The sequence below is a fragment of the Argiope bruennichi genome, chromosome 3 (genome assembly GCF_947563725.1).
Source record: "Argiope bruennichi chromosome 3, qqArgBrue1.1, whole genome shotgun sequence".
Taxonomy (NCBI): domain Eukaryota; kingdom Metazoa; phylum Arthropoda; class Arachnida; order Araneae; family Araneidae; genus Argiope; species Argiope bruennichi.
In genome coordinates, this window is record NC_079153.1 from 127,140,643 (window position 1) to 127,284,821 (window position 144,179).

Genomic DNA, 144,179 nt, shown 5'->3' on the forward strand with positions numbered 1-144,179 from the left:
TTGGGATTGATTGTGTATTAGAAATAAAAACATTTATTCTGAACTCTATAAACATAAATGTAAATATTAATCCAACTTGAACTGAATTTCCCATACTTTACTAAAATAAATAACAAGTTAATAAAATAACACACACTGTTAAATAAATTTATTATAATAAGGTTAAAATTCAAGTTGATTTCTCGCTCATAACATTCTATAAGAGTTTCATCAGATCTAATAGAATAATTAAACTCATTACCAATTTTGAATGCTTCTATTTCAGCAGCACTGAAAGCATAAACTTCTCTGGCATTATTTGCAGTTTCTCAGGATTCGAAGGTAACAAATTATTTTGTCATTGCTTATCATACTAATTTTGCAGGCTTTTAGATCATTGCTATTCTGCTTCTTCGAAATTATAAATTCGTTTTTCGATTGATTTGCATTTATCAAAAACTACTTATAAATTTTTCCACTCCTTCCTTCTTTAAATCAATGAATGATTTATGATTGTCGATTAGGACATTTTTTTAATAATATGGATGTCTTAGAGAAAATCCATTTTACAATGTCTCGCATAATTTCAAGGCATCTTTAGAATTTACAAAATATCCATCAGGTAAAACACTTTTTGTATGGAATAATATCGCACATCCATTTCAATGCAGCCTGAATTTACCCTACTCAAAATTTATTTATTCAACAGGTCACTAACAATATAGTTGATAAGTTAGAATTGCAATTTCAGATAGACAAAGGTTAAATTTTTAATAGATACAAACAAGAAATTTCTATTTTAAAATGCTAATAAGCAATCGAATAGTTGCGAACTTACGTTGACTTCTTTTATTCGGAAATATATAAATATTAAGAGAAGTCACCTGCGCAACAGAAGATGGAATATTTAGTTTATGCTTTATTTATTTTTTTTTTCAGATCAGTACATAGCTACTTCTAGTTCAGTGCATCCGTGAGACTTGCTTGCCTTCAATATCAATCGAACTTCTTTTTTTTTTTTTTTTTTTTTAAGTCCGAAGTATGAATGTGTATTCCAAATTTGTTTTCGTTTGAACTTAAATTTCAATATTACTGAAATATTATTCTAACGTTTTGGTACACTTTTTGATGCAGAAATAATTTTCCTCTTAATTTTTATACAAAATCTCTGTAAGAAAAGTTTTTGAAAGTCTACAGTATTAAAAATTCAACTTATTGATCCATGCATAAATAGATAATTTTTAAAGCCATCTTCTGTCTGTTATCTTTGTTTAATCTTTAATCCTGGTAACTGAAGATGCCATTTCCAAAACAGTGCTTTATGATAACTGGGGAAACATAACTGGAATTTCAAAGATATTAAGAAGCTTGCAATAATATAACTAATAAATATAATTTTTGAAACTGCGAAATTTCTAAGTTAGCATGCTAATGAATGAAAATGTAAGAAACGTCGAATTTGACAGATTTTCAAAATATATAATAATACTTTAATAATTAAAAACTCAAAATATCAGCTAGCGAGTAAATCGAAATTCTCAAAGTTTTAATTTTATTTTTTTAACTTAAGAGATTTTTAAAATATTGCTTTCAATAGACCCTGCATTTCAGCAACATTAAAACGCGGTTCTATACAGCATATTTTTTTAAAATATATGTATGAAATCGGCTGTAAATAATAAAAATTAGTTTATTTGCTATTATGAGCTTCTGAGGCTTTTATTCTGAGGTATATTTTGAGGCTTATAGTATATTTTATTTTTATATACTTTTTATATAATTGGCTAGAATCAAAAGAAATTATTGTTCCTGGTACCTAAGTTAAGGAATTTAATGAAATTTTTAACCAAGTTCTCCATTCAATTTATTCTTAACAAGCTACTCAATAAGTAAGTCTTATCTTTTGTAAATGGAAGAAGTTTAAATAGTTTCTTGCAGTTAATTGCATCATTTAATTGAAATTTGGAATTATTTTTCCCATGTAGCACAATTTTGAATGAAAAAATAAATATAATATCTCTGAAAGTATTTCAATAATTATGACACATTTTTGAATGAAATTTTACTCATGAACTTTTTAAATGATAAACTTTGAAATCTTTTTAATTTTGATTTCGCCCTTGTAATTTTGTCAAATAAATTTCCAGTACTATTGTGAATAGTATACTTAAGGTCGCTATTAACAATATTGAAATCTTTGATTTAAATTGAATATATTTTCGTATGACTGATATATATATACATTTATATATATATTAAGCCTGGTAATGGATTTATTTTAAGGAAAAGTTTATCTTTCCATACATATGCTTGAATTTCCAAACACAGAATTAGTAGTTTGAAATATATCTGTCGAAATGCATCGCAGTTTTATTAAAATGAAAGCAGAACTCTTTTTTTTTTCTCTCGGTTTTTGTCTATAAAATAGAACTGAACCTGATAATGCCTGACTTGTACGTATATGCTGTATATCTTTAGAGAAGGCAAGCACACTATAAAGCTAACAATAATCGATATGATGATGTGAAATGTCATTAATGTAAATTAATTGTATCAAACATCATTTACTCGCAATATTGATTGAATTAAACATACAATTCATTCTTTTTTTAATGATTTTTTTTAAAAAAATGAGATCAAATATTGTACGGATAGTTGAAGTTACTTTAAAGTTATTGAACGAAATAGGAAAATCAAAAATGAATATGAATTCCATTTCTTAAATTTCAATTTATTTCATTTAAATGCTTTTTGCCACGAGGTATATAAATTATTTTTGAAGTTTCCATTTTTCTCTTCTTCTCCTTTGTCTTCTAAAAGTAAATAAATGCTTACAAATTTTACAAAGTAAAATACAACTCAGAAATTAAGACATTAAGATGCAAGTTTACATCATGTCTGACTTGAACAAGCACTTTTCTTTTTTTTTTTACAATTATGTATGCATTATTTATTCTATCTGAAACTGTATACATTCTTGAACGACAAAACTCGATTTATAGTTCAAAGAAATATTTTTGAACATAAAATTTATATTTATTATCACAATGTACCCTAAAAAATGATTTTACTCAAGTGATTAAGGGATGCATATAATCTATATTAAAAGTCTCTGATTTCAGTATTAATAAAATCATTCTATTGTTTGTCTCTAGATACTTTAATTTCTCACCAAAAAATTGTTGGAGCAATGAGTCACCACGCAAATAAAAGAGAAAAGAAAATGAGATTCAAAAGATGTATAAGCTTTGGTGTTTCGTTGAACTTTCAACAGATTTATGAATCTTCTTAAGTAGACCATCCACCCCCCCCACACACACACACTCACCCTTCTCTTTGGCTATTACGGCTAGTTCTAAATTTAACAATTTGTGAATTAAAAATTGTATAAAACGAAAATAATATTCAATCATTTTTCTTTAATTCCTAATTTGAGTAGAATTTTATTAATCGTCAAAACGTAAGCAGAATAGAAATAAAATGAAAAAAAAAAGAAGAAGAAGAAAACATATTCATCCTAATTACACTTTACGTCATGAAGCTAAAATATCTTTTTCTTTCGCAGTACTTCAGCAGAAGTTGCACAATTTTTCACATTTAGAAACCATATTCCGCTAACAGGATCTTCTTTTAGAGGCAAAAAGCATTGCGAGTGATAAAAAAAAAGAAAAGAAAGCCAACCACCACCAGTTCTTGCAACTCGTCTTCCGCGAAGAGCAAATAGATTCCGTTATAGCAGTAGTATGTTCCCAGCCCTTGTGTGACGACCCGCAAAACATACCAACACCTGCCCTGCGAGCCACTTGTATCTATTGGCCTGCAGCTGGCCTTTTGTAGAGGTCCTTTTCAAGCAAATTCACTTAGGGATCCTAGGGTGAAAAGGGTACTGGTCTTATTTTCTCATATTCATAGGCAGCATCCAGGAGCCAGATGCTACCCGCCGATTGTTATGCTTCTTGTCTTCCTCCGCGCGGCCTGGATGGCTTCCTCTCTCTGCCTTTGTGGGTCCCTCTCTCTTGCTTTTATTCCGAAATGTAAATGCTCAACAAAGTGCTTTGTTCGCAGAAGAAAAGGAAAAGAAGTTTAAGAAGGGGATCTCCAGATCGAAAGTACTAATTTGAACCTATTGATGTAAAAGAGTGATTTTTTTTTTGATGCAACTGTAATCATGAAAGGGTCGATCTAATGCAGTTAGTTCTCCTGGAATGAATTGCAGAATGCATCCTTCTTCATAATGGTAATGAAATTTTCTGTGTTTTATAAGATGATTAGGATGTTATTTTAATATTTATGCAAAAAAATTAAGACATTAAAAATGTATGAATAAAAGATGTATCAGATAATAAAGTTAATATAAAAAAACAATAATCTTGTAATTCTTTTTGTCCTATAAATTTAAGACATGAAAAAACCCCAGCGTATTCCTAAATCCACGTTAAATAGATCATATTAATGATGTTTTTAGTAAGAAGATATAACTCTTTTCTTGATAGATGAAACAGAACTCTAGATATACTGGGATGTATAAGATGTACCACTGTTTAGAAAGTTAACTGTTTCTAAAAATTCTGTTGTTCGATTTGTTCCCATCAAGATTTTTGTCATATCGACTATTGGTTATCAAGATAATATTTAAAAGTTTTAATATAACATATTCTTCAATAACAATATTAGTATTAAAACGTTTAATATATTTCTCATTAATCTGATCGTATTTTAAAACTAGGCTTTCATTTAAATTTAAAAGCTATTTTGTTGCCATTTTCTATTTTTTTTAAAGTCTGATTTTTAAGATTCATTTTTATCTCACGCTTCTTTTTTGCTTTATTTATTTACTGCAATCAATTTTGATAATCTAGAAAAAAAGGATTTCAAAATTTTAAACTTATGTTTAAACAGTAAAAGATAGATTCAAAATTTTAAAGATTAATCAATTCCAGAAATATAAATATTTTAATTGAGTAACTTTTATAATATAATATCTTTTATAATAATGCTATAAAATACTTTTATAATATAATACAAATATATAAATATTCTTTTTGGAACAACGATACATTATTATCACCCATTGTCAATGAATAAAATGGAAAGTATTGGCCCAGCTTGTTGAATGAAAAATCGAATAAACAGCTTATCACAATGTTCTTTACGTTAATAATACCCCACCTATTCAAGGTTCAAAATTCTATTTGGTTTAATTCGATCACTTGAAAAAATCACACGAGAATATATCTCATGGTCTTTTAGAAAATCTCAACCTAATTATGCTAATACGAATTTTTATATACTGAGAAGAAAGAATTCGCTTCAATTTCCGTCAAAACTATGCTTCTTGTATAAAAAAGGTGACCCAAATAATTATAATCCGAAAATATTGAGATACAAAGCACCGAAAACTTCCTGCCTTGAAAAACTACAATAGGTGGATTATATTAATGATATTTGTAACAAGAAGATATAAATCTTCTCTTGATAGGTGAAACAGATCTCTAGATATAATGAGACATAGTAAAAAAAAAAATTAAGAGAAGACATTTATTCATTTTGAAACGATAAGAGAAGATGTTTACTTATTGCAATAGAATCTACAGAAAAAAACTCCGATTTCAGAGAGCATTGCAAAATAAACAATACACAAAAAAATAAAAATAATAAGGAAATTATAAAAAAGAAAGAAAAGATAAGAAAATTATAAAAAAATATATAGATAAGATATTTTATATGTGTAGACAATCGTTAAAAATACACACTAGGAATTTAAAAGTTGGGATATCTGAATTTTAAAAGCTTCAAAAATGTGCAAGAGACTTAAAAGATAAATATATTTAACCTCAAAAACATTGCTAAACTTCAAAATTTATAAAAATAAAAGTTTAATATAATCAATTTTAAAAACAATAAAAGTTCAAAAATCGAATATAATCAAAGATTTAAAAAACTCATAGAGCACATTAGAAATTTTAAAATTGAATACTATCAAACGAATTAATTTTTATCGCAAAATTCTGCTATTACATGAAAACTTTTGCATGCACAGAAGTGTGGTTTTTAATAATTGAAAAAAATATCTGAAACATCCTTCGTACGGAAAGAGATTCATGCTCGTTTTCAAATTCATCAAAGTTAATGTCTAATGTAGAACACACGGAAGAAACGGAAGAGGGCACATCTCCGCATCTCAGAGGGTACTATTATGATGTTATTGATTTATTAATGATCGCATCGCCGATGAGAGGACGTACCTCCTTGTGAGGGTTCTGCGAATGTGACGTTCGTTATGAGATTCATTATGCATGGTTCACAATACCCGTATTATCTGCAGCAGATCAGCCAACCAGCTTTATCAGATATATTGTCACTCAATTGTGGAGTAAGCTTTATGGTACATCAAAACTTTTTAAAATCAGTCACTTTACCTTAAAATCAGTTATCTTTTTTTAATATTTATGGGATTTTAATTAAGATTGATTAGATGTTTCTACTTTTAGTTCAGCATTGATAAACGAAAACTTTTTTATTTTTTTTATTTTTTTATTTTAGCACTAATTAACTATATTTGTTTTGTTCAATCAGAAAGCAATTTAATTCACTCTTTGAATGCCCATATTTTTTTCCAAAATCAATCTAAAGATCGTTTTTTAAAAAGTGCATATTTCAAATCTGCATACATTTGAGGGTTAAAATATGTAGCTTATATTTCTAAACAAAATTTTTAGTATAGGTTTAGATAATAAAAATCGATCTTGAGAAAAATAACATGTAAAGATAAAATTCTGAAATTAAATTATACTTTTATTGTGACATACCTGTAAATTATTTATTAATTTAATTATCAAATTTTTCATAAAATACAAAATAAAATCAATTGGAAAATATAAAATTTTTACACAAATTACATTTAAAATCAAATTTTCATTTGTAAATCTCAAAATGAGATACAAGGGAAAATCTCCTTTTATATTCTTTACAAAAAGTTAATGTTTTATTATTTTTTAAACCCAGCTGTGACTTTTAATTTTGGGACAAGAAACAACATACTATCTGCGAGACTTATTTTTAATTAAATTAAGAAATATACAGCACATAAAATAACGAACATTCACTCTCAAAGATTTGGGAGATAAACTAGATCTACGTGCATTACTTAAATCTTCATTTGAAAAGTTTTCATAATTTGATTAACCATTTCCAAACAAAGTTCAGAAGATATATCTTTGGTATTTGGTTGTACTTATTCTCAAACATTTCACAGCAATAAATTCTAGAATAGTCTGAAAATTTATGTATGTTATTTTTCATGTTTTTTCCCTGAAAGTAGAATAGAACGACATTTCTTGGTCAAATAAATCGCTATTACAATCGTTAAAATTTCGGGAATTATCATTTTCATCAGTATAAAATATCATCAGGAACATAAATGATTTCAATCTCTAAACATCGTCTGCAAAAAAAAAAAAAAAAAAAAACTGAATACAAAAGGATAATGGCAGCAATACTTTTAAAATCACCTAATAAAATTTTTCACTATTTTTTACATATAAATTTGCGTCATCTGCTAGACAAACATTAATTCAAAGACTAAATGTTGCAGTATATGCATTACCAAAAGTTGAAAAAAAAGTATTATACTTTTAAGTAAAGAAGAAAAACATATGCTAATGAAAATTAAAGCAGGCGAGAAAAAAAACATTATGAAATACAAAAATAATAACGAATTTAGAGGGTTAACTCAAGAGTGTTTCCAAAGAAATCCAAAATACATAGCAGATCCAATGCTAAAGGAATCTGTGTGCCTTTTACATTGTTGAAAAAAAATCTTGCAAACTGAACATGCTGATTGCTTTCTAGTTTTCTTTCAATAATGATGATAAAGATCAAGAGATACTTTTTGGAGAATCTAATATAAAATATTTCATCATAAAAGAATTATCAAGAAACTCTATGATAAATTTTTTCCCAAGATACTCTTTGTATGGTAGTTAAGTGATACAACCTTTCGCAGAAGGAATGAAGCCTCTTTAGCAGAATTTCTTAAACAAAAGTTTCGAAGCAATATATAAAAAGTTAGCAACATGCCTTTACAAGAAACAAATCATCAGTAAAGAGATTGGAAAATCATTACAATGAATTCTATATCATTAAATTTCCTCAGTGGCCGAGAAAAGAAACGAAAGTGATTTTCAAGGAGATTGTAAAAGTTATGGTATGACATTCATAAGGTCCGGAGGCAGTGCCACCATAGGGGCAAGAGCATAACGAGATATCTCGAGAATCAGTCTTGACGAGAAATATGGGGACAAAATAATTTCTGCATGTCACTTTTTAAACGAACTATTACAAGGGAAGTGAGAAAGTGATATTATGCTTTGGAAACTATTTGCAGTGGCTAAACCTTTCATAACAAACAAGGAGTGAAAAAATCATTTCCTTGGGTCCCACGTATCCTTGTTATGCCACTGGGAAATTAGTAGAGGTAATGATCAGTTCCTTATCAAAGTAAATAGCGGTGATTGTGGCTCCTTTTGAAGATTAAACTTAAAATAAAAATACGTTAATACGTTACATTAACTTAGAATATAAATACGCTAACAGTTACGTTAAAAATACAGAAATATGTTAGCTGTCGATCAGAATGCCACTAAATGAATTATTGCTATGCCCATGAAAATTATCCTGACTTAAAATGGATTAAAGGGCCAGAAATAGGCCCCATTTCTAAGCAACACTCAAGGCGCTTACATCCAAAAAAAATTTTGATACTTTTGGTACATTGTTTTTTAACTAAATCTGATAGATAATGAAAGTTTACATTTAATGAAATTATGTATATAAATTAGATTTAGTCTTTTTACAATGGTTAATATAAAACGTTGGCAGGTAATTTTTATATAAACAAACTCCTTGACCGAAATATTTACTTTCTCAAAGTATCAGCACAGATTCAAAATAAAAAAAAGAAAACTGCAAGCGTAGAACAGACGCAAGAAAAGTAAGATATTGAATCGGGGTTTTAGACATTTTAGGAATAAATATTTTCAGAAAAAAACTCTGAAAATTTCGGAACTTTTACGAAATAATAATGTTCAACGTGCTGTGGTTCTCGTGATGGGGAAAAATATATAAATTCTTCAGATTGGCGAATTCATAATTTTTTTTTCGATAATTATTTTGATTCAATGAATTTTATATTATAATTAGATAATCCTCTAATTATTGATTTTATTAACTGATTATATTTTATGAGCTAATTAATTTTAGTTACTAAGTATACATTATTAAATTTACCATGTTCGTCATTCGCATCAGTCTATAGCAATTATCTTTGAAAACATATTTCCTTGCAAGTCGCGTCTCAAAGATGGTTTTCAACTTACACTATGGCAAGATGACAAATACTTTTACAAATACTAAATGAGTTGTAATTCCCTACTATCTTTTACTTTAAAAACTAATAATCCATGTAGATTTTACTCGTAAAAAAAGCTTAAATCCGCAATAATTATCTTAAAATTCAATTAGCTATAAAATTTTAAGTTTGCAAGTTTCATACGCATAATATTAGGTACAAATACAGAAGAAAAAATGCAATAAATTACAAAGAATGAGATAAAAGAGCTTCATAATAATAGACTTTATATTTCCAGACAGCCATTGACAATGAAATATAGACTGCAAACTCCTAAATAATGTAACAAGGTCAGCGCTCTATTATGCATCTTGTAGCACAACAATATCTTAGAAAATCTATTATTCAGTTCGTCTTATCTAGGCTCAAATGTAGATCATTTCGGAGCCTAAAGTAATTCTTATAACATATAATACTCCTGAGAAAAAATGAATTCAATATTGCGAAATTTTTTTTTTCTTTTCAAAATGTATGCATTCAACAGCATACATTTTTGAAAAACATGGCAGACAATAATTTTTTACTACATCGTTAATTCTGAATGTACTTCAATGTGTAATTTATTGACGAGATTCTTGTCGCTTCTTTTCTTGAAACTGATAACTGAACAATGCATTTTTTTTCTCATTTTAATACAGCAATATTTTTATAAAATAGTTACATACTATAAACCATTCATAGAGCGAATATATAAAAACAAGGTGTAAAATTTTATAAGACTAACTATAAAAGTCAAAACAAGAAGATACAAAATGCATGTTCTTAATACAAAAATCTCTTAATATCAAAAATAGATTCTTTTATAAATATATTATCATTATTGTATTAAATATTTAATATAAGTCTATGACTATATATTATGATTATTATATTAAAAAGAATATAAGGATTATTTTATTAAAAAAGGTAACAGAAAAGTGTAGTTAGAATTGACACGGAAAGCTGGGTTCCAAATATTGGGGGACAAGTAGTTATGTCTCAAAAAAAGTAGAATCACAAAGTTGCGATATGAAAGCCTTTTTTTACAGAGTGTCGTTTTTTAATTATTCAAAATATTTCCGAAAAATAGTATTTATTAAGATATTTCATAGAATCTACTAAATAATTGAATTACGATCATTATTTTTTATACATTCATATTTTATTATTTTCGACTTTGTATGTTTAATTTTGTGATTAGCATACATATTTAACGTTTTGATTATTATATGTATGTAAATATATTTTATTTTTGAAACTTTAATTTTGATTTATTTCACCACAGAAGGCATAATTTACTTACAAAGAATAAGTGGTAAGAAATACATCAGTCTGCATTGCGGCACAAGAACAGAAGAAACCGATTTTTTTCTGTGATTTTATGCTACAAGATTCTGATAGCGATTTCTTTGACACTTGTCGATTTAGGCAAGGGAATCTTAGGTATCTTTAAAAGAATGTTGTAAGCATTCAGGATTTTTATCCATTCATTCGGCGCTTGAGAATCTGCTCAGACTAGCAGTTTCAAAAAGTGAGTGTAGCATTAATTAAATAAAAAAGCGGGAATTATATCTGCAAATAAGAGAAAATTTTAAAAAGAAGTTTATATGGTCTAATTTCAAATGAAAATTAGGAAATTAATTGAGATTTAAATTAGATTAAGACATATCATTGCGTGCATACGTTACGGAAGAAAAAAAAAAACTTTAAAAAATGGGTCTGTATTTATTGATGACGAAAATATAACCAGAGGAAGTATTCTCTTCTCAATCTGTCTGGCATATTTCCAAAATAAACAATTTATATTTATATTCGCTCAATATTGAGGAGCAAGGGCTTTGCATTTTGGAACAAAACCTCTTCTCCTCGAAGTATGTACCTCTTTTCCACGAAGAGGTACATACTTTATATATCGCAATAATTTTGGTCCAAAGATATCATATACTAAAAGTGATTATTGAGCTTGTTATACTTCTAAATGATCAAACACACAGATTGAAAAACATGATTTCAAAAGTGGTTCTATCGAACGTAAAAATGTCTACTAAAACTCATCAATATCTCCCGATCGAATGGTTCGATGACTGCGTTGCTAATTTTTTGAACACTTCGCATAAGAAAAATTTAAAAGCTTCAGAATTCCTGTTTTAAAGAATAATTTCTGTTAAAAACTAAATAAAACAAGCACACGCTTCTTTCTGTTATGTAAACAACAGATGACAATACGGAGTTCTCAGTTGCCTACATCGTTTGGATTTCTCTTCTGGATGCCATTCTTAGATCATTTAACATTTTGAAAAGGATCGGTTGATTAATTCAGATTTTTATAAGATAAGATAAGAATATTGAAGAGTGTCGGCTTTGCATTTGGGTACAGAACCTTTTGGCTTCGATCAAAGATGTCCACACTTTATATATTTCAATAATTTTGGTTCAAAGATCATATATTAAAAGCAATCATTGAGCTCGTTATACTTCTAAATGATCAAAGACACGGATTGACAAACATGATTTCAAAAATATCTATTGAAAATTCATCAATATGTTCAGATCGAATGTTTCGATGGATCTGCGTTACTCATTTTTAGAACATTTCGTGTATGAATAAATAAAAGGCTTAAGAATTCCTGTTTTGAAAATAATTTCAGTTAAAAACTAAATAAAATACACGCACCCTTCTTTCTTTTATATAAACAACAGATGCCAATACGGAGCTCTCAGTTGCCTATATCGTTTTGGTTTCTCTTTGGGATTCCATTCTTAGATCATTTAACATTTAGAAAAGGATCGGTTGAGCTATAAATCACATTACATAGTGCCTTTTGTACGCTGGCTGAATTGCTAGCACTCGTCCATAAACCCATTCTTCCCGAGTACACGTTTGCCGAGTACTTTGCAATTGTTGAGAGCCTCTCGTTGCACCTGGAAAGGATTTGATCCATTGATAGTTGAACCGAAACCATAAATACAACATTCTCTGTTTTGAAATGCTTATGAATAGTATTCTTTTTTGTGCTTCGGAACTGCTTTTGTTCGTTTTCAACTATCCCATGTCTTCTTTTCAGAAATCTTTTGAGAATTCGGATGAAGCATGTTTGCATTGAAATATTCCGATTCTTCAAAGAGATTGAATTCGTCCGCTGACCATTTTTCATTGTAAGATATCCGAAAAATAGGATTCCATGCTTTTGTTGGATCAATAAAGATTTATTTTCAAATTAGTTTCAAAATATTTTGATTGTAACTTGAATTTAAAAAAAAAGGTGAAATGATACTGTATCGTATTCGAAATGAGATGAAAGATAATTATTTAAAAGTCATACCTTACTACTAAAAAAAAATATCTACTAAATTTAAGTTTGGCCTTTCAGTTTTTAAATCAAAAATGTTGATTACATTATTTAATAAACATATATAAATTATTCATTAATTCTAATCACTTAAATGTAGAAAACATTATATTTAAGTATTAATACTTCTCTGAGTTTACGTAAATATTAATCAAAATTATAATGATCAATAAGCGATTATTACTTATGTATTAATATCCGAATTTTAAACGAAACTTCCCTTAGTTTAAAAGTAAACTAATTAGTAAAAACTGAAATTATTAATAAATGTCAATCAATTTAATAATATATTTTTGTACGTTCATTATTATAATTAAAAAGTTCTGATATATAATAGTTTATTAATATTTCCTAATAAAAATATTATTTGAGAATAATTATTACCACAAAATAATATATAAATACCTATTAGTTTCTCCGATACCTTATAACTCAAGAATCCTAACCAATCTAAATTATTCTTAAAATGTTCTTAAATGTATCAACTCCTTTATAATTTTTTTTTTCAATTTTTTCCGCATATTCCATTTTTATATAATTATAAGAGTGAAAGAGATTTTTATCCAATATCCATCAGAAATTCTATGACTTCCTGATATAATATTAAAAGATCGCAGATTCCATTCTTGATACTACTTAGCATATCCAGAACGTCCAAATAAAATTCATCCAAAATAGATCTTTTGATCTTTCAAATCGGTGCAAACCTGAGCGACCAAAGATGAACAAATCAAAAGAATGACAAAGCCTTTAATTCATAATAAGCCTTTAATAAGCATTAATTAATAGGCTGGCATAGACAGAATTGGATATAATTCTTTTTTTAACTGTTATTCCGGGCGCAATATGCACTTCCCAATTGCAATTAACAAATATCTTCGCTTTCTAATAATGATTAAAAATTCGAAGAATGTCGCAAAATAATTGTCAGCCTCAGGAAGCCCAATAATGAAGCAGGAAACAGTAACGATGCAAGAAGATAACAAATCGCTAATTATATTACAGCAAAAGTACCCAAAAATCGCAGTTTCTAACTGACTCAACCCTAAAGTGAGAATCTTTCCTTACGTGTACGCATCCATTTATATAGTCTCCCAATAAAAATATCACATGGAATATCTCCAGGAAAATGATTTGTAATCAGATCTCGATTGTTTCAAATTATTTATTAGTGGTAGGCCAAGGGAAAGGTAACTAAAGAGAATGATAATTATTATTAAAAAAAAGGAAAATAAGAGAATAAAAAGGTGAATTTAAGAAATATGCTAACGTTTCTTCATATCATTTGCAGATTATAGCCATTTAGCTGTCAGTACCATTGAACCGTTGCTACTTCTAAAAATAGAGGTCCGATCGCATTTATCAAATGTTAAAAATGAATGCGCCTTTCAATTGAAAAAAAGCAACATGTTTATGGAAGAACCGGTGCACACTGTTGCAAGCAAACATATCCTTATTTGCAACATAATAAGCACAATTTTCCTAAATTCTAGTTAATAGGCCAGTTTTCAATACAATATTACAATGTACCGTAAGACGTATAACTACATTTTCAATCAAAGACTTGACATCAAAGCCATAATACCTCCTCGTGTAGTGCGTGTGTGTGTGTGTTTAAAACCTTAAGTTTATTCTTAAATGTTTTTTATTATTATTTTTATTTGTTGAATAAAACATGAAAGCAGTGAATTTAGAATCATAATTTATTGTTCAAAAAAATAGTTCGCTGTTAATTGTCGATACTGGGCTTTCATTTGTTAGGAAAAAATGTTGTTATTAGTAAAAAGGCATAAATATGTATTTAAATATGTTACCTTTTAAGTAGCAACTTTTAATTTATCATTGCGAAATAAAATATGACATTCTCAGTAGTACAAGTAAAATGTCATGTAATCACAAATAATTTATTTATTCTTTTTTTAGAGCTCATATAAGCTGTAAATTGATTTAACAACATATTTAGCATTTATTCTATTGGCAAAAACAGGCATTAGAACTTTTATCTTATTCTCATAATATTTTAGAAGACAAAATTAAGTTTGCTGCTTAAACACAACACTCGGCTTTTGAGAATTAAAAATTTTAATTCTCTTTCTCTTTGTCAGAGAATAAAACTTTTAAGAGACAAGTAAATTATAGAAATACAATTTCCTTACTTCCGTATCGATTGTGCATCCTCTTATCAATTATAGCATTCCTTCGAAATTTAGTTCTGTGCTGTGAGTCATCTTTTTCTATGTTCCATAAAAGGCGTCAAAACTCCTTTGACGAAGCTCTTCTCTCTTTGGCTATTCAAAACTCTTCTCTAAATATTTCCAGAACATTTTGAATACTGCCTCCTTACAATTCCTGAAAAGACCTAAAATTTGTTATTTGGGAGGGCTCTTTGTTCACTCTAAAGCAAGAATAAGGTTGCGGTTATAAATTCATAAAGGCGTTGAAAGCGAAGAGTCTGGTAAAGAATACTAATATAACTATTAATGGCCCCGCTTAGCATTTTGCTTTTAAGTTCCTCTAAACACTGGACATTTTATGCTTAGGGTGTTTCATCGGTACTTTGGAGAAAAGGAATTTTTCAAAAATCTGTTTCCTTTTAGTGACTTGGACGGTGAAAAGTTTAATAGAAATACAGAACAGTTAAGGTCTTTTTAAATACTAAAAGAGCATGTAGAGAATTCAATGTGGTAGAAATTTTGCTATTAGTGTTGAATTCTGTGAAGTGACTTCTAGAAATGTTTTTATCAAGAAGTAAGTTAAGTAATTTTCTCAAAAATAGAAAATTATGCATATGTAATAAGTTTCAAGAATTAAAGAAGTATTTTTTTTTTTTATTTAATCCTATGTTCAATAATATAAATCACAATTTTGAAAAATTAAAATAAACGTCACTTATCTGTATCGGAGTTAGATAATTTTTCATAAATTTTTGAGCACACTATTAAATTATAACAATTTGTTTATAAATTTTTTAAAATACAACTTATTATGTGTTTATTAATTTTATCTTATTTTTTATAAGTGCATGAAAGTATTAGTTATTCCTCAAAATACTATTATTTATTTTTGTAAAAATTAACTTTTTAACTTGTATATTTTACTTCATTAACTAATCTTAATTTTACAAATAATTAATATTCTTTTAATTTTTATTAATTAATGGTATAAAATATAATAATATAATTTATTATGTTAATAATTTTTTAAGGGCTAATGATAAAAGTTATATTTAAATAAGTAAGAAATAAATTTATTTTTATTTTGATGGAATAAAAAAATTAATAGATTTTTTTTTCTTGTGTAACTTTCAAACTAATTATTATACTCAAGAATTTAAATATTTCTGTTGAACTTCTCTACCCCACTATTCGAGATCAGAAGGATAAAGTATAAAAATCATTAAAAAAATGTTGAAATCGAATATCTATTATTTGTGCAAAAAGCATGAGACGACTAGATCAAAAACAAAAGAGAACAAGTCAGGAATACAAGGGAAGAAGATTCTGTGACTTCAATTCTATGAAAAACTCTACTTCGTCAAAAAATATTATGAAATTAAATGTGTAAGTTTTAACAACTCAACATCGAAACAATAACTATATCAACTTCAGTTGTGTCCGGGAAAAAATGCAACTCAAAATGAAACTAGGCAAAGTCATTAAAAAAAGGATTTATTGTTTCTGAATTGATGCTTATGTAAAACAAAATCAAACATGAATTTTTGAATGAAATCAGAAGTTGTTTTTCTAGTATTTTCTCACATGCTGTCCAATAAAAAATATTAGTCCCTTCTCCTCTTCCCATAAAACATTAGGCAAGGTGAAAAAGGCTCAATTTTTTATTTTCAGAGTTCCCCACATGAGAGTTTTATACTTCTTAGGATATAAAAGAAAATGCAATATGCATTTTGATCTCTATTTCCCATCAACTGGAACCAAATTTTAATACAGGACAGTTAATAACAAAATAACATCAAAATGTTCCACATTTGTTATTGCCTTTTTGAGTTATAAAGTTTACATGTTTCTGAAAGTACTGATCCACTGACGATGTCAGTTCCTCGAAGGATTTGGTTCGAAATTTGAATACTACTTCTCTGTACCCAAATTTATCCATCTAATTATCTCTGTACAGCCATCTAATTGAAAGCGTTTTTTGACTTGCCGTGTTTCCATACAGGTATACATAATAACAAAAATGTTTTGTTTTTTTAAGACACAGAGAGGTTTGTCAAAATTTGACGATTGCAATGCTTAATCTTTGTATACTTCGTAAGTAAAAAGCATAAATCTTAGAGTAAAAGTTTTTTTTAAAAAGTTTCTTGCATCAAAAAAACTATAAAATAAACAGTCAAAAATTATGATAGACTAAGTAAGTCAGAAATAAATTTTTTTTAAAAAACACTCATTTGAAAAAAGATTTTTTTTAAAAAAATTTTAAGTGAACTTTTTGCGATTGCACATAAATATGTGTTGCATAGAAGAGAATATTTCGTAACATTTTCAGATCGATACCTGTGGTTTTTTTTTCTTAAAATAAATATTAGATTCTGTTTGAAAAAATAGAGTTGTTGAAGTCACTTATAAGTATTTTTTAATATTATTAATCACTCTTCACAGACCAAAAAACAAGCACATTCTACGTTTGTTCTATGATTTCAAATAATATACACTAATGGTCGGTTTTCAAACTAAATAAATAAAACAATAAAAAATAAAAGTGATGAAAATTTGGAAAAATTAATATTTTGTAGTGACTGATTCGTTAAAACATCAAACAGAAGTGGTTTCTGAGCTACGAGTAATTTTTTAAGATTAAAAAAAAATCCAGTTTTCAAATAAAACCTTTATCTTCTAGTAAAACATAAAGATATCTAAAATTCTAATATTAATGTCAAAAAGCTCCATTTTTTTTAACTTGATCCAATTTCAGATCTTTTTCAACTTTTACATTTTTTTGTTTATAGACCACGAAGTTGCTATAAGAAAATTTACAATATCAGTTAGTGAAAGCCCGCTACAAATCTCCCGGTTTACTCACTCCATAGACAAACAAAGATTTGCGCAATTTTACTAATAAGACAAAAGAAAAAGAGAAAGATTTGCCGTGCGAGTTGGACAAACAATGTTATTGTCGGCACATCGAGTATCATCACAGGAAGGTCTCTATCTTATCGGGGCGGGGTGCTCTTGGAGGACTCTTACAAGTGTTATCGAACTTGAGATGAATATGGCGTTGTGAAACGTTGTTCCATGTACAAAGAGGTGCGGTTTACTCTTTTCTTCATGGGCAGCCAGCGATAACAACTTCGGTCATTATTGATGAGTTAGAAAGCTCAGATAACTCGAGGGTCCTTTCCGAATGAAAGATAAGACAGCAATTCAAGATATTCGTGCTCTGTTAGCGAGAATAAATAGCCAAGAATGAGGTGAAATGCAATCTTTTTGTTTTAAAATATAGTGGGACTTTTTTTTTTAATTGCAATGGAAGCAGTGGCAGATTTCTATGTAATCAGCCAGGCAGTTGCTTAGGACCACTAGCTTCAGTGGAGGTAGCAAACAAGGCAATTACAAAAAAATTTATAACCCTACAGGCCAAATAAATAAATCTGCAAAAAATGATTCTTTTTGAAAATGATAAAATATTAGTGTAGTACTAACAAGCAATCAATTATAATTGGTCAGGCCTCTATATGCTTCATTATGTTCACTTAATTAGAATATTTATTAACGCCGAACCTCCGTTTACGTAATATTTTAGTACCTAGTAGACCGTGCTTCGCTGTTGTTTATTTATTTATTATAAAATTGTGTTTTTTCGGAGAAAGTATTTAGAAACGAATCACATACTAATTACATATGAAATTTAAAAAAATCGGGAATTCACTTATTTTAACATATTATTCTAAATAATTTGCTATATTACGGTATTCATTTCACAGTTTATCTATCATTATTTATATTTTTTAACTTACACTCAGTTTTACTATGGTGAAATCGAGTCTTAACCTAATACTTACTTCTTTACTGCGTTGTGGGTAAAACGAGAATTTTCATTTGGAAGAAGAATTTTTAACGTAGTTGGTAGTTTAACTCTGGAAAATACTACATACAACATTCAATTGATAAAAATGGACGATCTTAAATCCACGACAACATAATGTCGTATAGCGTCATCTCACAAAGTTTTGAGATACCAATGGGTTATCATCCTATGGCTACATTGCAAGTACCACAAAAATTTACAGGATGGCGCTATAGAAAACGCTATAGGCGCTATATGATATAGAAAACGCTATAAGCGCTATATAGGATGGCGTTGTATGAACAGATAGAAAAAGGCTATAATAGTTAATTATAAAAAAATCAGGAAAAACATCACGTCTTATCAGGAAAGACACTTAGATAAACTTAAAAAGCAAAACTTTATCTAAATATCAAATATGATCCAAATCGTTAGAGCCGTTTTGAGACATGAAATAAATTTATATATATATATATATATATATAATACAGGAATTTCTCAATTTCTCTTTAAAGTTATAAGACATAAACATTGATACCGGGTAATGTGAAATTATAATAGGTAAAAATTATATTTTTACAAAGCTAATAAAGTGAAAGAAAAAAGATCAGCATAAAATAAATCATTGAAATGTTGAAAAATATAAAAATGAATTGATCCTATTTTTAACAAGAGGGTTTTATAGTATACACTACCTAGAGTCATAAAATATCACGTGTTCTATTACTGAATGGAACACATGATATGATACCGTAACAGAAATTTGGTCACAACACAATTGTAAATAATTAAACCTTGATAATATTTTCAAATGAGAAATTATAACCTTTCCAAAAGATAATAATCATTAACAAAGAAATAATTAGTATCTCTTTGATGACAATTCTATTTAACTTTTCCGCACGGAAATCCTTTTTGAGAATGAAAAATTTCTGCCGTCACATTTCCAGTTGACTAATTTTACCACCAACCCAAGATTGGAGGAAAAAAAATCCAGCAACTGAATTGAGAATAACTGAATTAAAATCTGATTAAGATAGATATTTATGAAAGAAAAAATGATTTTTTTTAGTCCTTTTTGTTGCAATTGCTTAAGATTCTGAAACTAGAATGGATTCTCTGAGATTTTGAGCATCCTCAGCACTTTTCTTTGCGATTTGTCTATAATGCACAACTAAAAAAAGTTCAGATTATAATATTTAAGTGCAAATATAATAATATACTATGTAAGAATGTAGATGTAATAATATACTTCATATGTAATATAAATGGTACATATTATATCAAGCTAAAACTCAAAAATATGTAAAGAAATTGCGTAATTCATCAAGATTTGGTAAATACATAAGATAATAATTGGAAGCGTTTTTTGTGCTCTAGTCAGCTCAAGTGTAGTTCGCAACTAGAATGGTCTAATTTTTTTCTATTCAAATATAAAATACTTCAATATTTAAATTGCATCGTCTTACAAGGCTGACAAATAATGTATAGAAATCTTAAAAGTTTGAACTTCAATGTGAAATCGAAACTATGCATTCATTTGAAATAATTGGTTCAATGTTTTTGAAATGAGACGATTTGACGACAATGAGATTTTCTGCGCTTTAGAAATATAGCAACAGGCAAATTGATGAGCATTTTAACTCTGATGATTTATTTTCGACTTGATAAAATTGTTATTTAAGAATTCTTGTTTCTATTTGAATATGCTAATGGCCTGAAATGCAAGCACTTGATATAAACGCTGGCTGAGTGAATAAGTTAAGTTCCGTGCTTAAACTAAACATGGAACCTTGGTCAAATGCAAAATTTTTTATTGTGCTATAGAAGCGAGTACATACTGAATCTAATGGCGCCAAAATCATCCAATAAAAATAAGGAAAAGCAGCAAAGAAAATCTTGTAAGCTTTTAATGTAATGTTAATAAAATATTTAATTTGTTTTATTGAATACCTTTTAGAGGATATTAATGGGCATAATTATTTGTATATTAATAGATACTTTAGCAACTAGTTTCGCTTCTTTCATATCGTATTTTTAGAAATATGTATAATAAAATAATCGAATATGCCTTCTTGTACAGCATTTGCTCAACCAAGATGAATTTCATTTAGAAATTAATAGATTTTTTATCAAATGAGCAGTTAAATCATTAATGTTAAATTTATTTGTTAACAGTTATTCTTAAACTAATTTCATCTTATTCTTTATTAAAGTGAAAGGCTATGTAAAGAAATAATTAAAAATTTATATTCTAACATCAGTTATGTTTATTAATCTAAGTCATTTTGACAGAATGTATATTAATAAATATACATGCAAAAATAAGATCAATTAAAATTTTTTGCTAAAGCAATATTGCATAGTTAAGTAATATTTTTCTAACAGAAATTTAATAAAAAGAATAGCTGAAAGAAATGTGGTTTGAATCTAACAGTTTTTCAAATTGTAGTTGTTTATAGAAGTTTCATCTAGGCCTTTATCAGAGACGCTATCAAGATTATTATTATTATTCTTTTGCCGAGCATAAAATTCAAAGAATATCATCGCTTTTGTTACTGGCTTTTTCAGCATTTTTATTTTTAACTGAAAAAAGCCAGGTGAATTCTTAAAAATGTGAAAGAAAGGTATAAAATCATTAAAACATAATGGACCAGACATATTATCCATAATAAAGACTTTAGAAATCGATACGTAGATAAAAGAGAATTCCTCACCTAATTTTTATCGAGCTTTGTGATCGCATACATTCAACATGAAGAAAAAAAAATGTGAAAAAGTTATAATTCATGTGATGAAAACACTCAACCATCAACATGAATAACACATGAAACCACATTTAGAAAATTATATTCAGAAGCTGTCAGAATAAGAGTTGCATTGTATCAATAATTGTTTTGTCAATTTTCGGCAGTATTCCATGAATTCTGTAATATAATGATTTAGACTAAAGGATGAATGCCAAATAATAGAAATGTGAAAAAAGTAATTTTTCGATAAACCATTAATATAAGTATATAATATTCCGTGAAATAGAACACTATTCCATCTTTCCCGCCCATTGAACGAACTGACACTTTCTGTTCCACTTTCAAGTCAAGTCACTTCTCTCTCCGTCGATAGATCCATTGAATAATTTCTTTTGTGGAATTGCGTCTTGCTGCTTTATTTCACTTCCCCCCCCCCCATCTCCCATATGACGTGACCAATGAATGCAAAAGGTTTCATCAAGTCGTTTTCAATAGACATCCATCATTTTTTCCCTCTCTTTTTCAAGCATTGGCTGAAAAGAGACCTTTACTTTTTTTTTTTTTTCAGATTTGAAAAAAGGAACCCATAGCACCGAAAACCCCAGCCATCAATAGGGAGGGCAGCTGGTTTGCATCCAGTAGCTGTGGGAACCGCATCGAGCCTGTACCAGGTGTTGGAGCGACGTCGACTAACAGAAACCACATCGGAACTATCATTTCGTGACATAATGGAATAGTATTCTCTCATTCCCTATTATGCGAACAACACTTAATGTGGCAGGACCCTGAATAGGCTGGTCACACAGTCCATTGTGTCTCATGGGTCTCCGTGACAAATCCCTTGTAGCCCACACAAAGCGGCCCCTTTGTCTAGCCTGCCACAAAAGCCTTTCTCAATCACAGTGTTTGGTAATAGGCGATGTAAACAAATGTCGAGTGTGGAGCGGGGGGCCGGACCCTCCCTTCAATCTTCGGAAGCGTCTGTTGTGAATACAAATTCGATTTTCAAAGGTAGCTGCCAATGGGGGAGTGCATTTGTTGTCCATTCGGGTTGAAATGGGCGGGAGGCAAGGGCGATTGTTGAAAGGCATCGAGGAGGAATGGTTTGGAAAACGGAGTGTGAAATAGTTGCGTAATACTTCCGGGATTACAGTTCTATTCGGTTTTTGATTTAATGGTTCGTTATGAGATTATGGGACAGCCCCCCCCCTTCCCCAATTCAGAACTGTAAGGCGCAAGTAAGGCTCAAATCGGCAAAGGTGAAATTAGAAATGTATGTTCCGTACTTGAGGTGCAGGAAAGAGATGAAACATACTAGACAGACGTAAAATGAAGAAAGATACGGAAGGGAACCGAGATTTAAGTCTCATGGAATTTTATAAACAGTTAGAATCTTCAGAAATCTCTTGTTAAAAATAGTTTACAATGTTAAATTTTACCTGACTTGTAAACGGATAGGATACTTGTTATAAATTTTTCGAATTCTTATTGTGGACCAGATAAGCAATGGTTCGTTCCAGAAGAAAATAATAATATATTATACAATAACTATCTTCTTTTTTTAGAGTCCGGTTTCTTTTCTCCCCCACCCCTTCTTTTTTCACAGCACTATCTTCAATAGAAAAATCTTACTGGGAACCAGGCATAGGAAAATAAACATATGACAGTTACGGTTAATTTTTTATAACATTTTGTTAAATCTTCTTTTCCATACTGATAAACAGCTAAATCTAAGAGTTAAAAAAACATGCACATGAGAATTGAGTAATATATAAATGCAATGCAAAAATTGAATAATATATAATGCTCTAATTCTTAGTTTTTATTTAAATATTTAATAACTCTAAACTGATAAGATTTAATATCACCTTTGTGCTACTTCCAAGTTTATTATGTATCTCTATCAAGAATACCATCCCCCCCCCAGCGAAAACAATGCACTAAAACGAAGTATCTTTGAATTCAAAATCTCCATTAACTCAACTCCCATTGACATCAGAAAAAAAAATTCATCTTGAAAAAATAATTCTGTATTCAAAAAATTTATAACTTTGCATTTCTTATTGAAATAATCAATTAAAATGAAATTACATTCTGACGAGGATTTATTTCCAAAATTGACAAATAGTTTTGCAAAATGATTTCATTAAATATGATTTATTTTACTTAAATGAGATAGTAGAACATTACAATTAAAATAAATTCTAGATTAGCATAACTTTTATAATGTTCCTACTCTTATTTGTTGTTTATGCTAAGATATTATTTGTAATAAGGATTTACAAAAACTTTGTAAGACATTTAATAAATTTAATTTCATTGTTCTTGAATTTATTAAATTCCAATCAACCAGAAATATCGGCAAATTTTTTATACTTTATTCTGTTTTTTTTTCTGTATTCTGAATTCTTTAAATCTCAGTATTTGAAGCTAATTCTTCTTAGAAAAATTTATTTTTGCAATATTGGTACGTTACGATAATTCCAGCATGCACTTTTCATTATATTTATGTATAAATTTAAAGAAATGTTTAAAAAATAATCTAAATGTATGAAATTATCTTTTGATTATTGATCTTTAAAATTATGAGATAACTGTTTTGCAAGGTTTCTAGTTTTTGAAGATTAATATGAGAAATAACTTGTAAATAAAATGATCCCAACATAACTCTCATCCTAATCTAAACTTTCAAGAAGAGGAAATATCATCTTGGAAAAGGATTTTTGTCAATTACAAAAGCAACACATTCATGAGCAATATTTCCACGTTATTTAAATTTTGAAACTTTTCAGGGAAAAAAAAGGGGGGGGGGAAATAAAAAATTTCCTTTTATTTTCTCATCTTAATTAAATCATTTTTACATAAAACAATGTTCTTGGTGTTAGTCAGTTTTCCAAAAATAAAAGAGATATTCAATTCATTTGCAATATTTCTTAAATCCAGATCTGATTGTATCAAATTTATTAATTAAAAATGAAACCTTAATTTTTAGAATACTATTTTTAGAGACCGTAAACAATAAAAAAGTATCATGAACATATTAAAATTTTCCAAGAGAACAAACACATCCTTTGAAATAAAAAGTAAGGATTTATATATATATATAATATATATACAGGAAAAAAAAAGATAATAAAATATAGTTTTACAAAAATAAGTAAATACGTGTAAGTTTTGATATAAGAATAAATGAAGTTTCAAAACTTTTAGTTCAGTCGAATCAGATTTTGACATGAAAAAAAATATTTAACAGCAATCTTATTGCTTTAAGTAGCTGGATTGGTCATCGAAACCTATATTTGCTCCCGGATATTAAATCGGATAACAAAAGAAATGAAAAGTTGAAACATCGATTGAAAACAACAACAAAAAAAAATAATAGGTGTCAAATCGCCATCTAAAATAAGCTGTTAAACATGAACATAGTTTAACTAAGCCAGAAGTAATTTATAAAAAAAAATAAATTTGGAGAAATATTATTATTATTTTTTATTTTTTTAAATTTAGGAGAAATTTTGGGAATGCCACTTAAATAAGTTATACATAGAAGGTAAAAATGGCAGGTCCAAATCTCCATTATTTTTCAAAAATATCAATTATACTTTTTTAAAAAATCGCAGATTAGTCGAAAAATGCCTATAAGCTCCTTTCTATCAAAAATATTCCTATCCTAAAAGTTTTTTTCAATGACTTCAGAAGGCAAGATAATAGTCCATTTCAGAAAAAACCCATGAATATTAAGTTTAAAAGAGAAAAAATTTCTCTGTGACGAGCAATTTAGAAAAAAATTAAAAGTAGTGCTGTTCACAAAAGTAGGTGTGCATGGGATGGGTCATCGGGAAATGTGTTGAGGCATTATATTTGTCTGCAACTTGTTACTTCTAAATTTAGTTGTTGTTATGTGTGTTTTTTTTCCTCCAAAAATAAACCAACATTATATCATCTGAAATCTTAAGACAATATTTTTAGAATAAAGTTTCTTTCCTTCGACCTCCAAATTTGAACAAATAGGAAAGTGGCTTTTTTTTTTCTTTCTTTTTTGACACGTTGATTTTATTAAAAAATTATGCAAATCTGATCTGAAACTCTTACAAGAATTTCCTTCTGTCTGATAGTAGCTGAAATGAGATTCTTAAAATTTCTTTCAAGTTAAAAAGAAATAAATTGTTTGTCAAATTTAAGTGCTTTTTTATTTAATTTATTCTTACCCTAATCAAATTATTTTAAGATTTGATTGCTCAGTTTATAACTTTTTTAATAGCTATAATTTCTTCCTCTCAGATTATATCCTTTAATTTAAACTCGATAAATAGGCATTTCACCTTTTTGTCGGCCCCTCTTCTTTATGTGATGCGATATCCGAAAGCAAATGTAGTGGTCATTTTTGAATAAACAAAGCAAAAACATAAAATAATGAAATTCGTATTATTATTTTTTCATAATTTAACATTTGTCATGACAATTTCATATGATTATTTAGGGAAAAAAAAGCTAAATTTAGAAAAGTAATCAAAAAGAAACATTAAACTTGGTATGGAGAATTGAACCCCAAAATACTAAAAAATTATATACTTCTAATGTTTATAAATTATAATTTTCATTTCTTTGAAATAAATTAGCTTGAAGCAATATGGCCATTATTTGCTCACAGTTGAATTTTATACATTCTATAATATAGTAATAATAATAATAATAATAATAATTTTCGTAAAAAATTTACATTGCTAATTTATTTGTAAGTTGAAAAATATTCATTAACCAAAATATAAAACTAAATAAGGAAATAAAGTATTAAAAATGAAAAAAAAAAATCAATCTGAATTCTTATGCGGCAAATTGCATTGCAATCCATTATTTGTAACTTACAAAAATTGTACAATCTAAAGGGAGGGGCGGAGAATTCATATCTTCAATAATATTTTTACCCGATTTCATTTGGGATCGTCACTTACAACTCAAAATCCCCGGTCTCTCTTTTATTCCTTCCAAATCACAAAATTCAGCTTAATCCCCTTCAAATACAACTTCTTTCAGTAGTATTTTTACTTATCAATAAAAGGCAAAATATTTGATGGACACCTTGCAACCAAACCTTGACCCACTCCCAGCCAAGTCTATTAGCGGCCACCGGACAAATGGTCCGAAGGTGCCGCCGGCTCATTTTGCGTACGCTCCCCCGCCAGGGGGATAGAGCGGGCGAGTGAGAGGGTCCATTTATAATTCAGCGCGAAAAGTTGCTGGTAGGAAGATTGCAAGAAAGCGCGCTTTGTGCGCCGAGGCCTCCCCATTGAAAAGCCGAGGCGTAATACGCGCACTTTGAACACATATGCAACAAAAGTGCTGCAGCAGAAGAAGTAGAAGCGGGGCCGGGGCGGAGGGTTCCCTCCTCTCTATGAATAGCGAAACGGAGAGGGGGCCTCCCTTTTGTGGAACGCATAATGAAAGACACGGGACAAATACGTTCCTATTCACAGGGAATCGCCGGTTATTATTGCTCCGTGTAACGAGATCAATGGGAACCCCATTCAACCTGATTTGGCCATTGTCTGATCTAAAATTGAAAAGCATTGAGACGAACACGCTCAAAGGCCTGTCATTCAAAGCCGCTTCAATGCAAGGTAAATAAGCAGCCCCGCGACACTTCTTATTTCTTCTGCCTTCCCCCTCCATCCATCCTCAATGCAAGAAGAAGCTTCTTATATAGTCGGGGACCCGGATAATTTCGTTTTTTAAACAACTTGGGTTTCTTCTATCGCTCTATCTCTCTCGATTTATAATTTTTTTTCTTTCTCTCTCTCTCTCTCTCTCTTTCGCAGCTTCGTGTTATTATTATTTATTCTTCCGCTTTTCTTCAAGCGGGTCCAGGTTTCTCGTTTACCGCTTTTGGATTTATTTCGATGCGGCATGACTGTGCTCAGGTTCTTTTGGGATAGTATCGCTTTTTATTTATTTAATTTTTTTGCAGGGGGGGGGGATTAACTGTTCTTATGAAGATGTTCCGTTTGCACTTTTTCCTTTTATTCCCACGCTGGATTTTCAAGTGACAGCTTTTTTTTTTTAACTTAATCACATATTTATTTACTTATTGGTTGTTTTGACAGAGTGAGTTTCTATTAAAAGTCGTGAAAGCTGTTTACGTAAATCTGGGGATGAAAGAGTTTTGCTCCTCGTAGAAAGAATTTTGAATACAGAATCATATTTTTACTTGGTCCAAAATATTTAAATAAAATATACGGACACGTCCTATGCTTTTAATAAATTTATTTAGAAGATTATACAACACTATATAAGAAAAAATAATTAAATTTTAAAATCACTGGCTATTTAATTTTGCTGTCGATTAAAATTCTGAAATTTCGCGCAGAATATTTAGAAATTAATGAACATATTATTGAATATAATGTGCCCGATTTTGGAATTTTTCGAAAATTTTGAATACTCCTTTTAAGATTTATATTACTTAGACAATGAATATTAAAGAAAAGTGAGAAATATAGCATCTAAAGGAATTATAAAATCACTTACAAATATCGATGTAGAAAATATGGAATATTGTTTCTCGAAATTTTTTAAAAATAAAATTGTACTAGGTTGTTAACTTTATTTTTTCGAATGACAATTGATTAACTGCATTTCAGATGACATTCCGGGTTTTTTTTTTTTTTTCAATTTGTTATGCTGTTTGCATAACGCTAATTTTAAAAGAGGATTTTTCAAATTCTTCTCTTGATTGTTTTATATAATTCGTTTAGAAAATTAAAATCAGCTGTTATCTTTCAGCATGATAGTTTTTTAAAATTGTTAAATAGGTTTCACATTAAAACAATTAAAATTTTATAATATTTCACTGCTTAAGATATGATATAAACTTTTGTTTAAATACTGAAAACTATGCGTTATTACGCCCAAAAACGTATTGTGGCATAATTTTAAATTTTCATTACTACAGAGAAGTGATATGTTAATAATAATTATAATTTAAAAGAATGTAGCTCAAAAATTATGCATTTACAGGAAATTCAAATGAGAGTAATTTTGCAACAGGTTATGACGTCAAAAATAGGTGCTCTAATTAGAAGTAACAATAAGTTAAAAATTATTTTCCTTTCCTGTCATGAATATAAAGGGAAAAAATTTCATAAAAATTTCAGAAACCTGAAGTTTATTACGCTTACTTTGAAGAATTTTGCTAATCAGACGATCAATCAAAGGAGATTTTGTTAGAATTTAAATAATCATCGAAACATTCGTGAACTTACTTAATCATTATAATGATCTTGATTTCACATCCGAAAAGTGAAAGATATATTCAACCATCGCTTTTCTGAATGTATATTTTAAAATCGTTTCCGTCACCAACAAGAAATTGCAAAAAAAAAAAAAGTATAATGATCTCATGAAGTAAATATGGAAGTTTCTATTATACAAATTCTTAATTAGAATTAGGTATGTTCAAAACTAAGATCTGAATGTTTCACTAAAAAGTGGCTGCTTATTTATTGGCAACTAGTCTCCTTTGCGGACCAGTTGACTCACAGAAATTATTGGTTGCTAGAAAGCAAAATATTTTTAATCTTTAAACTTCATAATATGTCATTGGGAAGCATTTAAAAAAAAATGGTCGCACTTTAAAAACTTTTCGCCTTTGCTTGGCTATAAACTTAAATTTTAATTAAAAAACCATCAAATTTAAAAAATTTTACTAAAAGCATACTTTAAACTGAAACATCCTCAATGTGGAAAAATATCTTTATTTTTGATGGTTCTGTTTTCATCAATAATAAGGAAAAAATACAAATTAATATTAGCAGAGCAATGAAAACGGTAAAAGTTTCACTTCAAAAACGAAATATATTGTTATAAAATTCACTTAAAATATTTTTTAAATAAATTAAAATTTGAAAAAATTATATGATAAAAATTTGGCATTATTGAAAAGATGATATTTTTAAAAATAATTAAGGTGAATGTAAAAATCCTTTTTATATTATACTATTTTTGCAAGTTATCGAGGGAAAATGAATATGAGGAGAGAAAAGACGAAACGAATATTCCAAAATATTAAAATATTTTTATATGAAGATTTTTGAAAAAATACAAACTTAGTCGTAATTGCTTGTTCCACAAGACATAAACAGTTAGAATTTCAATAGATTTTGGAACTGCATTTCTTCGATAACTATTTCTTGCGATTGAGTGTTGAATCAAATATTGGAAGAAAAATATTTTTCAAAGATTAAAAATCTGTGAATAATATTTGAAATTCAATTTCTAAAGAGTTTCTATTTTTACTGTCGTTACTATAATTTCCGCTCAGCATTCAAGGTTCTCTAAATTTTTTAATAGATATGTAGATATATAAAGGATTTTAATAATTTTTTTTTATTTTCATTCCTACAATAATTTTTTTTTCCATATCCATTTCAGTTTTCTTTTCCCTCTTTTCCCCCCCTTATGCATTGGTTGAGGAAAATTATTGCCATTTTCCGGAGGAAATATTACTCAAAAATTTCACAGCAAGAACTTTAGGATAAAACTCAAATCATGGTGCTCAATTTTTATATATGTATTGGATTTTTTTTCTTAATCTGTCTTCTTATTAAACAAATATTTTATTTCTTATCTTGATTGTCATTTGCATAATTTATAGATTAGGTTTCGAATTTTGTTATTTTCTATTATATTTATTGACCAGTTTTAAAAATTATGTTTCAGTAGTTGAATTAATATATTATTTTTAATGCTATTTTTTTCAAAATTTACACTAGATTTAATTTATTTATCTTATTTCACGAAAGACATCAGTTTTGTGAGTTAAATGCTACACTTTCTTTTTATTCATTTTAGATAAGATTATAAATATAAAAGATTTTATCATATTTACATTTGCTTTTATGTTATAATGTTAAAAAAGGAAATAAAATTTCAAATAAGATATTAATATAATCTATAACATGCAAAACTATTAGGTATATAAAACAAAAAAGCTAAATGCAGCTTTTGTCAATTATTTATTTAACCTATTTAAATTCCCTTTATTCTCATAATGCACAGACATTTCAAAAACAGCCATACGTTAGCTTTTGAAACATTTTGATAATTTATTCTGGTATTGTGTACTGGCGATGTCTGTCGTTAAGGATTCACTTTTAAATATTTTGTTATAAAATTAAGTCAAATTCATGCTAAACAGAAGAAGTAAAAGCAGACTTTAAATAGAAAAAGTAATGTCACATTATTATATTTTATATACTTTATAGTTAATTATAATAATATAAAAAACATATTTAATGCCTTCCTGTGGATACTTCCTTTCTTTTTCTCCTTATTTTTTCGTTATTTTTTATTTTATATGTATATTATATTTTTATATTATTTTATATATATTTTTATCTCATATTTAACATCTTTTCTGTGCATGCTGTTTCTTTCTTTCTTTCTTTTTTTTCTTCTTCTTCTTTCAATTTCTATACATATATTTTAAAAATGAAACAATAATTTCACCTCCATCTTTTCTGTTTTAATAGTTTAAAAACCCATACGCTATGCGTTTAGCTTATACACAGTATAAGTTCAGGCCCGATCTAGCAATTTAGGAGCCATTAAGACTTCTTTTTTCTCTCTATCTTCTGAAACCATATATTTTATTGATTTTTATTCCAATCCCTTTATAAAAAAATCTTGAACAATAGTTTTTTAAAATTTAAATGACTTTAACGAAACTCAATTAATATTTTACAAAATATTGTTAAAGTCATTTAAATTTGTAAAAATTTCTTATAAAGGATTTTCTAATTAAATTTAATTTCGGATAATTTTCACGGAAATATGTATCCGTGTATCATCTGTAAGAAATTTAAAATCTAAGTTTAAAAATAATTTTATATGAAACAGAAAAAAAAATTACAATTTTTTAGCTCATACAGAATGTTATTTAATCATAGGATTCGGCAATTTTTAAATTATAAAACAATGCATTTAGTAAAAATTACAAAAAAAAAAAAAAAAAAAAAAAACAGCATAATAATAAGTTTGGAATGTTGTTATAATAATGCTGTAATATTTAAACGATATTTAACTTTATTTGAACAAGTTCGAGTGGCCAATCCTTGTAAATTAAATTTCTCTGAAAATACCATTAAAAAATTTGGAAGCATCAATGCCCCTAGGCTCTTGCCTTCATTGCCTATTTATGAATCCAGTCCCGATCTGACTATTAATAAGTCTTGCATCTCAATACTCCTACAAGCCCCATGGCAAGATAGAAAAAACTCCTCGTCCGTAATCGAATCCAAACATCCTCCTTACTCTGCATTTCTGCCTATCTCAAAATAGAACCTGTGGAACAGTTCCCATCAATTACACCATCCATTAAGCTGCTACCATTGATTTGTGCCGTGGATGACACGAATAAATCAAGCCTTGTCAGCGCCCCTCCGCAATTTATAACCCAACCCTCTTCCACATCAAAGGGATAGGATGTATCCTTTACTAATTTAGCCACTGACGCAGACCACAACAACCGACCCCTTTTATGCAAGGATTAGCGCGCACTTCCTCGCGAAATAGGGGCGCCAGATTAAACGTTTTCACGCGAGCCTTACTAATTACGATATCTCACCTTTCTTTAATGAACGCTTTGGGGACGCCGCCGGTACTGATAATGAGTCTTTAATGGTGGCTCCGCTGGGCACGTAAACACTTCGCGGGTCTCGGTACGTGATGTTATGAATGGAAACCCCACAAAGGCGTTTTTGAAATTGGAATTCCACCGAATCACTTTGCGTTAAAGATGTGTCGTTAAAGATTATTATGAAATAATGAGACGGGACAATTTTTTTAGTCTCTCTATCTCTCTCACACACCTTCAGAAGAGTGAAAGACAGAACATGAAGATACTTTTTTTTTTTTTTGGTGTCTAGTCTTCCCAGAAGACGGCATTGAATCCATAGAATATTTCTCCCCCTTTCTCGTTATTTTTTTATCTGAAAAAAAAAAAAAGGAAATGCGAATGTTAAAAAGCAGTTAGTTTTAGGAAATCATCCGTGCGTTTTTTAATTGCCTTTCGAATGAAGGTGTTTATACAGAAAGAAGAAAAAAGAATGTTAAGAATTTGATTCGAAGGTATCCTTTTAGGAACTAAAAAGCAATTACGGAATTTCAAATCGGTCTTTTCTGAAGCCCGTTTATCTTTATTATTAAAGGATGAATGTTACAAAGAAACTTCAAACACCTGCTATTTACTTAAGGTGTAATTGATTCACATTTTCGAATAAACGCCTTTAATTTTCAAGAATAAATTTTATAATTCTTTTCTAGGAAAACAACACCAATCACCTTTTTTTTCTTTTTTCGATCACCATTTTCTTCCCTTAATGTAAAATTTAAACAGTTTATTATTTTCAGAATTTTAATTCAATTCTTTTAAGTAAATAATAGTATCAAGTTATTTTTTTCCCGCGCTTGTAACGCTTCACACGGCTTAAAAAAGGCGGGGTGAAAAAACGAATTGAAAGAAAAAAAAAGGGGGGGGGGAGGATGGAAACAAATGTTTTCTTACGGTTTTGTTTGATTTCTTATCACTCAGCTTAAAACTTTGTTCCTTTGAGTAAAGGGTGTTTAAAAACATTTATCTTAACTCAGATTAAAAGGGCTGCGCAGAATCTAAAAGCACAACATGCATTTCGTGAAATTCTAGAATAATGTTTTGCTACGGTAAAAAAAATATAAAAAAATCAAATTTTTATTGTTAAATCATGGTTGACTTTTAAATTTAAATAAAGGATTCATCAGTTGACTTTTGTGGAATATTCAGCCGTTAGGGCTTGAATTGTTATTGTATAATTGAGTTGTTATTCTCTGTAGTTCTGCCAGATTCAGAAACGTAATTTAGATTTAGATTTATCGAATTAGTGAAATATTAAAATAGTTCACGGTTTAATAAGTTTAATGCCTAACTTTTTTTTTTTTTTTTTTTTTTTTACGTTTAACAAAAGAATATTATTCTATACAATTTTCTTAGGACTAATTTATTTGGATAGACAAAAAATTTTAATTCATCGTACATTTTCAGAGTAGAAATCTCACTTGTAAAATTGATTTTAGGTTAAATAAGTTTTAAGTAAAGTTTACATCATAAATTAAAGTTCTTTATTATTATTTTCTTTGTTTTAACTGAAGTGAGAAAGTTTGTCTACATATATCTTAATTTTATGTTTGCACTTAATTTTCAATATTTTATGGAATTTGTTTGTATTCTCTGTAATGATGCAATCGCTTCAAATTCCATAGGAATATCTGGGATTTTCTTATTTCCAAAACTAAATTACTCGTTAACTCACTAAATTTATTGCAAAAATATTAATCTCATTAAATTCGAAATAATTTAATTGCCATAAAGCAGAATTAAATTTAGATGCATTAAATTTTTTCCCACTATAAAAATGTTAAAATATTTCATTCCAAAATCCTAAAATATTAACATATTTTATTTAAATATCGTGGCATTCTAATATATAAAAACATTCGCTTTATTAAAACAAATTAAAGAAAATCAATGTAATAGACTATTTGGAAAAAAAAAATTTTTAATTACTACATAACATACAGATTTAGTATAATATGGTAAAGCAAATAGTGGGCATACATTAGCTGGAAATGGCACATTTAATGGCATTCTTAATTCAGTAAATAAGTGCATTATAGGAATCTCTATATGTGATAAGGAAAGTAATCAATATGGTTTAGAAAGCTAATTCTTATTCCGGAAATTTTTCTCTTAAATCCCTCTACTTTTTCTTACGATATATCCAAATTCTATTTCACTCGTATCAAAACAACATTCATTTTATTTTTGTGGCTTGAAAAGGAATTAAACATGAGGAATTTATAGTACCTATCTAATAAAAATTCACATGCAAATTGATTATATCAGTTTATTATAGTTTGCCATTTTGAGATTTCGCATCAGACGAAAATTCAAATCTGTATGATTCTAATATATTGAGTTATTAAATAATAATTAAAGAAAAAAATAAAAGAAATAAAAAGGCAAATAACAACTAGAAAAATAAAAATCTATGATCTTTCAAAAATCCATAAGTCTTTCTATGAGGCCATTGAATAAAAAAAAAAAAATCAAAAGTTAAAGATAATAAACATAAAACTTTAAAAATACGCTAATTTTGATAGCTGAGCATTCTAGAGATTAAAAGTTATTTTGACTATAAGTTTATCTAATATACAGAAAATGCTAATTTTTTACTGAAACCGTTATTTATAAGCTTTATTCTGTAAATTGTTTGATATTCATTTGAATAAAATCAAAGGCATAACATTCATAAAAGAAAATTAATAACTCCCGTAATGATTAAAAAATCATCATTTTACGTTTACCTTGTATTTTCAATTAGATAATAAAATTTAGGGAAAAAACATTTTTTCCATCATTTATATCGTTATAAAAGAAAGGAAAAAATGTTATGCCTAGATTTGATACTAAACAGAGAATCAAGACAATAACAGAAAAGAAATAAACAAGCGCAAATCAGTTTTTATTTTACCATTCTTTAAATAAGCTTAACAAGCCAATGACAAATAGAGAATCAATAAATCTCAAGATGCTCTAAGTTTAAAAAAAATTAAAATCGTTTAACTTTTTAAAAATTAGTTGTATTTGAAAGAGAAATTTAATTTTTAAATGAATCACTCCTATAAGTTGCAATTTTTTTAAAGAAACTAATCATATTAAATCAGATTTAAAATCTTAATATATAGTTAATTTCTATTATATTTCTTACCCTGGAATACCTTTTAACAAAATACATGCTACAAAAACATCATTATATTTATTTTAGAAATCATTAATAAATAATAACATAAAATTATAGTACAGAATTATCGACAAGCGCTGTCATTTGAGTGTAGTTTGTGAGAAATCACGCTTAATAATAATAAAAAAAAAATCTTAGATTATGTTCGAAACTTTGTAAGATTCAATACTAGAAAGAACTTAAAACCTTTCTGTACCACAAGAATGGTTAGATTTGTTCTAGCATTTTACGACGGATAAATTTGCATGCATATTTCAACAAAATCCTCATATTATATTGTTACTCATTTGCTATTTATTGCAAATCATTTAATTAGATTTCGATCTGATCCATTGCAATAATCCTTACCAATTATTAATTCCGTTTGAATTAAAATGAGACATTAAACCAGACTGGAGAACACTACCTAAACGAGTTTCAACTTCACCATCTGATTCCAAAAGCATGTCTTTTCCATGTTTTCTATTCTTCAACAACTACTACAATAGCCTTTCAGTATATTATTCTACAGAATTCCATTATGACACGGCCAGGTCCATTCAGTTTGAAAACATAGAGATATAGTTTCTAGATTTCGCGTGTCCATTCCTGCAGAATTTTCCAAGCTATTCGAGCGTCCAGTGTTTGGAGAGGAAATAAAGTGCTACGAAACACAATTCTCGGACAACGGCGCCGTCCCTGCTATTACAAAACAGCACTTATTATGGAACTGACCAGAACTCAAACGTTGCAGGCCGTCTCATTTTAGAAACTTGTGCTTTGAAGAGTTCTGTATAGCTGAGACAATTTGCAACGGCAGACAATAGAATAGGTTGCATAGAAGGGCCATCCTTCGGACACGCAGTGGACAGACCGCTCCGACTCTTATGGAGTACAATGGGCAGTTTTCAGAGAATGGAGACTCATCATATAGCGCATAGGAAGCGTGGTCTCGCTATGTAGGGAGAATTTTATCGAGGAATGATATGGTGCGAGCACGAAAATTTTGGAACTTTGTACGCGTTCTGAAGTTCTCTTCCCCCCCCCCCTTCTCTTTTTTAAAAAAATTATTCAGTTTTAAAAAATCATTTTATTTCTGATATATTTTTAGCCTTTTTTAATCAAAAAATATGGTTTATTAAAACTCCTATAAGATGCATTTTAGAACTAACCAGTTTTAGCTCTATTGTCCTCCAACAATATGAAGGTTTTCTTTTTCAATTTCATGTCTTGCTTTTCTCATAAGGCATGGCGGAATTAATAACCCATCATTTACCCATCTGTAAGCACAATGCAGTGAATGGATCAAACAAATTTTATTAATAAGAAAAGGAATATAATTTTGAAAATATACAATTCCTTCTTGCGTTTATCAATTTATATGACTCGTACCAGTGTCCTTTTTTTAATTAATAAATCAATACAAGTGCATTTTTTTATTTCAATTTTACACAGATAAAAGCTGCTTCTTAACAATTTATATAATACATCCATTTTTAAATGAATCAAAATAATCATTTATCCAACTAGTTAGAAAATAACTTTTATTTTCTCCAGAAATTGCACATATTAAAACTAACGAAAAGAAAGTATTATCATGATCACAATCAGCTACTCTAACCCATTCTAAGGCACACGAAAAAAAAAATCTGAATGCCTGGAACGGCAGGAGAGAAATGGTTGTATCCTTAGGCTCATCACCGACCACGGCATAACCTCTCCCGTATAAGGCACACCTCGTCACCGGTAGGGGAAGCCAACCCTATACCATTTCTATACCCATTAAGGCAGAAAAAACCAATATCCATGGTGGAAGTTTCTCATCTCCATTTTTGAGGTATCCCCAATGGTTTAAAGAAAAAGATTTGAAAATTTTTTGAAGATCCAACTATTGAACGTAAATTTTTGAAACTAAAAGACATTCCAAAGGAAAATATATTTACGAGTACTCACAATTTTATTTTCATAATCTCGCATTTAACATTTTATGCTTTGTAATATAGTGAAGAAAATCAAGTTTGCACTATTTGCCTATCAATTGAAAATGAAACAGAATTACAATTTTAGTAACCAAATCTCATATCAAATTTCATTTATTTATGTTATTGAGTTTTTTATTTTATCGTATTGACATGCATGCGAAGTATATGTGATGGTGATTCCTTTGACAGATTTTGTTTGAAATTCTAATAATAAATAGATTTTAAATGTTAAATCAGTGTGCTAAATTTTATCTATACAGCTGTTTGCTTTTTGAAGTTAACATGTTCACTTGCATTTAGATGCACAAATATACACACTTCTTTTAAATAGTCTTTTTTATTTACTTTTTTTTGGTTCAAAATGCGATACAAATCTACAAATGACAAAAGAAAAAAAAAATACATATACCAAATTTTATCTATCTAGCTCAAAGCATTTTTCAGTTCACAGGCAAACAGACAGGACTATACACAACATGTATCCAAAGATGTGTTTTTCGGACTGACAGTACGTCTGAAACCGACAAATTCATCAACATCGCGAATGCAAGAAATAAGCCAAAAAAATTTGTATTACAAGACTTGCTTTTGCATGTGTCTGCAGCATTTTATATAATTTTATTTATTTAAAGTTCATTTTTTGCGATTGTATCCATAATATTTTAAATTCTATGTCGTATCTGTATAAGAGAAAATAAAATTGCGTGTTCAACGAAACAATAAATGCGCAACTTTATTCAAAAAGGCTAAAAAAATAACAGAAATGCACGCAATCCTTAATGTAAAAAAAAAAAAAAAATGAAATAATTATCCATTGGAAGATTTTCAAAGTATAATGAGAAAATTCGCGATTTGAAAAGTATTTCATTGTAGTATTACGAAGATATACTTATTAGTGTCCGAGTTTTTCCCCCAAGGCTGGTTAGCTATAAATTTTGGACAAAATAGAAAAATTGATTACAAATACAAGCTGCAACAAATTAATAATATAATTGACTTTCAAAATTGGTGATATTAATATATTTCACATAAAATAAAAATAAAATTTAACTTGCACGAGCATTTTATATTTCAAGAAAAAGAAATTCCATTTTTATCAAAAAGTTGTCCTCACGCTGACAGAAACTCAAATGAAAAGTTAACTCATACTGAAAACCAAGCATAGAAAAGTGTAATTTTTAATATGGCCTGTAGGAAATAAAATAAATATGATATTTTCTCGAGAAATAAATGCAAGAAAAATACTTTTGCGGCCTCTAAAATATCTCCATTTTTAATTCAACCATTCTATGTTATTTTAAGCAAACGTGGTTTAATATATAGTACTTGCATGGGTTTAAAACGGGCCAGATAGCTAATTTCCAACCCCTTAATAACAGGTATATGCACCTCATAGGAAAAATGATCTAAGTGAAGTAATGAATATTATTTTATGGAATTTGTGTCAATAAATGTTCTGATAAATAACGGGTTTTATTTTTATACAGTCTCTCGGCCCTACGACATATTTAGTAAAATATTATTGTGACACTAACATTTTAAATAAAAAGAAAAAAATTCTCAACAAAACAACTAAAATTGAGAGAGGTATGAAAATTTAAATATTATTATCTTACAAAAAAGCGTGATTTTAGATTTCAGCATTCATTGTCTTAACGAAGAAATGTCTATCAGCGCCTGAAATTTCCCCAAGGTTGATCAGGCAAAAATTATGAAACTGTTGATTACCCTAAAATAAGGGTATTCATAACTCGGTCCAATTTAATCGCAAAAGATAGAAAAGTTTTTTTTTTTTTTAAGTTAAAGTATCAAGAATATTTCACTGAATATGATTCTTTAAAACAAAGGATTTAATTTTAATGTAAATTTTATAATTTTTTGAAGCATATTTACAGACCGAAAATAAAAATATTGTTATTTACGTCAATTCAATTCTTTTGAAAGTAAAACTAAAGATTGAATTCTATGCTGAACCAGAGAAAATCTTATTGAAGGATTTTTTTTAATATTGCATTAATTATAAGAAATAATCTGTAGTCCAATTAACAGCTAACCATTTATCCATCACAATCACCATCCATCCAGGGCTAGAAGATTCTATTTTTTTTTTTTGTATTTTTATTTAAAAACAACAATAAATTTGGTTTCAACAATCTTTTTTTGTTTTAATTGAATTTTAATCACTTCCGTTTCAATTTAAAATTCAAATTTTACTGGAGCTGACAGAAAATTAGAATGATACATAGTGCATTGCATAGACAGTGTAAGGTTTATATAATACATGTGCTATATATCAAAATTTGCAGCATAAAAATATTTTCCTGAAGAAACTATTAAGAGACCGAATTATATAAAATACTAAAAATTTTAGCGAGAATTAAATCCGGCGAACCAGCTGGTCGGAAAAGGCGGCTAGTTTCTTCAATAAATATGTTTTGTAAATAATACTTTTCGATTGTATTCTTTTCGATCCAGCAATATCCAAAACTCCAGGTTGCCTTTTGATAGCAATTGTTTTGTACCAAACTAAACAATCTCAAAGTGTTTGAAAAATGTAATAATAAACATTTTTTTCGAATAGAAACATTTTCGAAATAATAAACATTTTTTTTTGAAACAATAAGCACTTTTTTTTGAATAATGTTATTTTAATTCATTCATTATTCATTACATATTGCGATAAATTCGATAAAGAATTATTCCTAATTCAGGTAGAGTTAATACTCTGTTTTGCCTAATAGAATTTCATCATGAAACAATTCCATTTTAGACTGATGCCAGTCGAACCTGCAAGAATCAGGAGAGCGAAGTATTAAAAATAACACATTCGTGATCACTTATTCAGAGCTGAAGGCCTGTCTGGAACATGCAGCTCTTTATATTCAAAAGCCGAAACCGTATTCAATTGCTATCCTTCTGAGAAGGTAACTGTCCTCGAAGTCCAAACTTCGGTCACGTGACAAGTGGAGTCATGAATGGAGAGTCAATAGGCCATAGCGTTGACAGGGTGGACAAAATTCTCGCTGCAACAATGACTTCTATTATGAATCAAGGTGTCAAAAGCATAATTCCTTGCCTTTATCCTACGTTTGCTTATTGTTAAATCATTCGTTGAGGTGCGTGGAGAAGTTCTGGCATCGGGGCTTTATCAAAGAGGAACCAAAGACAATGCCCTGATTGCAAAGATCCAAGTGGAGGGGGTATCCCGGTGTGTTTGAAAATGATTTAGAATTGTCCGATCTTGATTGTGTTAGAATTTCTCTAAACCTGGACCAATTCGCCGCAGACACTCTTTGTTGATGAGAGCTGACTGTAAAATAATCTTTTGAGTCTAGATTCAGTTAGAACGAATAGATTCACAAATTGTATTTCTGAATGCTAACAAGGCTATTTTAAATATTAAAATTCAGATCAGATCTTTTGGATGTGATTCTATTTGTCATAAAGTATAGATAACATTTTCAAATCTCTGAATGTTTTAAAATTGACATTTTCTTAAGAATTCTGTTTCTGTAAATTTTCCCTTATAAATAATGTTATTTCTACTAATAATAAAAGGGTGTGTATGCGTATGTGTGTGTGTATTTTTGTGTGAAAGAGAGAGTTCTTGTGTATGTGTTTTTGAGAGAGAATATGTGCGTGTGCGTTTGATAAAAAGAGTGTTTGTGTGTATGTGTGTCTGTGTGTGAGAGAGAGTGGGAGTTCTTTGTATGTAATTGTGTGTGAGAGAAAGAGAGTGTTTGTGTGCTAAAGAAAAAGTGTGTGTATGCGTTTGTGTGTGCGTGTGCATGAGAGAGAGTGTGTGCGTTAGTGTGTGTGTTTGTGTACGTGTTTCTGTGTGTAAGAGAAAGAGAGTGATTGTGTGCTAAAGAAAAAGTGTGTGTGTGCGTTTGTGTGTGCGTGTGCATGAGAGAGAGAGAGTGCGTTAGTGCGTGTGTTTGTGTACGTGTTTCTGTGTGTGAGAGAGAGTGAGTGTGTTTTTGTATATGTGTTTGTGTGTGTGTATGAGAGAGACTGTGCATGTGAGTGTGCTAGAGAGAGAGAGAGACAGAGTCGGATTTTTTGATAATTGCAGTGTTTTCTTTTTGTATACTTCTACTATACATGCATAGTATTCTTTCTGTAACCAGAAACTCTTCTCTTGCTATCACTATCAGATTTTATTTTAAGAACAAACGTCAAGAAGCAAAACGTTACTTTTAATGTAAACATTTCTTATGAATTTTGAAGCTCTTTGAGGTAAATAATCAATCCCTTCTTTTTTTCCCCCAATTATTAACTATATATATATATATATATATATATATATATATATATATATATATATATATATATATATATATATATATATATATATATATATATATATATATATATATATATATATATATATATATATATATATATATATATTAATTTTCAGTTTTAATATCACGCAATTATACCAAGAATTATAAAGCATGTTTCTAAAATCAATGTTTAAAATAGAAAATGCTATAATTATCATTAAATATTTATAAATATTTTAATGGGGTTCAGAAGTAATTCAATACTAATGTCAATTGCGATTCTGTTTTGAAACAGAACTTTCCACTTATTCAATACAGATCATCAAAACTAACGCTTCTAATGTTTCTTATGAAAAGACTAACACCATATAATATTATATATGCCATATATACCGAATAATATTACAATTACCTTAACTTGTTCAGAAATTTTTATATATTCTACCATTTGAAAAAACACTGATTTGTAATTTCTAGAATTTCAGACTGATCATCAAATGAATGCTTTGAGTGCATGACATTTTGAAGTACAACATTTTTATTTCGGTCTGTCAAGCATACGTGAAGTCAAGGAAGTCCAACACTCTAGATAATGAAAGATGAAACTTCACTCAGGGAAATGCGGACAAGCTTCAAAAACACTGCCAATATGTACACGAAGAGAAACACTTACAACATAGGTAGACAGCAAATCTCTGAATAGAAATTAATAATAGTGCTCAGTGAAAATAACTAGAGATTTCACTCTGCAAACAACAATAAATTGATAGAATTATTCAATCACTTCAACCTCTCATGCTCTTCCGATCATATGTAACGTCCCATGGAATTTAACAGAAGAGTACCGAGATCTCGGTTCTAATAGAGTAATTTTCATAATCCTTTCATTTTTCATAGTTTTCGCTTTTATCGTCTAGATCCGGAGGTAATTGAATAACCCATTAAAAGACTAACTATGTAATGAAAATTAGTTACTAAAGAATAAGAGGAGATATTTAAATGACTTGTATTTTTGTTCTTATTTTTGTTAAAGCAAGAAAATATTAGAAATGTCATTTATCATGAAAATTAAAGCATCCGTTTGCAATAGTTCCAAAAATACAGATAATATTATAATATCGTTCATATTTTTAATCGTGGATTGCTTGATTTTTCTCCGTACGTCGCTTTGAAATGTTATCAGAAATATAACAAGATAAATACTTTTGATTGTTTTGTTTGTTTGTTCAATTATACATCAGTTGTTTTTAACCTAATTTTTAACCCAATTTTATTTACCAACAGGGAAAAAAATCAATAGCTTTTGGATAATATTCTGGCACAAGATTCTTTTGTAAGATAAATTCCTTAGCTTTTAAAACTACATTTCATTTTTATTCTGTCTTGTTTCTTTAAATTACGAATAATCATCCCAATTGGAGTAGAAACACAGGTTTTTCCTCATAAATATTATATGTAGATTGTTGTTCAGACAAATTGGACATCTCCAGGAAAATAACACTAATTTTACGGTAAAAATGTAAAACTCTGTCTTATTTTAAGGGAAGTAATGTAAATATTCAATCGCGTTAGGACTTGTTGAAATTCGTCTAATGATTCATGACGACACTTCACGAAAACCTAGATCAACGACGAGTAAGGTACGATGCCACTCTTTCCAACCACTTTCACTGTCACCCGAAGAACAAAATCTTTCAGGCACCGTCCTCCCCCTCCCACTCCACCCCTTTTAAAGATTCCTTCTCCCACCCACTTCATTTTAATTCAATGTTCCCGAAAACGCTTCTTCGCTTTGTTATCGCTGTCCGTCGAGGCATGCCTGTACTAATTTGCAAGTGAAAAGAATCCCGACGAAGACCGGATCTCCGGAAGTCGCCTGTTTGGGAGCGAACGGGGATCCCTTTGTCTGCCGCTTTCCTTCCTGTCTGTCCGCCGATGACCCCCTTCCGAGGGACAGCCCCCGCTGTTCGTTTTTTCCAGAAGGCACAATGAACTCGACGGAGCGGAATTTTCTTTCGATTTCGCTTTGGAGAAGAGGAATGTTTGTTTTGGTTCCGTTTAGATATTTGGGTTGCGGTGAGATCTCAGAAGTGGTTCGGCCAGAAGGCGTATTTGACATTTGCTTGGAGGTGATTGAAACAAAACTCAGTGGATTATCGAAATTTAAACAAGGTGTTCTTCCTCTTGCAATAAAAAATTACTTCCGAATTCTCTTTGAACCCTCTTACAAATTTTGATTAAGATAGGAATAGTAGTGATAAACTCGAAAAGGTGCAATTTTTATTAGAATTTGATGCTCAAAGTAAAAAGGAATCAAATCACAATTTTTAAAAAAAGTTTGGAGAAAAATAGGTACAAAGATTTTTACTAAATGCTTAATTGAAGAGAAAAGTCCAAACTATTTTAAAATCTAAGAATAACAAAAGTACTTCACGTAACATATTCAAGCTGTGGTGGCAGTATCACATTGAACTCTTAAAAATGAAGCATATTCAAATGGATCCAAAAAGAATTGATTCCCTTTTCAATTAAATGAATTCATTAATACAGGAAAATATCTTCAGGTTTTAATTAATGTATTGTGCTGCTCGAAAGAAAAGAATGTTTGCATTACAGAAATTTCATAAAAGTCTTCTGCCCAAACACATTTCTCTGGATATTCTTAGAAATGTTTATATTTTAATAATTTCTGAAAAAGTGTGTGTGTGTATGCGCGCATTAACACATTAGATGTTCCCATTGCTATTAATTCAGTTGCGAGACTGATATTTTATTAAAATTAACTGTCTTTATTAATATATTTACATTTTCAAAACACCTAAATGAATTGTATTTTATAAAATGGTGATACCTTTTTTTTGTACAATTTTATTAAATGTTAAGGCAAATATTGATTGGATCGATTTTAGAAATTAATTATTATTATTGAGTTTTAAACTTTCAGTTAAATATTATTAAGATAGTGGCTTCTAAACCGTTTTTCTTTCATTTCTTTACGGCTTGTTCCAGATTATATCTGAAAAGTATTTGCAAAGACTCTCATGTGCATATAGAAATAAGGAAAAAGTAATGGAATATCAGAAGAAACAATATTTAGCTTGTTGGTAGTAAATAGAAATTTCTCATATATTTTGGCTTGCTAATCTTACAGAATTTTATTCAAATACCAAAGAATTTACAGATTACATCACAGCGATCTTACGCAAATTTAAAGCAGCCAATATACGTCTAATTCAGCTCATTCCTCGAACCAAGTCTAGCATGAATTTACTTTATATTTCAGCCATAAGCAAGCCTTATTATATGGTTTGATTATTGGCAGCACAAACTAAGTTAGGTCTTGCGATGTGCGAGTTTTTACAACCAGCATTTAATGAGAAACGTAAATGCACAATGCCATGTCAGATGAAGTTTTACCATCATTAATAAGCCATAATAAGCCCTTTCCTCAAAATATCACTCTCACCTATACTCAAACAAATGTTTTTGTCATTGCTACTCCTTCTTGTTTGATCTTAATTGCACAATTTCAAAAATTAATCGTTTTTATTTTCTACATATTTACAGGTGCCTCTGCTGAAATGGTAAAAAATGAAAAAATGCACCTTGCGGCAATAAAACCATCCTTTCTTTCTTTCTTTCTCCCTCCCCCCTCCTCCTAAATCAGATAACAATCAAATTTTTACTTCCTCGTATACGTAGTATAGAAAAAGTATGATAATCGTCAAAAAAAAAAAAAAAAAAAAAATCAGACTCCAGAATTTGACGAATCTCCACGTTTTAGACCTCTTTGAGTTCGAAAAACACGTTTTTAGAAAATGTCCGTCTGTCTGTGACAAAGATTACACAAAATTTCTTTGAACTAGACAGTTGAAATTTGGTATACGGTCTTTACACCAGATTTGCAGATTTCTATCAAATTTTTAGTAAAATCGGTTCAGAGGAAGTCTGTCTGCCCGTCTGTTCGAATATAAGTGAACACGGACTTACAAAACGGAAAGAGCTAGATAGATAAAATTCGGTGTACAGATTTAACATATATAGTGTAGACACATGTAAAATTTTGAGCCAAATCCAGCCACAAGTTGATTGTCGATCGGTTTATACTTTCACAAGTATGTAAACGCGATATATTTAAAACGGAATGATTTAAATATATAAAATATGGTATGTGATTTTATGATTACGATTAAAGTTTTGTGTTAAATTTTGGTTTCAATCAGTTGGAAAATATACCTCTAAAGAAAAAATTCGATTTCGCATGGCAGAGATTAATCGCCAAAAAACTCGCCAAGTATAACATGATAAATTTAGAAAAAATGCTGAATTCACGCCAAAAGTTAATATTTCGTAACAATTGTACGACAATGCCGTGTAAGGCGATCTCTGGCATGACTAACTTAATAGAGAATATGCGAGAAAAGTTTGGGGAGACCACTCCCATTGGTTTATCTAAATCCAGATAATTTATGATGAGAAAGAAAATTCAAGATTTCCTTAATCAATTTAAACTTCATAAGTTCTGCATCCATCACCAATAAAATCACGTGTTGGCAAAGTTTTCATAATAACAAAAATTTTCTCTGCTCTCCCCCATTTGGGGAGATGATCAACATTTTAATCCATCTGTCCCGTTAAGAGACGAAAGAACGAAGACGTTAAAACGAAGAGAGCTAGATAGATTAAATTCGGCACACAGATTTAACATTTATAGTATAGACACCCATTAATTTTTGACCGAACTCCAACAAAAGGTTGAACCGTCTAACGGTCAGAAACATGTAAACGTCCTCAAAAAGACAAGAACTTAAATATATCAAATTTGTTATGGAATGTGATGACAATAAATTTAGTTTTGTGTCAAATTTTTGTTTCAATCGATTTGGAGAAATGCGTCTAAAACACAAATTCCTTTTTTGGATACTATTAACCACATGCCAGAGATTAATGTTTATTTTAATCGGTCGGGAAAAACGCGTTTAAAACAACTATTCCTTTTCCGGATACTATTAACCACATGCCAGGGATTAATCGCCAAAAAAACTCGCCAAGGATCCCATGATAGATTCGATAAAAATGCTAAATGCACCCCAAAGTCTGGTACTTTGTACCTATCGTATGCCAATTCCACGCAAGGCATTTTCTGGGATAACGCCTTTATTAGAGAGAATACGAGAAAGATTTGTGAAGACTAATCCCACTGCTTGGTGTAAAGTTTTTTCTAGTGTTCATGATCTATCTGCGTTTGAAAAAAGAAAAACAGCAGTGTTGGGATCATCCTTTATAGCGCAGCATTTTAATAATAAAATAAGCAAAGATAGCACTCAATGTGCAGGATATAAGAAGAGTTACGACAAAAGTGTTGATAATTTTTGACTTATTTTCAGATATATCTTTAACAACGGTATTAACTTACACTTCTTATATGTATCAAAACTAAACGCACGTAACTATAATAATATTTCTATAACTCTCTCTTTTATGTGGGGAGAGGGGTTGTATGTCCAACTGTGAATTCCTCACTATATCCATCACCCCATATTCATAACAAAGGGCATCTCACCGCGGAATTCGCAAATTGGGACATAACCCATCACGGTCCCTTTCTCTGATTCCTCCCCCATTTAAATTCTTTATTCCAGAAACTCAATCTCAGAGCCGTTGCCCCATGCATCGGCAAAGACCACGATTTGAAAAACAGCGCAAAATCGCCCTTACAAGGCTCTGAGGTGTAATTTATTCTGTTATGTATTGTCGCCTTTGAATGAGACCCCTGGGAACACTTCAGTTTGGCTCTTTCCCCCCTCACCCCTAGCTCTTGTTGCATAAGTGGGGGTTGCTTGGATTTCAATTCATTCTTCTATCGTTCCCTTCCGTTTTGCATTCAAAATGCGCGTTAGATATTCATATGAGAAGTCGCCATTTTTTTAAACGAAATTTTTATTTGTATTTCGTGAAAAGAGGTTTTAGAACACAGGAAGATTCGAATTGGCGGGAGATTATCTGGATTATATTTCAGACAATACCGCGAGAGGAATTATGAATGTTTTGTTCCGAGAATTATTTTTAGAACTTTTAATGAAATTGGAAGAAATTCGAATAAAAAAAAGAATAAGAACTTATTTCTCGTGATAAATGAGGCTTGCAAAGGTTTTGTGCGAGATAAGAAATTAGTGTTGTTGGAGAAAAGATTTTTTTTGAATATTTTTTTTTATTATTTAGATTTAAATTTTGTTTGTCCAAACTGCAAATCGAAAAAATAATTTACTTAGATACAAATATATTTCTTTTTATAGTTTTCCATAGGAATAAAAAAAAAAAACTAATTTTTCACAAATTTGTTCTTTCAATTTAATTCTGAAGTAAAAATGCTAGTAGTCAAATTGCATTTAAATCACTAAAAAGAAAAAGCAAGTATAAAATTCTCATTTAATTTTTAACAATTTCAAGTAAAGTTTATACAAACATTATTTTATGTTCATTTATTGATTATTTTATAAAGAAATTTGAATCTTTCTTAAGATTTATTCAATTATTTCACAATTCTGGAGGAAAAAAAACAAAATGTAGCACAATATCAGAATTTTTCTGATAAGGTTCATGAAAGTATTTTGTATGAAAACAAAGTAAATATTTTGTACTTTAATGATTATTTACTACACAATTCTTTTCTTAACGTGCAATAAACTGTTAGCGATGTAAAAAACAGAAGAATTAAAATTGAAAACAGTTTCAATATTAGCTTTTCTAAAAAAGCTAATATTAAAACATTCGAATCTTTAATATAATAACATTACAGAAATCGTTTGTTGTTTGCAAATTGAAAGCAAGCTGACAAGGCAGATAATGGAAAATGATGCTTTGTTCCATGAAAAACACAAAGCAGCGGTAACAAACGCATGGTAGATGTGACCGGTAAAAACATCACTAGGAAAAACTTATAAGAAAAGTAGAACAGAAAGCAGCAATCGTGCTCAGAAAAATACCAAGAGAGATCGCTGTGCAATCAACACTTTAAAGAAATAATTGACTCTTCGTTTAATTTCTTCTTCTCTTAAAGCCTTCCAATAGGAGATGGAATCTTCTAAACGGATTCCAAGATCTCATTAACTAATAGGATTGTTATCATAATTCTTGTATTTTCCTTACATAGAGAAAGTATTGCAATCGTCCAAAAAATTGTATCATCCAAAGTATTGTATTGTGATATCTACAAAACGAAGAGAACTATATGGATAAACGTTAGTACATAAATTTAACATCTATAATCTAAATAAACAGACTACCTGTAGTGTTCTTAAGTTTAACATCTATAGTGAAATTTTAACCAAAACTTGCAAAGGGTGAATTGTCTGTCGGCCAGTAGTTTCAAAAATATGAAAGCACGATAATCGAAAAACGTAATGACATAAATGTGTCGAATTGTTGACAGGATTTTATGATTATAAGTGCAGTTTTGTGTTCAATGTTTATTTTAATCGGTCGGGGAAAACGTGATTAAAACAGTGATTCGTTTTTGGAGTACTATTAACTGCTTGCCAGAGATTCATCGCCAAAAAACTCGCCAAGAATCACACGATAAAATTAGTGGTAATGCTAAATCCATGCCAAACGTCATAACTATCGCACGCCAATGCCATGCAAGGGTTCTCTTGTATAATAAATACCTTATGTGGGAAACTTTTGGGGAGATTACTTCCTTTGACTTATTTCATTTCTTGCACAGTAACTTGCACATTCCTTCATTCCTCATACAGTTTTTTGAGTTGACCACCAATTATATTCCATGAGTGATTTATTAGATTCAAACTAAGCGAAACTTTCGTAAAGACTCTCGTTGATTATATTGAGCAACTCGTTCTCATGCGCCCAAACTATAGATTATTATGTTGTTTTATGCACTTCCAACTTACTGTAAAGGGCCACGGTGGCCTAGAGGTCGAAACCGCAGGGTTTCAGATTCGTAACACGATTCCACCGAAGATCCGTTATGCAGAAGGTCTGGTGCCCGCTAAATCCGTTGGAATCTAACGTACTCCCGCTGGTGTAATGTGGAAGTTTGGAGAGGGGGTACCAGATCAGATGTCGTTCTCATCATCTGATCGCGTTTCACAATAACGAGGTCAGTCCCCAAATAGTCCTAGTATGACTTTAAAAAAACGAGACGTTAATATAACTAAACTAAACTTAAAACTTTCTCACACTTTCTCTAATAAGGATATCCCTCCCCCCTGCGTATAAAACTGTGGACCTTGGGTAAGAACATGAATGCCTTGCCTGGAATTCGCAAACAATAGTCACGAATTATTGATCTTTGGAATGAATTTAGCATTTTTACTGAATCTATTGTGTGGCTCTTAGTGATTAATTCCTGGCATGCGATAACTGTATGCAAATATAATTTGTGTTTTAGATTCATTTTTTCCAATCGATTGAAACCAAAATTTGGTACTGCATCCTTTTTCATGTGTATAAGCCATTGGAGTTTTAAGTTATCCCTTTTACAAGCTTGTGAAAGTGAAACAGACAAAAAAAAAAATCAACCTCTTGACATTTAATTCCAAATTTTATAGGCCAACTTCACTTTTAGTTGTATTAACGTCCCGTTTTAAAGCAACACTATGCAATTTCAGGATTGACTTCGTAATTTTGAACCGCGTTCAGATGTCGAAGATGGCATCTGAACGCGGTTCAAAATGACCCCCCCCCTTTCCAAACTTCCACACCAGCGGGTGGACGTTAGGCCCCAACATATTTAGCGTGTGCCAGGCTCACTTTCACGACGGTTCTTCTACGGAATCGGATCTGGAACCTTAAGCCCATCGGTTCTGAAGCCGAGACCTTACCACCAGGCCACCGCGGCCGTCCAGCTATACTTTAAATGTTGTTGTTGTTTTTTATGGCACTTGTCATAGACAACCTCGCTGACAAAGTCAGCGCTTTTAAGCCTTGGTTTTTAGCGTCTCTTGTTTCAGTAGTGCCATCTAGGGCTGGGAGTACGACTTAGTTATTCATGCGTCAAAACCCTTTGAATGTTAAATCTGTATGCCAAATTATATACATCTAGCTGTCTTCATTTTAAACTTACCGTATTAACTTATGCTTGAACAGCCAGACAAACACGGCTGTGAACGGATACAGCTCAAAACTGTATGGAAATCCACAAATTTAATGTAAAGACTATATATCAAATTTTCTCAATCAATCTCAAGGCATTTTTAAGTTATCTTTGTTGTAGATAAATAAACGGATGGACTGACAGACATAATTCCCAAAAATGTATATTTCCGACTTTAAGAAGTCAAAATCTCAAGCTCAATTTTTTTTTTTTTTTTTTTTTTTTTTTTACGACATGAGTATTTTCTCTATACTTCGCATTCGAGAAAGTAAAAAGGAAAATAATTTTATATCAATAGCAAATAATAATAATAATAATAATAATGCAAAGCCTCAATATATTAAAATTTGAGAAAATGAAACTGTTTAAACTGTATGTGTTTGATTATTATATACATTTAAAGCATTTAACCAATTAAAAATCTTTTGCACGATTTTTAATCAAGAATTTAATAAAAGTAAAACTGTCTTGAAATTGAAAATTATGATAATCAGAAAAAAAAAAAAAAAAAAACTTGATATTACAGGCAGCGATTTTAGAGGTTTAGTTTAGTTATATTAACGTCCCGTTTTAAAGCAACACTAAGGCTATTTTGGGATGGACTTTGTAATTTTGAACCGTTGTCATACGAGAAGAACGACACCTTAGCTAGCACTCACCCACCCTTTCCAAACTTCTACGCCACACAAGCGGGAGGACGTTTGGCCCCGATGGATTTTCGGAACCGGAGGGTTTCAGGTTCGAGATCTGATTCCACCAAAGTGTAAGTGGATCTGGTGCGTTTTTAGAGGAAAACGAAAGAAAGTTCATTCAAATACATGTAATGTAATCAATTTTGGAATTCGAAATGTCTTGTTGTAATTTGAATAATTAAAGTATAGAAATTCTATGCTGTATATTAATGTAATCAGAATCATATAGTTAATACCGTGTTTTAATAATCAATAGATTTTCCTACATTATTTTTTTCCATTTTAAAAAAAGTTGAAAATTTTAGGGAATAATATACAAAATTAATAATAAAGCGACTCTTCTATCAAATGTAGTGCTGCCATCTACTGGGGTTATGTAGAAGTTAAATTTCATTTACAACAGAATTTCTGAAACTTTTCATCTAAAATTTTTCTTTCGGACCAAAAAGCAATTTCATGATCCCTTTTCCATATGTCTTATCGGTAAATTAGAAAATTTTTTTTAATTAATTGACCATAAATATAAAAAAAACCAGTAAAATTTAATAAAACGTTTTTAAAAAAGTTCATTTGTTTATTTAATTTCAACATATTCATTGAAGAAATTGAAATTACAAATCACATTGAAAATTTTTGATTAATGTGTCAACTCTTTTCCTGATTTTGTTTTGAGATACTACCTACAATGTAAGGAGATTCAATTTAAAAAAGAATGAATCTTTAAAACATTCTATCAAATAAAGCTGCAGATACATACAAAAGCATGTTTTAAGGTAATAATTTTTTGCTTTTGATCATTTTTCTTTCAAGCTATTATTCAATTTATTAATCAATAATAATTGTTCATTCTCTAAATCTGAATCATTAAAATTCGACATATTAAGGATAGATTCATTATTCCAAATCCTCGTTGTAAAGCTTTCACTCATGAATCTAACATCGACTTTGCAAAGTGCATTCTTCTTCAAAAATAAATAGATTGGGAAAATTGCTTCTACATAGGTCATATTCAATAACTATATTTCCATATTAAATTTTTTTTAAAAAAAATTCCTTCGAAAAAAGATTTAAAATGAAAATCGATTGCAGTTTCTAGATTGCTCTTTTTCTTGACCTACTTTCTGTTACTGGCATTAAACATACTATTACAAATCTGTAATGTTGCTTCCTAGCATGGTTAGTTCACTGGAAAGACCGTTTTACGATCAGCTCTGTTCGATGCTGATTGGATGTCGAATCAGTGATCTCAGGGGTTGGCGACAAACTTGGCAGCCATTTGGCGATATTGACGACAAAATAGGTAATACTGGAATCTTCCAGAATTTTGATGATAGAGCCAATAGGGACCGAGATATGCCTGATTGTTCCAGAACCTTCTCTGCCCACCTCCGGGAACTATAAAAGGCCGTCAGTTTCAAGCCGAAGACAGTTGTGTATCGAGTCGTATTTTCGAGCCGAGAGTCACCGGCGAATAGTTATATCAACCCAGCGAAGAGCAAGCGATTGCTAAATTGAGCTGTGTGCCGAGTCCTGGTGTTTATTGTAGACGCAGCATCGAGTCGTGTGAGGAGTGGCCAGTCATGTAGTAGTCAGTCAGCAATTGGATACAACTAAAGCGAGAAGACTGTGCGGAATTGCAGGTGTTTGGAAAGATCGTAGAAAGTAGCTACGTAGATTCCCTCCTCCTGCTGTATTCTGTCTGGCCGCTTTGTGTGCTGTAGTTGTTATTTCTACCGATTACTACTTTTGGGCTACTGTTTGTTATAGTTTGCTGCTGTGCATTGCATGTGTTCGTCTGTGTATTTGTTTCTTCGTGTTTAGTAAAAGTCGTCGTTCGTTACTAAGGGCTGTTTCTTCATCAACTAACAAATCGGAAAGAACCCGAAGTTCCGTAACAATACTGTATTCGGATTCATGAACGCTTTATTTATGATTATAATAGCAATAATTCCTTACATGAATTATTACTCATTAGCATCCTAATCCTCAATATAGCATTTCGAGATTTTCTTCGGAACGACTGTTGAGTGGTTATTTTCTTTTCAAATCGTGTTGTGATTTCAATCAATGGGGAATTTATTGTTGATGTCTGCGCTCCAGAATATCAACTAGTTGGATTTCAATCATACATTGACCAATTCAAGTTTCTGCATAAAATTCTTTTCCTTAAGTGGTTTATTGAAATTGTTAATTAAGGTCTTCTGGTTTTTTCTTTCAACGATAAGGCTTATTTGTATGAGTGTATGTTTTGTACCTTTTGAAGCTGGCGTTTTTAAGTCAAATTCCGCTTCCAATAACCTTTCTTCAATTATATCAACACTTAATGTTTGAACATATTTTAAAACATTTTTAAATAAATCGCTTTCCTCGATATTTTTAAATAATCAGTAGCCTCCATTGTACTTCTCAAATCTACTACGCAGACTAATGACGGGTTTACACTCGGCCAGCAAGCAGCGCATTCAGAGAAATGCACTGATTTATGTTTGCCACAATTTCATAAGATAGGTTCAGGTATTCCATGCTTGGGTATAAATTGCCGTTTTGGAGTCCTTGATTTTTTTTCTATGAATCGTATTAAAGTGAATGATATTTACATAAAAAAACATGGTAGAATGAAAGAAAAGATCAACATACCTGAATTTGGAAAACTATAGAAAAAATGGCAAATAAAATGAAAAAAAAAAGAAAGAAAACCCTCGCATCAGAAAGAACAAAGAGCAAAAAATGTCTGTCAAAAATAAATTTTTACACTCCAAAAAACCCCGCCAAATTCCACAAATGCATGCCCGGCAAGGAAAAAGTTCATTACAGAGGCATGTTGCTGTCCCGTCGAAACAATTACTTGACATCGACCGAACAGTACTTTTCAATCTTTCTAGGTATATCATGCCTACTGACCGAGTTATAAGATGGCAGAATTATAAAACCCTGCATAAATCCTCGCACTGGTCTCAAATCTTGACCAACACATCAGAAAATATAAATGGTTTATTCAATACATTCCTTTTTCTAAGGCTTTGGAGAATCTTAATTACTTACATTTTACTCATCACATTTCTTTTGGCGTGCTTATGTTTCGTCTTATTTGAGAATAACATGACTCTTTTTGAAAAAAAAAAAGGAAAGAATAAGATCAGTCCTGAGAATGCGCAATATGATTTTATAATGTGTTTCAGATTGAGCAAGCACTCTGATTAAATAAACGTACACTATCTTCATTCATTCATCACTGTTCTCTCGATGCTGTACCCATTTCTAATTGTTATGCTAGGTTTACACTTGGCCAGTAGGAGGGCATGCCTAGAAAGGCTGAAAAATGCTGTTCGGTCGATTGCAAGCAATTGTCCTGACGGGACAGCAACATACCGCTGTACTGTATTTTTTTCTTACTGCGCATGAGTTTGTCGAATTTGGCCGGTTTCTTGGCGTGAAAAAAATTGATCACTTATAAATTAATTTCGGCATTTTTTGCTCTTTCTTCTTTTTAATGTGAGTTTTTTTTTTTACCATTTTTTTTTTTATAGTTTTCCAAATTTAAGTATGTCGACCTTTTTTTTTTTACCATGTTTCTTTGTGTAAATATCCATCATTTTAATATGAAAAGCAGTGAAAAAGAAAATTCAGGGACCCAAAACAGCAGTTTATAGCCAAGCATGGAATGCCTGAATCTATCTTATGAAATTGTGGCAAACATAAATCATTCCCTTTCTGCTGCCCATCCTATAACTGGCCGAGTGAAAATCTGGCATAATTTTATATAAATTTTAGATCTTCTTTGCTCACTTTAATTAATTTGCACGTACTCAAATTTATGATATGAAATGAAGCAAACATAGATTTTTTTTTCCTTGCACGAGCCAGGAAAAGTAAATGCTCACTAAATAAAAATAATAAATAGTTGAACATTTTGTTGTATTTTGGGACCGATAAAAGTTTTTTCATTAATGTAACGAAATCATCAAAAAATATCGATAATTTGTAATTTTTAGACTGTCTTAAGGCAGCATTGAAATATCACGAAGAGTTGTTATTCGAAATACGCATCTTTCAGAAAAACTTGTTAAAATTTCAGCATTGTTATTAGTATTAAAAATGTTCACTTTCTTTCTTTGTCTAATAGCAATAACTATAATTTTCTTCTTTATACGCAGCAAATATAAAAAGTTTAAAAACTCGAGAATTCAAAAAACAGAATCGATTGAAGATGCTGGAAATCAAAAGAATTCTGCAAATAAACAAAAGAAAGCTCAACTCCCAGTTATGGACTATCAAATGGTGCCAGGGAAACATCTACCAATCAGCAAATCCATACCTTAGAGGTCGCCAAAACTTAATCTTTCTAAAGATGAGACAGAAATAAAGAATTTCATCAAGGCTGACTACGAAAAAAAAAATTCCGAAACTGACGTTACATCTTTTTGTGCCATATAAGAATGAAGCTATGTGAAATTTTTAAAGACTGTTATTAAATATAATCTTAGGAATGTTATTTTAGGTATGAATTCATAATATATATATATATATTTTGTTTATAATTACCAAAATCAGCAATAGATTATCATTGTTTGAATTCAGAGTATGGTACGACCGGAGTTTAACCCCCTGCTTGGCACAATTTTCAAAAATCGCCAACAACGTTCTTGCGAAATGTTCAAAAGCAAAGGAGCAGATGTCTAATTAGAGTGCATAATAAAGATTGCCAGCTTTGGCGCGTTATCGCAACTTGGCGAAGAAGGAGGTTAAACTCCGGTTCAACCCAGAGTATTTTCGATTTCTGCAGCGTTTTTACTTCGGATATTTGGTAAAAGTGAATTTTAATGTGCCCCTTGCTGCGCCAACAATGCCAAGTCGCCAATAAAGATGGCGGACAAAATAAACAAATAAAATGCTTTCGGCATCTGTAGAAGGCAACGGTCAGAATTTTTTTAACTTAAACATCTTACGGCTTCGCTAGCAGCGGGAGTGGGAACCTAGTAGCTTCGCTAGCACATCGAACATAAGGACTGTGTGAATAACCAAAAGAAAAGAAAAAACGGAGAAAGAAGCAATCGGAACATTCCATTCATCCAATCTGCCAGTTCGATATCAAACCATTCTCCCTACAAAATTTCAAACAAGCATCCTTTCCTAACTTCATCAACTCGTAAAAAATATATATATACATATTTCACTCACCCTTCGTCCTTTCTGCAGGTTCGAGTCTTGCACCCCATTTACCTGAGATAACAAATTATGAAGGGAACCAACCGTTAGAACACCAAAAGAATTACGAGAACTGCGAATTCCATTGCAGCTGTCTTTTAAAATGAGAATGCAGACGATTTTTTAAAGCGCATACTGACAGTTAAAAATTGCAAAACAATAAATATTTTCTGTTCGTATTCACATTAAAAAAAAAAAGAAAAAAATAACTTTTAATTATAAGCTTAACTTTAATAAACTTTTAATTATAATACAGAACAAAATTAAAATCTTTAATCGATATTTTTTTAATATTTTTAATTTAACATTTTTCATAATATAGTTGTAGTTCATGTACAACTCAACCATTCCAAAAATATAATATAAAAGATTTTTAACATCATTTTTAAATATTCTTTTCAATGATATCACTTTAATTGGCGGTCAAATTTTCCTGAATTTGGGAATTTTTTTAAAAAAATTATACCTTTCTATAATTTTTCAATAATAGATTTCATCGTTGCATCAAAACTCAATCAATTCTCATTGTTTCATATCGGTTAACCGTTTTTTTTTTTTTTTTCCCATAGATGAAAGCAAAGGGAACCTGCGAGAATGGTCTCCCTAAAATTTCTCGCATCCTCTCTAATAAAGGTTCATCCTTCCCTCCCCGCATAAACTTGTGAACCTCGGTTTAGACTGCGAATACACTGCAGGGCATTGACGAACAATAGTAAATTATTTTAGCGTGAATTTGGTATTTTTACTGAATCTATCGTATGATTCTTGGCGACTTTTTCCTTTCCTTCCTTTGGCGATTATTAATCCCCGAGATTTAACAGTAGGCACATGAAAATCGAATCTGTGATTTAGAGGTGATATTTCAAACCAATTGAAAACAAAATTTCACGGTACGACCGGAGTTTAACCTCCTGCTTGGCGCAATTTCAAAAATTGCCAAAAACGGTCTTGCGCCATGTTTTGCGAAATGTTCAAAAGCGAGGGAGCAGATGTCCAATCATAGCGCATAATAAAGGCGAAAGATAATAGGTTTGCCAATCTAGAGTAAACGGTTGCCAGCTTTGGCGCGTTATCGCATTTTGGCGAAGAAGGGGGTTAAACTCGATTCAACCAATTTGACATTGAATTAGAAATAGAGGCACAAAATTACAAGCTAAATTTTATATATTTAAGTGATTGCGGTTTTGAGTTATCGCGTTTACGTGCTTGTGAAAGTGCAGGCCATCACAATGCCAACCTTTTGACGGATTTGTATCAGTCACTTCGTATTCCAAACTTTATACATATCTAAATTTTAGATAATAAATTTGTATACCAGATTTTATCCATCTACTTTTTTTCGTTTTGTAGTCATTGTGCTAACACAAATTCAACAAATGGCCAGACAGCTTTCCTCGACTAAAATTTGCTTTAAAAAATACTATTTTGGTTTATATATATATATATATATATATATATATATATATATATATATATATATATATATACCAAATTTTATCCCTCAAAAATGTTCTTTTCTGACACGATGAGATCTAAAACATGGAAATACGCCAAAACCTCGCATTCGAAACATTTTACTTTACTTTCAATTATGATATTTTCGTTACACTTCTTTTACGAGATAGTATAAAGGTTTTGTTTAATATTTGTAACTTACATAAGGAGGAAAAAAAGAGGGAAGTTAAGTATCACAAAAATAGTTTATCTAGATAGCTAAATGTTTAACAATTCTATGATGCCTTGAATCCTAATTCTATTAAGTTGGTTCACATTTTCAATAAACAAAACACGTGTGTAAGACTGTCTATAAAATAAGCTGATATCAATATTGATAAGAGCTCTATAAAATAAGATGATATCAATATTGATAAAATTACTAATCGATATACTCAGCTTTGTTCGGGATTATCCCTCTCATTACTAGTCCCGTCAGACCACGATGGACTGGTGGTAAGATCTCGGCTTCGGAAACAGAAGATTTCAGTTTCGAGACCCGATTCTACCGAAGAAACGTCGTGAAAATTGGTCTAGTGCACGTTAAACGTCTTGGCCGAACGTCCTCCCGCTGGCGTGGCGTGGTGTGGAGAGTGGGATGCCAGCTCAGGTGCCGTCCTCGTCATCTGACCGAGGTTCAAAATTACGAGATATTTCCCAAAATAGCACTAATGTTGCTTTAAAACGGGACGTTAATTTAACTAAACTACTAATTCTGGCAGGCAGGTTCTATACTGATGGGATGGTTTCTGTTTCAAGCGAGAAGTGTGGAATGTAGAGCGAATCATCATCAAGGAAGAGAAATGGTTTCAGGGGTGAAATGTCAGCTATTTAATATTTCATAATGATGAACCCCTCACAGGATATTTTAAGAAGTTTACGAAAAGGCAATAAATTTCTGTTCGTGTGAAAATAAACATAAAAAAATATTTGCAAATTCATAATAATGAATCTTTTATGCACAACAGTAATTTACTGCAGCAGTGGCAAAGTGAATGGGAAAAGGAAAAAGTTAAAGATGGCCTACAAATTAATTTGGGTTGATATTGCAGTGACAAAATATTAATGTATTTATTCCAATTCCAAAAATTAAATTTCTTTAACCACTTTAACACAGGTGTTATATTCTTCTTGCACCCCTTAACAATAGGAATTTTACTGAAACACAAGACGACATACAAAAATATTTATTAATCTTTTAAAAATCTGTTAAATCAAAGAACACAAAATTGTGTTCCTCAAAGAAAATCACAGACAAAATATATTTACATAAAAATATTTGAACAAATAATTAAGTATTATTTCAATAAATAAGATCAGAAAACGTAGATCAAGGCACATTAGGCTAAAGTCACTCTTTTAACATTCTCTACCAAAGATGTTACTGCTTCACCACTTAAAACATTCTTGAAATCTTTAAACCTAGAACAAGAATTCATATTAAAATTTACAGAATAAATTATAGACATAAAAATGTAATTTTTTTTAAACTAACAAACAATAATTTAAACAACAAACATAATTTTTTTTAATTATTAGAAAAAGACCAAAAATAACAAAGATATTTGGCATTAGAAATCAATAATTAAATCATTTGAAAAGTTTTTCATAACTTCAATAAATGCAACAAAAAGTAAATTTTCTAAAATTATTTTGTATTTTTAGCCTTTAATTTATAAATCTCAAAGTTGTCATAAATATTATGGATCCTTGGAATCATTTTTTTTTCATAAATTCGTAGCCAGATAAGAAATTAATTAAATTATTTAAATGAGTATTTTTTCTGAAAATATTAAAATAGTGTTTTGTCATTGAAAATACACAAGTGTATAAAATTTCAAAGTTTTAGCCCAACAGGAAGTAAGTAGAAACTTGATTACAATAATCCTCTACAACAATCAATCAGTTAAGTTAAAAGAGTAGGAAACATAGAATTCTTTGTCAACAAAAACACAAGTTTAAAATGAAAAACTTCTATCAGTGAAGAATCATTTTTTTTCTCAATTTATTTACTTATATGTCATAAGTTTCTCACTCAAACAAGTAGTTAATTTAAAAATGATAGTATAAAGCATTAGAATTATCTCGGCAAATTTTTAAAACATTTTATTTACTATGGAATAATTAATAAAAGATGTAATAAGAGATCATTAAAGTGTGATATAAAAGTTAAGTAGCTTGTAAAAGTGACTTATCATTGTTATACAAAATACTACCAAATTTTTTTAGTTGAAATTTCTGGCATTTTAAAGTAAATAATTTTTGTTTTACCATGATGATGCTTAAATCTTCTAATAAGCCTGCACAAATGTAAAAAACATTTTCCCCTTTCTCATTAACAGCTAATTCAAAATAAATAAACAACTATTCAAGCACTCATTTGAGGCCTTGCTTAATACTTTTTCCTCTACCTCATTTTATTTAGATTTCCATCAAAATATCTTTTTAAATAGAAAAACCTTATTTTAGAATTTCACTTCAAAATTGTTTCATACTTTTGTAAACAACTTAATGAAAAAAATACTTACACTGTTTCATAGCGCAATCTCTCTTGTGGTGAAACGGAAGGTTTCATATCATCCAAAATATTTAATAAGTGTCTCTGACTAATCAGAATATCAAGAACGCTGCTACGACTATTTGAGCTCCTTCTTTCAATAATACCACAGTAGTTTTCTTTGATAACAGAGACCTTAGAAGTAACATAAAGATAAATAAAAATATTAAATGAACATGTTACTACAAAATTTATAACCCAAATAATTCTGATAACATTCTTTTGTTAAACTTAACATATTCACACAAGAAAAGAATTTCATAAATTTTTCAAATAATAATATTTTCTTTAAAAGAAGTTTGACTCTTCTACAAATAAAAATGATCGAGTTATAAGACTTCGAACAACACTTGTTTAGACAATTTAAACAAGTGAATTCTGCATTTTCAAGAAATCTTTTCAGCAACGTAAAATCATATGAAATTTGAAATTATACATTAGCATATCAGTAGATTTACATTTTTTTCAATTGTTTGGCATAATAATTACACTAAAGAAAACTTATTACTATCAGCCATTTAACAACTTTATATATGAAACATTATAAATAGGGATTGCAATACTGGACCAAAATTTCAATACCAATATTCGGTATTTTTTAGATCTTAATATCGGGATACCGGTTTTAATACCGGTATTAGAAATTTTAGAAAAAGAAAGAAAACACAGGTGTTTCTTTGTTGTATTTGCCAGTTTTATTAGAGAGTGTAAATAGCACAAAAAATAATTTGTAACTTATCAATTATAACAGTATATAAAGAATCACAAAAAAGTAAAAAAACATCTTATTTATTTAAATCACAAAAAAAGTGTAAATATCACTATTCAGTCTGTGGTACTATGACAAATTTTTGAAATGTGATCTTAAAAAACATAATGCATTCATTGTACTGTCATTAAGCCTGAAAAGTAATTTTGTATAAAAATGACCAGCTGTCGAAAACGCTCTTTCGGCATCTACACTAGTTGGTGGTACTGTTAGCAATGCGCAATATACTTTTTGTAAGTATTTACCTCTAAATCCCTCATCTTCAAATAAATCAATTTCTCGTCGGATGGTTTTGGATAAATCTGATTTCTGTATTGTATTTTGGGTTCGTTGAAATTTTTTTATTTATCACAAATTCTAATTTTTGTTCAAGAGACAATTCCTTTTCACTATCGACATTAATGTCATCATAATCTTCGATAATTGAACTGGGAGGTAGGTTTGTGGGTAAAAGATTTTACGAAAATTTACTCTAAACTTAATCAGATTTGAAATGGTTATTTTCTTTTCTTCTTTTTCATTTTCATTTTTAAAATCATTATAATTATGTAAATACCTTCAGACATCTTCTATTTCGTTATTCCTTTCTTCTGTGCGATTTTTCAATGTAATATATAATTCTTCAGATAGTGATTGTGCTGTTCTTTAAGTGACTGCAACATGAAATTGATTGTTGCATTAGCTGTTAGTAAATTAGAATCTCTCCAACATAATGCCTCAATAGTCAGTTTTATTGGAAGTAGAGCTGATATAGTTCTGGATATTAAGTCGAATTCACTATCTGAAAAATTAATTTACAGGTTTAAGTCGATTATTGTTTTTTGGATTGGATTTCTCAGTTTCAAAAATCGTTCCATCATTAGGAGTAAACTGTTCTAACGTGTTTTATAATCTAGTATTAACATATATTCTGTTTTATTTTCAGTTAGTATATATTTTAGTAATATATAATTTTTTATAGGGAAACGTTTAAATATCTTAACAATTTTTCGAACTTAATAAATTATAGGAAGCAATTCTTGATGTTTAATATTTCATCCTCATTAGCAATATCTTCTTCAAAAATTACATTGTCATTGTCAATATCATTCTCACTCTTACTCTGTTCAAAGTTGGAATCCGAAGTTTCTATATCCACAGTATTTGGATTCTTCTGTTCTTTATTTTTTTGGTGTAATACATCTATTATTCCTAATTGAATTCCATGTGCATAGCACAATTGCTGATTTGCACCAATCAACTTTCCAACTTTTTTCATAACTGTTGCTCCATCAGTTGTTATGGATGCAATATCTTCTTTCGGGGATAATCCACGTTTCGCTAATTTCAATTGAAGCAATTAATTAAGCCATTAATTAGCTAATTTCGCCCGTTAGGGAGACATAAAAACAAAAACGTACACTATTTTGCTATGTTCGCGATCCCTGAACATATAGTGGAGACAATTTAAAAATTTTTTAGTAAATACCGAAAAACCGGTATTTAAACTTGTGAATACCGGTATTACAAAATTGTACAAATGGCTCAAAATACCGGTATTCGGTATCATGGTATACCGGTATTGCAATCCCTAATTATAAGTACACAAAAAATAATTACAGCTACAAATGTGTCACTTATAGCAAATGAAAAATCAGTCCATTTAAAATATTCATTAGCAAGCAATGAATAAGTATCAAATAGCAAAAAAAATGCAACTGGAATGAAAAGTCTTGATATTTACTAATTTAATCAGAAAAAAGTTTAAAATGTCACACTGAACTGCAAAACAATTGAAATGAAGCACTAAAGTTAATTGTTGAATATTTTTGTTTAAAAATATATAAACAAAATTGTAATATTTTATAATATAATGTTGGAAATAACTGAATAGAAATAAATAAAAGAAAAAATAGCATCAAAAACAAGTCAACCATTTTATAGTTTTAAGACTTGATTCAAGGTAAAAACCTTTTCCAAACCTAACATTTCAACATTCAAACATCTAGAATTTTTTAAAAATACTAAGAAAAACATAGGAATGATGAAAAGTAATAATAAATAATTAACAATATCTACACTACAAAAATAAATTTGAGAAAAGAATTAGCAATAAAAAAACAAAAATTATTGCAAAATCAAGGTTTATCCATGCTTTACTAAAATAATTTTTAAAGAACAAAATAATTAAATAATTTAAATAAAAAATATTTAAAGTTTAAAATAAACAATTTTTGAATTAAATTTTAAAAAACTGCAAATAGCTCTCACTTCTTGTACTATCTTTTGTCCATCTTCGTAAGTAGGCACAGCCAATCCATCTTGTATAGTAGGCATGTAGAGTAACTTGTCACTTGCATTAGAATAGGTCATATCATCAGAACTTGTTGAGTATCGCCCTATAGAGAAATAAATGATCTTTAATTAATCCAATCATAAAATAACGAAAATAAATAAAGTAATCCCAAAATACTGAATATCTACAGATCATTTTTTTCCCCACTAAAATCTTCAAATTTCAACAAAAAACAATTTATGCATATTTAATCAAATTTTTATAATTTGAAAAATTTATCATAAAACGTAACCAATGTCATCCCAAAAGTGATCTTTGCCTATAGCAAGAAAAAAGAACAATCAGTATTAATAAATATAAAAATTTATTTTTGAAAAACACATTTTATACTTTAAAACTTACTGTTTGAGAAACTTTGTGTATCATGTAGCGCCTCTATATTAGCGGAATAAAGCAATGCTTGTAAATCAGCACCCGAGAAATGTTCAGTTTTGGAGGCAATATAGTCCATATCAACATCATAACTCATAGATAACTTTGATGAAAGACAATGCAAAATTTCTAACCTCTCATCCTAAAAAAATAAAAAGTGTTGAATTAGACACTTTTATGTTATTTACAATAACAAAAAATTATTATTAAGTATTTTTTTAAAATTTATTCCAATATTAAGTAATCTTTTCTTCCTAAATTCAAATTAAAAATAAATCATCTTAAAAAATAATACTTTAATTTTTTTTACTATAAAATTAAATGCTAGCAAAGTGAGAAATTTTGTAATCTACCTTATCAGGTAGAGGACAAAGCAGGCATTTGTCTAAACGTCCAGGTCTAAGTAAGGCAGGATCTATTAATTCTGGACGGCTGGATGCAGCAATGACATGAACACCTGTAAATTAAATAATAATAAAAGTAAATATGCAATAACGAAAAAAAAAATGACAAAAATAAAATACATAGTTATTCTTACAAAAAAGAGTAGAGAGGATTTTATCCTAAAGTTCTAGATAAAAATTCACGCTATATTAAATCAGTATTTAATCAATTATGAAATATCAGTATTCCATAACTATAAAAATAAATGAAAAAAAAACTTATGATAAAAACAGGCAAAAATACCTATTTGATGACATCATTGTTCAAATATATCATTCTTGCTTTTCATGGTGCCTCCTGTATGCAAACTCAATCAATCAAAAAATTCTAATAAATAATTTTGAATAACTTATTTGTTTTAAAATTGTCTATCAATATTAATATTCCCTAAACAAAAAAAGAAAGAAAATTTTATGTAGTTATATTTAAGAGTCCCCCTCTTTTTTTACTGTGAATTTAACCACAATTTATACAAATTTTTGTTTAGAAAAATAAGTTGAAGAAGCAAATAAGAATGCAATTTATAAATCTTGAAAAACAAATTTCTAAGGAGAGTGTTTAGTATACTATATAATAAACTGGATACTTTTTATCAATTTAAGTTTATTTATATTTAAAATATTTACTGAAAAATGACTTAGAATATCTTTGAAATACAACATCCTCCTTATAAAACCAATTATAGATAATATAAAGACTAACAGCACAAATAAAAAAAATACCCTCTAATGATTCAACTCCATCCAGTTGTGTTAATAATTGATTTACTACTCGGTCAGTAACACCAGTACTGTCATGGCCACGTCTAGTGAAAAGAAAATAATTTAAAATTGTAATTAACAAAAAATTAATAATTATTTAAATGTTTATAAATAAGCAAAAAAAAAAAAAAACTTATTAAACATAGCATATCACAGAGATTAAGAATTTTTTTTTAAGAATTATAAAATAAAACTTATAAACAAATCAATATAGGACTTTAGCTACAGAAAAGCAAAAGGTTGATGTATTATTACATTATAACATTTAATATATTAAATTAGGTGAACTAAAATTTTTAAGAAAGAAAAAAAGGCAAAATAAAAACATTTTCAACAATTAAACTAGCACAAATAATTGTTAATAAAATATTCACCTAGGTGCTATGGAATCAAATTCATCAAAGAAAAGTATACAAGGTCTAGCAGAAGATGCTCTGAAAAAGAATTATTATTGCATTTCTAAGTAAAATAAAATTTGAAAGTACGAATTTTCAACAGATTTCATAATATCTTTAATATACAGATGACATTAGAAATAATGAAAATAAATAGTAATTACAAAGGCTAAATTCATTTACAGAAAATTATTTTGCAAAGGAACAACAAAACAATACTACTTTCACACTAGATAGTTTATAATCTTAGCCTTAGAAAATATATTTTCTTTTCTATATCGTTTCTTTGCCTCTCCCTTTTTTCTTTGAAACATACTGATATTAAAACACAGATCAATTCTCCTTTATCATAAAGTAACACAAATCACTATCATGTTCAATTATAAGTTACTCGATAACACTGATTCAGTCATTAAAAATAATAATAATTAATTCGTCACTAAGAAATAAATATATGTCTCCAAAATCTGCTTCAAATACAATTCAGAACAAGTTCAACATTACATTCACCATCATTTAACTAGCCAATTTTGGATAATCAATATAAAAAATATTTTATATATGATGATGATTTTTTCTTAAGTTATTATTCAGATGTGAATAGACATAATCAAGAGTAAATCAACAGTTAGGATTCAATTTACAGTTTTAAAATTATAAAAAGAAATCACACCTCTTAAAAAGATCACGGATGGCTTGTTCACTAGCACCTATGTATTTAGACAAAAGTTCAGGTCCCTAGAGAAATAAAATTTTTATTTCATTTTTTTTTTTCCTAATTTATATACTAACTTAAAAATATCAATATATAAGGCATGTCATCTCAGAATAAAATAAACTTTTTTTTTAATAATTAAATCATTACAATTCTAACCTGTATTAATATATGTTAAAGATATTGCTAAAAGAAATACATACTTTTATGCTAATGAAATTAAGACCACATTCATTAGCAATTACACCAGCTAATAGTGTCTTTCCAGTACCTGGAGCTCCATATAATAAAATATTTGTTTGAGGTTTTAAATTATAGTTCTTAAAAATCGGCTTGTACTGAAAGTAACAAAAATATAATTATAAGTAATAGTTTAAAAATAAGTTTAATACATTTAGAAATTGTATAGCATCTCAAGTGAATTTTTTACATATCAAATTAGTAACCAAATCCATACATCAATAAGAAATATGGAAATATATTGATTAAAAATCTACCTAATCAATGTTATCAACTTCCATCTTACATATGAATCATGTTTCTCTTCTACTTCATTCATAGTAAGAGTTGAAAATTATACACATTCCACATAGGCAATGTGTTATATAATTTCACAGGGTAATAAAACTTGTTTATTTGTAGCTAAATATTTTAAAACTGATTTTTGACTAAATTTGGTGCATTGATTTCAAATATCAAGACAGTTTATCTCCATTAGCTTTACTTTTAAGATATTTAAAGTAACAAAATTAAAAACATTTAAAATTCTAGCAAGTTATTCTAACATTTAAAATTCTAGAGCAAGTCATTCTTCAAACAGAAGAATTAATGAGGAAAAAAAAGTGACGAGGGAAGGGAAGGGGAAGAATATTAGCATTCATTCTTACACAGAAATTCTCATAATGAATAAAAAAACAATACAGTACACTCCCGAGTATCCGGCTACCGTACTATCTGGCCTAATTTTCTTTTTTCGTAATTAAATGAGGAAGGCAAAGTGTCTATTAAGTTATCTATTAAGGACTTTAAAAACCTACCAACTGTAAGTTTTGAATCTTATCTTAAGGTTACCTTTTCATATCTGGGCAATCTTTTATAAGTGTAAAATAAAATCAGCTTGTGCCAATTTCCTAAAGAAATTACCTTCCATTTATATTAATTTTTTTTAATGTTTCCTGCATTTAAGTTATTGTTATTCATTATTATTATTATTTATAGGGGATTATAGAATTTATGTTAAAATGTGAACAGTTTATATCCTTTAACTTACTTTTTCTCTAATAAATTCTTGAAACATACAGTACAGTATATAAACTACCAGTACAGAGCCTTCTATTTTAATTTGATTTCTATTACCATTCTATTTCCATTACCGGCAACTGCTTCTATGATTCATTGAGATATATGGAGGGCTTTATACTCAGTAAGAAATAGAGAAAATAAGTATTATAACAGTGACCATTGGTATAAAAACTTTGTCTCCAGGTATTGGTGGGTAAAGAAATGAATTCATGGGCTTTTTTGTTATTTGGCCAGTCCTTCCACCACATTAGGTCGGATACTCAGGAGTGTACTGTATTCACAACTTTGGTCACGAAAAAAATTAAGTTTACCATCAATGGTAAATTTGTGTGCAATTTATAAGCAATTATATAGCCCTTGGTCAAAAAGAGGATTCAAGAAATCTTTTTGCTTCTTTAGACTATGACATAGTAGAACCAAACAACATAATTCGATAATAAAAGAATGATCTATCAGAGACAGCATGATTGCTGGAGGGAAAAATTTAATAAGTGAAGTTTTAATTCAATATGTTAACTAATAAATTCATTAAAATCATACTTTTTTTTCAGTATTTAAAATTTAAAATCATTTTAAAATATCCTTGATGTAAAATGTATGTAAACCTTTTTAGGGGAGGGAAGGAATGTAATATTTTGAAAGGAGATATTTTATTTCAAAACTATTTATAAAGATAAAATTGTTAAACGTGAACTCACAATGCACAAAACTGTAAATCTCATCACATAAGAAAATTGATTACACTAATTTACTTTGCTATTTATTTAAAATCTCTATTTTAAATTTCGAAATGGCACAAAATCAGTAGATTGATAATGGCAAACATTTGTATATAGATATAGCTGCACTATAAGCAACTTAAAGTTAGTATTGCAATGTTTTTTCTTTGGCAAATTTAAAAAACTAAACCAAAATACAGAAATTTTGATAAATTTAAAATTGAGATTAAATGAAAATAACAAATTTTAATAATTAAATATCAGTTTATTGCATCCAGTTCATTCCTTTCTAATCTCTGAAGTTATTGAGGTAAAAACACTTCACAAATTTTAATATTTGCAGTCTTCAAAATAAATAATAGTTCATTTATACATTTTATAAATGAACTATTATTTAAATAGCTATATGTTATAGAAATTAAAACATCTACATACATTTTGGATCTACATGCAGAAAAAACTGCTGAGAAACTTGAGAAAACAGTGGCTTTTTTATATAGGAAAAAATACATTTCATTCTCAAAGAAAATTATATTCTACCAACTTATTGCTTTCCATAATTTTCCCTAAAGCATTTTTCATATACTATACATTAAAATAAAATTTAAAAAATATCTTACAGAATTTAGTTCTACCTCTTCTGAAAATATTTCAGTAAAATTTTGAAGACATCAAAACAATAATGTGTGATCAAAATTTCAGATTTATTTTAAATTTTACATTTTAAACAAATACAGAAAAGTAACAATTAATTTTCCAACAGTAAACTTAAGGGAGATTATTGATGTACAAATTATAACCCACTTAGGGGTTTTATTAGAGCTACCATATATTAAAAAAAAAGTAGTAAAATAATTTAAAATATTAGTACAATCAATAAAATTTAGTTCAAGAGAGAATATGAGGAATTTCTAGAAATGCATTAGCAGTTTTGTTCAATGAATTAGGATTAAATAATTACTAAATTATATTTTTTGTGTCTTTATTGATTTTTATAAAAAATTATGCTAGCAAGCACAAATTTTTATTGTGGAGAAAACACTCATAAAAAATTTTCCAAATTCCAGAGTTAAATCTTGATATTCTCTTAAAAAAGAAATGGTAATAATAGATTTAAATGTCATTTATATAATTATAGATAAAAATAAAATAAGCAAAAAAGAAAGAAAATTTGGCTAAAAAGCACAAAAGATAAATTTATCAAACAGAAGAGAACAAATAGCTCTAACCTGTTTCAACACCAATAAAATTGAAAAACCATTCTTTAAATAATCAGCTCTAAGATAAATAATAGATATCATTACCTCATTATCATACAATGAAACTGCATACCTTAACTGGCCACATGATAATTTGTTGTATAGTTTTCTTAACTTCTTTCAAACCTCCAACATCATTCCAAGTCTTGTGATCATGCACTTGTAAAGGAATGCCTCGTAAAGAAGAGGGGACATATCCCTCTAAAGCCATTTGAAAGTCTTCAACATTCAGAATTATTTCAGATAAGCCTGGGGCATTGGCTGATAAAAGAAATCATACACACAAATTTTAAACTTTTAAATAAAAAAAGAAAAGAAATCAATTAATCATCATAAACTAATTTTTTATATATCAAAAGAATATTTTTTAAAAACTTGACAAGTTTATTAAAATAATAGAAGATTGAAATTTAATTTTATACATCTTCTCTTTGGCAGATACAATCAAATGATGTATGATAATATTTGATACATTTGATGATGCTTGGTAATATTGTTACACATACATTGCTTTAAAAAGAATAAACAGTACATACCAAATAAAGTACAATTTAACTGTGAAAATAAATACCATTTGCATTGAATATTGATAAGATTATAATAAATTTCAGAAATTATATAACAGAGCAAATATTTGGAAGAATATTATTCTTTTAATTAAAATTTTTTAAAAAATCTTTCTGTTGCAGATTGAATAGTTTCAAACTGGCAAAAAATGTTAATTAAAATATTTCTTTTAATTTAATCATTATTAACATTTATAGATTTGATAAACATTTCTATGTAATGTATAAAACAAAAAAGCATTACAAAAAATATTAAAAAAATTTCTAAAAAAAATAGGGGTTTTCATTGTAATAAGAGGGTATATGCTACTTATGTAAAGAGTTCCAATTAATAAAAATATAAATCTTAGAAATTTTAAATAAGGTATTTAATCCCTGAAAAAAGAACCCCTTTATAAAAAAAATAATAGATGTGCTAATTAATTTCATTTTCACATGAAAAACAATATTCAGTAAACTCTTGCCAAGAGCTCATTTACATAATGCAATTCTTTCCTCTCCACTTCTTTGACAGAATGTGAAATAATTACTACATATATGATGCCTTTTGATTTTAGATTCCTCCTAAGAGATATGAATGATTTTAGCTAAAAATATTTATAGATAGCTATATAGCCATATTTTAATAAAAATAAATTTATTGCTATGTAAAAAAAAAAAGAAAAAACTGCACACATGCATCTTCAATCATACAATAGCTTAATTATTTCTGTTCAATCTGTCCAAAGGCAGAATTTCATCGTACTTGTTCAGATACAAGACATTAACAGAAGTGGGCTACAATTTTAAGGACTTTCTATAAATTGAAATTGAATTCAAAGAATTAATTAAAAAATGACAAATGAAGAATTGGTTGATTTCATTATTAAATGATATGGAAAACAGAAATTCAGAGTCTATAATTTACAAGAAGTTTGCAAATTGACTTTTAAAAAAAGCTTGAGAACTGTATGGATTAATGACAAGGAAACTTCAGAGTTTCTTAATGAAAAACTTTTCTTCATTAAAAAACTCTACATTTCTTACCATGACATTTTAATAAGTTGCATGAAAATATGATTTTATATTATATATATATATATACACATCATGAGATTTCTTATTAAGCACTTGTTAAATCCTTTCAATCAGCATTTGTGTCACTTTTCCTTTTAAATTTAAACATATTTATATTTGTTTCAATTATGTGTATTGTTTTTAAAAATTTGAAAGATATTTAAACTGTTTTTCCACAGAAAGTTAATTTTTTAGAACGTGGTTCTACTGTGTATGGAATAACCCTGTATATGGCAAGAGTTTACTGTACATAAAAGTTATTTAGCATATCATTATTTTATTGAGATTACTTTACTGAGAATAGCAAAGTAATGTTTTACCCATTCTAACCCAAGCAGCATGAGTGGCTCTGTCAACTAAAGAATCTAAATCTTGAGCGACATATCCTTCTGTTTTAGTAGCAATATTCCTCCAGTCTACTACATCAACTGTTTTCTCAGATATATGACTTTTACTGAGAACTAGTGATCTTAAAATCTCCTGTCTTTGTTCCTGAAATTATACATTAAACCTTCAGAAAATGTTCACAATTCTTATTTCAAATATAATTAATTTTAAATCAAACTTGATTAACACAGAGAAAGAATATATAAAAAAAATTAAATGAGAGCAAAATGCTGAATCAAAAGTTTGATTACACAACTACATTATTAATACTTACAATGTTCGGAGGCTGGATTTCTATAATGGTGTTGAACATATGACGGCCTTTTGTATTGACAAGTGTTGGATGAAGGGAATGTGTGGATTGAGAGGTCACAATTACTGCTACTCGCCCATTGGAGAAACTGATTTTCTTCACCACATGGATAAAACCTATATATATAATTAAGAAATATCATTATAACAGAATTGATGAACAGTTTACTGTATCTTAATTTGCTCTTAATATTAAATGAATAATGAAAACAAGATACTAAACTGATAAATTCTGAAAATGATTAACATCATATTAAGGATACAGAGGGATATATTTATTTAATATTAAACCATTCACAACACAGTACAAAGTAACAATTTTTAGGCTAAAGTTCAGTAACAATATCATGCTAATGAATAACAAATATACTAATGAACTCAGCAGAATTAAAGCTAAAAAATTTTAAGCAAAATGCAAGCATAAAAAAATGATTCATTAAAATTTCTTCTTTCCACTCTTAAAATCTGTTAACAACTGAAAATACTATCAAGAAAACCAAATTATATTCCCTCAGAAAACAAATATATCAAAATTAAAACTCCAAAAAAAAATTTTAAAAATACAAATGATTCCACCAACAGTCCTCAATACAGAGCCCATTGCAGAATACTATGAAGAATGTATTCAAATTAAAATGGCATAACATTTTAATTTCAGATCATTATATTCTTAAAATTTAAGAAACAACAGAAAGAGGAGTATTGCATTATACTCAATATTTTTAGTAAAATCTATGTATTTTCTTTCCTTATCTACAATGAGTAACATATAGAAAGTTTATTAAACTATTGTTAAGTTTTGACTCTCACAAAATACATGTAATTTTTTGCAGTATTAAAAAAATTAATATAAAGTATGAAACTATAAACATAGTTATGTCCTTATTCTCTGCTCTTACATATAATTTGAAGAGAAATCATTGATACGACATTTTGTTTATATTTTTTAAAAATAAAATAATCACGATAAATCTTTTGTTAAGAAAATTAAATGATTAAAAAAGTGAAATGACAGTTAATTGATTAAATTTAATGTTTACCATTGACTTATTCTACATATTTTTTTTTTAATATAACATTTGTGGATTTTTCTAAAATTATTTCCCTTAAAATATAAAAAGCAAGATTATTAACCCTTATCGTGGCAAAATTGCTTTTTGGAAAAAAAGCAAAAAAAAAAAAAAAAATGTATATAGGTAATTTCTTTATATATATTTTATTATATTTTTATAAAGTTTATTATATTTTTATATATTATAAATATAATATTATAAAGTAGTATATTTTTATAAAGTTGTATGTATGGTATACTATGCAAAATGAACATAAGGGTTAAATTTCTCCTAAAATGAAATTCATCAAAATAAACAAAAGAATCTCTAGACATTCAAGTAATTTTTTAACATAATTCATTTAAAATTCATTCATTCACTCATTCATTTACACATATAATAATATTCAATATTGTAATAAATGACTTCTAAATGCAAATGCAAACATAAACGCAATTCTCGAAATTATCTTTTAGTTCAATAAATTCATCAACCTTTTCAGCAAGCATGTATGGGGAAACTTTTTGTGTCCATTGATCTAAATAATGTTTACAAATTTCTGAAGGTGTGCGGGATTTCATTTGATCTGCGATGATTAAATCCTTCAAACTCGCAAAACTGTTTATTTTAAGCCCTGCGGTCCAACCATTAAAAAATGTTTCAAGCTCATGATAATATTCTTTCCATGTCTTACCACAAGTAATCTCATGTGAATAAAATAATTGCCTAAATTTTTCAGCAATTAATTTATAACGCTTAAGAAAAAGTGACTTCACATACTCATAATTTTTGGACTGTTCTTCCGGTTCTCTCATAATCATTTGCACAATTTCAGTTGGAAGCTGATTAATCAAGCATGCCATCCACAGGGTATTTGGCATTTGTACTCGTTTCATGACCTCTCAAAATGAACTAAATAAAAGCTGATGTCTTTACTACTAGTGCAACATTTTCTCAATTGTGACTGCCAATCAACTTTTGGCACCGATGGTAATAATTCTGAGCCAACGAAATCTGAAGTTACAGCAGCAATATCTAACTTTTTAAGTTCTAAAGCATGTTTTCTTTCTGCTTCTTCTGGTTTTCTTGTCGCTCAGTTTCTTCCCGTTTGACCTGTCTCTTGTCTTCTTCTCGCTTGGCTTGTCGATCCTGTTCAGCTTCTTCAACTAAAATATCAACCGTTCCTATTACCATTTCTTTATCATAAATTTTACTATTTAATATTAACTTTCACAAATCTGGAATTTTCAAGTCACTAAATATAACATCTTTGAATAATTCTTCGGTTACGAAACGTAACTGTTCCTTACGAAGTAGCGTTAAAAACAACATTTTGTACTTTAAACAGAATTGAAAATTAAAATGGCCTGTAAATCCCACTTCTGAATTGTAATAAATGACTTCTAAACTGAAACGCAATTCGATTTCTTGTTTTTACTTAAACTTAAAAACGAAACAACAACAATTTGAAACTTAAAAATCAAAAGTTGAGCTATTCCAGCTATACACAGGGAGTTTGAGTTGTTACAAAGTGTAATGCGAGTATCTCGTGTATAAGCAATAACTGTTTAATGTCACAACTGAATTATCTTTTACATTATAATATATATTTTGAAAAAGAATTTTATTGATTTTACTGTCCATTACTAACCTGATATAAAATTTATTAAGGCTTAAGGCTTTCATTCTATAAATAAAACAAATACAATAATAATATCGATTAAAATAGTTCTTACTTTGAACAATGTTTGAAAAATAAACTCCATCTGGCCCAATTTCTTGCTCATGCGAAGTAGGACAACTTGCAATGTAGTCCAAATCTTCAAACAGCAAGACAGAAGGTTGTTTAAGGACAGCCTCAGTGACAATATCATCCCACTTTTTTGCTATAGTGTCCACTCTCTTTCCTGGAAAGAAACAGTGTTATTATGATGAATGGTGTCAATATATTTTTCCACACATTCAACTTCAATAAAATCAAAGCAAGAGGCTTTGTCATTTGTGACAAAAGTAAAAACTATTTCTGCATTTAAGATAAACAAATTCAACAACTTATCATCACATTATTTTTCCCACTAAATGACATATTAAAAATGAAGCACTGCTGATATTAATGTGACATTTCTTTGGTTACAGTGACTAAAGAAGTCTAATTATTACCAATAATCTTCCAATAGGACACATAAAATAAAGAGTGCCTAAGTAATTTAATAAAAGAAACTAGTATTTCTTTGAAGTATACGATTTGAATTTTATTTATTTTAGAAATAGGATCATGAGTGATCACTATATACCCTTATATAAAGAGAAAGGACACATTTTTATTAAAAGATATTTTCTGTCAAATCTTTTATAACTAACGTAGCAAAGATAATCTTTTTTTTCCCCTTCTTCTTTTTCTTCATAAGCCAATCATATTTTGTTCCCTACATATAAATTACTAATATAAAAAATGCATAAGTCGAGCCCACTGATTTAAATTAAATAGAAGTTCATATTTATGATATCGCTAGGGTCCAAATTTATATTTCAAAAGGATTGGTTTAAAAAAAACTGAAGTACAACTGAAACTGAAACTTCAGCTAAAAAAATTGAAGACTTTCAAAAAATGGACCAAGTCAAAAAATGTACTTGTATTTTGACCCACTATTATCAAATGTAAATTTTTTTCATTTCTAGTCTTAATTTTTAAAAAATTCTTGATTTCAAATGAAAAATCACGAAGATCACTCAAAAGCTGAAAGCAAATTTCACATTCAGTGAATGAGTAAAAGTGAGTTCAGTAAATAAAATTTTCAGGAACAACCAGTACACCCATTTACCTTTTAATGGCAAGCAATTTATAACTTTAACAAATACATGGTGAGGTGGCTTTGATAATTTTTTGCATAATCCATTAGCAAAAGCACTTTTTCCAACTCCTTTAGGACCACAGATTAATAAACAACCAGAAAATGTAAAAGGATGGTTTGAAATGTAAGATAATGGCCGAAGTTTCAACCAAAACTCGATATTTTCCAAAGCTTCTTCTGCAAGATCCTTAATACCTCTGAAATGAAATGAAAATTATTTATTCAAAATTGAAAGGGATCATAATATGCTTATAAAAATGAAATAAGTGAAGGTTGTTTAAAGCATGCTTTTCAAACCCAAATAATATTACTTCCTATATATTAAGACATGTTTTCATTTACAGAAGAAAAAAAAAATAACTTTCTCAAGTAGTTCGATAAAACATTTTGACAAGAATATTAAGCAATTTCAATGATAAATGCAAGCTAACTTTATTATGTATATATAATTATTTAACTTTCATAAAAAGAAATTCTGGCATAGATTATTAATTTAACAATAAATAAAATTGCTGTTTTATGTTTATATTCAGCCCTAAATATTTATTTGAAATGAAGTGGAAGGGCCTGATTCATTATTTTGCAAACATAATCAATTATAATCTATACAGAGCAAACTTTAATCTCTTGAAAATAAAATAGAGAAATTTATTTCATAATTCCTTACAGAAGTAACTTTTTAATAACGACAAGTCAGAGAGTGAAATGGATTATCCCATATCATAAAAAATGGGAAATGTTGGAAATCACTTCAAAATAAATAAGTATTAATCATTATCAATAACTGCAGTAAAAACATTTATAATAACATATTTTTGCTATTCATTAGATTATTGTCTGAACTAAAAGTGTGGAATACTACAAATAATAAATATATGTAACAGAATCACAGATGATTGACGAAATTAGACAGATGATATTAAAAAGTTTTGAAGAGAAAAACATACCCTAGAGCATCTAATTGTAATGCAGGCAGTTCTTGATATAAACCCTCAGGACTTTGTAAATAAGGACGATCTGCTATAATAGAAATGCACATCATATTTCCCAAAACAACTTGAATTTCAGATAAGCAATCAATAGTGAGGTAACCATATTTAGGAGGAGCAGAAATAGATTTGTTTTGGTCTTCTGAAACATTAGGTGATGTACTATTCACAGATGAATAACTGCTATTAAAAGTCTGGTTGGAGTTTTCTCTCAAACTAACAAAAAAGAAGTATTTATGACCTACAAAAATAAAAGGAATAATTATAACAGAGAATTTTTTTTAACCTTACCTTCTAATGAGGATAACCAATCTTACCAAAAAGTCTTAAATTGACCAAAGTTCCATCAGAAATCACAAATGAAGAATCTTCCCTATTCTTGCCAAAAGCCCAGTTTTGAAAATTTGTAGATAAAATTTCATTGGTTGTATTTGATGGCTGCAATAAAAATACTCAAAATAAATTAGCATATGAAAATAAATCATTTTTCATAAAATAATCTGAATTAAAAAGTCTTTTTATATTAAAGAATAATAAGGAATACGATAATAGTCCCAATCATTAGTGCAAGTGAAATTTCTATAACAGGTAATATCAAGTATAGAATTTTTAAGTTATTTAATTTTTATGAATGAAAATGTTTGGAATTACTAATTTATTACTAACCATATATAGATTCTATTTAAAAGTTAACAATTTTTATCCCTTTCATTGTTTCAGAAACGAATAATAAATGAAACATTAATTTACTTGGATTAAAATATTATTTTGAAGCTACCTGAGGATCATTATAGGGCATATCCCATATTTTTAAATTTTGATCAAAGATAAGGCAACAATTAAACTTTATCTGGTGGATTTAACAATGCATGAGGTGAGCAAACACAGATGATCTTCACAGAATCAGAACTCAAATCCAAGAGCCACTGATTAAAAAAATGTTTGTTAAAGTAACATATACCATATATGTTAAGGTACCATATATGGTACAATGTACCATACATGTTGAAGTACCATGTATGGTACCATATGTTGATATATTGAAGTACATGTACCATATATGTTTTCTTCTCTCAATTAGTCCTAGCTAATACAGAGATATACATAAATAAAAAGAATGCAAGTACAGCAACCCCTGCTGTCAAAAGATCTTCAAATCCTCATCAATCAGTGAACAGCAACACATGGATCAAACATAATCTCTAACTTTCTAAGACTTGTTGCCGCTTAAAGATTTTAATCATTATCTTTCTTCTATTATAACTGCGTCAGCAAATTTCTGTTTTAAATAAAACGTTTTTTTTTGTTTTTTTTTTACATACTATCTTGGATAAGAACTATTTCCAATTTTTTAAATGCCCATAATTTATAGAATAGATAAATATTTCAATAAGCAAACTGAAGACTTAAAATATTACAGATTTCAATGTAAAATAGTTTATAAATCTCACATCATAAATAAATAAACATATATTCATTAAAAAGTATAAAATAGTTTTAAAATTTACCATATTTATTGCAGGATGAAGCATGATAGTATTTAAAGGAGTTGGCTTTGACTTAACACCTTTCATGTGCACTAAAGATGAAACTTCTAAATTTAAACATCTCTTTAATTCCCTAGGAACAACAACGAGATTTTTAGAATGAAACAGACAAGGAGGCAAATTGAATTCATCTTCCTCAGAAGAGTATACAACCATAACTGTAACACACACAGACTGGAACAGTGGTTGTTTATCATCAGTAATCGTATTGCTTCTACTCTTAGATTTTTCATCTTTGCTTTTATTTAAGCTCGTAGACGAGGAGTCACTAAAGCTACCACTTTTCTGATCTCTGTTCAACTTTTGCTGTTTCTTTTCCCTGTCTATTTCAGGATAAGAGAATTTTTGCAAAATAGCCACAAAACAAGGAGGAATTTCATCAGGACCATAAATTTCAGCATAAGTACTAGCATTGATGAATACTGTGGTTGCTTGAACAACAGAAGGCAACGATTTAATTTGAGGTCTGGAATAAGGCACAACACGCAAGACAAGATCGAGGTTTAAAGGCACAAAATCCCTGTAACTGTCATCAAGGGATTGGTCTTTTGTTTCATTTGCAACGGGAAATAGTGAAGATATTAGACTAAAAGCAAGAGAAACGGTGCTTTTGTTTTCCAGATTTGAAGAACTAGCATCAGAGGATTGTCGATTTCTGTAAGGAGTGCTTCTAAGAGGAGATGATCTTTTTCTGTTGCGATTTCGCAAATGTTGAAACTGAAGATGATCAGGAGTTCTTTTTCCAACATTCTGATTATCAGGAGTTTTTTCACTAACTCTTCCTTTAGGAACAACATGAACTTCTGTGAATTCAGCTAGAAGTACTGGCTTAGAAGGTGGATTGGTTTGGGCTAAAAAGAAAGATAGAAAGAATAATCCTAAAATTACATTTCTCACCATTCGCAAAGGAAAAACTGCTTAACACCTTAATTCTCAATTATATTAAGACTTTATATTTCAGTAACAGTAGTTTAAATTGTGTCACAAACAAGATGATAAAGATAGCTGTGAAATAAAATTTCACATCCATAATCTTTTTTAGTTTCTTTTATTTATAGAACTTATTTATTAATTCTTTTATAGATTAACACAAATCTAAAAATAAAGTAAAATATAAAAGTAGTAATATTATAATTTCTTGCACTAGCTCAAAAATATAGAAATTTGGGAAAATATATTTACTTGATAGATAAAACAATAGAATATGATCAGTTTAACAATGGAAGTGAAATTTAAATGTTCTTTAAATAAGATGATGGATGCTAATGGGATGACACAGCTAGGTATTTAATATAGACAACATATGTTCATAAAAAAAATTACATCTAGAAATTATGTCTCATGCTCTTGCTCCATTCTAAATTATGATTTGAAACTAAAAAATTTTTAAGAATTTGCACTTGCTCTTCTTAAAGTAAATTATAAAGATATACAAGAAAATAAATGATTGGCAATTTTTTAATTCAATATTTCTTGTTAAAGCAATTTAACAGCTTTAATTGGGAAATAGCCAGTAGAAACCATTAAAAATTTTAATTTCATTTTCTAGCTTTAAATTTTAAGATAAAGAAATTAAAACTAAAGCTATTATATGATGTTGAAGATTCAGTTATATTACAATAAAGTTATTAATAGTATTTAAAAAAATTCAGTAATTAAAAATTTATGATTTCATTTATAAGTAAGTTTTTGACTTCAAATCACATCATCACAGGAGGTAGCGAGTACTACAAAATTCAAGACATTATTTTCAAAGCAAAATCAAAGGACTTTATAGAAATAATTTTTATAATTGCTTATAAATAATTAAAAAAAAGATGAAATAAACTTATGACAATTTGCATCCTCTTGCTCACCATTAGGAGTATACTCTAACGTATTTCAAAACTTCTCACTATAATCTTTCATGAATATTTCAGACAGGTATTTTATAACTAGGAAAACAATTTAATATAGAATATTTTCACTTACCTACTTTGACAAAAAATGTTGAATTATTAGCCCACACAGGTAATATTTGATGCTGCCATACAATACGAATTTGATTCATTAAATCTCTTTCAATGTAAGCTGAATTTAATTCCTGAAGAAATGAAATTAATCAATTTACAACTAAATAATATATCAAGTCAAAAATATTTGATGAATGCTACATTTATCAAAAAAAATTTTAGGGTCAAAAAAAGATAATACTGAACAAATACAGCAGAATTTTTTTGAAACTTTTATGGTTAACAAATAGATTTTTTTTCTGTTTATAAAATTTTATACTTGCTTCTGCATATATAATAAAATTCATATGCCCATTTAACTTATTAGCTGCCATATAAATAGCCATAATTTCTAGTATGACTATTTATGAAATGTTTGAAACAATTCATATGATCACAATATAACATAAAGAAATTAAAATTAAAGCCAGTGTATAACAAAAGTTTTACTAAAACATTTTAAATTAAGAAAAACAAGAACAGCTAACCTTTTATATTTTTTTAATTACCTTTATTTATTCCTAAATACATTTTTCCATTAAATTAACCACATAATTAAAATGAGATTAACCTTGCATTGGCACCCTCAATTTAATTTTTAAAATTATTTAAACTTATTTTATTTAATAAATTTAAATTTAGTTACACTTTCTCTTTTTATATAACATTTCTTCAATTAACTAGATTCACATTTCTCACTATTTATAAAGAAACTTTCGCATCATCTGTACTCATAAGTGAATCTTTATAAATTACGTTTAAAAAAAGAGGGTAACATTTCCTATTTCAGAATGGAAATGTTTCTAAATGAAATTACTATCAATAACTCCCAATTGCTAAGTGTTCGTACATTAAGTGAAAAATTCTGAAATTCTGTTTCAGTAACATTAACAGTTAAACGAAAAACAAGCTCAAATAATGACTTTTCAAATATAAAAATGCATCATTTACATATTTATAATTATATTGATTTTAAACACTGTAGGGAATTTTATGCTTCAGAAACAGTCATTAGGTTTTTACTAAATAAATTAAATATTAAATTTAACCTCATCATTAAAATACTGGGCAAGTAAAAGCCACACTGGATATAAATTAACTTACATTAAAAATTAATTTTTTGCTATCATAAAATTGTACTTACAAAAAAATATGCATTGAATGACTCAAAATCCTCTACAACAACAACAACAAAAAAAAAACCATTCTCCAAGATAGAAAAAAAAAAGTGTTTTTATTTAAAAATAAATTTTTCAATATAATTTGTATACATACTAAAACTTCCCAGTCATCAGAAGTTAATGGTTCTAAAGTTAATTCTTGAACAGTTGGGATATTGTCGGTCACTAATTGTAGACAAACCTACAATGGATTCACATAGAAAAAATTCAGGAAGAGAATAATTCAAAAATAGATCTTCACAATTATTATCCATTCAAAGATATTCAGTGATTTATATCAATAAAAATGCAAGTGAAATGGGAAAATATCTTAATAATTTTCTAACAACAAGGACAAATAAATATTTATTTAGAAGATTTCCTCAAATGTTATTCGTACAATGGAAAGAATTTCCTGTTTTAAGCCTGAAAACTTTATTTGTATTAATTAAAATGAAAAAAAAAACCCTAATAAACAAAAGCCAGGTATAATGGCAATAAATTATTAATTAATTAATAAGAATTAATAAAAATGTAAAGAAATTAATTTAAGAAATAGTAAACTTCAATGTAATTAACATTTATAAATAGATTTATTTTTAAAAACTAGTTAGTCAGCTTAAATCTTCTAATTTTTAAGCAAAGCTTGCAATATCATAAAATCCGCATAAATCACCATTTACCAAAACAAAAGAATGATTTGAAACATTCTTATGATATATTACTTGATTACTATTTGAGGCTTTTAATATTTAAATCAATTTTTTTTTTATGAAATACTATTTTAGTACTACATAAAAAAAATTCATTTAAATATTTAATCTTCTTTTCAATATAAGAATTTAGAATACCTAGAAGATTAAAATTATATGAATTATAAATGAATAATATCAGTGACGATTAATTATATTAATAAATTCTTTTTGTGTTTTATTATTACTATTTAAAGTTTTGTACATTGTACATTTGATTTTCCTAGCATTTATAACATAAAAACATTTAATAATAAAAAAGAGGGGAAGAGAAACAGGCACATCTAAAATTTTAGAAAGAAACTGCAAACGTCATTTTAATAATAAACTAATAATATAAATAGTGAAAACAAATATTCAATAATTTGACTTTCTATGGTTCTTCTACTTAGACATCTTTCATCATATCAATAATAATCTAGTTTGAAAAAGCAAAGTAGTATATTTTGTAATTCATGACAATTCCACAGAAAATGAGTAAAAGGAAAAGAAAAAGCAAGCTTAATGCAAGCATACACAATGATTCAAATTTTAGTGCAAAAATTACTAAAGGTAAGAGAAAACTCAAAAATTTGTAAAAATCATACTTGGTAGAAATAATAATTAGATTAGTAGAGAGTACTGTAGTTGGATTTTGGCTAAAGTCATTTAAGCTGACATTATTTGAATATACATAACAATTTACAAATGCTGAAGTGATGCACTTTATGCACAAATTGAGAACAGCGAACAATTACCAAAGCACAATTGTATAGAAAAAGTCAAATATTTTCAAAATTGCTAATCCATGATTGCTGTGAAATATTCATGGATGTGAAAGGTAAGAGCTTTGAGTAGTTGTGAAAATGAAGATTACTGTCAAATGAAGAGTTTATTAGTTTTTCATCTCTGTATCTTCCTCTAAATTATCCAGGTGGTGTTTTAATTCAAAAATGCCTATTTGATTAATTAATCACTCTGCATGTTTATTGGAGATAACAATAATTCACAAATACTAGAATGCGGTGATGAACTCTAACAAGGATTACATATTAAATTTATGTTTAAACAGTAATGTCTAATCTAATGTTATAATGTTAATCTAATCTAATGTTATGTCTAATCTAAATGCAATCTATATACTGCTCCACCAAGAAAATGTTACACTACGAATAAGCATCTATGAAGCTATGACAAATTACAAACATTTCAATGAAAACTTGAATTCAAAAAAAAAAAAAATGATCACACCTGGAAGTCAACAAAATAATTAATATTCAAAAAATATTCAAAGCAATCAGTTTTGAAGTAGTATGATGATGATAAGACTGTGGTGCTAATTTAGAAACAATAAATTATTGCTGTTTCTAAGTTTGGTAAATACAAATTAGATAGCAGTCTTAATAATTGACAAAGGAATTTTTTAGCATTCTACAAGATTATGTCCTTTTGACCAAACAAAGCTATTATTGCCGTCCATTTAAAATTACAATATACATTTAATAAGATACAATTTATGATGGACGGTTTTATATTCTCTTGTAGCAATTGCTATGTTTTCTAAGAAACATCAAAACAACAGACCACATACTGATTAAAAGTTCTTTGATTATGCTAATAGTATGTTACTGACCATTGCGATTTTACAAAATGCAAGAAGCATCAAAATATAAAAATATATTCATAACAATCCATTGAATTATGTGATTCAAGCAGTGTAGTAAGGAGGACAAGGGATTATAGATGCCAAAGGAACCAATTTTTGGGATGCCATGAAGCTTTGTCTTCATGGCACTCCAAAAGGAGAAATGTCCAACAGCTGTACTTTTAAAATTTTCCAGAATCATGTTCAACTGTAATTTAAAATTTAATGCAAAAAAAAAAAAAAAAAAAAACTTCCCTCTTTTCATCTTTCAAATAGTAATAGCTGGTGTTTTACTTTACAGCAACTTGAGAGGAAAATATTTAGCAGCAGTTAAATAACATTTTAACTGCTGGGCAATACTGTAGCCATCATGATGATACGTCTTAAAGTCACTTTTTTTTTCCGTTTTTGTTTCCCCTTATACACAAACTATGAATTCTGAGTAAATTTGAAGAAAAAATGTACTTTTTGGTTTATAGATGTATTAGTTTCTATTTAGAAATATACAGTATTTCAGAATGCACATTAAGCTAATTTGCATTTGATTTGCACTCTTACCTCTTCATTTTCTTCCAGACCCAATTTGTCAGCAAATTTCGCATTTATTTTTATGTGAAGTTTATCATGATTTGAAGATGTGTATGGTAAACAAGACACAAAAGCTTCTTTATTATCGCCATAAATAAGTTTAAATACATGAAGATCCTGCAAATTATTGAAAATAAGTAATATTAGACTTCTATAAATTTAACAGTATTTATCAATATTACTATTCAATACCTAAAATTCAAACTGCAAATTTTATGAACTGGAGGCAGAAAAATAATTTTAAAATTGTAATGATGAATACAAAATAAAATGCATTAAAATGAGAGGACAGTAAGTTTTTCAGATTAAAATAAAATGAAAACTGCATACTTCTACTAGAATATATACATGAATATTTAAAATATACAAAAACAACTTTAATACACAATTTTGATTTTATTATTTGTGCATTCTGCTACTGAAAAAGGCTGTACAAAAATGTATTATAAATATATAGTTCATGAGAAAGTAGCTAAAATGTCAAATTGTACTTGCAGTTCTGATATGTTTTATTGTAAAGAGTTAAAACTAATTTTAAAAAGTGACATAATGCAGTTAGAAGCATGATAACTTATGTGAACAAAAATTTTAATTAATTTTCAGTGCATGCACTAAATAAATAGAAAAAATTCAAAAGATTTTTCTAGAATTTTTACTACTATTAAAGATGAATGAGTATGTGTATGTGTTGACGCTCTACAGGACAGATCGTTTAATCTACAGCTATTAAATCTGGAACACATACACCTTTAAAGGATTTCTTTTCTAGAAATTCTAATTAATTAAAAATTAAGCTAAATTTTGGTGTTTTTTCCTCAGTAACTTCCAAAAATTCAAAAATTGTCCCCTTAACGATACCAATTTAATAACAATATAAATTTTTTCTAAACTTTTTTTTTTGCCTAATTTCTAACAATAGATTATATTGTTACTCTGAAATTTAAGCCACTTTCATAACTTCCTCAAACATTTAATTGGACAATGTTTCTTTATTATTGAAGGCTAAGGAAGAAGGATTCTGTTTAATATCTGTATAGTTTACAATACACACAAAAAAGTGAAGTTGAACCATAAAATTTAGAAAATGGATAAGCTGAATATTTGCATTTTTAATAGTGCTATGATGTTATGGGACTGAGCCCATTAGAAAGATTCATGTATACAATAAATAGAATTTGACTGAAGTGAGAAAATAAAATGACACAACTTAAGTATTAAGCAGTTTGGCAAAATCATGGAAATTAAGTTATATCTAAACAGTTTATCTAAAAACAAATGTAAGCAATATTTCTGGCAAACCAGCTGGTCATAGGAGGTGACTAGTATGAAATAAATCCAAAGTAATAATATTTAAAATTAAATAAAAATTCAGTCAGTGTGTGGATTATGAAAAAATAAAGAGACATTAATTTAACAAAAAAAATCTTTTGCACATTTTATTGTAGTTTTTTTAAATAATTTGTGACATCAAGCAAAACAAACAAAAAGATTAAAGATAAATTAATAAAATTTATCTACAAAATTTTTTTCCAATAATTATGTATTAAGAAAGAATTTAGATGCTTTAAAAAACTATGTTTAAATATCTCTTTCTTATTTATAAAACCATAAAAAACAAACATTGTCATCAAACTTCCTTAAAGATATCATCAACACATCTTTATAAATATTCTCATTTCAATTTGTGTTATATAACATTTCTTTATTTAGAATGGCAAATAAAATGTGCAATTACTGAATCAACAAAAAATTATAAAATTGATATTAATTTACAATTATAAAAATGAAAAAGACAAATTTAAAATTTTGTTACCCCAGGTTGCCTCAAAAAAACAGCAGGTATATAGACAAAACATGTTTTTGATGATGAATATTTTACAGTGGCTACCCGCACGGCACTTGAAAAACTGCTCATAGTGATGACAAAAAAAAATGAGTTAACTGTAAATAGAAATATATGATATAAGAGAAAGAAATTTTTAAAAATTATGAAACAATTTGAATATAAAAAGTTTAGTCATTAAATCTTATTTCAAGGTTTTAAAAAACATATTCTGAAAAGGAAGAATGCTATATGAACCCATTACAAAATGCTTTCTAAATTTCTTTTACCTATCAAAATAATTTTTTAACAGCATTGTGATTATGTCAATGAGTAATGGTGCAGGTTTAAATAATATATTTAGAGAGAAAAAAAAATATCAAATGTAAAAACACTTTTCAAATAAGTTTAATTATAAATGTTCTATAAACAAAATTAAAGATAATGTCATTTATATGAAATCTTATCAACAAATGAAACAGATTTAAATGAAATTATTACTTTTGTTTGTCAGATTCTTAACCAAAATAAAATGAAATAATTGTAAGTGAAAAAAAATTGTACTGTTAACAAACTTTAATGCGCATATTTTAAAATTATATTCTAATATAATTAAGTAATGAGTAAGTGTAAGTAAAAAAATTTTAACTATAAAAAAATTTTAAACCACACACTACATTTATGCGTCTTCAATAATTTTAACGTCGGTTATTTGGAATAACATGTACGTAAGACAAATTCGAACAGAAATATTAATAAAAATATAATTACTATGGAAAGTTTTTCAGTAGTAAATTTTGAAATTTGATGAAACAGTAAAAAAATCTGTAGCTATGGCAACATCTATCTCTCAAAAATTTCATTCAAAACGCAGAATCATGAATTATTACGGAAATCTTTAAATTAAATCCAAAACTTATAAATTCAATGCTTTTTAAGGAAATTTTAACAGTTTATAGAAAGCTGGATAGCCAAACTAAATATCAAACATATATGTTTGTTTGCAAAATAAAATTTTAAAGATTTCAAATATGCAAGTCATTCAATTCGTTTTAAAACAAAACGAAAACCTTTCCTGTACTATCGAATTGCTTCAGTCACACAGTTTTTGTTTACAAACTATTATTCTACTCAGTTCAGTTCTACTTAATCACTAATAAACATTCTCAATAGATTCTAATATCTATGCGAATTATGAAATATATATTGTTTATAAATATTTTAATTCAAAAACCCACTACAATTATTATTATTTAGAAATAATTTACAAGAGCTTCACTGATACCAATGAAATGAATTCACATGGCATCATTATCTTATGGTAAATTATACAATATTACGCCATCTTACGCCAAGCTGGAATACCAGGTGTTTTATTCTCATGAAAAATGGGTGATGATCCTGTATTCAAAATTTTCATTCAATGAATGTTATGTGATCTTGCATTATATATATTAAACAAATAGGAGATAAAATCCAGGCCTGCATAGGGATGACGAATATTTTACGAGCGGTTATTACGTAACCAATATCAAAAAGTCACAAATACCAGTGATCAATACTTTTCAAAGAGGGGTGTGATTCAAATCCTTGATACGATCTTACTGGTGATAATTCGATTACAGGTTTTGGATCACCATAGAAAGTAACAATCGATACTATATCACTGAAATTTACCGGAGCGGTGACTTTAGTGGAAGGTAACAATCGATACGATCTGTCCAATGGAAGCTCTCGAACGAAACAGAAAAGAAGAAATCTCTGAATGGCTTGAAAAGTGACCGGTTATTCTTGGAATTATCGTATCATTGAATTGCATATCACTGAAATTTATCGAAGTGGTGACTTTACTGGAAAGTGTGAAGTCGCCGCTCCACTTCATGAGAGCGATCTTGACCTTTAGATATTCGCATTTGATGATGCACTATTCCACACAAATCCTTTTTAATTGCTTGCGACTTGACTTTGGATATATACCATTTACTGCTGGCGCCATCTATTGGTAGAATATAGAACAAAAGTAAACAATTTAAAGAAATGACACAGATATTTAATTCAATTTTTCAGAAGATGATTTACTACAATAAAGAAATTAAATAAATAGTTTTGAAAAAAAATCAAATTTAAGAAGTAAGCTGAAACAGATAAGTTAATTCAATCACACGTTACTTAAGTATTAAATTAAGTAAATTATTAAGTAATATATTACAGTAATAGTAAGTAATTAAAGTAAATTAAATATTAATTACAATTAATAAATTTTATATTTAATATTAAGTAATAATTTTTAATTTATAATATGATTGAAATAACAGATATTTGGAACAAATATTTAAAAATAACAATAGCAAAATTATTTGTTATTCAAAAAATCGTGGATTATGCATCTCTAGGCCTGCATCTAAATATTCAAAGCGACAAGTTTTAGAAAAGCGTTTTGCGGATTTTAAACAAACTGATTAAAAGAGATAAAAGTTCCAATTTTATGCTCCAAAACCATTATTTCTGAAATCTTTTCCAAGTTATAAGAGAAAATAAATATGATAAGTAAATACAAATTAGTAGTAGTTTCTACTTTCCTCTATATGAAGAACTCAAAGAGAAATATTATAATCATCAAGAAATTCAAAATCGAAATGTCGATGAACTTTTACATTTCAGACCTTCATGTGTTCGAAAAATACATTTGGGAAATATATTTCTCTGTCGGTCTGTCTATCTATATCTTAACACTATAACTCAAAAATGCTATGAGCTAGACTGATGGAAAAAGGCATATAGTCTTTATACCAAATTTAAAGGTTTATGTCAAGTTTTGAACGATATTCATTCACAAACTGACTGACTCCGATTACAAATGAATACATAAAGAGCTCGATGTATGAAATTTAGTGCTCAGATTTAGCACTGAAAGTGTATATTTGTGTCAAATCTTGAACTCAGTCCTTGAAATAACTACTTCTGCGACCATTTGTCGGTTTGCAATTTTGCATGTATGTTAACGTGATAGCTCAAAAACGTAACTACATGGATAAATGAAATTCAGAATACAATATTAGCATCTAAAGAGTAGGTATAATATTGTGAATCAAATACTTCAAAGGGTTGACTGTCTAGTCTGTACTTTTTCAGTCATATAAATGTGCTAATTCAAAAACGCACTAATTTAAAAAATGATTTTTTTTAATGATTTTGTCACTAATTCTATTTTGTCATTCACTGGTTCTATATCAAATCTTAGTTTCAATCTATCAAAAAGAAAGCATCCAAAAAGGATACAAGGAAATAGGATACCAAACCAAATAGGATTCCTATACAAGGAAACAATAAACAAAATTTTTGAAAAATTGTGAATTTAACAATCAAAATATAAATAAAATTTAAAAATAAACCTTCAAAATGATGTACCATCTCGAATGATGCCTAAAAAGAGTAATATTTGTGCAAAAGGTTAAAATCGAAAAAATAAGACAAAAACGAAGTATTTTAGTCTTCTATATTCTCGGACACTTAAAAAAAAACAGCGTTTTCTTTTCTTCTTCTTCTGTTTTTTTTTTTTCTTTTTTTTTTTCGTTTTATTCTTCTCTGTAGCCATTGAACATATAATGGGATCGGCTAAAGGGGAATTAGAGACAAGCCACCGAAGATCATTACTGTCCATGAATGTGAGAATCCTCTCATCCATGTGTTGCGGATTGAATTGAGCGAGGATAGAACTTGAGAGCTTGTGATTCGCAGCATAGTAACATGACCACGATACAAAAGCAATTGCTTGAGTAGCGTTGTTGTTAACTGGCTTATATGCTATTCACTACAGACTCTCCCTCCAGTGGGTCGGAGGTGAGACGAACGATATGACTGTTCAGTGATGATGTATTAGCTGTTGAATCTATTGCGCCTGTACCCATTTGAGTAACGACTCATAATGATGCAGGATGTCGTGTTTTGTGTTTTGTAATATAATGAAGAAATTGATTACTCATTTTGGAGCTCTTCCTTTCCACAGATTTAATTCAAAATGTATACAATTATGAGATCACATTACAAATTTTATTTATCTATGTCGATGCGCTTTGTGTTACCCTGTTCGCACACACGTGAATATAATTTTCACTAGATAACTCACACCCTCCCAAAAACTGACAGATTTCACCCAAAAATTTTTTTTTTTTGGGGGGGGGGAGGGAGATTATGCAGGATCGGATTTAGTATTGTAGGGATCCTACAGCAATATAGTTTTCGAAGGGGAGGCGTTCAATTCCATATATTTTTTATTGGTATCAATATATCTACATAGCAAATATTACCAAAGACTTAAATCATCATAGACTGACTACACCGACCCGCCCGAAGACACACGGAAAAAACCTTGAATGAACTGATCGTGGCGATAGCAGCTCTGGCGGGAACTATGGTTGAGTCCTAAGGGCCATCACGACCACGGTACAACTCTTCCCTAAGGCCCCCACGAAAGACTTAAATAACAAAACATTTCATTGTAGATAAATTTCCAAATAAAATAGATTTCACCATCTATTACATATAAAAAATTTGTTAATATTTAATAACAATTTGAAACAAAATAATCAAAAAATTACATAACATTTTAATACCCAAACACAAAGATTGCCTGTTTTCTTGATGTGTGAATTAGTCAGACAACGCTTTGATCAGAAATGCATCTAAAATTCAAACGATTCTTGATTTCAATTTGAAGACATTCGAATACATAGTTACTTTTAAAAAATGAAAGCACAAAACTGAATCGCTTTGAAAATTCCAAGACCTTAATTGCCCCCCCCCCCGAAAAAAACGATGTGTGCCCCTAGACAGTTGTTTATTTTACTAATTGATAATATGGCTCTGAAGCCACCATGAAAAGCGAAGCTCACTGGTTATATTTATAGAGAAACATTCTGTTTCTTATCCGAAAAAGAAAAGGTTTGTGATTTTCAAAAGAAATTAATGATGGGGAAGAAACAACGGTCCATACTATCTTTTCTTTCCTTATAGATCAGAAATTATTCCGGGATCTACCTTACGATCAAAATGCTTGTTGGGAGGGGAGGGGGGAGGTGTTCAATGTAGAGTACATAAAATTAAATGCTTGATTGTCATTTTGCTTGTTTGAACCTTATATGATTTCCCTTTCCCTGGTGCATATATACACTTGAAAGATAAAATATGTTGTTCATATGTTACAACACACCACCTCCCTTTTCTCCCTTCCATAAAAGGTTAAATGGGATTAAGAAGATTTTAAGTTTTTCTTTTATAATTTTGGAGCATACCATTGCACAAAAATTATTTTTATGCCTTTTTAAAACTCAAAAAATTAATATTTTAGTAATACAAATTTTATTTCCATATAGCTATTTCCACCAATTTTTCAAAATTGATTTGAATTTAGTTAGTAAAAGTTGTATTTATATTTCGTTTTAAGTTGTATTTATATTTCGTTTTAAGTTGTATTTATATTTCGTTTTAAGTTGTATTTATATTTCGTTTTAAGTTGTATTTATATTTTACTATTTTATATTCGAAATATGCAAAGAAAAACACCGTAACCTTCAAATACTTAAAACCATTCAAACTTAAGATTTTGGTAAAACATCAAGTTTCAGATCTTCCTAAACTCGGGGGGGGGAAATACGTTTTATAAATTATGTCATTCTGTCTGTGAACATGATAGCTCAAACAATCTTTCAACTAGATAAATAAAATCTGATATATGGTTATTAAACGAAATTTATACATTTTTATTAACCGAAACAAATTTTGAATGAAATCTATTCACAAGCACTTTATATATCTGCCTGTCTGAGTTTTATTTCTGTCATCTGACCATTGCTCAAAATTACATGTTCTGTCCCACGTCATAAGGGCATGTTAATGAAATTTACTATTGTATAATATATCAACAGAGTTGTAAGCATTTCCACAAGCTAAAACAAAACTTTTCTTCTTTTTCAGAATTAGCATATTAATTCAAAATCCTCATATTCACCCTTTTTCTTTTATTCTTTGTTTTTTCTTTAGGAATTATTTTTCTTAAATATGTCCCTCTTCCTTATCAGTAGTATAGGATGTCACCTTATGAATTATTTGTCAAAAACATGTCTGGACTATATAGCGTTTGTTTCTGCAAAAGCAGTTGAAGCATTTGTTGCCCACATGGTGTTTGTTTCTGTAATCTCACACCGAAATAAATGTGTCCACCACGTTTTAGCTTCAATACAGCTTAGTTTCCAAACGTTGGATGATTCTGACTATCCAAAACTTATTTATATCTTATTATTTTGGCGTATCTTATTTTTTCTATGAAATCTGTGTGTTAGTATGGCTTCTGTTTATATTAAAAGAGAAAATATTGTTTTAATAAAATATTTTAGTGATTTGAAATTCTTTATACAAACGAAAAAAGAAATATAGCTTTTTTCAGTTAAAAACAAAGGTCTTTTCACATTGCCTTTTTATAAAAAATGTTTTTATCCACATTGAACCTTCAGAAGCAGGAAAGGCACGCCTGCACAGGAAATTACTTATCTTATTATTATTTTTTTTATAGTAAGGCATCAAAGTACTCAAAAGATATCCATATATCCGCTTCAGATTTTGATATCATGTTATTTCTAAAGATTATTTCTCAGTGTAAAGCATAAATGATTCATCTGCTTTGGAAGCAAATTAATTAAGTAAGTGCTTATGTTCTTTTTTGTATTATTTTGAATGATATTACTCTTTTATATGAATATATTTCAAAGCGTACAAAGACAAAATGCGATAATATTCTGAAGCTAACTTTTATTAAACGAATCTGTATAGAGATTTAATTTAAAGGAAATAACCTGCTGAGAAGATGCCCATAAGTTCACTTTTCATTTCGGATATGTGATTTGCCGACTGATTTAATTCAGGCTTATTTATATATATTAATAATAGACGTATAATTGTTTTCTCTAATATCTGCATAGGCTGTATGATGCTTTGCTTTATTTTAAGGAAATCTCTATCTCTGCCAGTAATAAAAGCAAATGTATATACATGCACGTTAGAGTACTGCAATTCAGAAAATTTGATCTAGGCATACCACACGACATATGTAAACTTTGGAGAGTGGAAATGAGCAACTCCGTATGATTTTTTAAAATCTTAATTATTAAAAATTCAGCAATATTTTGGCGTCTTTTTACCATAAGTTTCGAAAATATTGTTACATTATGTTAAAATAAATATTTTTTCATCGTGTTAAAATAAATATTTTTACATTATGTTAAAATTAAAAAAAATTACCTTTCCAGTGGTACCCAGTTTCTGCTGAATAATTTTTTATTTTTATTTTTATCGCTTTTTTTTTAAATTTATGGATATTTTACAAATATATATTCCATAGTATTAGTGATGCTCATTGTGGCTATTAACATTTCATCCGTCTTTTCCCCCATTGTTCATGAGCAAGATATGAAAGATTCGACTTATTTTGTATGTTGAGTATTTCAATATAAATTATTCTTAAGTAAAGTATGCTAAAGTAAGGCAAAATTTTTCAAACTTTATTGTAATTTAATTAAGAGCTCTCATGAAATTTTTTTTTAAGTGAGCCTATTTTTAGATATCGTTGGAAATATGTTGAACAGCTATAAGTCAGTGTTTCCTTCGATTAAATTACTAAGCCGAAATAAATACAAAAAAAAAAAAAAAAACTAATATGAATGTTAAAGACAAAATTGACTCTCTTAACAGATAAGAAATTTTAACTAAAATCAATCCAGTCAAAGCCACGATGCAATTAAAAATTTCATAATATTTTTTTTTCTTTTTGCAAAATTTTTAAAAATTGTTAGTTTTTTGAGATCAAGACTTAGTAATAAACGTTGATGTTTCCTATAAGAACGAATATAGTAAAGAAAATTCTAATAAACACCGTAATGAGACTTGATGTGATAAAAATATAATTGATTTTACTTAATTCAATTATTGTTTTTAATCGGTTAATATTATCAAAATTCTTTAGCCACAGAGTGATCACATTTGAAGCAACGGCTATTGCATTTTGCTGTTTGACAATACATTACATCTCGCACGCAACGTTTGTTGTAGATTAGCTTAATTTCATTCTCAACTCAAGCAAATGGTTTATGTTTATGCTGGCACATCAGGCGTGAAGGTCATGACTTGGTATATTTCATTTATAGAAAAGGGCTTTTATAATATTATACTGAGAAAACTCTTATATAAGCCTTGTTTTGTAATATTATATTGAGAATAATTTGACAGTAAAATTATCATCATAAAAATTTATCTTTTTTCATTCAGTTTACTATTCTTTTTTCTTTTCTGTCTGTAAGAAAGAACTGAAATTTCGAAATGCTGCAACAAAAGCAAGCGAGATCTTAGAAAAATACTGCAAATTGTTACAAACTTCATTTTACAGTTTACTACAAAATAAAATATTGTTTGGGCTGACTGGCTCGGTCACAAGAAACATTCTACATGCAATCATGTGAAACATGCGTGATTCATATGTGAAATATGCATGATTCATTGACCTAAATGAAGACATACTTGCTTCACATGGCAATTAGCGAATTAATAAACAAGTAAATGAAAATTCTTACGAATGCCCTTATTGTTCATAAGAGTTATTCGTACATGATTAATTATTGTAAATGGTAATTAAAAACACATATGCACAAGAGTTCAGAGTTTATTTAAGTGATTGCAGATAAAAGCAAAACTTCTGCTGTTTCAACAACCACTGAACAATTTTTTTTTCTCTTATGTAAAGTTTATTGAAAAACTTTATTTTTTAACTTTTTCATCTTCTTTCACTGTGATGTTGTAAGAAAAAAAAAGATTTTTCAAACATTCCTGAAAAAAATGTTTATAAAAATAATTTATTAGCATTTGAATTGAAGTAGCAAAAATCAACATAAAATTATTATCGGAAAAAATCATATTTCCTAAATTAGCAAACAATTTTTTTTCATAAACTTTAAATCATTTAAAAATATTTTATTTTATCTCATAAGAAAAAAACATGTAAAAATATACGAAACATTTAAAAATTTAATTAATCGTTGAAAAAAATTGATTTTGATTAGTTGCATTACTTCAGATATTTTAACTTTTTGGTATGCGAAGTATAAAAAAAAAGTATTGTAATCGAAAAAAAAAAAAAAAAAATCGACCTTGAGATTTTTGCAAATTTTCTCTTTTCAGATCTCCCTGTGTCTGAAAAATATATTTTTGAAATTTAACTGTCTCTCTCTCTCTGTTTGTCTGTGAACTCAATAATTCAGAAATACTTTAAGTTACACAAATAAAATTTGGTATATGACCAATATACCAATTTATAGTTTTTATCAAATTTTGAACAAAATACATTAAAAGCATTAATCTATCCAGCTATCCGAATAGACGTTAACATGATAATTATAAAACGAAAAGAGTTACATGCATAAAATTTGGTACATAGATTTAGTAGATAAAATGCAGGTCTGAATCAAATTTGGAGCTAAATACATCAAGGGACTGATCGTCTTCCCGTCTGTTCTTTCATATGCAAGCACGTAAGATAATTCAAAAACACTATGACTTAAATAAATGAAATTTGGTATGTGATCTTGTGACATCAGTTGTAGTTGCTGCGTCAAATCTTGGTTTCAGCCAGTTGAAAAAAGACGTTGAAAATACATATTCAATTTTTTTGTACTTGTGAAATTTATGCCAAAATTCGCATGGGAGTTAGTCTAGAAGAAACACTAGAATCATATTAAAGATTGATATTTTTTAACGACTGTTTGCAAACGGCATGCAATTGAAACACAAGGACCAAATTTCTTTTCTTTACTAAGAAACACAAACTCTCATGAGTGGGAATCTGATAATACAAATCTGAGCACTCGCAGCGCTTTGCCTAAGATCCACGATTTTTTGCGGGTGGAACGGGATAGCACCTTTGTTAGAGAATATGCGAGTAGGTTTGAAAAGACCACTAGATCTGGTTTAAATCTGTTTGTGATGTATTTGATCACATTATAGACCTATGTCAGAAAGTCTATCCGAGAAAATGCAATTGCGCTAAGCTGGTGAATAAATCTGGCATGCGTCGATACCAAAAATACCCATCAGCTCATTTTTGGATCAAATGTTAGATTCTACTTTTCATTTACATTAACAATTTTTTTTTGTACATTTATGTTGAAATGTTTACATTTACATTTAAAAAATGTAAATGTAAGGTTACCCTTTTTTTTATAAATACATGCTCTATTTTTTCAATTTACAAAAAATGTACAATATTAGTAAAGATTACCTGAATGAATTCAATGAAAATGTTATTTCTGTTCTAAAAAATGTTTTAAAGAAATGTTTTGAAGAAAGATAGTTTTTCCCAAATTTACAGACCTGAATTTCCGAATTTATTAATTGAAATATAATAATTACAAAATTATATAGGGCGACTTACAGTTAATGAAATTTTTTTATTAATATCATTGAGACGCTTTTCCATTATTAGGACACTATTATGTTAGACCTCTGGTCCAAACTGGCATCCTCAATTAGAAAAATAAAAATATCTTTTGCAGATTGAGGAAAGAAAAAAAGCAGGAAAAAAAATAGGGGGAAGAGCTTAAAAAATTATTATAAATAAAACTGAGAAATTAAAAGAACAGAATATATATGCTTATATTGATGTTTTAAAATAAAAATTGTCTGTTTAGCATTCCTAAAAATTTTTACTGTCAGGGAACACTGTAAAAAGAATTATAGCAGATATTACATTTTATTAAAAAGGGGGAACTGCTTTGGCTCCTTGAAGACAGTTTATGCTTTATCTTAATTCGAAATACGGCATTAAAATTATATTCTATGGAAATACGTGGTAGTTTAAAAACATTTCTATCATTATTGTTTTTTGTTTTTGAAACAAAGGAAGAATCATGAAAAGCTGTTATTTAAAAAAGTACAAATGATATTTAAGCTAACATGTCATTGTCAATTATAACTTGTATCAAAACAATTGTCTTCATCTTCAATATTAGAATAAATAAAGAAAAGTTTTTTGTTTATTTAAATTACAGTCAAATTTTTATCATAATCTCTTTAATAATAATTAATAATATTAATTTAAACCTAAAAAAATTAATGCTATTATAAAAATTTGAAAAACGGAATATTGTGGAACTTATTCGTATTTGAAAACCCACATTAATAAGAATATACTTTGGATGATTGTTACGCTTCATTATCTTATCACAGTTAGTTCGTACATTCCTATTATTCAGTTTAGTGTAATCTAATTAATCCTAAACTACATTTTTCTATTTCATTAAATATTTTTTAGATCTGTACAAATGTATGTAAGTAATGAATAGAGGATAGTTAAAAATTCGATTTTGATCTGTATTTTTAATTGAAATTAATTAAGTAAAAACGTTAATCGTCTAATTAAAATTTCTTTTTCAAGAAAATTTGCCATGAAACTTGATAGGAGCTCTGACTTGTTTCGGAATACAATGAATAAATTTTTAATCAGTTTTTAAATAATCATTTAAAAAAATGAAACCATTAAAATTTAATTTTGCCAGTTCAAGAAAGGCTTGGCACTATAGCCTAGTAAAACATGCTATTAGTTATAATTTGATATAGACGTTTGACATGTGACTATGACGTCACCTGATTCGATTTAGTTATAATAAACATAATATCATAGGTAACTTACTTTCAATGCTAAATAAATATATACTTTTTCAGTGATATAAATAGCTCACAAAAATAAATAAATTTGTAAAATCGTTTTCATTGTCTTAATCAACGTTTTAAATATAAATGAACAAACGAATCGTTTAGAACGCCGTAAGTATATAACACAAATGAATGCACAAATCTTTTGCAATTGCTTTATCATCACATAATATTACACCAGATAAAATTTAGTATAGTGTAGAAAGATATTGGAATTTTTAAAGTCTTCTTTATCTGGGATTTAGACATGCTTAAGAAAAATATATGAAAAATTATCTGGAATTTTAAAAAAAATTGAATTATATGGAATTTATTAAAAGTAGATGATAACTCTTTTGTTTGAAATTCCTTCAGAGTCATTAAATGATATTTATTTTCTTGATTATTTTAAATTTTGATTTAAAAAATTAAAAATTAATTGCGTTGAGATTAATAGGATGTTGGCTAATTTATCTTTGATTTTGGAAGCTTTCTGATGGAAATAATGTTTCTCAACCATAAAAGAATCATGAATGGAAGAAGTTTAAGAAGCACTGATATGAGAAAATAAACAAATTACGTGATTTTTTGCTGATTGAAAGATTATGAACAGTATGAGATTGATATCGTGAAAATTGGAAAGGCTTTAATAGATTCTTTATTCGATCATCTTATCTGATGAAAGCAGAAATAATTTATGCCAACAATTGTAATTTTTTGTTGTTGTAACAACTGTAACAAAATCAAGAATATCACACAAATTATTATTACTTTAATTTGTTGGTCGAATACTTTTTTTTTTATAATTTTGACAATGTATTTCAAAATTGCACAATTTTGGAATATCACTGTATTTATCTATTTTTAAAATGAATACTTATAGAATAAAGCATATTGCCTACTTATGACCTTCAAAATTAATTTCCATGGATGATAAGATATGACATGACATGCTCTTTCTTCGTGACCTCCCATTGTGTAGTACATGATACGTTCTAATGCTCGCATGACATAATAAGAAATTAAAAACTAATTTCCTGACGAAAAGAGTGTTTGTGAGACAGGCGAAATATTCATCCGTCATGGAAAATGTATAATTTTCAGAACAGACATCTTATTTAATTGGAAACCCCAAGGAAATGGTTCCACAGATTACTTGTTCAAGATAACATCATGGGGTCTCTAGACGACAATGGTGACACGCTAGCTCTAAGGACAAGGAAAAATTGATAATAATTTGTCACTTTTTTTCCACTTTCAGAAATTATTGTTCAAACTCACAATTCACAATATTTTGGTGACGTGTTCCATTAAACATTGCGTGGTAATTCAAGGAATGTTTCTGGTATAAAATAACAAGTTTGTTCAGTTTGTTAATACTGTTCAAAAGCTATCTTTTAAGGTAAGATTGTGAATTTCTTTAAATATGGTTTTCTTAATAGTTTAGATATGTCTTGCTGCATATTCATACGCTTAAAATAACAAAAATTCGATATAAATATTTATTAGGTTAATCTGTTTGTTCATTGTAATATTCAATGAATGTAATATTTATAAATCGGATAGTTTTAAAAGTATTCTTTAAGAGATTCTTTTTATATTTGAAATATTTTTTTCAAAGAATTTTGTGCCCGTATGAAAACATTATTTCTAAAATATGCTCGAGTGCCACAACGGAAATTTGTTCGTAAGATAATCAACGTAAGAAAAATGGAAATCAAACAATGTAAGATTCTTGATAAAATAGCATTCATTCATAAATATCTTCTTTTAATTTCCTCCTTGTTGAAGCTTTTTTCTTTATTGATAAATCACAAAACTTCTAGCTTTTGAATAAAAATTAAAAAAAAAAGTGTTTGGTTTAATGATCAGCAACTATTCACCTTAGAATTTTTTATTTTTTTTAGTGATGAAAGTATGATTGCATAAGATACCAGAGTTAAAACGAGTCATCATGCTACTAACAGTCCAATTAAACTTATAAATATCCACATAATTGACAATCTCGAATTAAATTCTAAAAATCTGAAATATATTTTTTAAAAATCATGGTTGATGAAGTATTTGCTGTCTCATTTCATTACAAATTGCGCCAACTCTTCTATAAACTAAAGAGATGGTCATATCTTTAAGATATGACAAGACATATAAGATAAGACAATATCTTTAAGATTGTTATTTCATGTATTCTTCAATGATAATATAACAGTGTTTATACATTCTCTAATATTCAATTCAACAAATGTTTCTAATTTCAACAAATGTTTTGGCGTTTTATCCTTGGCATTTATGAATATTACCCAAAAAAATCAAATCTGTGCTTTAGACACGTTATTCTAATTGTCTAATTTCACCAATCTAGCTTTCTTCGTTTCTTATTTATCGTGTTAACTTATAGTCGAACAGCCGATCAGACAGAGTTCTTCTGAACAAATATTACACAGAATTTGAAAGAAATCTGCAAATTTTTCTAAAGACCGTATACCTGATTTCATCTGTCTAGCTCAAAGAGTTCTCGTGTTATCCTTGTCACAGAGAGCTCGACATTTCACAAAAATGTGTTTTTCGAACAGAGGGACAACTAGATTCTTTAAAATCTCGAGTTCGAATTTTTTTTGACTATTACTTTGCTTTCTTTATACTATGCATACGAAAAAGCAAAAATGATGCTGTTTAAAAATTACATTTATTTACCTTGCTTATTAAGACAGTGAGATCGTGCACAACATGCATCTCCTCTTCTGATTCATCCATGCTGTCATCCATACTGTCATCATGACTGTCATTCTGCTCATGCTCCTCAGAGTCATGGGATGAATCATGATGATGATAATTATCTTTGAACTTTTCTACGCAGCTGCTAACCTAAAATAATTTAAGAACAATTTTTATTTTCTGGTTATTTTTTAAATGTTTATGTAGTCGTATCTATTATTCGAATTCTAGCTTCTCTTCTTTTAAACTTCAGTGATGTTTTTGGCACTTTTATGCGGTATATATCATTAAAATAAAGTTTGATTAAATTATTTAATAAAAGACCATTTATTATAAGCTTCACATGATCTTTTTAACGGTAAAATGTATTAGTTTAATATAAAAATATAATATTATATTATATTTTTATATTAAAAATATAAAAAATATTAATAGAAAAATATAATAATTTTATGGCTAATATAAAAATTTAGCAATTTCAAAACCATGGTCAGTCGCATTTGTTACACGGGGGGACAGCGTAGAACTGTAAATCTTAAAAAGAAAAAGTAAGAATCATAGTCATAAGTTTTCATGCTTTTGAAACGAAAATTTCATTCTGGAATTTAGATGACTCAACAGTTTTTTTTTTTTTAATTCTTAGAAAATGAAAATCCCTAAATTTCGTTAAGTTGAAGTATTTTTATACCTGAATTATAATAGAAGTGCATTTATTTTTTTAAAAAAATTAACGGCGTGAAATAATTAATTTCAAAGGCGTGCATATGCATATGCCATATAAAATATTCTTTGAAGAAACAAGTATGAAGTTCTTTAAGAATTTTTATTTTTCAGAATATTAAGAAAATTGTCCACTTTTTAAAATCTTTTATCAATATATTTTATATATGTAAAGCTTTTGTAAAAATTTTGTGTGTATGCAAAATATTTTTTGAAGAAACACACGTGGAGTTCTTTAGCAATTTTTATTTTTCGTGATTTCGAGAAATTCATCCTTTTTTTTTAAAAATTTTTTTTATTGAAATTTCTTTGTCAAAATCATAACGACCGAAGAGTACCGACTTCGAAGGCACAGAGTGTAAGAAAGTATTTTGAACTTATACAGTTTTAGAAATGAATTTTGTTGATACCAGGTTTTGATCATTCTGAGAACATAAAAGCTCGCGCAACACAGAAGTTAAAGTGGATTCTGGAACTTGAATGGGTAGGAAATTATTTTCAAAATGTATATAATATAATCGCAATTAGATTTAGCTTCTTGGACAATTAATATTGCTATCACATTTGACTTACATTTTGTGCATACATTGGGTTCGCACACATTTCATTGATAATTTCACAGTAATCACAAGCCGGCTTCGTTCTATTGAAGTATTTAGCCCCACAACTTTTCCACACTATTTGCACCTAATAAAGAAAAAAGAAATATGTATTAAAATTTTTCTTAAAGTACTTATAAAAATTTAACAAAAATTGTGAATTTTATATTTCATTATCTGTTTTCTTTAAATAAATGCTATAATTCTTACATTACATTTTCGGACAAATAGGTATTATTCGGTCTTACATTTCCACATTTTGATAGCAAACGTTTAATTAGTTATAGTTAATTTTAAAAATTAAAAACAGCATGGACATGCTTATGTTTTTATATGAAATGCAATAGCAATAAATATCCTATGTAGGATGTGTACTCAATTAAAAGATTATGCAAATTCATAAATCAGGGGATCGAAGAAGATTTATCTATTGATTATTATTTCTGGAGGAAGAAGAAGAATATAGCAAAATGCATAGATCGAAATACTTTTGGCATATGGCTTTGCGGACTGTCTTGGGGGCTTTGGGGACCGTACAGTCAACTGCATCCCCGCAATGTTAAACTGTTCGGATTTCATTTCTATTTTAATTTGGTCGATTTAATTTCATTTGGAAACAAACCGTTTAGGAAGCCAGACGTTATCGAATAACATTACCGGTGCAATTTTTTTTTTGTATACATCGTAGTTCTTCAATTTGTCTTTTTTTGTATTTTTTTCTATAAAATCTATCTATTTTTTGTATTTGTTTCTATAAAATTTTTCTTTTCAACCGTAATCGCTTAGGTATTTTAAAACATTTATATGATATCTGCATTAAAAGTTTCAAATGAAAAAAAAATATTAAAAGTATTAATTTAGTTTAATTTAGCATTATCTGCCAATTCCCTATTTGCACAAAATGTACAACAACAACATTGTTACGATATCTACACAATGCTGGACAGCATTTAGAATGTTGGACAATATCGAGGTGATATCGTACAATATTTTATGCCAATAGGATTGGCTCATTTGTGAAGTATATTTTATGTTCAAATAGACTTTAAATGTTTTTGTTAACAATAGATATAATGTTCAATAACACAATGATAGCATAGAAGCTTTAGCAACATGTTTTCAGAGACGTTTTTATGAGACCCTTGCATGTCGAAATATCGATATTTTCGCAATATTATAAACCAAACGGAAATATATCAAATACTAAATAAATATAAGGAAAATATTTTATTCTTTTTATTATGAACATGTATTTGCAACGTGCTCATTGTGCATTTTAAAAGTAAATTCGAATGATATTGTTACGTTCAAAGTTAAATTACCTCCAAAGGCATCATCTTCATACATCTGATCAGTTCTCCACGAAATTTTCCGTCATCAACTGAAAAAAAATACAACGTCACAGCCAAGCAATTAGAGCAAATGATGACTTGGATAGTTAAATAAAACAAAAGTGATTATCATACAAATGGAATGTGATAATATACATAAGAGAATAAACTTTTAATTGCATAAGAAATGTATAACCTATAACAAATTCGTGCTCACAAATTACGCATTAAATGTGTCGCACGAATTTAATTTTGGAATTCTTGGCATATCTTGCTCAAAGAGAAAAATCGTGATTTGTTTGTTTGAATGAGGGGGATTTAGGGATTTTTAGCTACAAAGGCTGTCATCCCAAAATCGTGATATATAGTAGCAAGCAAGATAGACATTAGACGGCGCAGATGCAAAACAGATACTTCCACGATGTTGGATGATATGAGTAATTACGCTGGCCATGAATAAATTAATATAATTGAAAAAAATTGAATTTTTAAATTTTTTTAAAGAAAATCAACATTTTTTATTAATTTTTATAATATTCTTATATTTAATATATTGTTATTTGCTTTCTAATATTCTATTTCTAATATATTATACTTTCCAGTATTCTTATTATATTTTTAATTCCTATTATTATAATATAAATTTTTTAATATTTTTGTTTTTTATTTCTCTTTTTTTTCATAAATGAATGGCAACGAAACACTTTAAGCTACTATAATTTTCTCATCTTTTTTTGGCAAAATTACTTTATATTTGTCTACAATTTTTAAAAGCACTTAAGGAATACTTCAAAATTTTCATTCATATAGGACAAGAAACAATGGTTTAAAAGATTAAATCTTCAGCAGATTTATTCATCGTACATCAAAAATCAATCATTATTTAACGAAAAATCATTAACCATCCAATCATATTGTCTAGATAATTTACTAAATTTATAAAATTTTTAAGTGCTATAGTAATCATAAATCTTAATTAGGCTCAGTTATGAGATTAGTAATTACAGCTTTGGTTTGTTTCTGTAAAACATTAAGAAAATATTCTAAGCCAAAAATTTTTATAAAATTGATAATTGCATTAAAAATATTCTAATCAATGGTAGCTGATTCAATTTCACATTTGCAAATACAAAGTTTGGTTTAAAATTATGAACCTAACTTTTACAAAACTACAGTTTGCTCCCGTAATAACTTTTCTTTCGATTTCCCGTTTCATCTTTGAATATGTAATCTCAATAATTTTAGGGCAATTTTAATAACCTATTATTTAATATTAAATAATCGATGATGATTAATAATGATGAATTCAACGTCATAAAGTATAAATTTTACTCTAAACAATATTTAAACAAAAATACTTACTTTTATCACATAGTTTCCCATGTATCTGATCGGCTAATTCTATGCTGTTAGCCGTTAAGGCAAAGAGAACCAAGCCGAGCTGATAAAGGTAAATTCTGTATCCGAGCATCCCGGTATCTTTGATGGCAATCTAAATAACACTATATTGCACTATGTTGTTTTAAGGTAATGTAAATAAATCTCGGAAGCTTATATACAGATTTTTTCAATGGTCTAAAACACATGGTTCCTTTTATTCAAGGCCATATGAGTGGCCATTTGAAAATTAGAACAAAGCTGGAAAATTAAGGGGGTGTACAAAAATCACGAAAAAGATTTGTTTCTAATGAGAATTCGACAAAATACCCAACCTAAAACGACTTATTCGAAAAATATTATTCTAAGGTATATAAAAATTTCTATTTATTTTTATATATTAGGCAATTAGGTGTTATTCTTTTTCTAAACTTGACTATAAATTTCTACATGACGTTAAAAAATTATTGATATTTTTATAATATTTTGATTTTTTGGGGGGAGGGGGCAAGAATTTTTAGCATCCCTTTTCAGCTTTGAAATTGAAACTCATACTTATCGTACTCATATTGTCGAATCATTCAATCTAGCATCATAAAAAGCTTTTTAAAAATTAATTAATTAAAAAAGATATTGAATTTCATGTATTTGTTTCTAAGAAATATTTCATTCTAATGCATTTTCTGTAAGAATTTTGATTGTATTTTATTTTACTATTTCGCTGCCCTAATACATATAATATATCTATATCTTGTTAACCTTAACCATATATCGTGAAACTGCAAAAAAATCAAATTCCTATCTTCTTTGTGTATGTGGAGATAAAATATATCAAAGTTTTCCTTCAATACTTACTTAGGAATAAGTCGTTGATTTTCTACTTTTATAGCCATATCACAATTTGAATTTTTAAAAAATACAATTATTATTTTTATTATGAAATGTGAAATTTTAAATATTAAATTTCCTTGAAATTTCAGTTCTAAACTAAAATTTCCAGTTGTATATTTTTCAGTTGTAAATATAGTACTTGTTTTGAAATTCAAGATCAAAATTATCACTTACTATCATTATTGTCAAAATATGAATGGAGAAATTTTTCAAAGATAATTGTGCATAGAATTTCTTCACCTGAAATTATATCTTCAAATTCTACAAAACTAAGATATAAGAAAAGAACATATATATAAAAAATTAATTACATATTTCGAATTAAAATATAGAGAAGGAATCTTTTAATAGAAAAATTAATAAACGCCCTTAAAAATCCCATAATTATATCATACTCTCGCAAAAGATTAATTTGATATTCGTTAAAATACCAGTTTATTGAAATACGGGATAAAATATAACTGAAACTTGTGCAGTGGAGCTGAATTAATGCTAACATATAGATTTATTTTCTGAATAATAAGAAAATCAGAACTTCTAATTTAAGACATAAATTCTAGACGAATACTTTCCGAATAATTATTTTCTTTCTTAGCGCATAAACTTAAATTCATATAATTCTTTCAGATCATCCAACTTTTCAGAAATTTTTTTAAAGAAAGGAACAAACAAACAAATAAACGTATAATTTAACTTCTCAATCAAATTTGGACAATACAGCAGGGCAAGGTGATATCAAAAGGCAAATATGGGCTGGCCCCCTTAAGTTGACAGCATTTCCTCTTTTCTTTTGTTGGCTAGAATACTGGGATAGCCGCTGTTCCTAGAATGCCAGGTGCAGTTGCAATAGTGTTGTACTTGAATGTTTGGGTAGAATACTTTTGTTTCTTTAGTATAGCGTTTCCGCCATGAGCACATAAAAAAAATGTCGGATGTCTGTTCACAATGTTTGTCAAAAGATTTCACGTATCTTTAGAATTTATTTTAAATAAACCAAAATTGGCTCTTGCAAATATATAAAAGCACCTTGATAAAATCCTCAATGATAACACTGCCTTGAAGTCTGGTAAACATTATTTTGTCTCCTTGGCTATTTCCATCTAAGGTGAGAATTTTTTAATGATTACAGATTCGAGATAAATACAATTATCATAATATATTAATGTTTATAAATTACGTTCACGAATTATATAATCTTTTAGAAATCAAATCCTTTTACAAATTGTAGTGTCTTTGCCTTGAACCATTTCTGAGTAATGCACCTTTTTTACTTCCTCGGATGAGAAGTATAGAAATATTGCCGGTTTGTCAGTAAACAAGATAGCTGAAAACTCAAAGAGAAAGATACATAAGATTTAAATCCTAAACTTTTCATAACAATTGCACATGTGCATTAATTTTCCAGTTAAATCCTTCATTTAACTGGGTTGGCTGTCTATCAATTAATCTGTTCCAAGGTATGAGAACGTTATAGCTAAAAAAACTTTTTTTTTTCTCTTTGTATTAAAGCTATAGCAGAGTTTCTTCCACCAATCTTCTAAGAAATAATTAAAAAACTAAAATAGCATTTTAACTTAATTTTATTTTCAAAAATAAACAAAATGATTTAAAATCATCGGTCGAAAACAGGTTTAAAAAACTACTTAAAAAACGGCGTACTTAAAATTATAAGCATATACAAAAAATATATAACTAACATAAATACAATTTAATTACAAAATCATACAACTAATCAAAAAATAATTTAAATCAGTCCGCATCCGTTGAAAATAGTTGTCAACAATCAGAACACAATGCGCATGCGTGAATTTTCAACGCCAGTTATGGCAACGCAAATGCGTGAATTTTCTACGGCAATTGGAGTACCGCTATGCAGATTTGAAAATTTTAATTTCCTTTATTCTGTTTTATTTTAATTCAAAAGTACTTCAGAATGAATCTGAAAGATCGATTCATTAGCAATGCTTAATTTTAAATGCATCAAACATTAAGAAAATAAACAGAATCGTTTGAAATAATCGATCGAAAACATGTTAAGCCCAACCTCATTAGCGTGGGGAAAAAAACTGAAGCCTTACTCATTTGGTGGTGAGGAAATGAAGACTTTTTTGTCGGGAAAGTTAGTTTTTAATTAATAATTAAAACTCTAATTAAAAATTAAAAAAAGAGACCCTAGGTGTACATTCCCAACCTCCAAGGTATACATGTACCAAATTTGGTAGCTGTAAGTCAAACGGTCTGGCCTGTAGAGCGCCAACACACACACACACACACACACACACACACACACACACACACACACACACACACACACACACACACACACACACACACACACATTGAGCTTTATTATAAGTATAGATTAATCGAAATATTTTTCCTTCTTCAGTAGAAACTTAGTAAGCATTTTTGCTGTCATCGTTAGATTTAGGTAAATAACTTTTGATCTTATAAAATGTTTACAATGAAATTTAATTTTAAGTGCCGTCAATATGCACAAAAACTTTTCAAAATAAATTGAGAACCTAATGTTCTATTGTTTTGAGAAAATTTGGCACAGAATTTGAGAAATTTTGAGGACGTAACATTTTATGAGCATTAAAATAATGTAAAATGTATTATCCTAATAATGTAAATTATCAGCGCAAACTTAAGATAAAGCATTGCAATTCCAAAATTTCTTGATTAAATTATTAACATAATAGAGAAAAATTAAACCATTTAAAATTTTAAGCCATCCCTTCTTGATCATTCCAGTTTAATATTCTTTTATTTTTTCATGTAATTTTTTAAGAATTGGAAAATATCAATCAAATATTTCTTCAATGACCAAATTATTCGAAAAAAGATCAAGTCGAAAATAAACAGGAAGATCAATAATTGAAAGGTAAAGTAAGAAGTCCTTAATTATTCAAAATTACTGATCTCACTTCTCAAATTAGCAAAATACGTCTAAAAAGGCTAAAGGAACAGTTATCATTATTTAACTAAGTAATATAAAAATAAAGCAAATAATTAGATGAAAAGAAAACTAAAAAAACAGAGTGAATCTTGATCTCCAGCTTATCAAAACCTGCAAGCTCGCTATTGCAGAAGTTTTGGCCATATGAAATTCATCAATTAGGCACAATAAGAAATTCATCGATTAGGAAGCGACTGAGTCAAGAAAATAATCCTCAGAGTACTTCATTTAGAGTTATTTTATATTTATCATAAATAAAAAAATAGGAAGTTAATAGAATCTGAAGATCTTTTGACGAAAAATTCATTCAAAAAATTTGAATTGTTCAAAATCTCAAAATAAAATCAGCCTGAGTAGTCCCTAAGAAACTTTCTCGCATGCACTATAATAAAGGCGTTATTCTCAGGAAAGAAAATACGAGCTTGACAAAACCATAAATCTAGCGAATATTCCGAATTTTATTTTCAGAATCCTGCCCATGAGCGTTTTGTGATCGTTAGTATAATAGCGAAAAGCGATTTAAATTTTAGAGGCTTTTTGTCGAACCCATTGAAACCAAAATTGGACACAGAATTACAATTTTAAAAACAACCCAATTCCATTTACCTAGGATGTTGCATTTTTGAATAAAGGTGAATCCTTTGATGGATTTGGTTCTAAATTTGATGCGATTTTGCATTTAAAATGCTAAAACTGTGTATCAAATTTAATCTGTCTAATTTTATAGTTATCGTGTTCCTTTTCTTTCAGACAGATAGACAAATTCCCAGGGTTATATTTCGTTCAAAAAGTAATAGAAATCTAGAAATTTAGCATTACTACTTCATGCCAAATTTCATCCCCGCAGATGAAAACATTTTGTTATTATGTTCATAGAAGCACTGACTTTATTCTAAAATATATGCTTCGAACTCAGAAAGGTCTGATATGAAGAAATTTATCAAAATTTCGTATTTCAATTTTTTAGTGATGTCATTGCATGTTTCACATATAATTAAGCAAGAAAGAAAATTGTTGCGACTCTTTTCGCCTTTGGTCTCAGTAAATTTTCTTCCAGAAATAGACTACCTGCAGGATCATCATGACCACCTGGATTCTTGTTTTTGCTATTTGTGTGATGGCAGCCATAGCCGGCAGCCACGAGCATGGAGATGAAGGAGAATATGGAAAGCACAACGAATGGAGAGAAGTTATGTGCGGTAGGTGGTCTCCTTCACTTTTTAAAGTAAACCTTGTATTATGTTTTAAGCATTTTACATTATATAAACCGGCGTCCTGGCCTATGGGTAGCATGTTCTCCCCGTGATCAGGGCTATCCGGGTTCGAGTCCTGGTTCCCGCATGATTGTTCTTTTCCCCATTCTATCTGTAAGGTGTGTGAAAGAGCCCTCCCCTCTATAAAATGGGGTTGTGAATGTCATCCTCATATGAGCGTAAGTCAGACCTCGCGGTGATCAGGGGTATTTACACTCAGAAGCAACTGCACCCCTCTTTCCCCAATCTCTCGGACTTGGTTTGAATTGGTGTTCAATCCAAGAGGGATAAACAACAACAACATTAGATAAGTTTCAATTGAGGAAAAGATTGTCTTCGAATAATTAATCTAGTATTTTCGATAAAGCTGATTTCAGGAAAAATTATAAAGCAATAATTTATATATTTGGACTAGTGAAATGAAGCTTTTCAGTTTTTCGAAAAGGAAACATTCATTGTAAACTTCAAAAAATTAGACTGAGTCCATTTAAGGAGTTTCGATCTTTCAGTCAGAAAAAGATATGTATAAATTGCGTCTTGCATTTGTTTGTCAGAGCATTTGCGAATAAACATATAATTCTAAATTACGAATGATTCTAAAATGCAGTTACTTGTATGAAAGAAATTTTACACAAAGATCTTATTCAAAACTATTGATTTATATCAAATTTTAGTATAAATTCGTGGATGGTAAAAAATATATATCGATAACAAAGCCGTACTTTTTTATTTTTTGAAGTAACAAATACAAATTCAAAACCAATGCAAGTTGTAAACAAATTGTAAATCATTTTTTGCAATAACAAAAAATAGTATTACCAAAATTTTCTAAACGTGTAACCTGCCTTTTACAAACCTACATATTTTAAACTGCTGTATTTGCCAGCTCGTAGCCACTCACTTCCATAGAAAATAATTAAATACAATTAATTTTTTTCTGTATGAATTAGAGAAAGAATATCACAACAGTCAACTTTGCACCACCGATTTTCCTTTTTCTTTTTTTTTTTCTTTGATTTTTAAAATAACTTAAAAACCATTTTCTTTGAATAAAAATCTCTAAATTTATGGTTAACACCAACAAAAAATAATCTATAATGTTATGAAATAAAAAAATATATTAGAAAATTTTCAATGGTTAATTTTTGATACTTTTAGAGAACTTTTTCGAAGAGGTGTCGAATAGTTTTATTACATAGAAAGTTGATAAAATCATTTTAAAACTCGCTTTATAAGCATAAGAACGCTATCAAATAGTTATGCATATTAGCATTTAACTGAGTTAATAAATAATTAAAATTTTTCTTTCAATTTAAGGCATATATAAAGCATTACTATAGAAGATTTCTGTTTATATATATATATATATATATATATATATATATATATATATATAACATTTAGTGTGTTCTCTCCTTTTTATGAGTTTTCTTTCAATCTTTTTTTTAGATTAAAATGGGGAAAAGATTTTTTGTGTATAAAAATTTCTTATTATTGTAGAAGTGATGAAAAATTATTATTAAACCCAAGGAAAGATTCTTGTATATAATTATAATGCGAGATTCCAATTCAGTTTTTTTATATCGTAAACACGGTTATTTTATACCACCATGATGAAACATTTTTACTTAATTTTATGCTAGAAAAAAAAGATGATAAGTTAAATCTAAATTTAATTTAATAAAATTATAAAAATGCTATGGGAAGTTTTAGATAGTTCAAATTTTTCTGGAAGAGATTGTGATAAAAAAATTAATTTTTCACAATACTTGTTTTAATTTTTTTTTATAGTTTGAGCTAAAGTAGACCGTAATTCAGTAAAATCATTTTTTTCACATCAAATATTTCCATCTCAAAATACTGTAAAACCATGTTAGAACATTATACCTAATCCATTCTGTGCTCTCCTATTTATATGAACCTAAGTATTATCTTCTTATCAGTCATTTATAAGTTTTAAATCAGTTTTACCAATCCTTGTCATTGCAATGTTTGCAAAAAGGGGTCTTTTTTTCAATAAACTTTATAAAATAAGACTGATTTCTCTAAATTACTATGCAAACCTGGCACAATCAATTTGTAGCTAGTAATAATTTATCAATTTTTTTGTGTTGTGTGTGTTACACCAGGACCAGATTAACTCGCACTTACATTATTGAATTCGATCTTCGTAGAAATAATCAAGATGTAATATTCTCTGAAAATATTTATTGCAATTATATATCATTTATTTCTTATTCGTTCTCTTTCATATTACTTGACTGATATAAGATATTTTTAATTGTGGAATATTTTAGGGCAATTGATTTATTGATTGATATAAGATATATTTGATTCATAAAATATTTTATTGCGGTGTTCTGTCAACTGGCATTTACTGAATTTTTCTCCATTGTACTATTTCAGTTTTTTAATGCGTTAGCTTCTGAAATAAAGGAAGTTATTTGTAAATATAAAATTATTTGCTGGTAGAAGATAATATTATAGAACATTTATATACAAATAAATCTAAACCTTATAAATTTGGATTTTGAATAGGAAAGGATAGGGATCTGAAATTATTTTGATTATGTATTTACGATATATTCACAGTACAATTTGTTAGAAAAACTGTTAACGGTAAGTGCAACTCTGAAACCGTAAGTTACATCTCTATCCTATCATATTGGAGAGCTTTCTTGACTTGGTACTTGCATTTAATGCAAAATCTGAACATTTTTTAAGGTTTTCAAATCACTTTGCGAATTTTATTTTAAAGCTATGAAATATTTTTTAATTGCAAAACACAATAATTATTTCCATGCTTGGAAATCTTCATTAGAGCGAGTAGTTATTTATAGTTAAGAAAAAGAAACATATTTCTTATAACATTCATATTATATGATTTTTGATTGAAGAAAATTCTGGTACACAGTGATTACTTAATCACCGTGCATAAGATATTTTTACAATAAGGAACAAAGAAGCTGAAAAGAATAACAAAAGAGAAGAATGAAATATCAATTTTCACCACTGCACTTGCTGTATTTTATACTATATGATTCTGAATAAACTTTCGCAGTTATAATAATTTAATTGTTTTCCCTTTTAATTTCTCCTATACGAAATACTCAAAGAAAAGCAGATGTAGTTCTTAAAATATAATTTCACGAATTCTGTCAGTCCACCCATTCGTTTATTTGTGAAAACGATAATTAAAAAACACAACGAGATCTATGTATATGTAATTTATCGTATGACATTTTTGTTAGAATTGTAGATCTAAAGGATTTTTTCATAGAATTCCAAACAACGTTGAATATCAGTCAACCAGTCGATTTTTGTTGACATGGAAAAAAAATAATAATCTCAGAATAACAATAGATAAATGTATAATAGCATAATAAATAGATAACTGTATTTTTATCTATTAAAATAACAAATAAATGTATTTTTTATATTTGATTTTTTCAGAAAACTGAATTTTTTATGATTTTGTATATAATTTTTCAATGGATAAACTTCTTACTTATATGAGCAAGATTGTGTGAATTATGTGATTATGACTCACCGCCACAACAAGCAAGATTTATTAAATTTAATATGCTGTTTTGATATTCACACTGACATTTTATAACAAAATTTTGGACATTATCAGAAAATCATGTCCAAAACTTAAAAAAAATCAAAAATCAGCGAAAATTTCCCCAAAGCCTACTCAACTGACTTTACTAGATTATAAAGCTAAGTGCAAAACATTTCCGAACAGTTTACATAAAATTTTGTTTTTTATCTCGGTACTCGAAATCCAATTTAACATAAGCAGGTGATTCAACAAAATCTGGATATTTCTCCTTTAATTATTTCTGATTATCTTTCTCGTTTGTAGAAAAAGCAGACGATAATCTTTATAAAGACATGGATGCCTGCTTCCAATCGGAGAGTAAGTTGGTAAGTGATTAGTTTCATCCTTTCTAAGATCGTAGGTTCATTGTTTTAAATGCCAAAGGAAAGCTATTTTATCTCTTATTATTAGAGCTTCAAGCTTTTAATAAACTCAGAAATCATAAAAAATATTAATAAAAGCTTTGACAATATAAGTTAAAAGATCAATATAATTATTGTTATTTTAAAACAGTAATATGTTAATACTGATTCGACATCAAATTCTCGACAAATTATCTATCAAATAAAAACCAAGATGCTCCAGTTTCTGGTTCAGAAATATTTTATTTGTTAGCTATTTAGTAATTAATCAAATTAATTAAAAAATCAGGTTAATTTCGTATAATAAGCTATATGTCTTTTCTTAAATCAATATTAATTCGAAAACTATCATATATACAATTATAAGAGAAAAGCGCCCTTTTGAGGATTAAAGAAATTCAAATGCTTATGAACTGCAGTTATTCTTTTAAGAACTGTAGTTTCTTTTTAACCCAGTATTGTATAATAATTCTTTACAGTTTCAATTTTTTTTAAAAAAAATTCTTTATTAATGCCAAAATATAACAGAAAAATAAATAAATAAAAAAAGAATGTAGAAAAATGCTTTAAAACTGATTCTATAGAGCTCAGAACTCCTAATATTAAAACAAATTTTCATTAACTACTGTGATCTAAAGTATCCAGAATGGCAGTATAAAACAAAAGGTATCAAATTATTGGTCAAAATTTAAAACATCACACTCAAAGTAATCTCTTCTGACTGCAATGCACTTATGTTTTTTTTTTCTATCATCAAAGCATGATTTATAGTAATTTTTTAACCCCCTTCATAATTCTTTTATGGAATTAATCGATTCAAAATGATGACCACAGAGTGACTATTTTTACCATGTAACTAAAAAAAGTTACATGGTGCTATATCAGGTGATTATGAAGCTTCAAGAGCCATATTTGTTAAATGTTTGGTTAAAAACTCAAGAATAATAATTGTACTATGAGAAGGTGCATTATCTTAGTACAAACCCCTTGAGCGATTTTGCCACGTTTCAAACCATTTTAGATTTATTGTTTCATGCAAATGGTACCGAACACTCAAATGATAATTTTTATTGGCTAATTGTCTTATTTACTGATTGGCTATTTGTAGGAATTTAAATTGCAAAACACCACCTTCAGTGACTCTGGCGTACTCTTTTCGATCTTAATTCACTTTTCATATAATTGCTGAGCTCTTTCTATATCAAAAACATATATTTAAGTTTCATCTTTTGTAATAACACATTTTAGAAAGCATCTTTCGAACATGTTATTTTCAGAACAAATTCATTCTAGGAACAACTCGAAAAGCGACATTTTGCATCCCTAAATTTTATTTTAAAATTGCTTGATGGGAACTAAGTGATGTAGAAACTTTTTGAGTAATATTACTTTCTGTTAAAAGACGATCACAAAGTACTTATTCTCTGATTTTATCGAAATCTTGATTATTAATCAAAGTAGAGAATCTACCAGATCGCCGCTAATTTGCGACGGATTCTCTATCATCTTTAAAATTTTTATACCAATCAAATTTAATAATCATCTTTTTAATCAATCAAATTTATTTAATAAATAGCCTTCTTAAAATTTTTTTGCAACGTTTTAAATACTTTTATAGCAGAAATTTCATTGAGGAAAAGAAAACTAGTGCATTTCTTTGCTCAAAACATTCACCATTTCTGAAAATCAGCAGAATGAAAATTCTTAACTCATTAAGAACAAATTAGTTTCAGAGGATAAAAAGAAATAATTCCTGATTGTTTTCAGATGCTTATAGAAGTCGTAAGAATTTTTGATAAAATTCTGCAGACGATATCTACTATAGATGTATTTTAAATAAAATATTCTGGATATATTTTAATCACAGTAGTACATTGGTTGGTTCAAATTATTGCTTATTATTTGCTTAAATTATTGCTAAACGGTTGTTTAAATGATTTGCTTAAATTAAAAACCTTTCAGTCTTTATAATAAAAAAATTCAAACATCATACTTTTATTTTCTATTTTTTTCCCCTTTTTGAGTTCTTTCTTTTACAGGTTCGAGATGCTTTCACTGGTTGCGCTGCAAAAGCTCTTCCAGAATCCAGTGGTTCTGGTACGGAATTTATGAATGCTGCTTGCAAAGATAAATCTTTATTCGTGAAAGTAAGCCTCCATTATTCTATACCAAACTCTTTGAAACATTTATCTTCACACTAAATGGTTCAATTTTTTTTCTAATAATAAATTTTTTTTAACTGGATATTGAATTTCTTGGACGGTAAATCTTTTTGTTCTCAGCAAAGTGCTGTCAGTATTAACTTTTAAAATGCATCATACTTCTTCCCAGTCTAAGAAGAAAAAGAAAAGAGTTAAAAATAATTTAATGTCAAATCCAAATGTTAACATTCATTAAATATTCAGAACGATGCTTCCTATTTTATATGTCTAGATTATTAACAGTTACTAATAATCTAGACATATAAAATAGGACTAACGGAGAGTGGTTCGAACACTCCTGATAAGGCTGTAGATTTGTATATATTAAAATGATTGAACTTAGAAGAATAGTGTTAACTGTTCATGGAATGGTTAAAGTGGTATACACTGCATTTAAATGTATAATTTGTTTTATTTATTAATCACTTAACTTTGCTTGACTACTCTTTGAACAATTATTTTTATATTTATAATTTCATAATAATAAATGCAATAGTTTTTACAATAAATTATTATATAATAAATATATTCATATAATAATATTATAATAATCATAATATAAAAAATAACAATTTACATTCAAAAAATACTTGTGTCAACAATTCATAATTCATGAAAGATTAACCTAATCTTATGATTCTATAAGTGCATTCTATTAAGCATTTAACTCGCTGGGTTCCTAACAATAAATTTCTTTAACATTTCAGTTGGATGAATGTTTTGAAGAACACGAGGCTGATGAAGAATTTAAGAGACGGGTAATTTCTTAAATATTTGAATAAGCATGAACATTATCTTACTTTCTATCCAAAGTGGAATAAATATTTTTAAACTAACTTAAATTATTTCACTTTTCATTTTAGGAGGAAATAACTCCTGATGTAAAGGTAAGTAAAAGAATTTTTTAGGAAATATATCAGCATTCCTCAGTCTTTAAGAAAGGAAATTGATATCATTCTAGTTCATCACCTCACGAATCATTTTAGATGAGAAACTATTACGATTTTGAACTTTTCAATTTAAAAAGACTGGATAATTCCAATATATATATACGCTATTTAGTAAAGCCCGCCATTTAGTGTATGGAATCATCCAAGTGACAATCATTTCAAATCTGTCAAACAATTTAGACATGTTTTTTCAATTTAAAATGACCCCTTTCATTTATTATAATGCTATCCATACTGCAGCCGCCTCGTCCAACGTCCTACTGAAATTTTAAATAACGTGGAATGAATATTTAAATATGAAAGTATTCGAAGTCACTATTCATAATGCAAAGTTTCCGTTTAGTAAAGACAATTTGTATTTCTGTAAATAAGAAAACTATCCTGCATTATCATTGATGTGTTTATAATAGAAAAAAAAATATTGGATTATGTATATTAGTTACCACTGTTTTTCGAAATAAAATGAATATGACTTTTTTTTTACAGAAAAACAGTTTGTATTGAAAACAATTGTAACCATTATTTTCTTCATTACAGTTATAATTTGACAAAATTATTATCAACTTCAGAGAAGAGATATCTGTTATAAATCATTAAGTGGATTCTACGTGCAAAAACTACTTATAACAATAACTTTCATGACATAATTAAAAAAAAATTTTTTTTTGCTCAACTTTATCGACCACAGATGCCAGAACCCAAAATGACTCCTGGTTTAAAATCTCTGCATACTTGAAATTTCTTGTAGAATTTCATCTATTAGGCATGACGGAAGATGAATACAGACAGAGAATAGGTCATCCATCTCAAAAACGGAAGGAGATTTTTCTATTATGTTTGGAGGTGGAATAATAAAAGAATAATTGTTGTCTCATCATAACAAACTACTAGTGTGTCCTCGAAGTTTTTTGAGAGCTGCAGAGGTTCAAAAGTCAAATACTAAAAAGTAATTTTCAAGCCCATAATTCCAAATATTTTTTAATCTAAATTTTGACACCTTATTCAAAAGTGTTCATCGATTTCATTCGCTTCTACTCCATTTCATCTTCATAACTTCAATTTTTAAGAAATTAAAGAAGAAAACGAAAGATGAGGAACGAGGGATGAGGATATCCAGATATAAACAATCTACCCTTTCGAATTGTTGGCAGAAGCTTGTTCATTTTATTTCTGTATGTTCTAATAACAATAAAATCAATAATAAGGAATAAAATTCACAGCGTTTTGAAATTTTACATCTCTTTTTTAATGGTACATATTTATGGGTCCAAAACAATATAAATAATAAATTTGTTTATTATCTTTTATGTCCTTTCATTTTCATAATTTGTTTTCCATTTACAGGCATGTTATGTAGAAGTTTTGAAGAAATACGACCTGAATGATCTCTTGCATTATCTCGAAGAAGAATAACTTCTTATCACCTGCAAGTATTTGCTAGACAGTATTTTGTAAAAAAGCATATAATAGTAGTTGTTATTTTAAATAAAATCATTTTAAAGCAAGTTGTTCTTTTTGTTTGTTATTATTAATTATAATTTTATTTGTTTGTTTCTATCTGACAAATAAAAGGTTATTTCCTATTTAATTTCCATTCGTAGAACAATCTTATAATTTTTAAGGAACAATTCTTGTATACACATATATAAGCTTATGTCGGAAACGACTCTATCGATATGGATTAAATTTGATATTTAGATAAGGTTTTTTTAAAGTTCATTTAAATTGGTGTCCATCCGAAAAAAACACAATTTTACTGAAAAAAAAAAAAAACATTTTTTTATAACTAACTATTTGAGCCTTTTTCTATTTACTCTCATATTGATAATGTCCTCTAGCGCCATTTCGGACCGTTTTCATCATGGTAAAACTAAGTTCAAAAATAAAGGTATTGATAGATAAATTGTAAAATTATTACTGTAATATAGCAGATTGTTTCGAATAACATGTTAAACTATGCGCCTTCATGATTTCTTAAATTTAAATGACCAGTCCATATGTTGGTAAGATTGAAAAATATTCATAAATAATCAGTATGCGATTCATATTTAAATATTTTCTCCGAAAAAACACGATAAAAAAGACGCCAATCGAAACTCGGGTTTCCCAGATTAATAGATTAAGCTTACTAGTCGTTTTCTTTCTTGACTTGGGTTCGAAATTTCCTTAAAGGATTTGCTAGTTGTTTTTCCATCAGTATTCGCTATTAGAGGTAGCACACTAGCAAATTCTAATATTTCTTTTTTAAACTAACAATGTACGCTAATAACATGGAGATACTGTTTACAATTCATTTTTGCCATAAATACTATTTATTTTGTTTCCCATGGATTTATTGTTAGAAATTCAAGCATCAGTGGCAAATCAAAAAACATTAATGACTCAGAATGATGCGTATTTATCTAAATTTGCAACAATGCCATAAAAATAAAGAAATTCATACTGAAATTTCTAAAAAAAAAATAAATAGCGTATGGTAAAGGAAATGAAATGAAAGAAAATAATTTTAAATAACCGAATAAAAATGAAAACTCCTTGTTTTGCAGTTTTGTTTACAGTTCTTTTTTCAATTCTTAAATTCTGTTAAGCTATCTTTACTTTTATTTCTAACTATCATAGAAAAAAACATTAAAAAATGATATTTTTCGATCAAAAATTATTTTTTAATGTAGAAAAATGCTTGAAAACGCAAATCTGGTTTATACTAGATAAAATATTTTTTTGCAGTGTTTAAATATCACGATGATTGTTTAATTATTTTCATTAATTTATGTTTAAATAAGTTTAATAGCGCGAACAGTTTAACAGAATTATGCGAAAATTTTTACAATAAAAAATTTTGTACACACTTATTCAGGACTTGCCGCCTTTGGCGACCAGCCGATTCGCCAATCTGAATGCACGTTAAAATTTTAATAATTAAATATTTTATCGAACTCCCATTTTATTTGCTTCTTCATTAAAATATTTTAAAATTTCAAATTTTAATAGTCATATAATTCACTCATAATATTCGAAAAGTCCTTCAGCCATAACATAATATGTATCTCTCTAATTTTCTGTTAGCTCCCGTAGAATTTATGCTTTAATTTAAAGTGGAAATGATTAAGCTGCAATAAATATATATATATATATTTTTACTGAAACGAAGCATTTTTTTTTAAATATGAGTACTGAAAACAGAGTCTCTGAGTATTTAAACCTTATAGACACTAAAGAATATTTTCTTCATTTATATAATATCTCAAGAAGTTTCCAACAAAATTTTCTCAGATTCATCATGAATAGATCGATTAATTAACAATGTTTAGTTTTAAATGCATCAAACACCAAAAAATAAATAAATAAATAAACAGAATCGTTTGAAATAATCTGTCAAAAACATATTAAGCCTTCAAAACCAAGTCCGTATCCGTTGAAAATAGTTGTCAACAATTAGAACACAATGCGCATGCGTGAATTTTCAACGCCAGTTGTGGTAACGCAAATGCGTGCATTTTTCTACGCCAGTTGGAGTAACGCTATGCAGATTAGAAATTTTTAATTTCCTTTATTCTGTTTTATTTGAATTCAAAAGTACTGCAGAATGAATCTGTAAACATGGATTAATTAACAATGTTTAATTTTAAATGCATTAAACATTAAGAAAATAAACAGAATCCTTTGAAATAATCTGCCAAAAATTTCTTTAGCCTATTCTCTTTAGCGTGGGAGAAAAAAAAAACTGAAGCCTTACTCATTGGCGGTGGAGAAATGAAAAGATTTTTTTGGCGGGAAAGTTAATAATTAAAATTCAAAAAAAGGGACCCCAGGTGCACATTCCCGACGTATACATATACCAAATTTGGTAGCTGTAAGTGAAACGGTTTGGCCTATAGAGCGCCAACACATACACACACACACATTGAGCTTTATTATAAGTATAGATTAATAAGTAGGAATAAAAAGAGAAAAAAAAAAATAGAAAAGTGAATCCAGTCTGAAGATTTTATCAAGTGCTTCTTTCAAGCAGGGATTCAAATCAAGGAATTTTTGTGAGACGCCATGACTTTTGTCCAAAATGGATCCCTTGTGACTCAAAAATCCCAAGAAATTCCAATGGTTTTCGAAGATTAATAAATAATATACATAAAACAAAAATAGTAAAATGACAACAATTACGAAATTTGGATAAATAATATTACAATTATTAAAAAATTCAAACATCAAAATCCAAAAAGAATGAAAATCCAGAAGAACCAGAATTAGATACAGAAGCAGTAAAACATCAACATTTAAGAGATTTAAACAACAATCTAAATAACCAAGAATTAAAATTCCAAATTTGGTAAAAGCACCTAACATTTTAGAAAGTTAAGCAGCCAAAAGGCAAACTAAAAATATAAGTTGAAAATAATTATTCTGTAAAAGGATATGTACAAAAACACAAAGAAGAAGCGTTTTACCAGTCAACACCGATAAAGAATAACATTCTGCGAGTTCCTGCTTATAAGGCAGAAATGATCAAAGCAAATCCTAATCATGCGATTTCGTTTGAAAAATCTATTCAAAGGAGGAGGGGAAAAATAAAAAAAAAAACGAAATTTGAAGTCTAAAAGTATTTTACTAAGGAATACAGAATATTTAATTAAAGATTTTGGAGACCATTCATCTCAGAGAACTAATGGATCGCGAAAGATGGCTTGTATATATCGTATAATATTTTATATTTTGAATAAATAATCCTATTAGCATCATTTGCTAAGGCTTTTAGAGATATGAATCTTTTTTTTTTTTTTTTTTGTAATATTTCCTTTCTTTATATTTCAACACAAATGCATTCCGAATTTGATAATTTCTGATTTGATACCTTTCTTCGGTCGTTTTCAATTTGTACGTCAATTTTTTGAAGCCAAAGAAAGATACTTCATTCATATACTTCATACGTTCATTCGTTTGTCCCTCTGCACTCAAATTTAATTGCGAATCTCGCGTATATAAATTGTATATTGCTAATCTCTTGAATACAAATATGAGATTTAATTTTTTAAATAATTTTCAACTCTTTGTTCCTTTCTGATGCTTATTTGGAGAGAAAAATACATTTTTTTCAACCTCTCCCCCCCACCTTTTTTTTCTTTTCTAAATTTTCAAAATTTAAAAACTAGTAGTATGGTAATTTTTTCTCGCAGGTATTATATAAATTCTTAGAGGGAAGTGTAAAAATATAAAGAAAAGAATGTTTGGAAATTTTAATTTTGAGCCAATATTTTTAATCTAAAACGAAATAATTTTAATAATTATTTACGAATAAACGAAATAATAATTAAAAAAAATCTCTACTTCTAATGGAAATTTCAGCATGCCTCTTCTAATAATAAAGGAGAGTGGGTGCGTTGGCTCTCTGTCTTACAGACCGTTAGGGTTACACACACAGTGTTTTTTCCGCCACGGAAAATTTACCGACACTGCCGTATCTATACTAGTGCATTGAAGTAAATTGGAGCTTACACATTAGACGGAAAAATAAACACGTAATATATTTGCCGTTCGCGAACGCTTTACAGACGTCAACTGCCACTGGTGCCAACTACAGTTTTATCGTCTACAGACGTACGTAACCAAATGCAAGCATACACACACGGCGCCATTTTTTAAATACGGCGTAAATCTGGTCTAAAAGCACAATGCTAAGAATACGAATGATTTCTGCGCATGTGCGAGAACTAGATTTCTAAAATTTCGAATCAATATAGAAATATTTTGATATTAAATTCTATTTTTGACGTATATGATTTGGAATTATTCAATTTATCTCTACTTATGATTTAGAAATCTGGTTAAAATAAATTTAAAAAAAATAGAAAAAGTATATAAAAATATTTGTCGGCTCCGAGCCTCGAACTGAAGACCTGCAAAACTAAGTCCCACACTCTGCCGATCCAGCCACCAAGCCTCGGAACCCGACAGCTTCTGAAGGGTCAAAGAGTCTCATTACGACAGTCCAGTAAAATTTTAAATACGGTGTGAATCTATTCTAAAAGCACAATGCTAAGAATACGAATGATTTCTGCGCATGTGCGTGAACTTGACACTTAAAATTTCGAATAAATATAGAAGTATTTTGATATTAAATTCTATTTTTGACGTATATGATTTGGAATTATTCAATTTATCTCTTGGAATGATGGAGAAATCTGGTTAAAATAAATTTAAAAAAAATAGAAAAATATATAAAAATATTTGTTGGCTCCGAGCCTCGAACTGAAGACCTGCAAAATTAAGCGCCACCCTCTGCCGATCCAGCCACCAAGAGTCTCCTTACGACTGTCCAGTAATATTTTAAATACGGTGTGAATCTGGTTTAAAAGCACAATGCTAAGAATACGAATGATTTCTGCGCATGTGCGTGAACTAGACTCCTAAAATTTCGAATCAATATAGAAATATTTTGATATTAAATTCTATTTTTGACGTATATGATTTGGAATTATTCTATTTATCTCTATTTATGATGGAGAAATCTGGTTAAAATAAATTTAAAAAAAATAGAAAAATATATAAAAGTATTTTTCGGCTCCGAGCCTCGAACTGAAGACCTGCAAAACTAAGCGCCACACTCTGCCGATCCAGCCACCAAGCCTCGTAACCCGAGAGCTTCTGAAGGGTCTAAGAGTCTCATTACGACAGTACAGTAAAATTTTAAATACGGTGTCATTCTGGTCTAAAAGCACAATGCTAAGAATACGAATGATTTCTGCGCATGTGCGTGAACTAGACTCGTAAAATTTCGAATAAATATAGAAGTATTTTGATATTAAATTCTATTTTTGACGTATATGATTTGGAATTATTCAATTTATCTCTTTTTATGATGGAGAAATCTGGCTAAAATAAATTTAAAAAAAAATAGAAAAATATATAAAAATATTGGTCGGCTTCGAGAATCGAACTGAAGACCTGCAAAACTAAGCCCCTCATTCGGCCAATCCAGCCACCAAGCCTCGTAACCCGAGAGCTTCTGAAGGTTCAAAGAGTCTCATTACGACAGGCCAGTAATATTTTAAATACGGTGTGAATCTGGTCTAAAAGCACAATGCTAAGAATACGAATGATTTCTGCGCATGTGCGTGAACTAGAATCGTGAAATTTCGAATAAACATAGATATATTTTGATATTAAATTCTATTTTTCACGTATATGATTTGGAATTATTCTATTTATCTCTATTTATGATGGAGAAATCTGGCTAAAATAAATTAAAAAAAAAATAGAAAAATATATAAAAATATTGGTCGGCTTCGAGAATCGAACTGAAGACCTGCAAAACTAAGCCCCACACTCGGCCGATCCAGCCACCAAGCCTCGTAACCCGAGAGCTTCTGAAGGTTCAAAGAGTCTCATTACGACAGTCCAGTAAAATATTAAATACGGTGTCATTCAAGTCTAAAATCACAATGCTAAGAATACGAATGATTTCTACGCATGTGCGTGAACTTGACTCCTAAAATTTCGAATAAATATAGAAATATTTTGATATTAAATTCTATTTTTGACGTATATGATTTGGAATTATTCAATTTATCTGTGCTTATGATGGAGAAATCTGGCTAAAATAAATTTTTAATAAAATAGAAAAATATATAAAAATATTTGTCGGCTTCGAGCCTCGAACTGAAGACCTGCAAATTAAGCGCCACCCTCTGCCGATCCAGCCACCAAGAGTCTCCTTACGACTGTCCAGTAATATTTTAAATACGGTGTGAATCTGGTCTAAAAGCACAATGCTAAGAATACGAATGATTTCTGCGCATGTGCGTGAACTAGACTCCTAAAATTTCGAATCAATATAGAAATATTTTGATATTAAATTCTATTTTTGACGTATATGATTTGGAATTATTCTATTTATCTCTATTTATGAAGGAGAAATCTGGCTACAATAAATTTAAAAAAAAATAGAAAAATATATAAAAATATTTGTCGGCTTCGAGCCTCGAACTGAAGACCTGCAAATTAAGCGCCACCCTCTGCCGATCCAGCCACCAAGAGTCTCATTACGACTGTCCAGTAATATTTTAAATACGGTGTGAATCTGGTCTAAAAGCACACTGCTAAGAATACGAATGATTTCTGCGCATGTGCGTGAACTAGAATCGTAAAATTTCGAATAAATATAGAAGTATTTTGATATTAAATTCTATTTTTGACGTATATGATTTGGAATTATTCAATTTAGCTCTACTTATGATGGAGAAATCTGGCTAAAATAAATTTTTAAAAAAATAGAAAAATATATAAAAATATTTGTCGGCTTCGAGCCTCGAACTGAAGACCTGCAAAACTAAGACCCACACTCTGCCGATCCAGCCACCAAGCCTCGTAACTCGAGAACTTCTGAAGGGTCAAGGAGTCTTATTACGACAGTCCAGTAAAATTTTAAATACGGTGTGAATCTATTCTAAAAGCACAATGCTAAGAATACGAATTATTTCTGCGCACGTGCGTGAACTTGACTCCTAAAATTTCGAATCAATGTAGAAATATTTTGATATTAAATTCTATTTTTGACGTATATGATTTGGAATTATTCAATTTATCTCTATTTATGATGGAGAAATCTGTCTAAAGTAGATTAAAAAAAAAATAGAAAAATATATAAAAATATTTGTCGGCTTCGAGCCTCGAACTGAAGACCTGCAAATTAAGCGCCACCCTCTGCCGATCCAGCCACCAAGAGTCTCATTACGACTGTCCAGTAATATTTTAAATACGGTGTGAATCTGGTCTAAAAGCACAATGCTAAGAATACGAATGATTTCTGCGCATGTGCGTGAACTAGAATCGTAAAATTTCGAATAAACATAGAAATGTTTTGATATTAAATTCTATTTTTCACGTATATGATTTGGAATTATTCTATTTATCTCTATTTATGATGGAGAAATCTGGCTAAAATAAATTTTAAAAAAAATAGAAAAATATATAAAAATATTTGTCGGCTTCGAGCCTCGAACTGAAGACCTGCAAAACTAAGCCCCACACTCTGCCGATCCAACCATCAAGCCTCGTAACCCGAGAGCTTCTGAAGTTTCAAAGAGTCTCATTACGACAGTCCAGTAAAATTTTAAATACGGTGTCATTCTGGTCTAAAAGCACAATGCTAAGAATACGAATGATTTCTGCGCATGTGAGCGAACTAGACTCGTAAAATTTCGTATAAATATAGAAGTATTTTGATATTAAATTCTATTTTTGACGTATATGATTTGGAATTATTCAATTTAGCTCTACTTATGATGGAGAAATCTGGCTAAAATAAATTTTTAAAAAAATAGAAAAATATATAAAAATATTTGTCGGCTTCGAGCCTCGAACTGAAGACCTGCAAAACTAAGTCCCACACTCTGCCGATCCAGCCACCAAGCCTCGTAAATCGAGAACTTCTGAAGGGTAAAGGAGTCTTATTACGACAGTCCAGTAAAATTTTAAATACGGTGTGAATCTATTCTAAAAGCACAATGCTAAGAATACGAATAATTTCTGCGCAGGTGCGTGAACTTGACTCCTAAAATTTCGAATCAATGTAGAAATATTTTGATATTAAATTCTATTTTTGACGTATATGATTTGGAATTATTCAATTTATCTCTACTTATGATTTAGAAATCTGGCTGAAATAAATTTAAAAAAAATAGAAAAATATATAAAAATATTTGTCGGCTTCGAGCCTCGAACTGAAGACCTGCAAAACTAAGCGCCATACTCGGCCGATCCAGCCACCAAGCCTCGTAACCCGAGAGCTTCTGAAGGGTCTAAGAGTCTCATTACGACAGTCCAGTTAAATTTGAAATACGGTGTGAATCTAGTCTAAAAGCACAATGCTAAGAATACGAATGATTTCTTCGCATGTGTGAGAACTAGACTCCTAAAATTTCGAATCAATATAGAAATATTTTGATATTAAATTCTATTTTTGACGTATATGATTTGGAATTATTCTATTTATCTCTATTTATGATGGAGAAATCTGTCTAAAGTAAATTAAAAAAAAAAAATAGAAAAATATATAAAAATATTTGTCGGCTCCGAGCCTCGAACTGAAGACCTGCAAAACTAAGCGCCACACTCTGCCGATCCAGCGACCAAGCCTCGTAACCCGACAGCTTCTGAAGGGTCTAAGAGTCTCATTACGACTGACCAGTAAAATTTTAAATACGGTGTGAATCTGGTCTAAAAGCACAATGCTAAGAATACGAATGATTTCTGCGCATGTGCGTGAACTAGACTCCTAAAATTTCGAATCAATATAGAAATATTTTGATATTAAATTCTATTTTTGACGTATATGATTTGGAATTATTCTATTTATCTCTATTTATGATGGAGAAATCTGGCTAAAATAAATTTTAAAAAAAATAGAAAAATATATAAAAATATTTGTCGGCTTCGAGCCTCGAACAGAAGACGTGCAAAACTAAGCCCCACACTCTGCCGATCCAGCACCAAGCCTCGTAACCCGAGAGCTTCTGAAGGGTCAAAGAGTCTCATTACGAGAGTCCAGTAAAATTTTAAATACGGTGTCATTCTGGTCTAAAAGCACAATGCTAAGAATACGAATGATTTCTGCGCATGTGCGGGAACTAGACTCGTAAAATTTCTAATCAATATAGAAGTATTTTTATATTAAATTCTATTTTTGACGTATATGATTTGGAATTATTCAATTTATCTCTAGGAATGATGGAGAAATCTGGTTAAAATAAATTTAAAAAAAAAATAGAAAATTATATAAAAATATTTGTCGGCTCCGAGCCTCGAACTGTAGACCTGCAAAATTAAGCGCCACACTCTGCCGATCCAGCCACCAATCCTCGTAACCCGAGAGCTTCTGAAGGGTCTAAGAGTCTCATTACGACAGTCCAGTAAAATTTGAAATACGTTGTGAATCTAGTCTAAAAGCACAATGCTAAGAATACGAATGATTTCTGCGCATGTGTGAGAACTAGACTCCTAAAATTTCGAATCAATATAGAAATATTTTGATATTAAATTCTATTTTTGACGTATATGATTTGGAATTATTCTATTTATCTCTATTTATGATGGAGAAATCTGTCTAAAATAAATTTAAAAAAAAAAATAGAAAAATATATAAAAATATTTGTCGGCTCCGAGCCTCGAACTGAAGACCTGCAAAAATAAGCGCCACACTCTGCCGATCCAGCCACCAAGCCTCGTAACCCGTGAGCTTCTGAAGGGTCTAAGAGTCTCATTACGACTGTCCAGTAAAATTTTAAATACGGTGTGAATCTGGTCTAAAAGCACAATGCTAAGAATACGAATGATTTCTGCGCATGTGCGTGAACTTGACTCCTAAAATTTCGAATCAATATAGAAATATTTTGATATTAAATTCTATTTTTGACATATATGATTTGGAATTATTCTATTTATCTCTATTTATGATGGAGAAATATGTCTAAAGTAAATTTAAAAAAAAAAATAGAAAAATATATAAAAATATTTGTCGGCTCCGAGCCTCGAACTGAAGACCTGCAAAACTAACCGCCACACTCTGCCGATCCAGCCACCAAGCCTCGTAACCCGACAGCTTCTGAAGGGTCTAAGAGTCTCATTACGACTGTCCAATAAAATTTTAAATACGGTTACGGTGAATCTGGTCTAAAAGCACAATGCTAAGAATACGAATGATTTCTGCGCATGTGCGTGAACTAGACTCCTAAAATTTCGAATCAATATAGAAATATTTTGATATTAAATTCTATTTTTGACGTATATGATTTGGAATTATTCTATTTATCTCTTTTTATAATGGATAAATCTGGCTAAAATAAATTTAAAAAAAAATAAAAAAATATATAAAAATATTGGTCGGCTTCGAGAATCGAACTGAAGACCTGCAAAACTAAGCCCCACACTCTGCCGATCCAGCCACCAAGCCTCATACCCCGAGAGCTTCTGAAGGTTCAAAGAGTCTCATTACGACAGTCCAGTAAAATTTTAAATACGGTGTCATTCTGGTCTAAAAGCACAATGCTAAGAATACGAATGATTTCTGCGCATGTGCGTGAACTAGACTCCTAAAATTTCGAATCAATATAGAAATATTTTGATATTAAATTCTATTTTTGACGTATATGATTTGGAATCATTCTATTTATCTCTATTTATGATGGAGAAATCTGGCTAAAATAAATTTAAAAAAAAAATAGAAAAATATATAAAAATATTTGTCGGCTTCGAGCCTCGAACTGAAGACGTGCAAAACAAAGCCCCACACTCTGCCGATCCAGCCACCAAGCCTCGTAACCCGAGAGCTTCTGAAGGGTCAAAGAGTCTCATTACGACAGTCCAGTAAAATATTAAATACGGTGTCATTCAAGTCTAAAATCACAATGCTAAGAATACGAATGATTTCTACGCATGTGCGTGAACTTGACTCCTAAAATTTCGAATAAATATAGAAATATTTTGATATTAAATTCTATTTTTGACGTATATGATTTGGAATTATTCAATTTATCTGTGCTTATGATGGAGAAATCTGGCTAAAATAAATTTTTAATAAAATAGAAAAATATATAAAAATATTTGTCGGCTTCGAGCCTCGAACTGAAGACCTGCAAATTAAGCGCCACCCTCTGCCGATCCAGCCACCAAGAGTCTCCTTACGACTGTCCAGTAATATTTTAAATACGGTGTGAATCTGGTCTAAAAGCACAATGCTAAGAATACGAATGATTTCTGCGCATGTGCGTGAACTAGACTCCTAAAATTTCGAATCAATATAGAAATATTTTGATATTAAATTCTATTTTTGACGTATATGATTTGGAATTATTCTATTTATCTCTATTTATGAAGGAGAAATCTGGCTAAAATAAATTTAAAAAAAAATAGAAAAATATATAAAAATATTTGTCGGCTTCGAGCCTCGAACTGAAGACCTGCAAATTAAGCGCCACCCTCTGCCGATCCAGCCACCAAGAGTCTCATTACGACTGTCCAGTAATATTTTAAATACGGTGTGAATCTGGTCTAAAAGCACACTGCTAAGAATACGAATGATTTCTGCGCATGTGCGTGAACTAGAATCGTAAAATTTCGAATAAATATAGAAGTATTTTGATATTAAATTCTATTTTTGACGTATATGATTTGGAATTATTCAATTTAGCTCTACTTATGATGGAGAAATCTGGCTAAAATAAATTTTTAAAAAAATAGAAAAATATATAAAAATATTTGTCGGCTTCGAGCCTCGAACTGAAGACCTGCAAAACTAAGCCCCACACTCTGCCGATCCAGCCACCAAGCCTCGTAACCCGAGAGCTTCTGAAGTTTCAAAGAGTCTCATTACGACAGTCCAGTAAAATTTTAAATACGGTGTCTTTCTGGTCTAAAAGCACAATGCTAAGAATACGAATGATTTCTGCGCATGTGCGTGAACTAGAATCGTAAAATTTCGAATAAACATAGAAATGTTTTGATATTAAATTCTATTTTTCACGTATATGATTTGGAATTATTCTATTTATCTCTATTTATGATGGAGAAATCTGGCTAAAATAAATTTTAAAAAAAATAGAAAAATATATAAAAATATTTGTCGGCTTCGAGCCTCGAACTGAAGACCTGCAAAACTAAGTCCCACACTCTGCCGATCCAGCCACCAAGCCTCGTAACTCGAGAACTTCTGAAGGGTCAAGGAGTCTTATTACGACAGTCCAGTAAAATTTTAAATACGGTGTGAATCTATTCTAAAAGCACAATGCTAAGAATACGAATTATTTCTGCGCACATGCGTGAACTTGACTCCTAAAATTTCGAATCAATGTAGAAATATTTTGATATTAAATTCTATTTTTGACGTATATGATTTGGAATTATTCAATTTATCTCTATTTATGATGGAGAAATCTGTCTAAAGTAGAATAAAAAAAAAATAGAAAAATATATAAAAATATTTGTCGGCTTCGAGCCTCGAACTGAAGACCTGCAAATTAAGCGCCACCCTCTGCCGATCCAGCCACCAAGAGTCTCATTACGACTGTCCAGTAATATTTTAAATACGGTGTGAATCTGGTCTAAAAGCACAATGCTAAGAATACGAATGATTTCTGCGCATGTGCGTGAACTAGAATCGTAAAATTTCGAATAAACATAGAAATGTTTTGATATTAAATTCTATTTTTCACGTATATGATTTGGAATTATTCTATTTATCTCTATTTATGATGGAGAAATCTGGCTAAAATAAATTTTAAAAAAAATAGAAAAATATATAAAAATATTTGTCGGCTTCGAGCCTCGAACTGAAGACCTGCAAAACTAAGCCCCACACTCTGCCGATCCAACCATCAAGCCTCGTAACCCGAGAGCTTTTGAAGTTTCAAAGAGTCTCATTACGACAGTCCAGTAAAATTTTAAATACGGTGTCATTCTGGTCTAAAAGCACAATGCTAAGAATACGAATGATTTCTGCGCATGTGCGCGAACTAGACTCGTAAAATTTCGTATAAATATAGAAGTATTTTGATATTAAATTCTATTTTTGACGTATATGATTTGGAATTATTCAATTTATCTCTACTTATGATTTAGAAATCTGGCTGAAATAAATTTAAAAAAAATAGAAAAATGTATAAAAATATTTGTCGGCTTCGAGCCTCGAACTGAAGACCTGCAAAACTAAGCGCCATACTCGGCCGATCCAGCCACCAAGCCTCGTAACCCGAGAGCTTCTGAAGGGTCTAAGAGTCTCATTACGACAGTCCAGTTAAATTTGAAATACGGTGTGAATCTAGTCTAAAAGCAGAATGCTAAGAATACGAATGATTTCTTCGCATGTGTGAGAACTAGACTCCTAAAATTTCGAATCAATATAGAAATATTTTGATATTAAATTCTATTTTTGACGTATATGATTTGGAATTATTCTATTTATCTCTATTTATGATGGAGAAATCTGTCTAAAGTAAATTAAAAAAAAAAAAATAGAAAAATATATAAAAATATTTGTCGGCTCCGAGCCTCGAACTGAAGACCTGCAAAACTAAGCGCCACACTCTGCCGATCCAGCGACCAAGCCTCGTAACCCGACAGCTTCTGAAGGGTCTAAGAGTCTCATTACGACTGACCAGTAAAATTTTAAATACGGTGTGAATCTGGTCTAAAAGCACAATGCTAAGAATACGAATGATTTCTGCGCATGTGCGTGAACTAGACTCCTAAAATTTCGAATCAATATAGAAATATTTTGATATTAAATTCTATTTTTGACGTATATGATTTGGAATTATTCTATTTATCTCTATTTATGATGGAGAAATCTGGCTAAAATAAATTTTAAAAAAAATAGAAAAATATATAAAAATATTTGTCGGCTTCGAGCCTCGAACTGAAGACGTGCAAAACTAAGCCCCACACTCTGCCGATCCAGCACCAAGCCTCGTAACCCGAGAGCTTCTGAAGGGTCAAAGAGTCTCATTACGACAGTCCAGTAAAATTTTAAATACAGTGTCATTCTGGTCTAAAAGCACAATGCTAAGAATACGAATGATTTCTGCGCATGTGCGGGAACTAGACTCGTAAAATTTCTAATCAATATAGAAGTATTTTTATATTAAATTCTATTTTTGACGTATATGATTTGGAATTATTCAATTTATCTCTAGGAATGATGGAGAAATCTGGTTAAAATAAATTTAAAAAAAAAATAGAAAATTATATAAAAATATTTGTCGGCTCCGAGCCTCGAACTGTAGACCTGCAAAATTAAGCGCCACACTCTGCCGATCCAGCCACCAATCCTCGTAACCCGAGAGCTTCTGAAGGGTCTAAGAGTCTCATTACGACAGTCCAGTAAAATTTGAAATACGTTGTGAATCTAGTCTAAAAGCACAATGCTAAGAATACGAATGATTTCTGCGCATGTGTGAGAACTAGACTCCTAAAATTTCGAATCAATATAGAAATATTTTGATATTAAATTCTATTTTTGACGTATATGATTTGGAATTATTCTATTTATCTCTATTTATGATGGAGAAATCTGTCTAAAATAAATTTAAAAAAAAATAGAAAAATATATAAAAATATTTGTCGGCTCCGAGCCTCGAACTGAAGACCTGCAAAAATAAGCGCCACACTCTGCCGATCCAGCCACCAAGCCTCGTAACCCGTGAGCTTCTGAAGGGTCTAAGAGTCTCATTACAACTGTCCAGTAAAATTTTAAATACGGTGTGAATCTGGTCTAAAAGCACAATGCTAAGAATACGAATGATTTCTGCGCATGTGCGTGAACTTGACTCCTAAAATTTCGAATCAATATAGAAATATTTTGATATTAAATTCTATTTTTGACATATATGATTTGGAATTATTCTATTTATCTCTATTTATGATGGAGAAATATGTCTAAAGTAAATTTAAAAAAAAAAATAGAAAAATATATAAAAATATTTGTCGGCTCCGAGCCTCGAACTGAAGACCTGCAAAACTAACCGCCACACTCTGCCGATCCAGCCACCAAGCCTCGTAACCCGACAGCTTCTGAAGGGTCTAAGAGTCTCATTACGACTGTCCAATAAAATTTTAAATACGGTTACGGTGAATCTGGTCTAAAAGCACAATGCTAAGAATACGAATGATTTCTGCGCATGTGCGTGAACTAGACTCCTAAAATTTCGAATCAATATAGAAATATTTTGATATTAAATTCTATTTTTGACGTATATGATTTGGAATTATTCTATTTATCTCTTTTTATAATGGAGAAATCTGGCTAAAATAAATTTAAAAAAAAATAAAAAAATATATAAAAATATTGGTCGGCTTCGAGAATCGAACTGAAGACCTGCAAAACTAAGCCCCACACTCTGCCGATCCAGCCACCAAGCCTCATACCCCGAGAGCTTCTGAAGGTTCAAAGAGTCTCATTACGACAGTCCAGTAAAATTTTAAATACGGTGTCATTCTGGTCTAAAAGCACAATGCTAAGAATACGAATGATTTCTGCGCATGTGCGTGAACTAGACTCCTAAAATTTCGAATCAATATAGAAATATTTTGATATTAAATTCTATTTTTGACGTATATGATTTGGAATCATTCTATTTATCTCTATTTATGATGGAGAAATCTGGCTAAAATAAATTTTAAAAAAAAATAGAAAAATATATAAAAATATTTGTCGGCTTCGAGCCTCGAACTGAAGACGTGCAAAACAAAGCCCCACACTCTGCCGATCCAGCCACCAAGCCTCGTAACCCGAGAGCTTCTGAAGGGTCAAAGAGTCTCATTACGACAGTCCAGTAAAATATTAAATACGGTGTCATTCAAGTCTAAAATCACAATGCTAAGAATACGAATGATTTCTACGCATGTGCGTGAACTTGACTACTAAAATTTCGAATAAATATAGAAATATTTTGATATTAAATTCTATTTTTGACGTATATGATTTGGAATTATTCAATTTATCTGTGCTTATGATGGAGAAATCTGGCTAAAATAAATTTTTAAAAAAATAGAAAAATATATAAAAATATTTGTCGGCTTCGAGCCTCGAACTGAAGACCTGCGAATTAAGCGCCACCCTCTGCCGATCCAGCCACCAAGAGTCTCCTTACGACTGTCCAGTAATATTTTAAATACGGTGTGAATCTGGTCTAAAAGCACAATGCTAAGAATACGAATGATTTCTGCGCATGTGCGTGAACTAGACTCCTAAAATTTCGAATCAATATAGAAATATTTTGATATTAAATTCTATTTTTGACGTATATGATTTGGAATTATTCTATTTATCTCTATTTATGAAGGAGAAATCTGGCTAAAATAAATTTTAAAAAAAATAGAAAAATATATAAAAATATTTGTCGGCTTCGAGCCTCGAACTGAAGACCTGCAAATTAAGCGACACCCTCTGCCGATCCAGCCACCAAGAGTCTCATTACGACTGTCCAGTAATATTTTAAATACGGTGTGAATCTGGTCTAAAAGCACACTGCTAAGAATACGAATGATTTCTGCGCATGTGCGTGAACTAGAATCGTAAAATTTCGAATAAACATAGAAATATTTTGATATTAAATTCTATTTTTCACGTATATGATTTGGAATTATTCTACTTATGTCTATTTATGATGGAGAAATCTGGCTAAAATAAATTTTAAAAAAATAGAAAAATATATAAAAATATTTGTCGGCTTCGAGCCTCGAACTGAAGACCTGCAAAACTAAGCCCCACACTCTGCCGATCCAGCCACCAAGCCTCGTAACCCGAGAGCTTCTGAAGTTTCAAAGAGTCTCATTACGACAGTCCAGTAAAATTTTAAATACGGTGTCTTTCTGGTCTAAAAGCACAATGCTAAGAATACGAATGATTTCTGCGCATGTGCGTGAACTAGAATCGTAAAATTTCGAATAAACATAGAAATGTTTTGATATTAAATTCTATTTTTCACGTATATGATTTGGAATTATTCTATTTATCTCTATTTATGATGGAGAAATCTGGCTAAAATAAATTTAAAAAAAAATAGAAAAATATATAAAAATATTTGTCGGCTTCGAGCCTCGAACTGAAGACCTGCAAAACTAAGTCCCACACTCTGCCGATCCAGCCACCAAGCCTCGTAACTCGAGAACTTCTGAAGGGTCAAGGAGTCTTATTACGACAGTCCAGTAAAATTTTAAATACGGTGTGAATCTATTCTAAAAGCACAATGCTAAGAATACGAATTATTTCTGCGCACGTGCGTGAACTTGACTCCTAAAATTTCGAATCAATGTAGAAATATTTTGATATAAAATTCTATTTTTGACGTATATGATTTGGAATTATTCAATTTATCTCTACTTATGATTTAGAAATCTGGCTGAAATAAATTTAAAAAAAATAGAAAAATATATAAAAATATTTGTCGGCTTCGAGCCTCGAACTGAAGACCTGCAAAACTAAGCGCCATACTCGGCCGATCCAGCCACCAAGCCTCGTAACCCGAGAGCTTCTGAAGGGTCTAAGAGTCTCATTACGACAGTCCAGTTAAATTTGAAATACGGTGTGAATCTAGTCTAAAAGCACAATGCTAAGAATACGAATGATTTCTTCGCATGTGTGAGAACTAGACTCCTAAAATTTCGAATCAATATAGAAATATTTTGATATTAAATTCTATTTTTGACGTATATGATTTGGAATTATTCTATTTATCTCTATTTATGATGGAGAAATCTGTCTAAAGTAAATTTAAAAAAAAATAGAAAAATATATAAAAATATTTGTTGGCTCCGAGCCTCGAACTGAAGACCTGCAAAACTATCCGCCACACTCTGCCGATTCAGCCACCGAGCCTCGTAACCCGACAGCTTCTGAAGGGTCTAAGAGTCTCATTACGACTGTCCAGTAAAATTTTAAATACGGTGTGAATCTGGTCTAAAAGCACAATGCTAAGAATACGAATGATTTCTGCGCATGTGCGTGAAATAGACTCCTAAAATTTCGAATCAATATAGAAATATTTTGATATTAAATTCTATTTTTGACGTATATGATTGAGAATTATTCAATTTATCTCTACTTATGATGGAGAAATCTGGCTAAAATAAATTTAAAAAAAAAATAGAAAAATATATAAAAATATTTGTCGGCTTCGAGGCTCGAACTGAAGACCTGCAAATTAAGCGCCACCCTCTGCCGATCCAGCCACCAAGAGTCTCATTACGACTGTCCAGTAATATTTTAAATACGGTGTGAATCTGGTCTAAAAGCACAATGCTAAGAATACGAATGATTTCTGCGCATGTGCGTGAACTAGACTCCTAAAATTTCGAATCAATATAGAAATATTTTGATATTAAATTCTATTTTTGACGTATATGATTTGGAATTATTCTATTTATCTCTATTTATGATGGAGAAATCTGGCTAAAATAAATTTTAAAAAAAATAGAAAAATATATAAAAATATTTGTCGGCTTCGAGCCTCGAACTGAAGACGTGCAAAACTAAGCCCCACACTCTGCCGATCCAGCACCAAGCCTCGTAACCCGAGAGCTTCTGAAGGGTCAAAGAGTCTCATTACGACAGTCCAGTAAAATTTTAAATATGGTGTCATTCTGGTCTAAAAGCACAATGCTAAGAATACGAATGATTTCTGCGCATGTGCGGGAACTAGACTCGTAAAATTTCTAATCAATATAGAAGTATTTTTATATTAAATTCTATTTTTGACGTATATGATTTGGAATTATTCAATTTATCTCTAGGAATGATGGAGAAATCTGGTTAAAATAAATTTTAAAAAAAATAGAAAATTATATAAAAATATATTCGGCTCCGAGCCTCGAACTGTAGACCTGCAAAATTAAGCGCCACACTCTGCCGATCCAGCCACCAATCCTCGTAACCCGAGAGCTTCTGAAGGGTCTAAGAGTCTCATTACGACAGTCCAGTAAAATTTGAAATACGTTGTGAATCTAGTCTAAAAGCACAATGCTAAGAATACGAATGATTTCTGCGCATGTGTGAGAACTAGACTCCTAAAATTTCGAATCAATATAGAAATATTTTGATATTAAATTCTATTTTTGACGTATATGATTTGGAATTATTCTATTTATCTCTATTTATGATGGAGAAATCTGTCTAAAATAAATTTAAAAAAAAAATAGAAAAATATATAAAAATATTTGTCGGCTCCGAGCCTCGAACTGAAGACCTGCAAAAATAAGCGCCACACTCTGCCGATCCAGCCACCAAGCCTCGTAACCCGTGAGCTTCTGAAGGGTCTAAGAGTCTCATTACGACTGTCCAGTAAAATTTTAAATACGGTGTGAATCTGGTCTAAAAGCACAATGCTAAGAATACGAATGATTTCTGCGCATGTGCGTGAACTAGACTCCTAAAATTTCGAATCAATATAGAAATATTTTGATATTAAATTCTATTTTTGACATATATGATTTGGAATTATTCTATTTATCTCTATTTATGATGGAGAAATCTGTCTAAAGTAAATTTAAAAAAAAAAAAAATAGAAAAATATATAAAAATATTTGTCGGCTCCGAGCCTCGAACTGAAGACCTGCAAAACTAACCGCCACACTCTGCCGATCCAGCCACCAAGCCTCGTAACCCGACAGCTTCTGAAGGGTCTAAGAGTCTCATTACGACTGTCCAGTAAAATTTTAAATACGGTGTGAATCTGGTCTAAAAGCACAATGCTAAGAATACGAATGATTTCTGCGCATGTGCGTGAACTAGACTCCTATAATTTCGAATCAATATAGAAATATTTTGATATTAAATTCTATTTTTGACGTATATGATTTGGAATTATTCTATTTATCTCTTTTTATAATGGAGAAATCTGGCTAAAATAAATTTAAAAAAAAATAAAAAAATATATAAAAATATTGGTCGGCTTCGAGAATCGAACTGAAGACCTGCAAAACTAAGCCCCACACTCTGCCGATCCAGCCACCAAGCCTCATAACCCGAGAGCTTCTGAAGGTTCAAAGAGTCTCATTACGACAGTCCAGTAAAATTTTAAATACGGTGTCATTCTGGTCTAAAAGCACAATGCTAAGAATACGAATGATTTCTGCGCATGTGCGTGAAATAGACTCCTAAAATTTCGAATCAATATAGAAATATTTTGATATTAAATTCTATTTTTGACGTATATGATTTGGAATCATTCTATTTATCTCTATTTATGATGGAGAAATCTGGCTAAAATAAATTTAAAAAAAAAATAGAAAAATATATAAAAATATTTGTCGGCTTCGAGCCTCGAACTGAAGACGTGCAAAACAAAGCCCCACACTCTGCCGATCCAGCCACCAAGCCTCGTAACCCGAGAGCTTCTGAAGGGTCAAAGAGTCTCATTACGACAGTCCAGTAAAATATTAAATACGGTGTCATTCAAGTCTAAAATCACAATGCTAAGAATACGAATGATTTCTACGCATGTGCGTGAACTTGACTCCTAAAATTTCGAATAAATATAGAAATATTTTGATATTAAATTCTATTTTTGACGTATATGATTTGGAATTATTCAATTTATCTGTGCTTATGATGGAGAAATCTGGCTAAAATAAATTTTTAAAAAAATAGAAAAATATATAAAAATATTTGTCGGCTTCGAGCCTCGAACTGAAGACCTGCGAATTAAGCGCCACCCTCTGCCGATCCAGCCACCAAGAGTCTCCTTACGACTGTCCAGTAATATTTTAAATACGGTGTGAATCTGGTCTAAAAGCACAATGCTAAGAATACGAATGATTTCTGCGCATGTGCGTGAACTAGACTCCTAAAATTTCGAATCAATATAGAAATATTTTGATATTAAATTCTATTTTTGACGTATATGATTTGGAATTATTCTATTTATCTCTATTTATGAAGGAGAAATCTGGCTAAAATAAATTTAAAAAAAAATAGAAAAATATATAAAAATATTTGTCGGCTTCGAGCCTCGAACTGAAGACCTGCAAATTAAGCGCCACCCTCTGCCGATCCAGCCACCAAGAGTCTCATTACGACTGTCCAGTAATATTTTAAATACGGTGTGAATCTGGTCTAAAAGCACACTGCTAAGAATACGAATGATTTCTGTGCATGTGCGTGAACTAGAATCGTAAAATTTCGAATAAACATAGAAATATTTTGATATTAAATTCTATTTTTCACGTATATGATTTGGAATTATTCTACTTATGTCTATTTATGATGGAGAAATCTGGCTAAAATAAATTTTAAAAAAATAGAAAAATATATAAAAATATTTGTCGGCTTCGAGCCTCGAACTGAAGACCTGCAAAACTAAGCCCCACACTCTGCCGATCCAGCCACCAAGCCTCGTAACCCGAGAGCTTCTGAAGTTTCAAAGAGTCTCATTACGACAGTCCAGTAAAATTTTAAATACGGTGTCTTTCTGGTCTAAAAGCACAATGCTAAGAATACGAATGATTTCTGCGCATGTGCGTGAACTAGAATCGTAAAATTTCGAATAAACATAGAAATGTTTTGATATTAAATTCTATTTTTCACGTATATGATTTGGAATTATTCTATTTATCTCTATTTATGATGGAGAAATCTGGCTAAAATAAATTTTAAAAAAAATAGAAAAATATATAAAAATATTTGTCGGCTTCGAGCCTCGAACTGAAGACCTGCAAAACTAAGTCCCACACTCTGCCGATCCAGCCACCAAGCCTCGTAACTCGAGAACTTCTGAAGGGTCAAGGAGTCTTATTACGACAGTCCAGTAAAATTTTAAATACGGTGTGAATCTATTCTAAAAGCACAATGCTAAGAATACGAATTATTTCTGCGCACGTGCGTGAACTTGACTCCTAAAATTTCGAATCAATGTAGAAATATTTTGATATAAAATTCTATTTTTGACGTATATGATTTGGAATTATTCAATTTATCTCTACTTATGATTTAGAAATCTGGCTGAAATAAATTTAAAAAAAATAGAAAAATATATAAAAATATTTGTCGGCTTCGAGCCTCGAACTGAAGACCTGCAAAACTAAGCGCCATACTCGGCCGATCCAGCCACCAAGCCTCGTAACCCGAGAGCTTCTGAAGGGTCTAAGAGTCTCATTACGACAGTCCAGTTAAATTTGAAATACGGTGTGAATCTAGTCTAAAAGCACAATGCTAAGAATACGAATGATTTCTTCGCATGTGTGAGAACTAGACTCCTAAAATTTCGAATCAATATAGAAATATTTTGATATTAAATTCTATTTTTGACGTATATGATTTGGAATTATTCTATTTATCTCTATTTATGATGGAGAAATCTGTCTAAAGTAAATTTTAAAAAAAATAGAAAAATATATAAAAATATTTGTTGGCTCCGAGCCTCGAACTGAAGACCTGCAAAACTATCCGCCACACTCTGCCGATTCAGCCACCGAGCCTCGTAACCCGACAGCTTCTGAAGGGTCTAAGAGTCTCATTACGACTGTCCAGTAAAATTTTAAATACGGTGTGAATCTGGTCTAAAAGCACAATGCTAAGAATACGAATGATGTCCGCGCATGTGCGTGAACTAGACTCCTAAAATTTCGAATCAATATAGAAATATTTTGATATTAAATTCTATTTTTGACGTATATGATTGAGAATTATTCAATTTATCTCTACTTATGATGGAGAAATCTGGCTAAAATAAATTTAAAAAAAAATAGAAAAATATATAAAAATATTTGTCGGCTTCGAGGCTCGAACTGAAGACCTGCAAATTAAGCGCCACCCTCTGCCGATCCAGCCACCAAGAGTCTCATTACGACTGTCCAGTAATATTTTAAATACGGTGTGAATCTGGTCTAAAAGCACAATGCTAAGAATACGAATGATTTCTGCGCATGTGCGTGAACTAGACTCCTAAAATTTCGAATCAATATAGAAATATTTTGATATTAAATTCTATTTTTGACGTATATGATTTGGAATTATTCTATTTATCTCTATTTATGATGGAGAAATCTGGCTAAAATAAATTTTAAAAAAAATAGAAAAATATATAAAAATATTTGTCGGCTTCGAGCCTCGAACTGAAGACGTGCAAAACTAAGCCCCACACTCTGCCGATCCAGCACCAAGCCTCGTAACCCGAGAGCTTCTGAAGGGTCAAAGAGTCTCATTACGACAGTCCAGTAAAATTTTAAATACGGTGTCATTCTGGTCTAAAAGCACAATGCTAAGAATACGAATGATTTCTGCGCATGTGCGGGAACTAGACTCGTAAAATTTCTAATCAATATAGAAGTATTTTTATATTAAATTCTATTTTTGACGTATATGATTTGGAATTATTCTATTTATCTCTATTTATGATGGAGAAATCTGTCTAAAATAAATTTAAAAAAAAAATAGAAAAATATATAAAAATATTTGTCGGCTCCGAGCCTCGAACTGAAGACCTGCAAAAATAAGCGCCACACTCTGCCGATCCAGCCACCAAGCCTCGTAACCCGTGAGCTTCTGAAGGGTCTAAGAGTCTCATTACGACTGTCCAGTAAAATTTTAAATACGGTGTGAATCTGGTCTAAAAGCACAATGCTAAGAATACGAATGATTTCTGCGCATGTGCGTGAACTAGACTCCTAAAATTTCGAATCAATATAGAAATATTTTGATATTAAATTCTATTTTTGAAATATATGATTTGGAATTATTCTATTTATCTCTATTTATGATGGAGAAATCTGTCTAAAGTAAATTTAAAAAAAAAAATAGAAAAATATATAAAAATATTTGTCGGCTCCGAGCCTCGAACTGAAGACCTGCAAAACTAACCGCCACACTCTGCCGATCCAGCCACCAAGCCTCGTAACCCGACAGCTTCTGAAGGGTCTAAGAGTCTCATTACGACTGTCCAGTAAAATTTTAAATACGGTGTGAATCTGGTCTAAAAGCACAATGCTAAGAATACGAATGATTTCTGCGCATGTGCGTGAACTAGACTCCTAAAATTTCGAATCAATATAGAAATATTTTGATATTAAATTCTATTTTTGACGTATATGATTTGGAATTATTCTATTTATCTCTTTTTATAATGGAGAAATCTGGCTAAAATAAATTTAAAAAAAAATAAAAAAATATATAAAAATATTGGTCGGCTTCGAGAATCGAACTGAAGACCTGCAAAACTAAGCCCCACACTCTGCCGATCCAGCCACCAAGCCTCATAACCCGAGAGCTTCTGAAGGTTCAAAGAGTCTCATTACGACAGTCCAGTAAAATTTTAAATACGGTGTCATTCTGGTCTAAAAGCACAATGCAAAGAATACGAATGATTTCTGCGCATGTGCGTGAAATAGACTCCTAAAATTTCGAATCAATATAGAAATATTTTGATATTAAATTCTATTTTTGACGTATATGATTTGGAATCATTCTATTTATCTCTATTTATGATGGAGAAATCTGGCTAAAATAAATTTTAAAAAAAAATAGAAAAATATATAAAAATATTTGTCGGCTTCGAGCCTCGAACTGAAGACGTGCAAAACAAAGCCCCACACTCTGCCGATCCAGCCACCAAGCCTCGTAACCCGAGAGCTTCTGAAGGGTCTAAGAGTCTCATTACGACTGTCCAGTAAAATTTTAAATACGGTGTGAATCTGGTCTAAAAGCACAATGCTAAGAATACGAATGATTTCTGCGCATGTGCGTGAACTAGACTCCTAAAATTTCGAATCAATATAGAAATATTTTGATATTAAATTCTATTTTTGACGTATATGATTTAGAATTATTCAATTTATCTCTACTTATGATGGAGAAATCTGGCTAAAATAAATTTTAAAAAAAATAGAAAAATATATAAAAATATTTGTCGGCTTCGAGCCTCGAACTGAAGACGTGCAAAACTAAGCCCCACACTCTGCCGATCCAGCCACCGAGCCTCGTAACCCAAGAGCTTCTGAAGGGTCAAAGAGTCTCATTACGACAGTCCAGTAAAATTTTAAATACGGTGTCATTCTGGTCTAAAAGCACAATGCTAAGAATACGAATGATTTCTGCGCATGTGCGGGAACTAGACTCGTAAAATTTCTAATCAATATAGAAGTATTTTTATATTAAATTCTATTTTTGACGTATATGATTTGGAATTATTCAATTTATCTCTAGGAATGATGGAGAAATCTGGTTAAAATAAATTTAAAAAAAAATAGAAAATTATATAAAAATATTTGTAGGCTCCGAGCCTCGAACTGTAGACCTGCAAAATTAAGCGCCACACTCTGCCGATCCAGCCACCAATCCTCGTAACCCGAGAGCTTCTGAAGGGTCTAAGAGTCTCATTACGACAGTCCAGTAAAATTTGAAATACGGTGTGAATCTAGTCTAAAAGCACAAAGCTAAGAATACGAATGATTTCTGCGCATGTGTGAGAACTAGACTCCTAAATTTTCGAATCAATATAGAAATATTTTGATATTAAATTCTATTTTTGACGTATATGATTTGGAATTATTCTATTTATCTCTATTTATGATGGAGAAATCTGTCTAAAATAAATTTTTAAAA

General features: G+C 29.2%; 3 protein-coding genes across 4 annotated transcripts; 1 reads left to right on the forward strand and 2 right to left on the reverse strand.

Annotated features, from left to right (window-relative positions):
* Positions 1-59,250: 59,250 nt before the first annotated feature.
* LOC129963672 (peroxisomal ATPase PEX1-like) lies at positions 59,251-87,510 on the reverse strand. The gene is made up of 22 exons (XM_056078168.1): positions 87,177-87,510; positions 86,397-86,524; positions 84,554-84,700; positions 81,735-81,821; positions 80,440-80,551; positions 78,430-79,319; positions 77,239-77,359; positions 76,880-77,162; positions 75,903-76,129; positions 74,817-74,987; positions 71,991-72,145; positions 71,650-71,821; positions 69,781-69,968; positions 66,631-66,765; positions 66,386-66,450; positions 65,692-65,751; positions 65,279-65,361; positions 64,466-64,569; positions 64,083-64,254; positions 63,656-63,783; positions 60,608-60,771; positions 59,251-59,501 (listed from the first exon to the last, which is right to left on the reverse strand). Exons 2-22 carry the CDS (start codon positions 86,496-86,498, stop codon positions 59,420-59,422), a joined length of 3,648 nt encoding a protein of 1,215 aa, XP_055934143.1. The 5' UTR covers positions 86,499-86,524; positions 87,177-87,510; the 3' UTR covers positions 59,251-59,419.
* A 5,480-nt stretch (positions 87,511-92,990) lies between these two features.
* Positions 92,991-118,605, forward strand: LOC129964302 (uncharacterized). Of its 2 annotated transcripts, none has more exons than XM_056079082.1 (7): positions 92,991-93,100; positions 109,788-109,929; positions 113,852-113,913; positions 115,989-116,096; positions 116,858-116,908; positions 117,014-117,037; positions 118,445-118,605. In XM_056079082.1, exons 2-7 carry the CDS (start codon positions 109,812-109,814, stop codon positions 118,511-118,513), a joined length of 432 nt encoding a protein of 143 aa, XP_055935057.1. In that variant the 5' UTR covers positions 92,991-93,100; positions 109,788-109,811; the 3' UTR covers positions 118,514-118,605. The 2 variants fall into 2 exon arrangements, with proteins under 2 accessions (XP_055935057.1, XP_055935056.1); XM_056079081.1 differs by lacking the exon at positions 92,991-93,100 and adding an exon at positions 99,419-99,537.
* LOC129964301 (uncharacterized) lies at positions 95,124-105,011 on the reverse strand. The gene is made up of 5 exons (XM_056079080.1): positions 104,863-105,011; positions 103,492-103,550; positions 102,144-102,257; positions 100,830-101,000; positions 95,124-95,276 (listed from the first exon to the last, which is right to left on the reverse strand). The coding sequence occupies exons 1-5, from the start codon at positions 104,969-104,971 to the stop codon at positions 95,208-95,210; spliced, it is 522 nt and encodes a 173-aa protein (XP_055935055.1). The 5' UTR covers positions 104,972-105,011; the 3' UTR covers positions 95,124-95,207.
* Positions 118,606-144,179: the final 25,574 nt, after the last annotated feature.

What these genes read in the sequence shown, in the direction of transcription:
- LOC129963672 (XM_056078168.1), bottom strand. Translation starts at nt 86,498, where the DNA reads ATGAGCAGTTTTTCAAGTGCCGTGCGGGTAGCCACTGTAAAATATTCA. An exon ending in GGTCAATTTAAGACTTTTTG is followed by an intron (nt 77,163 to 77,238) that starts GTAAGATTGGTT and finishes TTATTTTTGTAG; the next exon opens with GTCATAAATACTTCTTTTTT. An exon ending in TGCTGCTTGGGTTAGAATGG is followed by an intron (nt 69,969 to 71,649) that starts GTAAAACATTAC and finishes TTCTTTTATCAG; the next exon opens with CCAATGCCCCAGGCTTATCT.
- LOC129964301 (XM_056079080.1), bottom strand. Translation starts at nt 104,971, where the DNA reads ATGCTCGGATACAGAATTTACCTTTATCAGCTCGGCTTGGTTCTCTTT. An exon ending in TGGGAAACTATGTGATAAAA is followed by an intron (nt 103,551 to 104,862) that starts GTAAGTATTTTT and finishes ATTTTTTTTCAG; the next exon opens with TTGATGACGGAAAATTTCGT. An exon ending in TGAAGATGATGCCTTTGGAG is followed by an intron (nt 102,258 to 103,491) that starts GTAATTTAACTT and finishes TTTCTTTATTAG; the next exon opens with GTGCAAATAGTGTGGAAAAG.
- LOC129964302 (XM_056079082.1), top strand. Translation starts at nt 109,812, where the DNA reads ATGACCACCTGGATTCTTGTTTTTGCTATTTGTGTGATGGCAGCCATA. An exon ending in ATGGAGAGAAGTTATGTGCG is followed by an intron (nt 109,930 to 113,851) that starts GTAGGTGGTCTC and finishes TCTCGTTTGTAG; the next exon opens with AAAAAGCAGACGATAATCTT. An exon ending in ATAAATCTTTATTCGTGAAA is followed by an intron (nt 116,097 to 116,857) that starts GTAAGCCTCCAT and finishes TTAACATTTCAG; the next exon opens with TTGGATGAATGTTTTGAAGA.